At 39.0% G+C, this 144,179-nt stretch overlaps 5 protein-coding genes and 1 pseudogene across 13 annotated transcripts in view; 1 reads left to right on the forward strand and 5 right to left on the reverse strand.

The window, feature by feature from the left end:
* Nucleotides 1-304: 304 nt before the first annotated feature.
* ugp2b (UDP-glucose pyrophosphorylase 2b) lies at nucleotides 305-27,063 on the reverse strand. Of its 2 annotated transcripts, none has more exons than XM_088933914.1 (10): nucleotides 26,780-27,063; nucleotides 22,730-22,857; nucleotides 20,476-20,583; nucleotides 10,643-10,828; nucleotides 9,565-9,698; nucleotides 7,160-7,457; nucleotides 5,662-5,859; nucleotides 4,062-4,304; nucleotides 2,060-2,164; nucleotides 305-760 (listed from the first exon to the last, which is right to left on the reverse strand). In XM_088933914.1, the coding sequence occupies exons 2-10, from the start codon at nucleotides 22,826-22,828 to the stop codon at nucleotides 653-655; spliced, it is 1,479 nt and encodes a 492-aa protein (XP_088790040.1). In that variant the 5' UTR covers nucleotides 22,829-22,857; nucleotides 26,780-27,063; the 3' UTR covers nucleotides 305-652. The 2 variants fall into 2 exon arrangements, with proteins under 2 accessions (XP_088790040.1, XP_088790039.1); XM_088933913.1 differs by lacking the exon at nucleotides 26,780-27,063 and adding an exon at nucleotides 25,714-26,434.
* LOC148820051 (guanine nucleotide-binding protein subunit beta-like protein 1 pseudogene) lies at nucleotides 16,883-17,408 on the reverse strand (annotated as a pseudogene).
* Nucleotides 27,064-35,754: 8,691 nt separating the features above from the next.
* On the reverse strand, nucleotides 35,755-42,372 carry mdh1ab (malate dehydrogenase 1Ab, NAD (soluble)). The gene is made up of 9 exons (XM_088934348.1): nucleotides 42,247-42,372; nucleotides 41,408-41,506; nucleotides 40,870-40,966; nucleotides 39,670-39,845; nucleotides 38,275-38,397; nucleotides 37,672-37,848; nucleotides 37,241-37,354; nucleotides 36,797-36,886; nucleotides 35,755-36,067 (listed from the first exon to the last, which is right to left on the reverse strand). The coding sequence occupies exons 1-9, from the start codon at nucleotides 42,247-42,249 to the stop codon at nucleotides 35,945-35,947; spliced, it is 1,002 nt and encodes a 333-aa protein (XP_088790474.1). The 5' UTR covers nucleotides 42,250-42,372; the 3' UTR covers nucleotides 35,755-35,944.
* Nucleotides 42,373-43,121: 749 nt separating this feature from the next.
* wdpcp (WD repeat containing planar cell polarity effector) lies at nucleotides 43,122-111,713 on the forward strand. Its single transcript, XM_088934066.1, has 18 exons — nucleotides 43,122-43,182; nucleotides 64,439-64,523; nucleotides 67,164-67,208; nucleotides 69,594-69,644; nucleotides 72,898-72,968; nucleotides 73,256-73,315; nucleotides 74,474-74,588; nucleotides 77,571-77,704; nucleotides 79,516-79,707; nucleotides 84,501-85,110; nucleotides 89,576-89,764; nucleotides 91,177-91,300; nucleotides 93,380-93,443; nucleotides 96,720-96,822; nucleotides 104,847-105,000; nucleotides 108,128-108,228; nucleotides 110,570-110,598; nucleotides 111,131-111,713. The coding sequence occupies exons 2-18, from the start codon at nucleotides 64,463-64,465 to the stop codon at nucleotides 111,179-111,181; spliced, it is 2,154 nt and encodes a 717-aa protein (XP_088790192.1). The 5' UTR covers nucleotides 43,122-43,182; nucleotides 64,439-64,462; the 3' UTR covers nucleotides 111,182-111,713.
* A 9,128-nt stretch (nucleotides 111,714-120,841) lies between these two features.
* Nucleotides 120,842-126,981, reverse strand: otx1 (orthodenticle homeobox 1). The gene is made up of 4 exons (XM_088933960.1): nucleotides 126,635-126,981; nucleotides 124,638-124,828; nucleotides 123,797-123,948; nucleotides 120,842-122,641 (listed from the first exon to the last, which is right to left on the reverse strand). The coding sequence occupies exons 2-4, from the start codon at nucleotides 124,732-124,734 to the stop codon at nucleotides 121,868-121,870; spliced, it is 1,023 nt and encodes a 340-aa protein (XP_088790086.1). The 5' UTR covers nucleotides 124,735-124,828; nucleotides 126,635-126,981; the 3' UTR covers nucleotides 120,842-121,867.
* Nucleotides 126,982-131,580: 4,599 nt separating this feature from the next.
* The window catches only part of ehbp1 (EH domain binding protein 1), a 134,418-nt gene continuing 121,819 nt past the window's right edge, over nucleotides 131,581-144,179 (reverse strand). For 7 of the 8 annotated variants that reach the window (XM_088933852.1, XM_088933853.1, XM_088933849.1 and 4 more), the window contains 4 exons: nucleotides 139,605-139,704; nucleotides 138,638-138,711; nucleotides 133,032-133,146; nucleotides 131,581-132,700 (listed from right to left, as the gene is read on the reverse strand). In XM_088933852.1, the coding sequence (XP_088789978.1) occupies nucleotides 132,610-132,700; nucleotides 133,032-133,146; nucleotides 138,638-138,711; nucleotides 139,605-139,704 (380 nt within the window). In that variant the 3' untranslated portion in view covers nucleotides 131,581-132,609. The remainder of the gene's footprint in view (nucleotides 132,701-133,031; nucleotides 133,147-138,637; nucleotides 138,712-139,604; nucleotides 139,705-144,179) is intronic. The other variant, XM_088933857.1, reaches the window with a different exon arrangement.

The raw sequence follows: 144,179 nt of genomic DNA on the forward strand, positions 1-144,179 counted from the left end.
TCAAAGACGACTCATTCTGAATACAAATGGATCAATGTCACTGAATTACCTGACCACCAGAGTGTAAGTATCTGTGCCCTGAGGAATTCAGCATAACTCCACAGCAAATTGCAGCTAAGAAAACTCTAGTTCATTTGAACTAACTCGATAGTTCAAAGAAATGGTTTTGAAATGCTGAATAAAGGCTGAATCTCTGCAAATCATAAATTGCTAAACATTTTAACCAATACATTTTAGATTATGTTTAATTTATAGGTGTACAACTTGCAATATCTTTACCCTTAAAAAAAAGAGAGTAAGCATATTTTGTTTTCATATTGCACTTTAATTACTGTCTGGGACTGAGCTAGAATTCAGACAAGGCTCAGGCGTTTCAGATGGAACCTTTTCAGGAACAGCCACTGCTTTCTGACATCTAGTTACAGACTACGTGCTTTAAGTTATGATAAAATCCAAGGGATGCACCACTCAAAAACACTGGGAAGATTCTTAAAAAGAACAGCGAATGACATACTGTAATGGAATAGTAAGTGAAAATTCATTACATGTAACAAGGGCGAAGAAAGAACATACTCTCTGGTTCTTTAACAGCCCAGAATTAATCATTCAGTCTTCGTTACCATTACCTAAATTATAGATGAGCAACTGGCCCTCAGTGATCAAGAATACGGAGGTTTCCTGACACTATCTTGTTCTCCAGTAAAGCTCCAGCAGGTATGTCAATCCTATCTCCATGATTAGCAATAATAATCACTGTTCCCTGCAAAAGAAAAAAAAGTCCCATCAAAACTGAGGAATTTCTCAAACATCAAACTGGCAATAAACAAGGAATTAATTTTCACATTTATTTTCCCTCCTTGTTTCTCCAAAACACCTGGGGACAGTTACATTTATATTTTCACATTTTTATCATTCAGAGCCTTTAAAAAAATAACTTAAATATTTTAATATACTAGACTGAATTCAGTTAGCTGATGCTGTTTATTTACTAACCTTATAGTATGAAATGAAAATGCACAGAGCTGATGAATTCTAGAAATGATTTATGTTTAACACCCACAGTCTGTGCTAAGTGGCTCTCAGGATTTTGGTAAACAAGTGTCCGTTTTTTTTTCACTAGACTGTGAAGAGGATCTATGCTGAATCCAGTTACTGATTAGGCAGTACCACCCATGCAGCAAATTTAATTTACACAATTCCTGTACCAACTTCAACATTTAACTAAGCTCTGGAGGCACAGCAGTTATTTAACAGAAAAGGTTCCTGATGTATCTTTCCATATAAAAATAGGTTTTACTGTGAACAAGACTAAATACCTATAGGTCCTGGAGAGCACATTTAATAGTTTTTAATCACATTGACAAATATGACAGAAGAGATCTGTAGAAATCTGAATTCTAAGAATTTAATGTCCATCAGCATTCTTAAGCTATGCATTTGTAATAACTTTTCAGAATGGGCATTTCTTTTTCACTTGCAGGTTGTGTTACAATGTGAAAATAACTAAAATAAATTCTGATTTAATGCATCTTGATTTCAGGCTGCTGGGCTACAAAATGCTATTTTTGAAAGGTTGTGTAGACTTTGTATAGGAAGGAAGAGATTTAAAAGTGTAGATATGGAATCATGATTTATCAGTTTTATCTTTCTTCTGCTAAAATCAATGTCAAGGAGAAGACGTTTCTAAATTCAATGAAATGATCTCAGATATGGACATGGGACAGTGGGTTTGGATGCGGTCAAGTAGTAGAGACTTGTCCAATTCACATGAGTTACAAAGTAAAGAGCACTGCAATTATTTTAAGGTTTTGACCTATTTGAAGAGTAATTAGATTAACAAGCTTGATTGTGACCTTGTTTAGTACCTCTGCATCTTTTCCATTAAACTTCAACCACACAAACACCAGAGGGAGCTCAGCATAACTTTTACTGCATCATCTGTGACTATAGCAGCCCACATAAAAAACTGCAGGGCCACTCTCGCTCTCACTTAAAAGCCACTACAAGGCTTGTTTGATCTGATCCTGCACACCCGATTACCAGGGTCGCTGTCACTTACCTTAAGACAAACGTTCTTTCCAAAGGTAACATCTCCAGACACTGTCAGGTGATCCAGTTCTAGCATGTCTGGGATACTCTCAAACCTCATCAAGTACTCCTGGACCTAAAAAAAAGCAGCAGTTACAGAAATGTCAGAAAGCAAGTAAGTCTGCACTGTAGCCTGGCAACTCAAACTTTTTCACGATTTTGGAATGTGGTGCAGAGAAAAATGAGCAATGCGTTCCAAACGATCCATTCCAAGGGAAAATGGATTGCCCACTCACAGAGGAGACTTCATGGTAACACAATCAATGAACTCAACTTCCATCCCGACTCCTGTAATCGGCAACCACTAAATTTCACACGGGAATAGGGCTCTTTCACTATACCTATTGCACTTTGTCAAACCCTGCCATTGACCCTTCTTTCACAGCCACTGAGGTCTTCTCTTACAGCCATGCCAGACATAATTCAAATGGCCAGCATTTTATTACACGACTGACAGTGATGGGATGAGATTAACCTAAGGCCTGGGCCACACCTGTGTGGAACCGATCTCTTTCAAGAGAGTTGGAAATGCCCTTCATTTATGCAGGCGTTTCCATTACTGTGGCCACCACCTGCATGACAAATAATATCCTCAAAATAAAACGCCAGCTGAGTTACGACGTAAAAAGAATGTAAGCGTGATTCATGCCTATTCTTTAATGCTCATCAAAATGCCTCAGGGGTGGATTTTGATTCACAGTAAGAAAAACAGGTTGAAGAAGTAGTCATTAAAGAATGCTAATGCGCAGGTCAGACCTGTTATAGAATTTAAACTACTGTACATTCTTTCAAGGCTTGTCAACCTCAACCCCGTCACTCAATCTAGTATCACAGGCTATCTCAAAACAGAAAGGAAAGGTGGTAAATAAAGGTCATAAGAACAATACATAAAACCACATTACCTATTTCAGTCCCATCTTGGTTCAGTGTAAAAAGGGTTGCTACTCATTTAAAGTCTCATTAGCTTTCCTAGGTTTATTCTACACTTATCAGGGCCCCTCAGAGCATGCTCTGCAGAGTCCAGTTTGGTGTAATCTGACAGGGGTTATCTCATATCTCATCTTAAATCCTCAGTGTCTTTCTTTACTAACATGGACACAGCCACACTTCTGAACACATCAGAGATAAGACTGTCTGAACATCCATTCATACTTAGGGCAGGGTAGCAATGAGAAACGTCAAAGCCAGTCAGAGATAATGAACAACCACTGAAAGCCATGTTTCCTATTTCAATGAAAATGGGTGTGAAAGAAAGAAATGATGTCATCAGTGTTTCCAGTTGCCTGCTCTCCCTCCCTTGTAAGCTGTGACACAAGATCAGTATGACCTCGTTATTGTGTTCGGTCCAGATTAGTTGCTGCGTTGAGTCACCATTCTAGCAAAAAAGGCGTCTGCCAGGGTCTTTAGAGATGGCAGGATAATCTTGTCTGATGGTTAATTTAGTATTACCTGCTGTCAGACTCACTGGAGCCCTTTCTTTCTTTGTGTTAAAAACCAAAATGGAATCACCCATCATTACACGCCCACACTGAAATGCCTATTGATTCAAGGCTGAGCACACAGCTGTGACTTCAGCAGTGTGTGGGAGAATGATATCCTGGAGACGTGCTCCTCCCGACAGGCTGCTTCTCCAGCGACTGGCATCGCCTGTAGGAGCACTGGAAACTAAGACAGCCCTGACTGGCAAACACACATTCGACCCTGCTCTCTGCCACGTGGGGAATCTTACTTGCAGCCGGCACATGGCATGTCCCAGCGCCATCCCTTGCAGAGCAAGTTTCTCTACTATGGATGAGCCAGTCACAAGCCCCCTCTTCCGTCTTTAAGAGCACGGACAACCCTGACATAACAAGGAAGCGCAGCCTGTAGAAAGCACAAGCTAATGCACTCATTCCTCTCGCACGCTCAGTGTGAGGGTGAGCGCCTTCGTGGCGCAAGCACTACAGAGTGGCAGCTGTGCCCTGGCCATGCACCTTGGTGAAGGAGCTGCCCAGCTTGACCAGGGGCACGGTGGGGAACTCTCTCTTCTCGCTCATGGTGAGGGAGCCGGCGTTGAGGCTGTACAGATTGGACATCACCAGGAGGAGGTCTGAGGTGGTCTTCACGGGCAGGAAGCGGCTCCGGGGCACGTTGATGCCGAGGGCGTTGTCAAAACTTTTGATGGCGGCGCCCACCGCTGTCTCCAGCTGGATCACGTTCAGGCCCCCATCCAGAGTCTGGGAGGGGAGAAATAACAGCAGTGAATGAGCAGCTCTCTCATCAGCTGTACGGTCAACTGGAAATAAACAGTGATCCGCCTTCCAGGCTCTACATGGTGATTTTCCCAAGAACCATCTAGAATACTGTGTCCCTATATTACCAGCAGGACTGTTCTTACAACAGTAGCTCCCCATTAGAGAAATTAGGGGAGCTTCCTCAATAAACGTATACTACTTTACCCATACAAATAAATAACTGAAGGAACAGCAGTCGGATGTAGCAGTTTGCAAGCAGCAGTCATCTTTTATTAATGGTGATGTACTTTGGCTGGTGCTGTGCAAGAGTTATGCCTAATGTGCTGTAACTAGTAAAGGTATGTTCACTTCCTCTCCCCTAAGAGACGCAGAAAAAAAGAGACGGAGTGTCCCATGGGCTTCGCCAATGAGCCACATCAATAATACCGTCTGCTGTTTTCGCACACCCAGAGAAAGGGACTACAGGGGAAGCACACAATACTAAACACTGGATGAGTTCGAATACGTTTACTTTCCTCATTCATTATAGTAATGAAATGTTAGCTACTTTATGCTACTGTAGTATGCTTTTTATTCTTTCCATTTTAAGGAAAATGTTAGGTCTTGATCTGAACACAGTAAACCCTCATATCTCCTAGACGTCTGTTTACAGACAGAAACGGCTGTAGAGGTTAAACTGCAGACTCACATTTTTTTTTAAATCCTATACTTTTCAGACTTCTAACACAATGCCCTTTCAATATTATTTTAAGAGTATGTTCTTTACTTTTTTCTGAACTTGAATGAGTGCTTGGATTTTTTTTTATCAGTGAGAGATTGTAGAAGCTGTATAGAACTGTAGAAAAGGGTGCAAATGTAATCAGTTAAAACAAATTTATATTTTTAAAAAAGGGGACTCTCTCAATTAACGTTGTGATAAACTTAATACACCAACTTGACTAGTCAGCTCGTCAGCTCCCACATCTTGGAAAGAGTGTTTAATAACTGATGTGCAGCCCCATGAGAGACAACACCCTATGGGGACAAAGAAAGACACTCTGCTGAGATACCAGAGGGACTCTCTGCAGGGCTTTTGCTTCATGAACACATTCTACTGCATTACTGAGAAACTGAGGCAATATCCTGAAAATCTACTTGACACATCTTTTGTGTGATATTGTTTTACGAGGGTTGGGATTAGACAGGAATGTCAGAACAGTCTGAGTCAAACAACATGGCTTTTCCCCTCTATACAGTTCATGTAGTTTTGCAAGAGCAGAACAAGGAAGACAAATCTTTTTACTGTGGATGGAAACTTTCCCTTTCTAATGTGAAAGTTTAGTATAATTTCCCCACTTACCTTTGGGTTCACGATGATCTCCATATCCAGGGCGTTCTGCTCCTGCAGCCTCTTGATGGCCGGCAGCGAGATCCACAGGTTGTTGGTATTGAAGATCTTGAACTTGGAGACTGACTTGAACTCGTCCACATGGGCCTTGGGCACCTGAGCGATCTCTAGGAGCCTCAGCTTGCCTCCGTACTGTGTCAGAGTGCCACCCTGCAGACCAAGTTACACCACTGTAGCTTACCAGTCCAACACAAGAGCAAGAGCATATCACTGTTGCACTTAGCTACTGTATACTACTTATGTATATGATCGGGAAGAACAATTACAACGCCTACAAGGGTCTGCATGACAGAGCTTTCACTGACACTCAGAAAGAGAAATTACTATTCTCTGTATCTCAACTAAGGGATGGACCCCCAGACACATTGATGAATAGGCCAATTATGTGTTACAGTTTTAAATTCATAACTGTAACTGAATGGATCACAAATATTGGCTGCTTCGTTTATAATGTTTTAATGGGCTGAAAGAATACATTCTGTCACACTCAAGCTAGTTTTTAAGCTTTTTATATTATTACAAAACAAACAAAACCTATTTAGCTCTTATTGTTCCACTTAAAATCAAACATTTCCAAATGATATCCTTGAACCTTAAAGTCCATACTAAATTTCACAACGAGTCAAAAGGAACACCAGGAATTCCAACTTCCATCAAACATTTGATCTCAGCAACACTGATGTTAGAAATTGTGTCTGTGAGCATAACATCAGTCTTGACTAACTCACAGGTGCACACATATCTTAAAATCCAAGACACTTGTGACGTGTCAGACCTAAAGCAGTAGCGTGCCATTTGGTCTGTGAGTGAAACCGCGTGTCATCATCACAGAAGGGAATCCTAGATCCATCATGTTAAACAATCTGGCCATGAGGCAACAGGTAAATGCTACAAAGTAAAGGTCCTAACATAGAACCCTGCACAACTCTTGGAGTAGTTGGAACATCCAAGATTTACAGATTGGCTCCTGGCAGTCAAACAGGGGCCAAGCCAAGAAAGGTATGTCCCAGAAATCTCTACTTTTCCATGCAATAACATCATAAACTTTATTTTAATACAGAACCTTTAAAAGTGGCTTCTCAAAGTGCTTGATAGAAAAAAAGATACACAGTGGGAGATCTGACAGTGAGGTTTAGGAATACAGAAGGAAAGCAAAGGGACAGACTCAAAACTAGTTAAATAAAGGCCCTTCTAAAGAAGAACGTTTTGAGTCCAGTTGTGTAAGAGCTCAGGGAAGGCGATTCTCTGATATCCTTAGGGATAGAATTCCAGAGCTTTGAGGCATAGAGTGTAGACAGGCTTGCTATCTATAGGAAAAGAGGTAAGAATCATATCAATCAGAAACAAAGACAAGACATGCTAGCAAAAACTGACCTGCTGATCAGATGTGCAGCTACGCAGACTTTTGAAATTGCAGTGCTCACTTGAATACCAACTTCAGGTGGCTTACCTTCACATCTGCTCTTGTCTTATCAGTGACCTCCATGACAAACTCGCAGCGTTTTCCATTAGGTTGGCTCATCAGGTGATTGAGGATATAAAGATCAACTGTTGCTCCCAGATTATCAATATTGGACACAAATATATACTCCTTTCCCTCATTTATCAACTGATCCAGCAGCCCGGAGTTATAGAAGCTAGCATATATATCACCATGCCCAGGGGGGTACCAGGCATCGGCATTCTCTCCAGTCTTGGACACATCCTTCGCTACCGGAAGGAGAGATTCCTTGTTAATCCTTGGATATCTAGGAGTAAAAAAGAAACTTCATTTTTAATTTTCTATGGTTCTGTCAATCTTCCAGTTCCTTTACCTCCCACTTGTGAACTAATATCTGGACTATTAGACATTGTAGTGAATGATCCTCCACTACTGTGAGGAAGAGGAGAAGATAAATGCTTTATGAAAGGTCTTGGCATTATTTGTGAAAAACAAAGTCCACTGTTCCACTAGTAAGTATTGAGAAATTGCTAATAAACAAAATCTGGTGTACAAAGTGTATTAGACAACTGAGCATGATCCGTAAAGTTTAAGCACTAAACAGCAAAAGGTAAATGAGATTAATAAAGTAAACTAGGAGATTTTCAGTTTATCTCAGGATTAATGTTTTCTGGCTCATATACAAACCAAGGAATTAATGCCCGGCATAAATCTGCACTGGGTGAGCTAGCAGAGGTCTTAAGATGATTACGCACTCCAATTACTGAACTCTGAGATCAAAGCTAGTGTTTGGCAAGTTAACCCATTCAAGATGGCAGCAGAACACATGATCAGAGCGGAGATCCAGCCAATACGATGATTTTGAATTCATGGTGAATGCAAGAAGGGTTAGTTAAAACTGTAACTGTACTCACACTATACACACCCTTAAAAAAGGGAGGCGATCAAACTGAGAATCTGACAATCACACTTGCTTCTCCCCCCCCCACACACACACAATTACTGATTGACATTACATCCATTCTATGAGCTGTCTGTTCATGAACAAGTATGTGAAGAATAACAAAGCTTACCCATCTCCTGTTCAGGAGAAATGATTACAAACTGACTGGAAAAACCAGACCATTAGATTTCTTGCATTTTAATGGGTTAAGGAGACTGCAAGGGTTTTCTCAGTAAGCACAAGAGAAATAACAGCTACTTAAGGCCCAAGCTGCCTGCTTCAACAGGATCTGGTACTGCAAGGTGTCTGCAACACCTTTTCAAATTAATCTTTAAATGAGGCTGGCTGAGCTAATAATACATTTTCCTGGTTTTATTTGCAGCCTGAGCAAGTTCGATTTTATAATGTCCACTTTGCCCTTACTGAAATAATTTGCATCAGTGCGTCATCTATTGCTATAGCTAGACGACTACCTCAGAATGGTCAACCAATGCCTAAACCTCTGTGATTATACCCAAATATTAGTGAAATACTGTGGTATATTTTGAATCTTGTGCACAAAAGTGGGAAACACTGTCAAAGATTACCTTAGGACAAATAGAGAAAGTGCTCTTAAAAGCCATCCCACTGGACTATTACAGCACTCCCTAGCCTCATATCATACACATGTACAGGTTGACATTAAATTCATAAAAGCCAAAACTTCAAACTTTGTGGGACATTTTGACTGATATTGTAACAATATATATTAAAACATTTTAATTAGGTAACACAAAGGCTAAATAAGATAAGTCTTACAGATAGATTTTTCTGCTTTAAAACCTCTAAAACTTTAAACATCACATTATCACAAGACACTCATTAATATTTAACACTCAGTTAAGAGTCAAGGTTTCTACTTTAGGGCAGTCCTGAATGTTACAAGGGAATGCATGCAACCTTCAAACAGCAGAGCATTGATTCATGAAGGTTAAACACATTAAAACTCTACTAATGCTTTTCAGCTTCCAATATACTGACACACAAGGTCCGTATTTGTCCAATGATGAAATGTTCTACACGCTTCACAATGCAGAGTCAGCACACTGAGTAATGCAAACACTGGTAAACTGTAAACACTACAAGTGCAAGTTCTTCGGTTTCCTAATAAAACCTGCCATCTTCATCTTACATTTAATGTTCATTCTTGCAGCCAGGGTCAGTTGAAGAGTATGCCACCTTGATGCATTGTATGGTTAATTCATATAATCAGGGCTGTCTCATAAGCAAACATACTGTATAGTAACGTGGTGTTCCCACAAGGAGTAGCCATGAGTGCACAAAGGAAAGAAATTCACAACATTTTGTGTAACGAAGAGCATGACAACCAACACGTCTTCGATTCAGCGGGTATTTCATTGTCATGGCATAAAGCTAAATCAATACAACGTCATATCGTTCAGCTAGTGTGCTGAGTTGTGCAGTTTTTTACCTGCTTTGGTTAAAGGTGTGGATTTTCAGCCGGCAGTGTGTGTATTTCTGTAAAATCTTCTTTGTGTCTTCGTCTGTGTTGAAAGAGTTCATTAAAACCAAGGGCACGTCTGCGTTGTAGGTTTTATTCAAGTGCTGAAGAAAGGAAAAAAAGGATATTTATACCTGACTATACTGTATATTTAATACCTAAGAAACACACTTGAACATGTAGCGGGCAACGCTGACGTACAAAACACATACAGAAATGAAGCAATTGTAAACGGAATAAGAGTCTGAATGTGAATTCACTCCAGGTTTTAATACTGCTGCACTAGGTGAAAGCATTTCACTCCATTTCTCTTAGAAAAGACCTTGTTCTTTACGTTACAGGATCATATTAGTGCTCCTGTACGCATCAGAGTCCATCAGTTCAATGGGAGCTATTTCTACTGTGGGGGGGGGAACTAATTCCGAAGGTACTGTACTTTGGCTGCAACATCATGATTCTTGATCTGAACATAGCCTGAATCAGCGTGTTCAGTATATTAAAACTTGCATTTCTAGCTGGCAAACAAAGTGCCTTCCAAACAGACTGAGCAGTGTTTCTCCAGGGCCTGAATTCAGCCCTGCAGCCCCTCCAGCAAGTGAAAAACAATTTCTCTTTCACGAGTGAAATCATGAGCAGATGTCAGATACTGGAAACACAGGAGTCTGTGTACTTCCCACTGGCAGGAACAGTGCCTGTGTTGTACCTTGAGAACACAAGGAAAGGACTGCATGTGGTTGTAATTTTAGACTCCAGTCCAGAAACCAGGGGATATGGCTTCCCTGACTGAGGCAGAAGAGGCCTCCAACAGCCCTCACTCTTTGTTACTCACTGTTACCCGTGGTGTGACGGGGCTGAGCCACACGAAGACGTACAAACAAGCAAGATATTGCGCTAGCCCAAAAACGGATTTGTCCCTTTCCTTCAAAACGTGCCCCTGCTGTTGCATCCTCTCCGTTTTCTCAGATTTCTTTTTTTTCTTTCGGATAAATGGTTTCCATTTTTTAAAAAAAAACAATCTCCCCCCCCCACCCACCCACCCACCGCGTACCTCAATCTGCTGCACTGTGAGGTCCAGGAACGTGTTCTCGTTCCGCACGCTGATGAGGCTCTTGGGCCCCTTGCAGCCCATGCTGGTGCCCAGGCCGCCATTGAGCTTCACCACCACCAGTTTGTTCAGCACAGAGGCGATGTTGTCCGGCAGGCCCTTGGACTTGATCTTGTCGTAAGGCTGGATCTGAAGGAGAAAGGGTTAATGGGAAATAGGAGAATGTTAGAGTTGCCAATCCAGAGGAGGCGATTCAGATGATCTAGCCCTTTTTGGTTGTATTACTACAGCCATACCAAAACCCATATCTGTTTTCAAACTGTTTCCATATCTGTTTTTTTTTTTTTGCTGTTTTTGCCGATTTTTTAAAAAAACAATTCCAGCTTTTTAAAAAATAAATAAATGCACATTTCACATTCACACAAAGAATTTCAAAGGATTGCAAATCTGTCAATAGAATAAATACTTACCATTGAGGCTCTGAAATTACAGATAATCCTAATCTTAATTATATTTGACTACGGAAGACTATCAGCAACAGTGATCACTGGCACTTGTTTAATCCGAAACTACAAACAAGAAAATTGTTCCAAGCCTGTGTTTTGGACTGTGGTTATTTCATCTGTCTGTGACAAAGATGCCAAGATGCACTTTAAAAACATGAACCACCTCAGGTGGTTTGGCACGTGTACAACATGGTTTAAAATGTTTTGCAGTAGTATCAGTCAAAGCAGAAAGACATGATTCTTCTCAGAAGGTGGAGCACAGATTTAACTGGTCTCTTTTTTTCTGCCTTCGGAGTGGTAAAATAAGCACTGAAATAAAAGGCCCAGTACACATGTTAAGAGACTCAGATGTGCCTATTAACTCTGTTCCAGACGAGACCAGAATCAATGACTTGTGGAACAACTCATGAATCACCAGTGTGTCTAATCTTTAAACAATGTTATACAAAAACCATTGCACAGTTATGCAATGACATATAGGGTATGCAATGACAAAAGGATGAAACCAATTATATCAGTTTCGGATCAAGCCAGATTGACACAGCGTATATACTACATCATGTCTTTTAAATGACGATTAATTGAATGTATAGAGAAAACAGCTGATAGATTTTCAAGCATCTGGTTTTGAACATACTGTGGATGTTCCAAATCCTCTTCCTGCCTGCCCAACTCACAAGACATACAAACTCACAGAAAAGGGCAGTATCAGCATTGTGTTCCGAACATCTTTAAACACTATATTTAAGGCAGGAAATACAGACTTTCAAGCAATTCCCCAAAGTTTTAAAACTTTACAAATCAACCTACAGAAGACAAACCTTTTGCTCAACAGCCACAGTTCTCTTTGTGCCAATAATCTCCCTGCAGCTCACTGGCCCAGCAAGATCTGAAGCACTTGAATACGCACAAGATGAAAGAAAGTCAAATTCATACACCTGGGTAAACACGAAATATTTAATATCTTTATATTTATCCCAGTACTTTATATAAAGAGATCAAAATGAAGATCTTCTCCTTGTCTGTTATCCAAGTTAGGCTCATGTAGACAAGGTAAGTTGCATGATAAAATAAAGCTCTAAGTACTAACAATTACTTATTCTTTGCTGCCTCAGAAAGCAAGTTTCTTTTAAGAGTAGCCTCAGTTTTAAGCCTTTGGTCAAACTTGATTTCCTTCTCCTTTTCGTTGAGCAAATACATAATCACAGTCCTTGCTGTGCAGCCATCTCAGAACAGAATGCCAGCTGAGCTTGCCCTGCTTCTGCATTTAGTTTCCAAGCCTGGAGTTCTATACAAGCAATAACATCAGCTTCTTTCCACAGCATAAAATGGTCTTTTTATTTCTGCATCTCTACTGCAAGGAACATTTTCAATAATCCTCACTTATTGTGCTACATTCTGCTTCTGTGATAGTTTGCATTTGCACCGCACTGCAGTTCAAAGCAAGCAGTCAGGCCGCAAGGCTGTGAAAAAGACTTGTCTGCACTTCACGATGTCAAGCATTCATATAGCCTAATACATTGCAATAAAACTGTCAATATGTTTTAACCAGAAAAAATGACCAACCTTATATTTGTGCCATTAACTTGATCGATGGCCTGATTTGAGCTTTTGAAATTGTACTAACACGTTTTGTGTAAAATCTTTTATGTTTTCACTCATACTGTATGTACACTTTAAAGGGGTCTGTCCCATCTGTCATTACTGTGAGCCATTTCATACAACACCAACTTAAGAAAAAACAGTTCATTTTATACGAAAGCTCAATAAAAACATCTATTCTCTATTTATCCTTTATTAGTCTTTAAAAGATAAAGAAAGCATACTTGATTAACGATCACTAGATTACTTGTGAATGCATTAACATCTACTCACATGGCCTTTTTATGGGATATAGAAAACTATATAGTGTATTTATTGCGTTATTATAACACCAAGTGATTCTAAAAGGACAAACTCGTTTCACTATGGCTAAGCTTTTAGAACAGCTCCCAGCTTAAAAGAAAATGACACCGAAAGCGAAAGCGTAGTGCTTGCATTTTATGATGGTCAATTATTGCTCCAAAAGAGAACAGCAGAGTGACAGTCAATTTGGGGAACTGAAAGTGGTATTCTAAACATGATGCTCATGCTAGAAAAGTTCACAATTCTTATTAAATCCTTGTCCCATTTAAAGGAAAATGTTCATTAGGAATTTTGTTGTTCTGGCATAATGCTGATGTAAGGCTTACCTTCTTCAACACAAAGTCTGAAATCAAAGGATATATTCCATACTGCAGGATTCACAAGTCCCTGGACTCGACTGACGTGTACACTGCCGTAGGGCTTGCACTGTAAAACCCATTTCATTTATCCAGAATTGACTTTCACGAAACACAGCACTACTACACCACTGTCGATCGTGTAGTAGTGCTGTGTTACATAGCTTTTAAAGGTAACAGTACACAGCAGCATTTGAAAAAATTAAGTTTAATCAGCTTCAAGGGCGAAAGAGAAAGTGAACGAGGGCTATCCAGAAAGCGCTCATGAAAATCAAAAACAATGGTTACAATAACCTGTCAAAGATCCGGCAGCTCATTACAAAAACATGAAAGTGCTTTGAGTGAAGTGCTTGAGTCATCTGGTTACAGCCCTCAGGAAAGGAAAGGAATGTCAGATGCTGAGGACCAAAAGGGCCATGCATTGGTCACCACTTCTCCCTGCAATCGCACTGTTCCAACTGCAAGAAGAAAGCCCCCCTTCGGCAGACAGCAGCATGCCTTGCTCCTCCTGCACAGCCCGTGGGATTTACTGTACGAGCAGCCCCCCTGCCCAGGGGCCTGCGGGACCGGGGTCCAGGGCTCGCTCGGGAACACTGTGTTATGGCGCCCTGATCCGTTCCACGGGACCCCCAACCACCCCGCTACAGCGCACCTCCCCCAGTGTCACTCCACAAATGCACCACATTAACTTTAACCTTCCACTAGGACTTTATTCCTGAGCCGTTTAACATCAAATCAATCTCTGTCGCCCCTTTCAAATCCCTCTGCAACAGGAGGGCTATTTTAAGTTCAGCCCTCTTGTATTTTACCAGCTTAAAAAGTGAAGCACTGAATATTCCTTTTTCTTGCAGAGGAAAGGAAAATGCCTGCTCTGTACAGCAGACTTGTAACACCAGCTAGGCTTCGTGATGTTAAAGGCATGCCTCCAGATCTATTTCTATTGAGTGAACCAGTGAACCAGATCATCCTATAAAACATCTGAGCTCCGACATGTTAGGACGTATTTCGAAAAGGAGTCAACTGCTTGCATTATCAGATGAATGCCAATTCTCCTTGTGAAAGCCACAGCAAAGGGAAAAAGGCACTTGACTGCTTCACATGACTCTGAATGGGACACCAGTCCATTACAGTCCCCTCTATCAACAGAGGAAGTGAGAGTTTCTACCACCATCAAATGTGGCGGGGAAAACAGGAGCACCCAGAGAAACCCCAAATGAAAATAGTGGAGTTGGCGCATTCTCTCACAGAAACCCCTTAGTCTGTAAGAGAACTGCGTGGTGAGGCAACAGTGTTAACTGCCATGCCACTGTGTCCTAGGTCCAGGTCACCTACTGAAAAATAAATGATCACCAGTCCCCTAGGGGATGCAGGATTACCCTGATATGAAATACTAGGTAGGGTCACCTGATGGGCCCCACTATCAAGCTGGCTTTAAACAACTGTTCGGCAGCCGCAGGCCTCGACTCCAACACACCATCGCTGGGACAACAGCATCACGACCAGGCGGCGTCCCCCGCGTCCTTCCACACCGTCCCATTCCCAAGGCAAGCCTCCGTCTCCGCGGGACACGAGCTACCGACTGGGAGGTTTTCCACTGCCGGTTTCGGAATTAGCTCGGTTCGGATTCACGGGGCAAACAAAGACGCTTTTCAAATATAAACAGATATCTTGGAGGCCCAAGTATTTTTTTTACAGCATGACCTACTTCAGGGACACAATGAAATCTGCATTTCCTCCATGTCTTTACTGAGGAATGTAGTCGTAGATCACTCGAGAAAAAAAAACAAACAAATCAAATTAAACCTGTGCTTCGTAAAGAAAAAAAGCTGTTACAGTATATAGCCTAATATCCATTCGCTGTGTTTTTGTAGAGCAAAGATTTTCAATCTGCTTTACAACTTAACCCTCTGATTTAGCCTTAGGGAGCTGACAAGCTGGCACTTTGTAAACCTGGTGATGGCGGTTAATGCAATTTGTAAGTAGAGGTAGAGTACACGCATGTATGCCAATGTACTAAAAAAACAAATTCTCTAGAGAAATTCTATTTTGCCTCCTTAATTTACTTTGAAAAATGTTTTCAGTTTTTCTTCCTCCTGTTGTTAGTAGCTGAACACTGGTTCAGCTTTTGTAAAACACAGCATTTAATACTCTGCTCTCATTGGCAGCCTGCCTTTAATGACTTGCAGAGCAGTAAAGCAATTCATAGTTTCTTGCGGTTTTCTAGCTTACCTTATGACAAAAGGAGAAGCAGTCAGGGGCAAGATGCTGAATATTAATACAGTGACAATATGTCACTGTATATCGTGGTAAGTAACAGTATCCATTTCTAATTCACACTAGGTTTCTGCGGCCTGCCAACACGGAGAACCGGAAGAGACAAAGCAGGAGTGAACCCTGTTAAAATGGGAACCCGAGACCGCAGGCCTGAAAAATCAAGCTGGGTCCAGAGGGGGCGACTGCGCCGGTTACCGCAGTAAGGTCCCAGACAGGACAGAACTCAACCCTCTTCTGTGCCTGGAGGTTTAACACAGTTCCAGGTCATTTTGCCACTATACTTCCTCCTCGGTGTGGTTATATTTCCCAGGCAATACAAATAATACATAATAGAAAAATAATTAATTTCTTCTTATTCAAAGAGGTCATTTATTACTGTACAGCACATAATGTACTTCAATTTGTGTGCATTCTATGGTTTTTTTTTTTAAATGATGTGCATATCAATACCCATCCTTCATCTAACTGCTTTATCCAATACAGGGTCGTGGGGGGGTCAGAGCCTACCCCAGCACACAACAGGCACAAGGCAGGGTACAGACACACACGCGCACACACTCACGCCAGGGCCCATTTTCCCAGAAGCCAATTAAGTTAATTCTCTAAGGCTACACACGTTAAAGCTTTTTTCTTTTTGAAGCACAGGCTTAATTTAATTTGATTTTTTTTCTCAAGTGATCCACAACTACGTTCTCACACTGCTAATTGTTCACCTCGTCGCCTAATACAGAGAGATTCTGGTCTGATGTCAGCCTGCAGAGATTTTCCAGACACATGAAAAGACCAGCCTCTGGATAACCTGGCCGAGATGCGTGGTCAAGGCTGGGGTATAACTTATTACTTGAGCCTACCTTTTCATTTATTTCCCCGACGTCCCAGCCTGAAGTTCTTTTTTTTTTTTCTATTTTCTTTTAAAGTTATTTTTAAAAGAACAAAGTTGCTCACAAGGCAGTGCCGGATTTCCTTTGCCAACTTGCTATGCAATGATGTTCCAGAATCCAGTACTGAAAGCACTGAGCCCGTGACCCCAGTCCGCTCCGTGAGCAAAGACAGGGGTGATCTACTGTACATGTCTGAGCTCTGCAGCAGTGCCCGGCCCTGCCAGGCATTACCACTGCTCTCTAGAGGCAGGAGCTCTAGGTATATTCAACTAAACGCTAATAAGCTGGTATTTGGATCCAGCGACCAGCAGCCTCTGGTGGTCATGCCGAAGCCAAGTACCCCTGGTCCTCCCGGATAGACAGATGGGAAATCTCTACTGAGACCTGCAGCTGGAGTGTTTGCTCTCCATCAGGTGACCAGGCTCAGATGGTGGTCTCCGCAGAGCGCGCAACACCTCTCAGTTTCCCCTGGTTAAAGTCAAGGCACATGACCAGCTGTGCAAAGGCAGACAGGCGGCTCTACGGCCTCCGCGTTGAGAAATCCGCAGGGTGACCGAGCCGTCCTCGTGGCCCGCAAGTAGCCAGGGACTGCAGCCGGAGTCAGGCTGCCAGAGCCTCGTACACATGGGCATGCCCAGCCAAGCCTTGGGGTTCAGGCTGCAGACTGGCACCTGCTCGGGGGCACGGACACCCGCGCATCAGCCAAATCTGCTCCGGCGAGCGCTAGCAGCCAGTGCCCCATCCCCTACTTCAGCGCAGATCCCTGGCAGAAGCCCACGCTCCCTAGGACGAGGAAGCTGGTCCACCGGCCCCTCCCCTTGCTCAGGACCCACGTGCACACACGCATGTCCAGGCCCCAGCTAGAGAGTCACTCTGGCTGCGTACGTGCATGTACCAGCCCTGGCATCAGCACACCCAGAGAGTCACTCCAGCCGCTCGGCTCCAACACGCCTGGAGAGTCACTCCGGGTGCACATGTGTATGTCCCAGTGCTGGCTTCGACACACCCGGAGAGTCATTCCGGGTGCACATGTGTATGTCCCAGTGCTGGCTTCGACACACCCGGAGAGTCACTCCGGGTGCACATGTGTATGTCCCAGTGCTGGCTTCGACACACCCGGAGAGTCACTCAGCTCCGACACACCTGGAGAGTCACTCAGCTCCAATACACCCGGAGAGTCACTCCAGCTGCACATGTACATGTCCCGGCCCTGACCTCTGCACACCCAGAGAGTCACTCCAGCCTAACGTTCTTTGGAGCGCAGCATGGAACAAAGTCCTTAATACTCAGATGTGAGGTAATAAATGTGACAAATGCTTGTAAACTGGGAAGTTGCTGAAACAGTTTTTATAGTTGCTGATAAAATTATCCAAGGTATTGAACTATGGAGCAAAGGTAAATCAAAGAAATAGGTGTAAGCATGTATAAGCCAGTGATTCTTTTATTGCATCTAATTCTGCCATTGCTGAGAAGACACACCTCAATCAAGTAAGACTAGAAAAGCATGATAATGCTTTTACTCATCAGACACTTCACATGAAGTCATAGTTGTCATTTTTTCCTTTCATGAATTTCCTGGATCCACAAACACATACACCCAGTCACACGTCAAGAAACAGTTCCATTGCAATGGGGCTGTTTTGTTATAATAAAAGAACAGTCATTCAAGGGTGTTTCTGTGAAGCAATGCAGAACCTCAGTTTTCAGCATTTTAAGTAAAGCCTAAAACATGAAATGAGGTGGACAGAAATCAGACCTGATGTTGCAAGTGGAACATAAGAAATAAATCTAAGAGCTGGTAAAAGGGTATTGATTCTGAGCATGAACAGCATTTAGCACTAGATGCAGCTTGTCATTAAACATGCAGTCCTTCCCCAGAGCAAACCTCACTTGATCTTATATTTTGAAAATATCCAAGGAAGTTCTGAAAATACTACTCTCCTGTTATATCACCGTAACACACAGGGTTAATCACAGTTGACCATTTACACACATCATCACGTGAAGATATTTTTCCAGCCTCATTGTGGTAATGAGCATTAACAAAAAAGATCCAGGCCGCTTCTAACTGCACTCAGCGATGGGTACACCTGGATCATCAGCTTGTCGTATCCCACAAAACCTTAACAGTGTTCAGGTCCAGTGGCGCAACTCTTGTTCCCAAGAGGAGAACCGCTGAGAGAAATGACCTGTGACAGCTTCATTAGCTGGCTGGGAAAACGCAAATGTCAGCCAAGTATTGCTCAAAAGGAGAGGGGACTTGTGGGTACTGCAGAAGTCACACTATTTATAGAGTGACCTTCCGCAAGTAGAAACATTCCAGGGAGAGCTGGAGATTCAGCTGTAGAAATGTCACAGGACACCACCTCTGCGTACCTGGAACACAGCAGCAGAAGTCACCAGCCAGCACAGTGTTAAGTTTCTACCTCACAAATCTCCTGCGCTCTCACTGCACACATGCAAGCTCGTCACCTGACGCGTTTCAAACCAGCTCTGAATACTGAAGCACTAGCAGGTTTGGCCAGAGCAGGGAAGCAGTTGGCTAAGGGCCCAAAACCTCTAAGAAAATCGAACACAAGCCTCTCTGTTTGGATCTCAACTCATGCAGATAACGGAGCAGTGAATAGTAGGATGTGGCCATCATATGCATACCGTGTAGAAAACAAAACTGCCGTCACAATTTGCGTCGTGTCAAGGAAAACAAAACTGTCCCTTTTATAAATCGATCATTCAAGTGTTTAATTGTGCTATTTGCCATAGCTATGAATAGTTCAGGATTCAATACAGAATTCTAGGAAAATAAACCCAATGTCAAAGCCTCCACTACAGAGAGTCTAATTTTGTGCAGCTGGAACCATTAAATGCCAAACACTGCAAGGTACAGAGCTGACTGACCTTCAGCGGAGAACAGCTCTTGAATGTTTTAAGCAGGAAATGAGCACAAGGAAAATTTCTGAGTGCATGTGTGAGAATAGGTCAGCGGTGGGTGATGAAACAAGAAATAAGACAACTGGGAGGGGGTGAGCTGGTATACGAACATCCCCAGCTGCAATGGAGAAATGGAGTCACATTCCATCAGACAAGCTGGATGTCAATATCTGGCTAGGTTGTTTTAACAAGATCCAGGCCCTAAGGGGGGTGTGCACCCTTTTAGACACTGGGCACGCAGGGGAAGTATCGAGCACCGATACCTTAGAGGTTCGTTTCATCACTTTATTATAAAGGTAGTCTCATTCCAATAGTCACTCTCAAAGTCACATCTAAGCCTGAGGACATTTACACAAGACGTTTGGAGGACTTCTCCAGTCTGCCTGCTCAGTGAGCTTGGAGGAGATCTAAATCTGCTGCTGACATTTCAACACTGGGCCAACTTTAAAGATGCAAGATGCCATACCAATATTTTAGAAGAACACAGTGGATGTGTTATTTTAGTACTTCATTTCAATGGATTTGAAATGTCATCACCTTGAGTATTGAGTATCAAAGTTATCTACTAAGAAACATAACAGTTGCTCAAGACTGCATATGCAAAACATACATGATAATACATTAAATGCCAGATCTATGTTCCACATTTTTCCCTTCTCTATACTTCTATCCACTATCTACACTACTGTCTGAAAACCCACTCTCTCCTGGAAAATCTTAAAGAAAAGAGAGGCAGAATATTTCAATGTTGCTAGTGAGGGGCTGGCTGAGCCCAACAGTAGATGGACAATTAAAGCTTTAAGTAAATTCTAGAATTAAGTTGAAACTGTTAAAATCAAAATTGTTCATATTTTCCAAAAGAAAATTAAACCACTGGTGAAGATAAAGGACTAAGGCTGCAATTTTATATTGTTCTAGAGGCTGGTTCTCTGAAGGAGCAGTAGATTCACTGAAGTATAACAACTTATTAAAACATTAAAACTCACCGAATCCTCTGGAGGTCTCTGAATCTTCCCCCAGTCCACAGAAGGCCCCTTCTCTTGCAAAAATCTGTGGAAGAGCTTCTTAAATCCTTCAAAGTCCTTCCTCGAAATCTACGAACAGTATGTAGAGAACTGTTAGTGACCAATTTTATTCCTTCTTTATAGTTCACATAATTAAGACACAGATATTCTCCTTTTCAACTATTAATGAAATGACTTTGCCATTACAACCAGATTCAAGGCTTAATCACCCCTGGAGGGATTAAAATTAAGGTTTAAATATGCTCAATATCACCATCTATTAGCAGTGCAGGAATTCTGTAGCCTCCCGAACAACCTCTTTCTGACACTTCTGTGTAATTGAATCCCTTGTGTTTATAAGGCCCTCCATGGGGCAAAGGTGAGGAGACCTAGAACCAGATAGCATCGCAGCACCCTGACATATGCAAAAAAATGAACAGAAAAATAAGTCTTCAACATATGACATCATCGCTGTGCATAATGACATCGTGCTGCAATTATAAAAAGGGTTACAACTCCAACACGTGTTTACAGACAGGGCTGCTTTTGTTAAAGGTCAGGACGTGCTGCATTTAACAGCAGCTGCTAGCCTGAAATGATTGGTGTTCTAGAGGGTGTGGGACCAGATGGTTAGTCCGAGTGCACAGTATGTCTCATTTCCTTGAGTGACGTATAGCCAGTAAGCACAATTATAAGCATATGGGTCCTCCACAAAAACTTTCTGAAGAAAGTGGATTTGATGTGACCTTCATATGTAAGGCAGGGGCTTAAGTGCAACCTAGCAAGAGACAGACGATTTTCAAGGGAAAATCGGGGCAGGAAAGTCTCATCCAAGAATTAATAGGATATCTGTCCGCTTCATGAAAGCTCTACCACACCTGACACCTCATGCAGCAGGATCAACCCTGAGCAGCCAACAGGATAAAGATCTTTACAGAACAGAAAATGATCTCAATTTAGACCCATGAAGGGATAACGACCATTCTAACAGGAGCTAGGGGCAACTATTATTCATTCCCTTATGATGCTCAGTGTAGCAACAATGTTGTGTAGCAACAACTTACTTAGCATTATAAGTCACTTATGACCTATAACTTTGGGAATATTTTGCCGTTATAAGAAAACTATTTTTGTAGCAGGTGCACTGACATTTCTCTGAACTGATATAACACAAAAACACAAAATGCTGATTTGCCATCAACAGGCTGATCAACAGGGGGTGTACTGTGAGAGTCAAAGGCTTGAAGCATGTGCAATCACCACTGGAAGACTCATGCTTGACACCAGGCTGGAGATGCTATCATTCATACGCGAATGTGAGATTCCGTCCCCCCGTCCCTCGTACAGCCCAAACAAGCATGTGCCTGGTCACTGGTCTCTGAGCCCTGATGTCCCACGTCAATGGGGCTTGTGTTTGGTGGGCACGGTCCATGGCACTATTGTCGCATTCCCATGTCGTAAGAAAGCCATTCTTACACAGGCAGCAGGAGAAAATGAGCCGTCCTGCTGGAACATTATCACACCAGGATGATGCAGGAAGGGCGGTCCCAGGAGCTGATAAATGTAGCTGTGCAGTCAAGCTGCCATCAATCATTACTAGCGGAGTTCTGCAGAAACTAAATACCCCTGCCAACACCATCATGCTTGGATTTGGTACATTTGGCAAATTGTCACAACTTGTAGTTCCCAGCATGCAACGTCTTGCCAGGTAAAAAACTAACTGCTAGCTGTGAACACCTCAGACAGAAAGCAGGTTTTCTGACTTCATACAGCCACCGTCTTTACAATAAAGGTGGTGCTCTCTTGACAAGTGGTGCATATTGGTTCATTTGTATGTCTTTCTTGATTTTCACTTAGCTTGGCAATCAATAGGTTCCATCACCCCATCACCTGTATCCAATCAGCTCACTCACTAACAAGAAAGTATGGTGCTTATGCACTTGACTAGCACAGTCACAATGGTCAATCATAATAATGCAAAACATTTAATTAATGTCCAAAATCCATTTTTTATTCTTCTTAAAATAAAATACATGCATAAATATAGTAATTGACTTTTTATTCTCAATATATATGGGAAAGACCCTTGGTTTCTTCACAGCATTGATAGGGATTCAAGATCTGGAAAGGCTAGAGAGCAAAAACAAATTAAAACTCCGAGGCTTCATTCTTCATACGCTGTTCTGGCTCAACAGCTCCATACGCTTAGGAAGAGAAACCTCTGCACTACACCCACCTCTGCATCGGCCCCACTCGCTGTTGCCAGCAGATTCTCCAACTCCTTCTTCATGGAATTTTCCAGTTCCTGCCGGATTACTTCTTCAAACTGCGCCATTCCACCGTTGGAAATCCTCTTGCTAAAATCTGGGATGGGGGGGGAGGGAAGAGATGTCATTACCTGGTCACTTTCCATCCTAAGCCATATCTTCCTAGAGGAAGCACTAATTAAGAAACAAAGTAAAAACACAAGAAACATAAACATCAGTAAGACTTGGAAGGCTACAAGAAAACCCCCTGAAGCTGATGACACAGTGGTGAATTATTTTCCTGAAATCTGAGCGCATTAAGCTGAAGAATTATTTCTGGTCAGAAGCCAATCTAAAAGTTTTTCTGGAGCAACAGATTTTGATATACTTGAGTTTTTTTTGTATTTCCAATGTGCAGTAACTACAGGCCATTCTCCTTTTATCAGTCTTGTCTGTCCTAGTTGATTTGCTGGTCAAGAATCCTAATTAGTAATGATTAGCTGGCTTCATTTCAGCTGAGGATACATACATTCCTTAAACTCACATGTGTGGAAAGAACTCAGAACCACAAAACACAACCAATGAAGTGAAGAACATATCTGGAAGAAGATGTTAATTTAATGGATCAGCAAGATATTTCAGGACAATCAGCCCACAGCTTCCTTGTTCCTGGCACAGGTTTAATGCGACTATCGGCGATTCTGGCTGATAATAACCACAGTTTCTAAAGTGAGCTGATGTGTAGGGTGGCTATATTCCATGATTGCATAGAATCTTTTCATTTCCAAACCATTACGTTTTAAACAGCATTAAATAGTAACAATCCACCCATGAAGAATTTTAGATCTTTCCCAGCAGCACAGAAGTCTATAGCACATTCTAAACTGTCCTGATCCCCTCTGAACTCCTAAAACAGGATTTGTACCTTCTGAATTTACGTACCGTCTGTGCATCACGTTCTCAAATTGGCAGAAACATTTTTTAAATAAAAGTTTGGAATTTAAAAAATCGAGCACGAAAATCCACACCAGCTTTAAGTTTACAGAATGTGACATCTAGACCTTTGACTTTTACACTGAGTATTTCAAGGGATGAAGGACAAGAGAAAAGTAAAAATAAAACAGCAATCATGATCTGATGCCCGCTTTGGCAAGCTATGTGACCTTTGTTCATCCATCCCCTGACTCTGAAGGAAGCCGTCAACATTGCTGTTGCGGGAAATTCCTTCCAGGGCAGATCTGAAGAGTGTCCATGCCAACAGGGAACAGACTCCCAGATGTTGACCGGATGGCAGGAAGGGACAGGATTTGCTGACAATCCTAGCACTGCTCCAATATGGATGAGAAATTGTAAGGCGTGACAGACAGGGTTAGGTGGTGTCAGACACAAAGGTTCTGTGATCCAGGCAAAGGTTACCTGGCTTCAGTGTATTATTCCCTTGTCCATAAAGCATAATGACAGAGACAGTCACTAGACTGCTCCTCACACAGCCAGACCCTTACATTGGGAGTGACTTCTGAAAAGGGAGCAGTTACCAACTCCCTATGCATAGAGTCACAATGAAAGCCGTTTTAATTCATCTTTCCAAACACAAAGGATTAATGAGTACAAATATTTAAAATGAAGCTGTCTCAGACAGACTGTGTCAAACAGGTTTGCACCTGGCGATCTCAGGTAACCCTTTTCAGCCATAGTTTTTTTTTAAAGGGAACTACACGAACTGTACAGTGAAGAATGGGCAAAAACAGCACTAAAAATTAGACTGAAATGTAGCTTTGAGAGCTCATAATGAGATGCAACTGAGTCAACGTTTACCAAAAGTACTTGAAAATACTAGGTCTTTTGTGTTGTCTTCAAGCTAGTGAAACTGTTGCAGCGTTTTACAGCACTTGAAAACAGCTCGCTTTTTAAACAAAACTAAACCTTCAATGCCGTCAACAACTTCAGCATTTTATCTGCAGTTATTTGAGAGGGAGATAATTAGATTAGGTTTAAACTTTAACATTAATAGGCGCTTAAATAAGCCATCATAAATCTAAAAAAAATAAATAGTATTTGACACTTTCGGCTTTGAAGAAACACATTGGAAGGGAGTGAGAAAACTAAATATCGGAAAAGCTCAACTAAACACGCAGTTCAAACTAAATGTTTTTAACTTCTGACATCCCGTATTCCAGTGACGTGTCGTGGTCTGACGCATTCACTTTACACTTCAGACACGGCGTACAAACACAGCTGTAGAAGATGTATCGATCTGAACACTTCACAAATTCTGTCAATTCAAAAAAATATATACAGTAGGAAATGGACATTTGCTCGATTCCTCTTCGGCTTATGGTTCTATACAATACTTCAATCACTGTGGGCAAGATTATAAAAGTAAAAGACACGGAAAAAGGGGTGCAACAATATTTAAACGACGTGCACGAGTAAAACTCTCCGCAATATTAAAGCACAGTCGCTGTACTAGACTCGTGTTCCATGTGGACTCAATACTGTAGCTCAGCATTGAACTGAACAGGCAGAGAGCCGAAGACACTTTTCAAATGAAATACTATGATCCCTGTGGCCCCTGACTTCTACTTATTCCCTGCCTGTGACCTTGCCTTTTTAAAATGTTCTTTTTTTCTTTCCCCCACATACAACACACAAGCCTTTCAATGTAAAGGCAAAAGCCTTCGCAACAGGCCAGGTAAATGAAGGATTGGCTCAGTGACAGAAAATCACAATTTCACCATTCAAACAAGATAAAAATCCATACAGACACTGACACTCAAAGTCAATTGCCAGACCGTTGCAAAACGGCTTATTGTATCAAACTTACAATGAACTTATTAGACAAATTCTAGCCAGCTTCTCCTGAAATATGAATACAGTACAGAATTTTACCAAATTTAATAGGAGATAATTAATACCTTTCTCCTAACTGTATTAATGCCCTTATTCAAATAGTAGTGAAGATAATGTAACTTACCTTCCATGTAAAGCGACATCTTCACAGATCCGTACGTTTTATAATACACTTTAATATATTACGATTTATAATAGTTGAACTATAAAAACTCGAGATTGTTTAATCCAGCAGTATAGCTCTTCCTTTTAGTAGAGTTAAAAAGTCTATTAACAAAAATAATTTATATGTACAATTCACAGATAAGCACAACCTTTTGTTTACTCCCGACCAATAGTAAATCCTAAATGCTTAAATATGCCATTACGTGTCAGAAATCTTGAAAAATTAGATACTATGTAGCCATTTCATTAAAGACCAAAGCGCGGTCTCTCTCATTTTCCTAAAAAAAAACCACAAAACAGAAATCCTTTTAAATCAGACACCTCTTCTCCTCCCACTTTCATTCGCTCGCAACCAATTAGGTAAATTTTTGCTCAACCCCGGGGCCCTCGTATAAATCTCTTGAGTTTAACAATCCAATCCCTCTTGGGCTATTTCGTATGAATATTTTAACAGTGCGAAAAATGCCGTACAATTTTTTTTTATGACATCCTAGTTCGGCCCCTTTTGCAGATAAATAATCCACGTCACGATTTCTTGGTTGGCTCGGCCGGCGAAACCCCCTCGAGTAACTAAGGGAAACCTGCCGCGCCCCCTTTTTTATCGTAAATCCCGTTTTTTAACTTCCTTGCACTCTTCTGCCCAACCCTCCCGGCTCCCCAGCTAGCCTGCTGCACACACCGGACGAGAGAAGCGGTATATGGGTCGAGTGCGAAACGGGAAATAAGCCCCAATGTCGTTAGGCATTGTGAAGGCATGTGGAGAATGAACACTACATGACATGCAGAAGTTACACATAAAAAGGGCCAGCACTAAGCACATCAAAGGCGGAGCCCTGTCATTTTTTAACTACTATAACAGCCTATTTTTGTTCCTGGCGTTATCGCAAGCCGCAGCACACACAGGGCAAGGGAAAGCAATGCAAAGCAAACAAAAAAAAACTACAACAAGTGCTGCCACTCATCTGCCTCCTAGACAGAGTATGTATTCGCGCAGAAGTTGTATGCTCTCAAACAGCCATACCCACCTTCTTTATAATAAATATATGTAAATATTCATCAACTGGGGAGTCCAGTGGCAAGGTTTTTTTTTTTTTGGCTCAACACGAGCACGTTCAGCCTATGAGTTAAGTTCGGTCTCAAGAGATCACACACCCCCAAACCGGTTCTGGTTTAATAATAAATACACGACATAAAACACGATTCACAGACGCGGCTACAGCCGGATTACAAACACCTAGCAGGAACGGAAGTATGGCGCAGGCTTGACTGACAGGGGAGCCGCCATCGCCGCCGACAGAAATCCCTGACTGAACGGCCGCTCTCACCAATCGGGACGAAAGCGACTCTGTCTGGGCCAATGAGGGCGCCTTTCTGTGCCTGTCGAGGGAGGCCGGGGTTGTACGACGAAACCAATGAGGCCAATCGCACGTTTTGAGCCGTTTTCGCAACACAGTGTCATGTGAGTGGAGGTTAAATGTAACGTCCAGGCAGCTCCTTAATAATGCAATACAGGGTTACAGTTGAGAAGAAGGGGGGGAAAAAACGGCAGTCGCCTTTTAAAATGAACGATTAACATTATAGCCGGTCTGTGGGAATCCGTTAGCTTCAATCCAAGACGAGAAGCAGAAGAGAATACTGTTAATAGCATTATTAATAATAGGTTTGTTTATTAATGGACGAGGCAGCTATCGAGGTCATACGTTTTGGATCGCATCCTGTAACTCAAAACCCGTAGCGCTATCACCACCAAAAGTATCTTGTGATTGCGCAAACTACCAGCAAAAAAAAAAAACAGCTAATTTACAGGAAATTAACTCAGCTGAACCTGTGTCTCCATCTCTCAGGTCGCTGATTTGAAATCTGCTTCCTCAACAGACCTACATCTGCCTATATTGAAATGCAGGCGAATTGAAATTTGTACCAAAAATGTTATTTTTCACCAATTTATATTGTTTTTTCTGTCACAGGGTTTGTATTTTGCACCCTGTCGAGTAAGTTCTGTTGTCTTTGTGGTTCATCCATTTAGGTAGTTGACATTTAGAACATGGTCAGTTATGAGGCTTCACATCTTCTACAAGCCACAAGCCAAGAAGTCAGGAGTAATTCTGAATAAGTAATGCTCAATATGCCAACTCATTTACCATCCCTTCCTGCTTTTCATTAAAACGTATCTGACTAAATCTAAAAAATGAAGCGTGTGATGTAACCTCAAGGAACAGCCAGACTTATTATATGAGAGGTTATTTGCCCCTTAAAATGAGGCAGTGGAAATCACATACAGTATTAGGAACAAGGATGCAGGATTTTCAGATGGAGCTGTTTATTTATGCAAAGTACCAGATCCTAGTGCAAATACATTCATATACTGAATGCTCCAAAATACAACAGGCCTAATTTTATATTGATTTGTGTTTAATGTTACATTCCTGATAAAAAAATCAATCTTACTATATATATATAGCCCCGACTAGCTCTGTTGGTAGAGCATGAGACTCATAATCTCGGGGTACTGGGCTTGTGTCCCACGCTGGGCACAAGGTTCTCTAATAACCCATACTGGGCAGCAGCAGTGTGGGGAGGCGGTGTTGGTGGTATCTGCACGGAATAAATGCCTGGCAAACTACTTCCGTATCTTGCCATGAAAACTCTATGGATAGTGACGGTGGAAATGTACACAGGGATACAAACCCGCCATGAGCTGATACCGACTCGACGGCACTCAACCACCACCACCCCAACATGTATATAGATATATATAGTAGCTGTAAGCAGTAGGTGCCATTGATCACTTTAGGATATTCTGTATAATGTAAGTTATATAGAATAAGTGTAGGTTAACATTTATTAATATGTTATGAAAAAACATTTTAAAAAAAACTTCTGTTGTGCCTACATTTCCCTTTTACAATCCTTGTAATTTTGTGCATACTGGCTGTTCGCTATGCTTGGTAAATGCAGTTTCATTTTTATTTTGTATCCTGTTGCAGCAATCTAAATTAAACTTGTATGTGGTTATACTTGTTGCTGACGTTGTTTTCTAACACAGCTCAAGGAATATTTGTTGAGCATTTTGCAAAATTAGGTTATAACTTAAACTTGGTGCAATCTTTCTGTGAGTATTCACTGTTGATAACCATTTCAATAGCTATTATGTCATACAACTGAGTATTGTCTGGCATTAACCAGCACACTTGAATATCAATCTTGCTGCCAAGCAAAACTATCAGGAATATAAGGTTTTAGTTGCATAGATACATCTCTGAAATGATGAAATAGACACTATTGAAACAGATAAAATGAAGGCTTTTTCAAAGTCTAGCCGAAAAAATGTTGAAGTCCTTATCACTAATTTTTCTCAGTCTTTTGATTGATGTGGTGTATTTTTACTGTTACCATCATCTTATCACTGGAGCACGGGAATCCACACACTTACAGAAACAATGATTTTCAAACTTTGTTCTCTGAAGCCAAGGCATGTTTCTCTGATTTGGTTGAAGTATCACAAGTATGAGGTTTATACATAGAAAAACATGGAGGGAATCTTGAATTGGAACAAAAATCTCTGAAGGTTAATTCAATATTAACAAATTAATTGAATTTTTAGAGCTCTTCATCTAAATTAATATTTAGATATGGGTTGCAAAATGTAGTAGATCACATTAGGTCAAGCAGAGAAGTAAGACATTATTTCATTAATAGAATTAAGGGGGAAGTTAATGGAGCCCAGAATGTGCAAGCCCAGAGCAAAAGTTAGCCTGCACTCCAGGGTTAATACCTCTACTCTAACAAATAGTACCATGGGATCTGTGATGGCCAAGAATTCAGTACTTACACTCAATGTTTCATCTGAAGGATGGAACCTCCTACAGAACAGTGTTCCCAGTCACATGTACTGCCACCTACTGGTCCACTACACTCCTTACAGCAGCAACCTGGTTTTCCTTAGAGGTCACCCATCTCAGTACTGACCAGGCCCAGCCCTGCGTAGCTTCTGAGAGCTAACAAGATCAGACTAGAAGGTGGTGCTGCTATTTTCATAACCCTGCTCTGAAATCTTAAAAGGGTATTGTACGTAATTGAAGAACCATTTTTGGCAAGTAAATCATGCTAGGCAATTGTGTCAATCATTCAATTTAGTAGCATTCAAGCTGTGGCCATTCTAATCAAGATTGTTCTGTGTATGTATGTGTGCATAAGTATCCTTGGAGGGCATAAGAGACCTAACAGTTATATCCAATAAAGTGATGAGCTACACAAAGTGCTTATTGTAAATCTGCTGGGGGCGAAGGATTCGCAAAGCACTTGCTTGCACACCAATTCTTTAACAACCAGCTCAATAAATAAATGAATTAGGGAAAAAATCTGATCGCAAACTACCTAAATTTGTAAAAAATTAATGGTGCTGAAAAAGATCGATAATCAAAAATCCTTATTTAATGGTGGAACCAATTCATTTTTACGTCTTTGAATGGATTCAATATTGCTTCCGTTTCCTAAATGTGCTAACTAGCTTTACTAAATCTGCTGCATTGCCAATACTGTAATTGGATGAAGAAAAAAAATGGCCTGACCAGCACACTCTGAGTATGAAAAGTTAATAGTGGAAAATAACAAGAATGTGTTATGATAAAGGGCACCCGCATTTATTTTAATATTTATTACAATATGCACTTCACTTATTCATTTTTTTTCTAAATGTTTTTACTTAAACTGTTTTAAATTGGAAGGAACCTGTGGTATACTTTTTGTTACATGAATTGTCAGCTGTTCAGAAATGTGTACAATTTCTTTTTGTTCAGGAGAGACGTATCCCATTCCTAAACCTACTGAGACTGTTTCTGTACTCTGCACCCGCTTCACTGGTAATGGCAGAGCAGAAAGGATGCTGGTTAATTAACACAGACCCCATGTAACTAGCTGCATTTTCCTGCATTTTCCAGTGTGATGTAGATGTGCAATTTAGAAAGTATGATAGATCACAGTAAAGCCTTAATAAAAATATGGTGAAGCTTACAGTGGTATAGTAAACTACGATATAGACCCTGAGAAATCATGACAAAACAAGTAGTAAGTATAGCCACCTAGAACAGAGCTACTGAGGAAATGCTGCACAATACAAACGTACTGAAGCAGAAAAAATAGAGACTCATATGAACGTTAACTGCAGCATTGCACAATATCTTGCAATATGGGACCAATAACAGTTGCTTCAATTGCAGTTACTGGAAGTTGTAAATTGATTGCTGCTGTATTACTGGCTGCTGCAAGGGCAGGAGTTTATGATCTCGCTGTATTGACACCTAGTGGATACTGGAGCTTCTGGAAATGCCCATTGTCTGCATCTTCTTCTTCTTCTTCTTCGCATTTTCCCACTTATGTGGGGTCTGCTTTTTTGCACCAATTTTTCCACTTCGTACGGTCTGCGGCGTCTCGGCAGGCGACTTTTGCGAGGTGCATGTCGTCTTTCAGCCAATCCAGCCAGCGCGTAAATGGTCGTCCAATTCGAGGGCGGTCTTTGCCATTGCTGCGGAGCACGTGTCCATACCATCGCAGGCGCAATTCCCTCATTTTCTCAGTGACTGGGGCGACTTTGAGTGTTTTTCGCACCTCTTCATTCATGACATGGTCTAGTCTTGTCAAGCCGAGGGTCCATATCCAAGTCAATAATAAACAAGGCCGTATTAGACACTGACAAGAGTCACTAGCTGCTGTTTACTCAAAGGGTAGTACATTGTCAGCTTTTCAAGGATGTAACTTGATATAAAAGTGAAGAGAAAAAAAGTTTATAACCAGCTATTTAAAGTAGAATATCCTGCACTTGCAGAATAAAACAGATTCATCGTTTTTGTCTTGAACAGAGAGCATTTGATTGAAGGAAACCTTATTTGAATCTTCAGGAATATTCTCAAAAGTGAGCTTCTTCAAGATCCATAATGAAATATGAACCAGAGTTTCATAAACATAAAGACGTTTAAACCGAGACCAGGAGGAACTTCTTTACACAGAAGATTGTGAGATTATGAAACAAACCACTTAGCAATGATGTTGAAGCTGATGTTTCTGACCTTATGCCCTTACTAAAAACTGTACCTATATACTGTACATAGGGCTGCAGTTGATTGATTAGAATTTTATTTGGAATGACTGAATTTATAGTGAAACACTTTATTAACAAATAACAATAACGTGTCTTTGCAAATATACCATCAAACGTGCAAAGAGAGAGAAACAAATTAGTATTTGAACCAATATAAATGGTTGCTTTTTTAATGTTTCTCATTATGTAGTATATACTGTATACAGCACTTATACAAAAATTCCTACGCAACTGAGTTAAATTCTGATGTGTGCATGAAATTCTGTTCTAGTCTTGCGAGGCAACAGAAAATGACTGTTTTGGTCCTAAACTGGACTAATCGATAAACATTAGAAATATGGCCTTGACATATGGAGTAGCTGTTCATCAACAGGGAAAGTCAATAGTTCTAATTCTAGGAGTGACTGAAATATTGACAAGCTTCCTAGTATGCATTATTTGATTTACAAAAACCTGAAATTGAAGAAATGATATTAACATTATTAAGTAGTGAGGCCCTAGTAGAATGACCCTGAACAGGAAAACATTACTGAAGGTGCTATTTGTCTTGAACCACATAGGTTCCCAAATATAACCTTTATATAAATTGTTGTATTGCAGCTACAGTATGTCAGTTTTAGTTATCCCATTTAGAAAATTCATAACAAATATAATTCTATAACATATGAAATCATGTGTCATTTATCTAAAGAGAGTTTATAGGCATTTTTCCATCCACAGATTTAGTGCCATTCACAGGATTTCTTTGTTTGCTGCCTCACTTGCCCTTCCTTCTGAAAAACATTTTAAAATTATTGCTTGAAATCTTGCAATCAGGCTGTGCTGCTATGTTCAGCAGAGTGCTGCACAGTATTTCTGGTCCATACAAATGTCTATTAAAGATCTGTAGCTCTGAAACCCTCACACTCTACTGTATATCATATAGACACATCAGAGGGAATCAGAGGGAATTCGGGCTTCAAAATATGTGTTTTCACAATGTGCATTCACTTCCACCGAAGAGATCAGCAGAAGAAATGTACCCATAAGGTTTTCAATAACCTGCTCCCACAAGAGGACCAGCTGGTCCTGACTACTTGGTCAGTGAAGATCTTAAGGCACCTTTTGAAACTGAAGGCTTTCAGTTTGAAGGCAGTGTCCACTCTAGAAAAAGTGGAATGAAAAGAGCTACTGTATATCATCACAACAATAGTAATTAACAACTCAAAATAAGTATCTCTATACCCATTCCATCCAAATTCCTGGAAGGAATTCAGCACCACCTGTCTTGTTTCACATTATTGTACATGAAGGGAAGGCTCAGTGGGCTGAATGATCACCATGTCACTGATGAGATGCCATACACGTCTGGCCATGTGAGGACTCAACAATGCAGTAATGCATTTCATTAAGGGAGAAGCTTGAGAAGATGTGTATGCACGCCGCACTTGGGAGACAGAAATCTGAAAACACCTCTGTTGTGCTTTGGGATTTCCACTCCGATAGAGTGGAAGATCTTCCTCACAAAATGTCAGAACTTCAAAACTTTAAAAAAAAATTATGTTTAATTTGTCAAACATTTTTTTTAATTCTCCCTTTCTTAGTTATGAGGGCTGTTTAGTAGTTTGCTGAACTGTCTCTTATGAAATGAACCTGCAACACTATGCCACTTTTCTTGGGTGCCATTGAAAATGTTAAGCTAATAGTCTATTTTTTAATGGGTTTTCTGCATCTCTTTAAATTTGCCAGCAAATAGAAAAATATAACTTCAAATTCTCAGCAATGAATGTGCTGCTTGTGAGTGGGTATTATCTTACTGATAATGCTACAAACCACTTGCTTTTATACCATCACTACAGGTGATTGCTCTCTGACTACAATCCTGTTCTTTTCTTCATTAAATTTTTCCAGATGATTAATAACCAAAGCTCTTCATTGCACATGAGCAGTAAACTTCTTGGCAGCCTATATGCTACAAATAAACATGAAAATAATTAAAACACACTAAAACAATTGAGCACCGAGCTCTGTTAATGAAGCAAAGATAATCTCAGTGCAGATCTGGGAAACTTAAAGTCTGTCTAACGCTGTGTGAAGTGGTGTGTATAGAATTAACAATTATTACAATAACTATAATAATGCATTCTCATTTAAAGAATCCTTTCACACCATTCAATATTTTTCTAAAAGATTTGGTTAAAGCCATTCTGCGTGCGCTGAGCTTTTATTTTACTCCTGAATCAACAAGTCAGTTATAAGCTCGGTATGATTTCCTCCGAGAGCAACATAAAGTCCCAGAACTCAGGTATTGCAGGATCCTCCACTGATCTTTGCCGGGCTTCTTTGTTGTCTTGGTGTCTGTACTCCCAGTGATACACAAGTTATCATGCAGACCACAATATTCCTGCTCACACATTCTTTTGTGCAGGAACTCTGAAAGAATGCATTGCTCAACTTACAGCAATCTGCAATTTCCAGTTGGCTGTCGGAAGTCTGCAACTGGTGTTTTTGTAAAAGGAAGAGGAACAACTGTTTTGTTCAATTCCCAAATCTGTGTTTAACAGGAAGGAAATACAGATACAGCACATTGTCTAGACCAAGGTCAAGTGGAAAATAATGTACAAAATATAACATTGGCCATATGATGAGGGACTGGGGAAGGGAAAAGGATAGGTTAAAAATCTATTAACCAATTTTGTCAGGTAATCAGATATGTAATTTTCCAAGTCCTCCATTAAAAATGCCTGAAGTTCATAATGCCCAGTTGAAATGCTAGTTTCTTTTATTTCAATACCTAATGCCCCATTGTGCTATAAAGTATATTTACCAGTTACATCCGCATCCTTCAAACAATATAGACAAGTTACACGAAGGCCACTTTCATTTGAACTGTTAAATTTTATGTGATGCTGTGGATAAGCTTTAATATCATCTGTATCTGCCTGAAAAAAAGTAATACTTCTGTTCTTGTCAGGATTTCCCATTAAGTATCTTTTTGCATTATTCCAGATTTCTCTGAAATGGAACTCCACATAGGGTTAAAGAAGACACCAAATTTTTTGGCATTTCTAGATTTAGAAAATATGCCGTCTTGTTTACCTTATGGGAAACTCACTCCATTATGTGGCAGAAGATACGATCACTGTAGTCACATTTTCTCAAGTTATGTTTCCACCTTAGCAAGTACCTGTCCAGACACACAAAGCATAAGCTTAAAATATTAATGAATATCCATTGTAGTCAAATTAATCCACAATTAACTACTGCCCTCCTGTGGCAGCCCCACTTCACTGTTCTTGAGAAGAAGGGAAGTTTTTTCAGAATGATTGTGAAATTGTTCTTTGCCGACCACAAAAGTGGAAGGCACCGCTTTATGAGACCTAAAACCGATATCTTCCCCTCATAGAGGCGTTAACAAAAATGGCAAAAAGTACAGTGGGGATTGTGATTCTTTACATATTTTCAGTTGTTTTTACAACCTACCTCTTCAAAATGCAATTAGCAGCTAATGATTGTTCACTTGGTCTCCATTTATTAAATGTGTTCATTGCTGTCCGAGTACAACACTGACAATACATCTCTGCTATGTTGCACAAATAGTCTGGATTTTGCAACCGGAAAAAAATTAATGCACTATACAGTAGACCTCAGCAATCTACAGGACTGGAATGCAGATGAGGGATCATCTTTCCTTTAGAAGTTGAGTTAGACTGATGTTTAGTGAAAAGCAGCTCATTTTGCAATTAAGGGTTTTAGCATTTATAAACTAGAAAACTGAATCCGACAACAGCAAAGTTAAAGGGATTGTATGATAAAAATCCGCACTGCAAACAGTACATATAACAGGCAGAACGTGCAAGAAGTCAACTGAGGAAAAAAAAAGTACATCCTCAGCATGGGAAGAATTCTATAAACAAATCCAGACACTTTACATGGTTTTTATTGTGGTATTTTTGTCACCGATACAAGGACAAGTGCATTACTAATGACATTCCCAGTTTCTTCCGGCAAGGCCTGTTAAAGCTGCACAAATGACACAGAGCTGCTGGAGTTACAGACGAGAGGGAAGGTTCTGGGTTTCTAAGTGCTGCGTTGCTGCTGGGTCCTGCCCTAGTCAGACTCCCAGGAAAGTGACGGCTGTGTCCCTCTCTTCCACCAGCTCCGCCGCAGTGGCATTCATCTTTCCACGGGAGAAGTCATTGATTTCAAGGCCATCCACAATCTTCCAGCTCTTGCCCTAAGCAGGGAAAGATGGCAAAATCTGTGAGTAAAAAAGACCTTACACCTGACATCGGTTTTCAGTCGGGCAACACCATTCAATAAATACCAATTAAAGGGGAACTACAGTCCCAATTTCTCAGACTGGTTATTAAATCTTGCTAATAAAATAAACTCATTGAGGATACAGAAAAAGTTGACATTTATTTTGTCCTTAATTTGAAATCGTAAACTTTGCGAAAGTACTCCAAGTCGCCATGTTGTCGCAAACCCCGGGTCTGGCCACGGGCGAGAGCGAGAGTTCCCACGAATTGCGACGTGAAGCGGCCCTTCCTGCTCGCTAGTCACTGCAATAATGTGACATACGAGCAAATTAAATCCAGGTTGTGCGGTGTTTCACTGCAGAAAGTTTCCAACGTGATCTGCATACCAAGTTAACAAGTAAGCTCTCGAAGTCAAGAGCAATATTTCTATTGAATGAAAAGAGATGCATTCACAATCCTGCTTCTTCACAGTGCAACAGGGCCGCTTCACCTCATTGGAAGTTTTGTTGCCTCATTCTGAATCGCAGAACATGACGTGGCACATACATGTTTGAAATGCACTCAATGCTTTCGAACCCCAAAATATGAAAATAGCTTTGCAGTTCCCCTGAACTTTACAAGAGGGTAAAAATCTTATTGGAGTCTTAAAGTCTCAAGGGTTAATGACTACCCATTGATCCACGTAGTAGTAGCTGCAGCATTACCTTGATGACGACGGGGAAGGAGTAGATGAGATCATCTGGAACGCCATAGGAGTTTCCAGTGGAGTACACTCCCATAGAAGTGAACTCGCCCTAGAGCAGGGAACACAGTAAAATGGTTGTGGCCAAAAAGCAGAACAGTCTCCTTTTTATACCATAACAGTTCTCATTGACAGTGGGTTTTAATACTCTTAGGTTTTAAAAGGATTTTTTTCCAGATGTGACATTCACCTACAGCACAGTCTTTTGTAAAATGGTCAAACACTCTTAAATAATTTTTCCACTCTTATATGTTAAGGATGATCACGACTGGGACATTTTTAGAGATCTTGTTTCCTCACTAGTTATACAACATTGCTTTGAGTTTGCCAGCTCTGCTCTAGTCTACCCCATTACAGAACAGTATGAAGGACCCAACACATCTTCCAACAGCAGAAACCTGCTTACCTCAGGAGTGCCAAACCAGATGTCTCTCATGTGGTCACAGATAGCCTTGGCGGCAGACATGGCGCTGGACAGTTTGCGGGCCTTGATTACAGCAGCCCCACGCTGTTGCACCGTCTGCCAAACAAAAAAAAGCAAAACCCAGAGGATTTACACACATGGTTCTGGACACTGCCCATAGCACTTGGGGCAAAGCTCACCAAGACAGGCCAGGCCAGCCGTCCACGAGCTCAAGTATTTAGAGACACTATGATCTTGGGGAAAAACAAGGGCAACTATAATAAAAGATGTTAATCTTTCCTTGAACTGTGGACAATGCATGAGGAAAGTCAAAAATACATTTTGGGGAAAAAACAGAATGGCGAGAGTAACTTCAAATCCATATTTCAGAAAAACCATTGAAGGGGGGAAAAAAAGGCAAAAGAACAACTCACAGAAATGAAATCTCCCTTGAGCCAACTGTCATCCTTCACAGCTTCATAGGCCCCAATCTCCTTGCCATGAACTTTGACCTTAGTGTGATGCACATCAGGGTACTGGGTGGATGAGTGGTTACCCCAGATGATGACATTCTTCACATTGTCAGATGGGACTCCCACACGAATCGCCACCTGTGTCCAGGGCAAGAAAAATGAACTACTTTCAGCCTAAATTAGTCTTTTGGTTCTACTCAAGCTATATAAAGCAGCAAGTGTGCTTCAAAAATAGTTTTGAGAAGCCCTTTCACTTTTGGGTAAATACTCTAGCTGTGTAAACAGGACCTTCAGCCTTAGACTGATGCATATTACCAACATCTTTATCATTGGGCAATGTTTAAATCGATATACTTGCTCTTTGTGCTGGACAAGTAGATGCTAGAATACTGAAGATTAACTTGAAAGCACACGCTGGTCAGCTAAAAACAAACTTATATCCCCACAGCTTCTCTAGAACATGGATTGGCGGCTATTTGATGGATGAAGCCTAACTGGTGCCCCAATTATTACAATACAAACTTTCTATCATTTGTTCACAAGGTCATGGTGAAGTCTGCAGACCTGTGACCTGGCCCTGTTGTGATCCAGACGGGTCAGGCAGGAGAAGTTCTCCTTGGGAATAGAAGGAGCCGACTTGGAGGCAATCAGGCAGTTGGTGTTCGCAGGGTTTCCCACAACCAATACCTAAAAAAGCCAACACGGAGTCAATATGAATTGCCATCAGCAGTCATAGCAGGTTACCACTCATAGATTTGAGCAGAAGCAGAGCAGTTGCGATTTTTGGAGAATACCAAAGGATCACTTCTCTTTCTTGTACCAGGCTGAAACAGGTGACTTATGTTCGTGGGTTTAATTTTTTTTTGTGTGAGCTCTGCATCCTAAAGCAGTTACAGTACGTACTGTATATAAATCTTACCATGGAGAGCACATTCCCCCCAAACAAGGTATGAACACCCCACTGACTGAATACTGGCGATTTCATACCCTACAAATAGTGTTGCGCCTATGGTGTGCAAGGTTTCCCAAAGGAATGCATTTTTACATTCCAGTTTTTAGGTGTAATTATACAAGATTTTCTCCATGGTGCAGTTTTCATTACCCCCCGCAAAAAATGAAAAGCCTACTGCATGTTTTCTGATCTGGGACTCAAAAGCTTACTTTGAAACAAGGTCAAGAAGCTGAACATAAATGGGAGGAGGTTTGGGGGTTAACCAGTTCACGTACTTGTATATAATTACATTTGATTTGTTTGTAATCAAATACAAGTCCTACTCTAGCAGCTTGGGGCTAGAATAGTGTTGCCATACATGTTCAGTCACCACTCAGAGCGCAGGGAGCCATGTGGGCTCACATCCTGGTGTTCCAGTGCATCGCAGGGCAGAGGACAAACACGCCTTGTGCAATTTAGAGATGACAATTAACATGGTCACAAGGTCTGTGGATTGTGCATGGAAACTCAAGGAGAACATGCAGACTATGAAGTGATCATTGAACCACTGCCTTGGTCTTGTCATATAGATACAATGTATGGTAACTTATGGATAAAGACTTGATTTATACAGCTCTAGTCACACCAAACATTAATTCAAGCAATCACGAAGTGTACTTTCAATGCACTCTTTTCTGAATACCACTATTCGAAATAACCTGAACAAATTGGTCACTAATTTTTATACCAATGGAGGGCAGAAACACAAGCTGTTTCTATCCCATTTCTTCAAAAGCATTAAATACCAGGAACATTCATTTTACAATTCTTCAAAATTTCTTTCAAGTGGTTTACCCCCCTTTCAGTCCAAATTACAAGCCCACAGGATGTAAGCTGAGGAATTCTGGTTATTTGCAGCACAGAAATGGGAATTACTGGCTGACTGCTGTGCGCAATGAATTAAAGCCAAATCTAACAAGCCACCAGCAAAACTGTGCTTTCATTACAGGCTCATTAATCTTAGTCACCTTGACAGTCTTCTTGGCATATTTATCCAGAGCAGCACCCTGGGACTTGAAAATGTTCACATTGGCCTTCAGCAGATCCTTCCTCTCCATGCCTTCTTTTCTTGGCATGGAGCCTACCAGTATGGCCGCATCAAGATCCTTGAACGCCACCTCCTCCTTGTCAGTTGGGATGACCTCTGCAAACCACAGAATTACACTTCATAGTCGGACAGAAGCTCTGCAAACTCATTTTTCCCTTGACAAAACAGAGGATTAGATTTACGCCAACAGCAGCCAAAACATAAAATGCTCATTTACAAGTGGCTGGAAAACTGCTTGTCACCAATATCAGGCAATCTGGTGTTGCAGGTTGCAATAAACCCCCATTATCAGGCTGAACTTCACCCTGGACTCTGTGCATTCATCAATTTCCAGTAGTATACCTTGCACACAGTCTGGTTTTGTTACTGCGGCACAAACTGTAGGCGGTGCTTTCATCTAGGTCACTAAGTGACCAATCAGAGCCCTGCAGTTCGGCACACCTCTCCACCATCCGCTGCTGAGCCATACACACAGCAGTGTCAGTTCTGCAGGGGGACCTCAGACTAGGGCTGCATTCAGTAGGCAGAGAGCTCTATTATAGCGCTGTACGGCAGGAGACGGATCTTAATCAATGGTGCTGGGACAAAGTGCTTTTCAAGCAGTGGAATAAAAAATATTACACATGCAGTCTGCAGTTATGAAGGACTGGTCTGAAAATATGTTGCAGATCTGATGTCATTAGCTTCAGCACAAACTAAAATTAACAAAGGTAGACGAAAATGAGATTAGAGGATATTTTAATTCCCCCCCCCCCCAGATAAGACACATAGGAGGACCCATCACTCCTCTTCAAGACTAGCTGTGCACTTCAGAATATTACCTAGAATTTTTAATTCACCCAAGCAGTTAGAAAAGCGCATAACGGTTTAAAGCACTAACCTACATGTTCACTACACATTTGACTAGGAATAAAATACTAATCATATTCAAAATTAAACCCTCTGTAGTAGGATAATTGTCCTCCATTTAGAATAATCTGTAGGAGTTAAATTACCCCCCCCCACACCTTAATTGCATGAAGAAAGTCCTTGCTTCACTGGGTTAAGGCTCTACACACTAACACGCTTGTCTGCTAGAGAACTGGGACTCCAGCAGACTGGGGCATCGGGCCCAGCGTACCTCTCAGCAGTGGGAGGGCACAGTCCTGCAGCTCCATCACCACGCCATCCAGGACTGGCAGCATAGGGGTGATATCCAGCAGAACAAGGACAAGCGGCTAGGAAGAGGAGGCAAAATACTTCACAAGGAAGCACAACAACCAGACCGCAGTCACTGCGCACATGCAATCGCGCCATCACAAAACAAGGTTACACTGTGCGCATCACCTTCAGAAGAACTTAACTCGGATGCACTTATTATGGACTAATAACATGCGAGCAAAAAGTTAAACTCCGCCAAATAAGCATTGCCAAGGAAGTGACTAATATTAAATTCAAGCACCACTATTTTATAATCCTAAATTGCCAGATACAGTTTTACAGCCCTTGGCAAAAGACCCGCTTACAAACAGTAAGTTTGTAACTTACACGTCTTTAGTGTCTGCAGTTTGCCAGCCCAAAATTAAAGTTCTTCAGTACCATCGCAATTTAATTATATACTGTATGAGGCCTAGGGTGTTTCCTAAAGAAAGATGCAACTAAACCGGTTCATTACTTACCTGATCTTTGCCGAAGACATCTCCCTTAGCGATGCTGTACAGAAGGGAATAGGCGATCTGGCCAGCAGCGCCAGTTACCAAAACTTTAATGGGATCAGACTGCAACAACAGGGTGAAAAATGGGGGCTTAATGACGGACCATTTCAAATTGCTTTACAAACATTTTTCCCCTCCCAGTGTCACCTCCCGGAGAAGCGACTGCAAGGACATCTGTCTAGATACACAGCACACATTCAAAATAAGAATTAAAGGAAATAAAGGATAAAGGATATATCCCCAGAAAAGTTTATGCAGGTCTAATTGAAAGAGATACAAAAACGTTAATTTATCGGTTTCAACTTCGCAGCAGGAAGAAACTTGCTGTTCTACATTGCAGTGACCTTGGGGTTTTGTTCGGGGTAACAAAAGCATATAAAACAGGCATATAAGCAGCCATTAGACTACGGCAGATGAAACGGATGTCGGAAAAAATCACAACACCATGGCGATTATGCACTGCAAGTGTCGTGCAGCGCGTACTCAAATCAAGTAACTGTAGCTCATCTTAAAAAAATGTAACGCCAAATTTATTTGGTGCAAATTTGAAAGTGCAAACTGTAAACGCCTTTCTTAAACAATGGAGTTCAAGATACCAGAAACTCCGGTTCCTACCCTCCAACGTCTTCCAATTTATAATCAGCACAAGCAGGTCAAAATTCAATCGGCCCGATGTCGGTACCTATGTACAATGCAAGGGGATAAAGTGGCAAAACCGCCCCCAAAAAACACGCCAGAATCCTAAACACGTTAAAAATGTACATATGCGTGTCTTTACAAACCGATGCCAACCGTTCTCTTACCATCTCTATGACTCTTGATCTGCTAGACACCAACGCTCCCACCTAACTGAACAGAGTGAGGGTGACCTCTATTTCAGACAGCAACTGATCACGGGGGCCGAACGAGCTGTTAATGCGCATGTGCCGCTGACCCCAGTGTATTCTGGGACTTGTAGTGTTGACTCCGACAACGATTTTTTATTTTGCTCCGAAATCGAAATTTGGGAAATACATTGTCCAATATGCCCTGCTCCCTTCCATTTTTAGAATCGCCTGCCAGTATTTCATTGGGGGAAAAGGTGATTAATATGAATGTAGAGCTTTTCTTTCTTCCTGATGTAAGCACGATTTTCCAAATGTATAAAAAACAGCGGCATTTTTTTGGACTACCTCTGAATGAAAACACTTTTCTACCTACAGTATATATGTTATTTTTTTTTAAAAAAGTGATTATCCGCTCAAAGCGTTTAACGCAATTTATACATGGGTCCACGTGCATGTTCAGATATAAGATTCGGAATCAGGAGATGACGGAGGAATGTTTTCACCTCCGTTATACTGCACACAGATGATTAATATTGGTTAAAACTTCAGTTGTCCTGCCGGGAGGAACGACTTGTCTGACCCGGAAGGTAATGGCGGTCGCACGCTGGGCCGAGAGAGTCTGAGAGTCGTGGAAGCTTCCCTGGTTGCCTGGACACGGAGAGCAAGACCTGCAAACCACTTCAGGAAGCGCTTGTGCGGCGATGACGGCGTACCGGTGCTCAATCTAAGAAGTAGCTGTAAAAAAAAAAAAAGACGTCTTCTGTGCATCAAATTTAAAAGAATGTTTTGAAAAAGAAACAAAAGGGTAAAAAATACACCTTCTCTTTGACACGGAGACCAGTGAACCGTTTTTTGCTCCTCCGTCTGAATGCAAGCTGCAGAGATTGCACCTCAGATCTCAGAACACAGCAGGTAGGTTAAAACTGGAAGTTTAAAATTGCATTTCTTTAGTGCTTGTCAAATACGCCAGTGGTTTCAAAATACCTGATGTCTTCTGCTTAAATACTGTACTAGTTAGAATTAACGCGAGTATAGACTAATGATTATACTTAGTCATTCACTGTGCATGCAATGTTTGAATGAGCCCGTTTGATTTAACAACGTCAAACTATAAATGTGTAGAGTTAGTCCGATAGGCTGTGGGATAAATACTTTCCAGCTTCTGAAATAATAGGAATTGAGCTACATTTCGTGATTTCAGGTTTAGAATTCGATTGCTATTTCTTCCTATTGCTTACATGTTCTGCAATTGCAATTGCTATTTATTAAAATAGATGTTATTAAAATGTAGTTTTATATTTTGTTCTCAGAAGGCATGAGACTCTCTAATAGAAATCTGAGTGATTCTTAATTATCAACCAGACCTTGGTTAGTATAGAAGCTTCAAATGTCTGAAATACTTTTGTATCAGACATAACTGTGCAGTTAATGAGCTCCACCGAGACGACAGTTCTACTGGTAGTACTGAGTAGATACAATACCTTTGGATAGACAGTTTCAGTATAATTAACCCGTTGTTCTTTCAAACTATGTTAATACCATATCTGCCTTTCACTTACACAAAAACTCTCTTCTTTTTAAAATCTACATAAAATGTGCAACTGATCCACGGTAATTTACCTACAAGTTAAAATAACGCCGTTGGATCATTTAAGAATTGATCTTCTTGCTAAGAAAGAACGAATACGCTCAGACACTCTAGTGTACATTTAACAAATGGGAAAAAAAGAAAATTGTTCTTTGAAAAAAGTTTTAAAAAATGACCTTTCGCTGACGAGTGAAAAAAAGTGAAAAGTGCTGTATAAGATCATTATTTCAGAAGAATCCAAGTAGATCATTGTTCCTCCTACGCTAAGACATTTTTGTTGTAGCTCTGAAGTTTTTTTTTCAATTCAGTTTGCGTTATTGGACTAAACCTTCAGATGCTGAAGCAAGTGTTACTGCACTGAAACGAATAGGAAAGAAAACAATTGGAAACAATTAGTCACCAATGTACAAAACAATTGGAATAATCTAAAATAATAAATTAAATAGCAACTAATATTGATTAAATGTGTGGATCAGTGCCTGACCATAAGGTTGTAACAGAAGGCTATATACTGATCCACCTCCTCAAAGAACCCTTATCTTTGTATAGAATATATAGAATTTATGTGTTTTTTTTGGTTGTTGTCTGGTGGTGATCACTTCTAGCTACAAACTATGTTTTGTTTGGCCTAAATATTTGCTTGCAATGTTGTGGTATCTCTATAGATTTTACTTATTCACTTTCCTTAGCAAACATGTTTCCCTAGCATCTTGAAAACATTTTGAAATGTGAGTTTTTTTAAGAGTTCTTGGAAATAATAGTGGGTGTTTTTTTTTATTACACCCACTATTGGGCAACATGGTGATTAGCTGCTTCATAGCTCTTGGGTACTGGGTTCAATTCTGGCCTGCAGCACCTTCTGGGAGGAGTGTGCATGTTCTCCTCTGGACATGTGGGTTTTCACTGGGTGCTCTGGTTTCCTTCCACAGTCCAGAAACATGTTGTGTATGTGTCTCCGAGTGTGTGCCCTGTGACTGACTGGCATCCTGTCCAGGGTGAATCCTGCCTTGAGCCCGTTGTCTGCAGGGCTGGTCTGTGGCTCCCCTTGGCCCTCTGTTGACAAAGCTGTTATTGGAAATGGATGTATCAATGATTAGTGTGATTTGGGGCTAAAGGGTAGACATGCTAAAGTACACTTTGCAGCCCGTTGAATGTTTCCTGTCAGGAGAGATGCTGTAATAATGGGGAGAAGGAGTGCATTAACACACGTTTGTGAGCTAGTTGTCATTCCGGTTTGACACAGAAAACTGGGAGAATGGTTGCAGTTCCCTGGCCAGGTGCTTAGTCCTTTCAGAGCAGGAGTGTCAGAGGCTTTCCATTCAGGGGGTAGTGTTAGGTGATCTGACTTATGAATATTTCATGGTCTAATTACAGGGTCATTACATCAGTTGAACAAAGCTGGCCCAGATTTCATTACATCTCATTGACTTTGAAAACCATTGTGTTTTGACAGACATTTCCAAGTGCCTATTAAGGGTTCTGTAGTGTTATTTATTTAATAAATAGGTCATTTTAACAGGTTTGGAATTTTTTTTAAAAGTATGTATGGTATTATTTTACTACTTTGTTTTCATGCAGGCAGAAATATAGTTATATTTTGTTTTTGGTTTTCTTCTGTTCTGTTGGATCTGTTTCCAGGGGTATCTTTTCAGGGCTGTTAAGAGTGTTAACAAACAGATGAGAGGATCGTTGGTGGCTGTAAAATAGATTGTCCTTTAGTCTTCCAGCTTCCAGCTCCATGCCTCACTGCTGCCTCATTTGAATTTTTGTGTTTGGTTTACACAAATGTTAAGTACTTCAATCAGGAATGAAGCACGGTGTTATGTTTAATTTAACCATTTTATGGGTGTGTTGCCAAAACCTCTCTCTTGCAGCATTCCAGGCTTGCTGAGATAATTTTTGTTCATAGTTATTTAGTATGAATGGAGTGAGGGAGGTTTTAACAAGTCGTGGTTTGGAGAGCTTTCAAACCTTCAGGAACTGACATTGACGTTCTGCTGTACAGTTAATCAAAAGCGTATTATCCTGTAATGTCTTAAATTCAGAAGTCTAGTAACAAGAAAAAATAGGAGATGGTGCACCTCAAGAAAATAATCTTGAGTCAACTATTTTAAGATGAAGAGGCAATGGAGCCATAATCACCCAACACTCTGTACTCTTCGTACAAGACATTTCATACAGGGGTATTGCATTTATTAAAACTAGGTTTCTTTTCTTAATCTATGTGTCCATACTTGCAGACCTATCACGCTGCCTTGGCAGTGTTAACTGAGCAATGTTTGAAATTCCTTAGTATGAAGCTGATCCACATGTGCGCTCTTATGTTAGTCTCCTAGAGTTCTTAGTCTAAACAAGCTGTGTCTTGTAATATAAAATACACTCCCCCCCCTTTTCTGTCTTGTGAATAAACTCACTGTAATACTTAACAATACAGGCTTATCTGTATTAGTTAATAATAGCGATGATCAGCTTTATGTTTGTTTTTGTTATGGATTGGTTTTGGTTCTGTAAATGATATTTATATTAATGCTAAAGAAGATTTGCTACTTAAAATTAGCAAACTGACATCTTAAAGCTATAGGAATGTGATTACTACAATAAGCTTAGTATTCTTAAATATTACCTTCTTACTATTTACTATTTACCTTCTTACTATGTGCCACTTTCCTTGACGCATTAAACAAACAAAATAAACTCTGGACTCTTTGTTCAGACATTCAGAATAATGGTCAGTTTTCGGAAACAGTTTTTAGTTGCACCTGAAGTGCTGGGTGAAGCTGGTAAATTTTGGCACCAAAGAAAGCAAATGACAAGTTTATTTACTGTAGGTTATTAAGCACTGAGTTAGAATGAAATCCAACAGACTCTTCTGATAGAAATCTGCGACTGGATCACAGAAAAAGATTTAATGAAAAATGTATTTTTCAGTCTTCCTAAACGAACTTTTCCCCCCAAACAGCCTCCAAAATAAATGGACTTTCTGATGGATGTGCTTATGAAAAGGCTTTAAATCCTTCTTTTTGTGGACAGAGTGCATGTTGGGTGTGTTGTTGCCTTATGCAGCACAAACACACCAGGGAGATATACCGTATTCTGTGTAACACCAGAATATTTAAACGTGGCTTATTCTAAACCTGATGTTTAATTAACTTGATGCAAGATGTATCTCTGCTCACACGATGACCTATAGCCTACTTCTTTCAGGGAGTCTTCACTGTGAAAGAGCTTTCACCTGGAAGATTGTACACAACAGTTTACATCCTCCTTCCGTGGATCTATAATACGAGATAAACTACTGATAGCTGATACCTGGCTCAGCACGAAGGAGGTATTTCCTAGTTAAGTGCTAATGTTTTCCCAGCATCTTAAGGATTTTTGCAGTTGCATGTTGTAGAATCTTCAGATCACTCCAGGTGAATCACAGTCGCGAATGTTTCGTGTTTATTTGCATCTCTTTGTCTTAGTAAATCTGAATTGTGTGGTGATTGCGAAGGGAATTGTAAAGTCACATTTATTGAAAATTTCATCATAACTCCAAAATAAGGCCATACATTGGGCTGCTGTTGTCAGAAGTGTAAATTCTGACACGCCTTTAGTGTGAGAAATGTGAAGGTTTTAGGAAGGTCCTGTAATTGGAGTAATGAGGTTTGAACACTAGAGGGAGGCATTTTATTTGCAATCTTTTCACTTAAGGAGCCTTCATGTTCTATGAGAAATGTTATTTTTCCTGGTGCTTGTGTTAAAAAAGAGTGCACTAGAATTTAACCACATCTGGGAAGGCCCTCATTTATACACACAACCTTTTTGTATGAAAGCACTAGATAACCATATAAAGAATATATAGAACCTGGCCTGTCTTTTTTAATGGAAAGTTTATTTTAATACTACTGTTAATGAAACTCTTTACTGGAACCTAGATAGCACCTACATTGGCACACAAGCAGTTACACTGGAGTTAGAATGGTTGTAATGTATAAATTGTAATAATTCCTGGAACCAAGGAGTGAAATTATTATTATGAATGAGAGATTATCTTGTAAAGATCATGAAATCCATTTGTTCTTTACTTCTATCAAGTGCAGGGCTAGAAAAATGTGAACACCCTACCCTAAAGGTCTGTGGTCAATTACTGTAACCAGTACTGGCAAGAATACGCATTACAGTTACAGTTTCGGTGGTTGGCAGTTGATCTGAAATTGTTATCATGGGTAATTAAACAGATCACACCCCAATTTAATAACATCTTCCTCGGCACTTCCCCCACCCTTTTCTGATGGACAAAGAGCTGTTTTTCCTATTTCAGTAAGTAAATGAGCTGGATAACCTTAAATAAAGTTTAGCTGTGAGAACACAGAAGCAGGCACAGTAAACATTTGTTTTTTTTACAGACCACATTAAAGACATAAATAAATGTTACTACAGAGTTACAGAAAAAAATCTGCTGTTCATTGACTGTTAATATCTACTTTTCAGACCTTTTATGAACACTGCAGTGTAAACCAAAATGTGTGGATTTTGAATAAACTCATACAGTAGGAGGAGTTGTTGTTTGAAATCATTCATGACAAATGCAATAAGGTGTTTTTTTCCTATGCCCTTTAAGCTTAATAAAGTATTATTTTAGTTGAGCTGGATTCTAACCCTTTACTAATCCCTATTAATCTGAAATAATGCATGTCCTTTTTATTTCAAATGGTTAGATACACTAACTGTAATATTTAAAATTCTAAATCTGAAAAAATAATGTTAAAAGCGAACTTTCTAGGTGCAGCACACAGCCGAAACAATTCAGACTTAAACTCAACAGTGATTAACAAAGGCATAATTAGAATCTTTATTGCCATTCGTAATTTACAGGTGTGTTAAACGAAGCCGTGTTATGCGTGACCATGTTGTCACTCTTATTAGGGATGAAAGAATCATTTGTTCATTTCTAAACCTATAGAGGGTGGTAGTGAGTTGCTTTTGACGTTGCCTTTGATGTTGCGATCAAGCCTTTTTTTTTTCACTGGTTTAAAAACAAGTGGGAAAAAATCCTGTTAGAAATCCTGTTGTGGCGTGGTCTGGAGTCACCGTGGAAGCGTGCTACAAGTCTTGAGAAAGAAATGTCAGTAGAGCTGTCTTGATAAAGTCTGGCGAAGCAGAATTGTATTTGCATAAGGGCAGTTAATTAAGGTAATAATTAAGGATGTGACAGTTTCACAGGGGGGTGAGAGTGGGGAGAATTAGCATCCAGGTTTTTTCTGCTTTACTGGGGTTGAATTACTATTTGAACCTTTCTGCTATCAGTTCCTCCTCCCTCCAATAAAAATCAGCATGTATTCCAAAAAAACAAGGACAATATATCTACTTTTGTGTATTTTACTGTATATTAAAGGTTTGATTGGTTTCATGTGGTCATTAAGAATTTCATGCATAAACTGATGGACAGTCACATTTTAATCTCACCACAACATAATGAAGGTATTTTGTTTGTTTCACCAATTGTTTTGTGCCACATTGACTAATCTAACTGTAAAACTAACCCATGTGTTATAAAACTTTGTGTAATAAAGCCTACTTTTTTACATAGAAATGGCAATATTTACATTTTAGCAGCTATGTTTTATATGCATGAATAAACTGATATATCTTTTGCTCTCTGAGTGAGAGATTGTTATCCGTATTAAGACTGTATCCTCGATATTGTTTTTCAATAAGTCTGAAGTTTATTTTTTTCAAATTCCAAATATTATGACAACCTTTACGAGATATTTAGATCTGTTCTCTGTTTGATATATAAGCACAGTTCCAAATTAGCTTTGTAATTTGTTGAGACATAGTTAGCTATTGTAGCAGCAAAAAAGTTTGAAAATTACCACAATTTTCATTTACAACGCAACTTTTATGCGTACAGAGGTTGAGTAGCTCTGGGGTCATGTTCTCAGACTGACAAAATAGCTGGAGATACCATTGTTGCTAGCACTGTCTCGTTCCTAACACTGTGCAACTTTTGTTCACCGAGAAAATGCCTAAGGATTTGAACAATTACATGTAAGACTATAGCTTTACAAGTCTGGGGCTGCTAGTGTATTCAGTTGACATTGAGCATAGTGGAGAATATTTTGATGTTAAAAAACGTTTTGCCCGCTCTGTCTCTTGTCTTATTTGTGCCGCATTTTTATAACACTTAGTTTATATTGCAGCTAAAACTGGTACATGCAGTTTGTTCCAGCTGAAAGCAAGAATAAATTCAAATTCCACATAGCAAGGTGCAACCTCTTGTATCATCAGTGACCTGAGAATGCAATATTTTTTGGTTAAAAAGTAGTTTTTCCCTTACACTTGTATTTAAAGAAAAAAAATATTTGATAAGGCAAAGTTATGTGAAACTGGAAACTATATATTTTGAAAGTTATTCTAAGGACTTAAACTGTCAGTGAACATTCAGCAACTTATCTTTCCCTTTAGGATACCACTCTAGTAAGATGATAGTTGATCTAACAAGCCAAGACGTGTATGAGAAATACACTTCTACCCATTGTCCTAGTTGACCTGGTGAAAGCACTTGTATTTGAAGTTTTTCTTTTGATAAAAAAGTAGTCTCAACCCTGGGTAATGTGAAGGAAGGTGTAGTACCTGGATGTGGTGAAATCGTAGCCTTATTGAAGATAATTGTCTGTGAAAACTGTGAACGTCTTATTGAGCTCTGAGGGAATCTGTCAGCTGAATTGACAGAAAATTCAGAAATTTGGTTTGATGTCTTTATTGTCTTTATACATGATATTTCTCTTGCTATTGCATCTTGGTCTAAACAGTTAAAATATATGCTAATGCAATTTGAAAGTGTTCTACCTAAATAAGGGAATTAGGTAGAAAACAAACTTTTCTGTATCCATCTGCAGAGAGAAGGAGAAAATAAGTGGGTAGTAAGTGTCTTTATTTATTTTAAATGCATCATGGAAAAAAAAACCAATCAGAAGTAAACAGTGTTGCTTTGTGGTCCTGGAGTGTATCGTGATGCTGGCAAGAAAAGCTTTGTCCTAAAGCCAGAGCTCAAGTAGAAATGCTTGTCATTGACTTAACCTCCTGTGCCCAAGTTTATGTGGAATTCTGACAGTACAGCAAAAAGAGAAAACCCCTCCTTCACTGATCAGTGGCCCAGCTGGCCTTTCGACTATATATTCTTGTGCAGTGATCTGATTTAAATACATATTCTTGTGGTGCGATCAGATTCAGCTCTTACTGGGGAGTGCAACCACATTAAGTTTGGTGAAAAAAGTAGAAGACTTTTTTCTACACTTCTTCTTCTTATACACTGACAGTGAATAAATTACTTGAAACCTTTTCTGTCACTTTTCCTTGGAAGAACATTTAGTTCAGTCTCTCGCTGTAGAACCATACATTGAAGAAAGCATGGATTAGCATAGGAGATACAAGGGTTAACGGTTACCAATGTCATCTCTTAATAGCTTAAATGCATAGGCTGTGGAAACGGCTATCGGCATTATTAGAATATTTTCTTCAATGACAAGATCCAGGGAGAAATCAGAACAAAATTCAAGACCTTTTTCACCTCGTAACTCCACAGTGTCCACACGTAATAAAATGTCTTAACAAGCTTTAAAATCTCTAAATGTGAGCTGCTCTCAAAGTTCCAGCTCACATGCCAGCTGGCATTTGGAAAAAAAAGTCAGGTGACTAGAAACAGGAGGAAAGTAACATGAGTTTTGTCTCCTCTTAGATAAGTTAAAGATTGTGGATTTATTTTTTTTTCCAGATGGAATGCAAAGCAAAGATATTTAGAAAGGAGAGAGAGTACAGAATAATGTAGGGCCAGGATGGCCTAGGATAAACGCTAATCTTGAGAGTCCTGAGCAAAGAGTGTAAATAACGATCCCACAGAGACTCCCTCACTAAGCTGTTCATCAAAGCAGAGCTTTTTGTAATGAGAAGAGTTGCTCCACCTTCCAGCTCCTGCCATTATGGTCATTCTGTTTATTTTACTGCTCTGGTTCTGAGGGCAAATACCTGTAAATGCCTTTTTATTGTATTCTATCTCAATTTAACTTTTGCATTACCTTTTAATGAGGTTTACAGAAGTTCTTAGTGTTTCTCATTTCTAGGTCTTCAGTTCCAGCCTTTTGCCCTGTACCTGCTTTCTAAAAAAAGTCATTACAGCAGCTAGTTTGGGGTTGCTGTGGAAAATGAAATCGAACTTTGTTGTGCAATTTGTGTGTTTCTTTGCACATCAAAGCGTATCAATTTAAGATCAACATCATCGGATTTCCAGACACAACACTGTGAAATTCAAACCTAAAATAGCATACTGGTCCTTGTATTCTGTGAAATAATTCTAAAAAAAAGCAAACGTTTAAGGCTTGCTTACTATTTTACATTCTACAAGAAACGTGCGTCTTAATACAGAGATATAGAGTGCACAGCTGTGCATATTTATACAGTAGCACAAGATGTAAAAATGTGCTAAGAACTATTATTTCTGTTTTGTTTTTTTCTTTGCCAATGTTTTTTTTTAATTGAGACTTATATGGAATGAAAATATATTTTCCTGGCAGAAGAGAGAATTACACCAGATGGTTTCCTAAGGATGTGCTGTGGCACAGGAGAATGTGGAAAGGGAGGCAGATTTGAACTCTTTCATTGTAAATCTGAAATGTCTACTACTATCCTGGAAAGAACGTGTTTAATCTTGACATTCCCAGGAGACACAAGAGAGTGGGGTTGACTTCATTAGAGGCACTGTTGACCCATTGGTGGGAATAGTGGGATCTGGGAACCTGGAGAGTCACAGTTGTAAATTGTGAATAAATTGTGTAAATTAGTGTAAATTGTTATATAAACCTGTATATGGTTACAGTACAGGAAGTTAACACATTTTGTACACATATTTGTATCTGAAACCTGGTGATTTTATTAATTAGTGGCCCTCTTATGCTTTTCCTTAAAAGGAAGAAGCTTTTTCTATTGTTTTGTAACCTGAAGATTTTAGAAAAAATCTGTTTTATCTTGCTTAGAATGACCCATTCATGAATGAATGGTGTATGCACATTTCAAGTACATTTGTGTTTATTTATTTCAGCCATACAGAGCTTGAAAACAGAACCCGTAATTTCTTAAAAATAAAAAAGGAAAAGGAAAAGCCAGGCTTAATAAGCAGGGCTGCTTTGTATATCTATATGATACATGCTCTGTAAAGAGAAGAAATATGATTTAACACTCAAGTGATCCCAATATACAGTATGTTTATATACAATATGTTCCTTTGAATACACAGTATAGTACAGTTTCTCAAGAAAGTAGTTTGAGATAGAAGGGGTTTTTCTATTTTTTTAGATTTTACCAGGATGTAAAGGCTGATCCTTCACAGTCAAATCTTTGGCCACTTCATGGGTATCATTGTTACTTTCAGTTTGAAAAGAGACAAATAGCAAAAAGCATTCCCAGCTTTGGGCTTCACCATAAACCCCCTGAAACATGCTTTCTGCTGGGCCATACTCATTCTGGTAAGCACACTGCCTGATGTTCCTCATCCAGAATGCCTGCTGGAGCCCTGGAGACATTCCAGGACTACTCCTTTTCTCCTTCATTGGAGTGCACTGTGGAGTTTCTCAGTGCAGGACTGGAAGAATTGCTTCCCCACTCAGTATTATCAATAGACTTTTCTCTAATTCCGGAGATCCTGATCCTTTGATCTTCTGTAATACTCGTTTAAGGGTGGGTCTTAATGACTGTTGCACATTATTATCATTAAATACATGCAAATGAAACAATTTATCTGAACTAATAATTTTAGTATCAAACCACAGAATATTATAAAACCTACAGTATGACTAAATAATTAACTTTGTTAAAAGACCTGATGTTTTTTGTGTTTAGTCTATCAACCCTGTTTTTCCAAAAATACCTTGTTTTCAGCTCAGTTATGAGCTGATCACCCTGGGAAAAATTAAACTGTCATTTCAAATTAAACATCCATTGAAATTTACATAAGCAATTGTTTTTTTTATCACTTTGGGGACAAAAAGACGTAAAACAGAAACTGATAAGTTTTGCAATGAAAAAACAGTGAATGCTGTGTTTAAGGAAATGCAAAAATGTGACAGGCTTTTATTAAAGGCTAAAGGAAGCATTTTTAACTAATCCTGTGTTTTGTAAGGCATTGCTGGTATTGCTGGTATGCAAAATTTTGTATTCTTTGTCTAAGATTAAATACCCAGCTACCAATTATAAATAATTGCCTGTAACTGCTTAGTGAAACATTTTTACTATTACTATTTATACTATTTATGCACTATAACATTCAAAACTTTTACTTTTCTAACTTCTCTGGTTTCGAACTTGATTTTCGTGGTTAATCTATTTTTGATAATGTTTTAATTTGTATTCTCATATTGTTTTTTTCCAAGGTTATTGCATGATCTCGGTGCCTGTCTTTTTTTATAACATTAGAGATGGCTCATGGGAAAATTCTTTAGTGTTCTGCCCAAACCAGCATCCTCCCGCTAGCTCGTATGCTGTAATTTACCCCAGTAAGCCGTACAGTTCCTCACATGTCAGCGTGTGCACTGGTTTGTCAGCCTTTAGCCATGTCAGCCGTAGTCTCTGGTTTCATGCATCGAGGAATCTGTCACCCCCCACCTCCTCAGCTCAGTCTGTATCATGTTCTGTCTTTGGCCTAAGGGTCCTGTCTTACACTTTTGCATGAACTTTTCAACTTTTAACTCTGTGCACACTCCATGTCCTGGGACAATTACAGCTGGATCCTCTTTGACCCTTTAAACCTCTCACACCCACCTATTTAGACGGTTCCTGCCAGCAGTAAGGCTTGCCTACAGTATCAGTTGTACAGTGAGTGTTGGACTTCATTAACGTTGTCAGGGGCGTGATGGATACACACACTGTACATGTCTCCAGAACGAGTAGTATTACCTTTAGCTCATTTTGTTTTGTTGTTCATAATCCTATTATCCTTTCTGTTAGTCAATAGCTTGTCTCTCACAGGAGTGTCTCTATAACCACTCCACTTGGTGTTCGGATTGTATGCATGAGGTATTTTCCCCAGGTTAATTTCGCTATACTTTGCAAACTTACACATTTCTTTCAACATTACGGCTGGCGCCACATTGTCCTTGTGCGCTTCAATAGGTGCGGCGCACTTTAGAGCATTCCTCTGTTGATATTCGCTGTTGCACCTGTAGAGAGCATTTGACTTTGTGGCAGGTTTTGTTTGCGATTTTGAAGATGGCATTTTGCAAACAACATTTTTGATCCTGATCCGTCATAATTAGGGACTAATTAAGAAATTCTAAATGAGGAAAATGGTCATTGTGACAATGTGCACTTGCGAACCCTTTGTTGGAACAAACCTTGTGCATCTGTACTGTAATTGTAGCTTCTGTGAAAAGACAAAGATCCCACAACTAAAATGGCTATTATTTTCATTCACGGAGATGCTGTGTTGCTGAAAATATTGATCTTTGTTTTTCTTAAAAATAATGTTAAGACAGGTTACACGCAAGTTATTCAACACATTGGACTCGTCTGGCTGCTAGTAGCTAATTAATCCAAAGAACTACTGCAGCTGTTTCTTACATGGCTGGGCAGCAATTTTCCAGGCACCCACAGCCCTTTTTTTAAATAATGGTGCATTCTGATCTCAGTTTTAATAAAGCGGTCCATTGGGCTGATTTTGTGAATATTCTGATGATTTTGAATACCTCAATCAGATCCTCTCAGAAGTGGAGAAAAGCTTCAGTCGTTTTAGCCTATCAATGTAGGTCATTCTTTTAAGCCTGGCGATGTATCTGGTCCCTTTTCTCTAGTGCAGCAATATCTCTCCTGTAACATGCTGGCTAGAACTGTGCACAGTATTCCACAAATAGCAAATATTGTGAGATACTTTCCTGCATTTCATGTTCTTATCTGAAATGCAGTAAACAATAAATGGCCTTGATCAATTACCACTGCATGGCCAGAGATTTTTCAGCATGTTATATTTGGGTCGAGAGAGACTTACAGTATAACCCATAGCCTAATCGTTTATTTTTTCTCCAATATTTTATGGCATTGCATGAAGCAACACTGACTTGTATGTTAGAAAGTAGTGGGAAGGGGATCATGGCAGACGCTGTGCACAGAGGGATGCAGAGAATTGTTCTCCAGTCAGGGAGTCACCAGACCAATGCTGAAAATTATAAAGCTCTGCTGTTACTGAAATCAATAGAACCTTGATGAGAAGATGCAGAGTGTCCCGACTTTTATCACAATCTTTTTAGGACTTGTCAAATGTAAATATGTTCTTACATTTCTTATTTTACATTTTCTTATTCATTCTTTTTTTTAATCTATCTACCTTGTTTATCTGACATGTTTTGCCAGCAACCCCTTTACCATGGAGATAACTTCTTATTTCTGGGAATCTTCAACGCAGCCAGCTGCACTCCATTCATGTTCTTCTGACACTGATAATCTTCCGTATCGGGAATTTTAGCTTCATCCTTCCACTCAGATAAGTTCCAGTGATGCCAAGGTTATCAAAGCACAATGGAGAAACTACATATCTGACCTTCATAACATGATCTGTTTTAATTTGAACTTATCAACTACTGTACAGTGCTCTGGGGCAACCAGCCCCTGTCCCTTGATACAGCATTTTGATCTGTGACATTGGTTTCTCTGTTTTCTCCAAGTATTGCTTTGTTTTTATTCCTGGTTTTGCTACTAAGACAGTTAGAACATGACACACCCTGAAGGACATAGATAAGAGTCTTGCTGCATTGCATTTTCTAGGTTTTAATGCATATTGGTTAGGATTTGTAACCATGCTGGTAAATGGACAAACATACAACTATTAGGGTCAAATAAAAGCTTAGAATTATCTTTTAATGTGCTATAGGGTGTAGTTATTGAAGTGAAAGCAACAGTGTGTGCTGGTGTTAACCTTAATCACTGCCCAAGGCACCCTCCTCTTGGTTTTTAAGCCATTTGATGTAGCGTATTATAACTGAAGTTGTATAGCTCCATTCTAAGTAAAAATAGTATACGAATAACATTTTTCTAAGTTATTTTAATAGTGAATTGTCATTAGTGTCTCAAAACAAATTACAAATGGTCCGAAAGTATGGGAAGGATTTGAAATTGGTTTCCTGATTAATAGGAAGTGTTATAAATGAAACACTTGTGTTTGAATGCTGTCTGACAAGGTGATCTGTAATCTCTCTGAATTTCACACACCACACCTCTGCAGAAATCCACCTAAAGCCCATCCTGGGACACACAGATGAAGGCTTGGTGTGAAAGAGGGAAAACTACATTGCATTTTGCATTTGCACTTAAAAATATTTATGCATATGTGAGAGAAAATATAATACAGATGGCCTTCAATGCCCAACAAAGTGGTATAGTATTTAAACATGAAAATATTAAAGAGTTTTTAGAAAATAAGTTGGTTTCCAAAATTAAATTCCCTTTTTCAACTTCGTTACATTTCAGATGTTTGTTTTGATGAAATCCCTTTTTCTTTGTGGCTATCACTTGTGAATTGTTGAAATTCTACATGCACAGTAGAGGAGGAACCACATGGCTGGGAAGGTTGTTCCACACTCCCAGTATAGACACGATCGAAATTAAAAAGATGTCTAGTTTTAAAAAGAGCATCAAAACCAGAGTGCTAATTCAAATCTTGACGGATGTGTTCATTGTGGTTGTATATTTTAAGCCGTGCACAGGTGAGATATCCATTTCGTCGTGGCATGACTCTCCTGCACCCCTCCGGAACAGCAGCCGTTTGAAACCGTTCCATGAGGTGGCTGTCTTCCGCCTCAGAGACGCTCGCCATGTCTTGTGCGCGGGGAGAGAGGGATGCCGGGAGTCTCCCAGCTGGATGAGCACAGACATGCCAGTCTGCAAACCGAAGGGAGCCTGCAGCGATCCTGGCCCAGTGCTCCCAACAGGAGTCACTGTGCAGTGGGGATTTTCTCAATTAAAGGGATTAGTTGTCATGAAGAGGTAGTTTTGTTGCGTTTTTTTATAACAGTATTTATAACTAATGGAGGAGATGTCAGGCTTTGCCAAGGGGATGGGTTTGTTTTGCACTTCAGATGAAACATTAAATATTTAATTCTGCGGACTGTTTTTTTTTCTTTTTCTCTTATTTTGTTACAAGTTAGAACAACAAAACCTGAATGGATATGCACCATGCTCTAGTCATTGGCACAGAAATGGGTAAAATAACATGAGAAGTGATTAATTTAATTCTTAAGTATTAAGAAGAAAGTCCTCTTTCGTACAGTAACTAATCCACTAATGGTGAGGACCTCATTTCCTCCATAAGAATGCTAAGAATGATGATGATGATTAAACTTTTTATTATTAATATTATTTGCTTAGCAGACTCCCTTTTCTGTGTATAGTACCATACAGTACATATACTGTATGCATTTTGCTTTTTGTTAAATATATCCTTTTTCTACATACATGCAGGGATGAGTCCTGATTTTGGCATGGCACCTTGGCTAAACTCTTGAATTTGCTACTTTATTGATGTGCACTCAAAGCAGAAAGAACAAGCTATTAAACAGATGAAAGTCTTGCAAAGTAGCTTTGTGAAGAATGCAAACTGTACAGTACATCTGGAGACATTCTGTTGGCAGGGTATTGACAACCTGCGTCTGAAACATGGTCTCAATGCTTTCTCAAGTGTAATAAATGCAGTTTTTTAATCAATGCTTACTTAAAATCTGTCAGTTACAATGGATTAGAAATATCACTTCCAAGAGTACTGTATATTCAAAGAAATAAAAGTTTGTATTTCTACTTTCCTGTCATTTGTCATTTTCCTAACCGTGCCCTTTGTTGTACAGGTTGTGTGCGACTCTGGTCTGGGTCACAGGCAGGCAGTTTGTTGTGCCAGTCGACTATAACGAAAATCAGCTTGAGATGCAAGGATGCAGTTCAGCACATTGGCCAGTCACATAACCTGCTACCATGGCTTTCCATTTAACCCTTGGGGAGGCTTCACAAGCTCATCTCTAAAAACTGGTGGGATTCATTTCAGCCCAAACAAAAGTGACAGTCCCACAAAGCTCCGCAATCATTTGATTCCGTCTTACTCAATTTTCTTTAGATTTTGATCATCTTCTAAACATGCAGGGAATGTGTAATGAAAAGATGAAAGAACGTCCCACTAAGACACTTAAATGGCCTTTGTGGAAGTCTTTTGTAATATCTTACAACTTCAGCATGTCACTTTCTTCTGGGGAAGAGAAACAGTGGTAAAGTTAATGCAGTCATAGACAGTAAATAAGTGCTGAGGTTAAAATAATACTGTAGCAATTGCCTCTCTGACATGCTTTCTAAGTTAGCATTGAAAGCACAATGAAGTGGCTGAGTGGATGTGTCCTGATTTTCTGCCATTCTTGTTTGATGAAGACCCGTTTCAGTTCTCCATAGTTGCATTCACTGGGGACTGGACACAGAAGTCAGGATTTAGAAAGTTGAAAAGGAATATGATTATTTTTTTTACACTTTGATGTTGAACCCACCTTTTGTAATTGCAAACTAAGAAGAGCTAATTTCCACCCATGTGTTTGGACAGGCAGACAGAAATGTTCGCCTGTACAGGTCACGTATTCCCCCATCAGGGACTACTGGATCGGCTAATCTTGAACCCCAGGATAGGGATTATTATTTGTCTGACAGCTGTTAAGGAACGCAAGAGTGCTAAATGTGCCATTCTGTCCGTAGCCTGTAGCAAAACTTTAGGCCACTCTGTGAACTTAAATATTTTGGAGATAAGAAAAAGAAGGGGGGTAGGAAACTCTTAAGCTTCTGAGAGCAAGAAGTTTCTAAGTAAACAGACAACTGTGTCAATTCAAAATAGTTGGTACTTTTCATGAACTCTTGTCTATCTTGTCCATTTCATGAGAGTTAGGCGGCTTGCTTGCACCTTTTCCTTGCTCAGCACACCATGAGCAAGCTAAGAATCCAATGTGAGGTCATCTTTTTTTTTCTTTTTTATTTATTTCTTGGCAGCATTGAAAATTCTAACTGTGTTTTTCTTTGAGACTGCCACCACATACCTGTATAGCTGGTCCATCAGGTAACCTCATAAATCAAGTACTTATTAGTTGGTTTCTCAAATATAAATCTTAGTGGTTCAAAATGTTGTTACCTGTTCAAATCTAAAATCAATTCAACAGCACATATTATTTTAGTTTTTAAGGTGCCTTCAACCCTTTTTACCACTTTCAACTTGAGAATCGATTCTTCTGTATTTATTCATTTGTTTCTCAGTATGCTATCCAAAGAGCTTGAAACTGGTCTGTTACGAGCTTATTATTATTGAAATATCCATCCATTATTTTGCATTATTAGGACAACGATCTTCAGATTTTTTCCAAAGCCTTTCAAAGTCCATCTCCTTTATGTAATGTTAGTGTCAGTCACATTATCTCTTCACAATAAGGGGTAGATATCTCTACAGATTGCTATATATAAGGCCTAGATAACCACCCCACTGCCTCTGTCTCCACAGACTCTCGGCTATCACCTCTGTGGCATGGTCTGCAATAAATATGTGTCATCCTGAACTCACACCTAATTGAAATTTGGATATACTTTAGCATTGTCAGCAGCAAAAATGGGGTTTGTCGGCTTTGGTTGTCAGTTTTGAAGTTTGAGAGTTTTCTGTGTTTATATCTCTGAGTGCTGGCCTCAGTGGCTTCAGATTTCTCAATGGACAAAGTGTGATTCTGCCCCAGGGTGCCGAGAGCTCACAGATCCCTGTTCCCTGTCTGCGCCACACCTCCTCTTGGCAGTAAAAGGTTCTGCTCAGAACGATGAGCAGGGAAGTTTTTCTTCTGGTGTCCCACTGTAAATGGCACCCTTAATAAAGACATCAGATGCTATTTACTGTGGTTCTTCCAACCAGGCAAGTTTTCATATCTCCTTTAACCAGGACTACCACTATGATAAATTCACACACTCGGCCAACTGCTTAGGAACTGTTTCCTTGCTCATAAGCCAATGATGTCTAGATTACAAACTTCTTTCTGAAAAAAAGGAGCTAGAATAGATGTTTAATGTATTGTATACAACGAAGGCTAGAACAGAGCTGAGAGTAATAGCTGTAGCCTATTTACCTGCTGCAATTCATACTGTAATTTTCCTAACTGTGATACCTCAGTTAGCTTAAATTAAGTAGCGCATAAAGTAATATGGTGTGATCACAGTTCCATAATTTGCTTTTCAGAACACATTGTACTGATGTGTCATTCTGTGCAAATCAGCTTTTTTTTTTTTAGAGAATTCCAGAGAATGCTCCTGTGGTTAAGCTGTATCACAACTGGAACAGAATTGTCCCAGCTCCCCAGCATGTTCCGCTGGTCACTTTCCGTCAGGATTAAAGTGATCCTGTGCCATACTGTTTCTTAACATGAGGAGATAAGCCTCGCAGGCCTGGCTGGGTGTTTAGGCATTGTTTGTGCTTGATTGGTCCAGTCCGATAAGCCAGCAGCGCAGCTCGAACCCTCTGCGTGTTGGAACTAGGCAAGAGCGTCTGCCTGCACCAGAGGCATGGTCACAACAGCCTTCCAAGCAACGCCTGTGCCCCTGGGAGATGCTTGGCTCTGCTGCGAGCTTGGGTAGGTGGCAAAGTGCCCCAGCTGATGTGGCAGAGACAAGGAGGAGCCCAGAAAAGCAGGATCTGCTGGTCCAGCCCTCTTCATGTCTCTTGCCGTCTCCTTCACGGTTCATTGCTAATCGGGAGCGGGCTTCACAACAGCCTGCAGTGCCTGACGCTCGCAGGAATGTAAAGTAGTTGCATCAGGTGCAAATGACAGCTTGTCAAAATTCAAATAAGCACTCAAGTTGTCTTTGTTAAAAAGTAATTACATTTCCCTTTGAAGGAAGAATGTTTAAAGGGTACGTACAGTAATGCTAGGAAATAAGCTAAAGGCTGACATAGCTGCTGAACTCTTCCTTACCAACACCCAGGAAGCTCTGCGTTCCTCGGGCGTTTTTTTTCCCTTTAATGTGGGCTCAGGGTCTCAGACATTCTGCCTCAAGTAGAAGGGCTAGTCCAGCAGACCGCTCTCCCAGTTCCAGCTTGCCTACTCTACTTGTGCTCATCTCCCTTTCATACATTATAACGTGTGCAGCTTGACACAAACAAGCGTGTTACCAGAAACCCATTAACACATGCTAATGTATGGGCACTCAAGGACTACCAATTTGTCCTCATCTGTGAACGTTGCATTAACAGCTGTTCCCAGTTTTGTAAACAAGTCATATTACGGAACACTTTGGTCGTGAGCGTGTTTTGTTAGTGGGAAACCTTTTAAATGTTAGTGACCTTACTGTACCTAGTTGCATTTTAGTCATATTTTTTTTCCTAATAGTTTATTTTCTTTGCAAAGTGGTTAACAGTGTGTATTCATATTTTTGTGGACCCACCACCCTTTTTTGAAGCTAAAACTACAAAAAATGATTATTTTTTTTTCTATAGTAAATCCTCATCCTGATGTTTATGGTCAATAACTGGTAGATATAATTTTTTATATCGAGAGGCTGTTCAATATGCAGTTTTATAGAGGGTTATAGTTTTATATAGAGTAAAGTGAAAGGAGCTCTTCTGTTTTAGAAAATAAATTGCACCTCTAGACAGTTTTTTTTTAATTAAAAGAGCCTACTCTGAATTTTTTTAAAAAGCTTGTCAATAGATTACATATTCGCTTACTGCGCTAAAGGTATTAATCAACAATACTTGGTACACTGGTTTGTAGTTTCTGATTTATCGGTATTTTTGTGGACAGTGTGTGGCTGCCTTTCTCTTCATGCAGCCTGAGGACCAGATAAGACTCTGCAAGCTCTCAGCTTTAACTACAGTATGTGACCTGTTACAATAAAGGACCTGTTACTCTGAATGCACACATTTTGTCTCGGATGCAGCTGTATATCAGCAGTGTCAGTAGCAGGAATAGGGTATTTAGCTGTTGTTGCCAGTTTAAAAGTCAAGTTTTCAACATCTGCTGTGACCTGGTCTCAGTGGCTTCACTGTGGTCAGTGGTAGCAGTATGCTTTGCTTTAGGCTGCTGAGAGCTCTGATATTCTGAGCCTGTCTTCTGCATCTTAGTGATAAAAGTCTTTTCAGAACTGAGTGATGAGTGGAAAAGATGGATACCTGCTCCCTTTTAAGTGTTATCCTGCTATAGAAGGTGTATACAGCACAAACCCCACAGCTCTTTTTCTGTGATGCTTCCACTTATCATGCTGTAAAGTTCCTGATCTGCTCAAAAACCCTTCCCAAACTCTCATTAGACCCGTTACAACATAGCAAATATTCTTTATTTTTATCTTCTGCTTTTAGAAGGGTTTTTATTTTGCCTTTAAATGAAACAGAGGAAACAACAGTTAATGTCTGTGCTAAACTGGTTTGTTTAATTCAGAACAAAAGGCTCTAATGATCCGTTGCCGAGTTATGTATTTATTTAAACCTCCTATAACAACCCTGTAAATATGCTTGAAAACTAGAAGGAATAATCCTGCGACCTTTATACTGATTGTTTGTGTTTTAAAATGAGGTGATTTTCTTTAGAAACTGTATACACAGATTAGGAGATTAAGATGGTATAAATAAATGTGAAAATGACCATTTGACTCGACCTTGGGTTGAAGTTCAGTTCGGGCCTGCAATCGCTCAGGAGTCATGGTGCTCTTAGCGTAGCTCCTGGTGGACATTGGTACGTGCAGTTTCCTTTTTAGTGAAGAAATGGCAGCACAGCTTGGCCTCTTTCTGCGCGTCTTGGCAGTGTGACTTGGACGAGGCCCAGACTCCAATGGCAGGAGGTATTCAGGTTAGGAGGAGGGTGAGTGTGCAGAGTTCTGAGGGGAGTCTCTCCAGGCCCCTGCTGGCAATGAGCCTGACTGTGTTTGGTACCAGGGCCCTCGCTATTCACAGGCGGCAAAATGACAAAGACAACAAAATAGAAAAGGAGGTGAGCTGTCAGAATTCTGTATTACTAACCACCCAAGGCTTTCCTCATTCCATCTACATAGTGTCAGATCTTTACAAACTGTAGCTCAGCAGCACAAATATCAAGTGTTGAGGGCTTTTATTGCATTATTTCACATTTAAGCAATACAATCCAATTTGTTTAAATACAATTGTTTCAAATTTGAAGTTAACAAGGGAGAGCATCCTTATGAACAGTGCTAAAATGTACAGAAGGGTCAATGAAACTTTTGGAAAATATCTCCTGATTGCAAGGTTTTTACATTGGACCCTTTATTTAACATCAAGGCATGGATGTGTTTTTGAAGAGGAAAAACACCCACTAGTGCCTTATTTTAAGCTCTTCCTTCAACTGAGTCGCATCTGTGCAGCATACTGAGTTAAATGTCAATGGTAAACCAACAACATAAAAGCCCTTTGGCGTAAAATATGACATGACTTTTGGACTGACCAGGCTTCCACAGATCACTCTACAATAGACTGGTAAGAACTCTTGTGGTGGAGAACTTTTAACAGCCATCAAGAGAGTTATCTTTTACGTTTGTTGTCTTTTTTTCTTGTTTCAACAGAATCAGGTTTCCCTTCACAATCAGATGTCTTTCTGCCTGACTGAGCTGCACTTGTGGTCCTTGAGGAGTTCCTTGCATGTCAGGGGTAATTAATCTGGCCGTCATTTGTCTGCACCTTTTTACTTTACGTGCCAATTCTGTGCAGCGGCGGTTTACATTCTTGTTCAATGCTAACCCCTTCCTACACCCTCCTGCAGGCAAGTGCCGTACGGCTTTCTGTTAAAGTGCCCACAGTAAACTTAAATATCTCATTTTTGACCTGTTTTTTGTAACAGGACATTTATTTGCACCACAGTCTACTAGGTTTTATCAATGTGCATCACAAAGAAATGGTTCATGACTTGTGCAGTCTATTGTAGATCATTATAGATGATTACTGAAAACCTCTGGATCTAATAGTGTTGAAAATGAAGTCTGTGCTCCATTTTGATCAGGCAAACTGAACTTATGGCTGAATTTGTCAATCAGATGGGATCTGAATTTTACACACCTGGTTATATCTGGCCATCTTGTATGCAGCTCTGTCACTCTCAAGTCCATTTGTGCTGAGTGGCACACTGGGCCACATTACCATTAATAATATGGTCAAAGTAAGGTGAAAGAATGGAATACTGCTCCTTTGCCATCATGGTGGACAAAGATCTGATCCTAGACCTTGATGTTATTAATGTTATGCTTAAATCATCTGAGCTACCTAGCTTTCTTCATCCTGTATGTACATCATTAAATAAAACTTAGATAAAATGACTTCTACCTGCTGGATTGTGTACTTCAGCCAACATGAGGCCTGCTATCTAAAATACTGAACCACCGCTATCCTTCCATCCTGAGATTCACTTTCAGAGTAACCCAATTTGGTTGCTTATCTCTCCTTATTTAATCAATACAAGCTTGTCTCATTACAGTACTGTATTGCTGTTTAAAAGGGAATGTATTACATCATAGGTATAGGCATGGTTTGACAGCAGTATCACAGATGTTTATTTAAACAGGCAAATTAAACGTTTGTAATTTGTTTAACCCAATAACCCAAATAAAAACTGGCAGAATGTCCTTCAAGAGCAAAGTCAAAGTAGCTCAGACTATGCTGTCAAATACTACATTATCTCATCCAAACGAGAACTCTGTCATTAATCTAGGAAACAAGAAATATTAACCACTTATGATAAGAAAATTATACACATGATCCTCCTTCAAAAGCAAGCAAGTCTTTTTGAAACCCAAAAGAGAACAGAAAGAGACAGTTGTGTCACATTAAACATCGTATAAGGTTTGCGCATTGTAAAACAAGATAAGCAAGTTATGGCCGAAAATATCAATCCAATGTGAAGCTGTCTGATGATGTACTTCTTGTTTTAATAAAGCTTTCTTGAAGAAGCGGGACTCACCTTTGCCTGACTACACTGCAGTACTGTATATGCAGTGGTCACTGAACAACTTCATAATATTCTGTTTGCTAAAATGCTCCCAACTTTCAGTTTGAGAACAGCATTAGGTTGTTTTATTCTTCTCTCCAAACATAAATGGCCATTTAGTATTTAAAAACGCTACTCTAAATCACATCTAGAAAGATGGAGGATCTGTGAGTGTCCCATGACTCAGTGCAATAGTATGTGAAGATATAGACCACCATAACAGGACCCTACCGTGCAGGTCACTGATCAGATCCCATTCACTTCACAACATCAGGGGATGTATCTCTGTCCTACCCAGGGTTAAAATGGGTTGGAGGCTACATGTCACCTTAAATCCAGGAAGACAGAAAAAAAAAATCTGTTGTTACATTCCACCTCTGTTGTCCATCTCCTCTGGATGGTAATGATGAGTACTTCTCTGCTCAGTACAGGCAGACACAGGATGCTAAATTGTATGTATTCAGACAGATTGATTCACTCTTGTTTGTCTGATTTTGTTTCAAAGATGTTTTAATCCATGCTCTAATAACCTTTCACATGGGATGATTGTCTTTAGACTGGAAACTCTGGCAGTATGTGGCAAGGTTTAAGGTTATTGTCACTTCTGTGTAACAGAGGTACACAGTGTTCTTATTTCTAGTCTATTCACAAGGCCTGTCTCCCACAAACACATAAATTAAGCATTTGGTCAGAGGCAATGTGTCTATTCAAGCAAACCCAGCTGTGTAGGACATACCTGTATAAGTCCCACATTCAAATTCAAATGGAGACCATTGCCCTCAGGTTTTATCTTCTTTTTTAATGTACCATTAAATGTTATGTAATTTGAAAGAAATGAGCGATAATTACTAGGCAGCACCAAGAATTACTTGTACGAACATCTCCTGTTGCAGTTAAGTTTGGCTTGGATTTTGCCATGATTATAATGACTGTGTAAGTGCAGTATGGATGTGATGTGTGATCCATGCATCCAGTGGTAAATGAAAATAGATCGCCAGTGCTGACCTATGCCTAAAGAAAATTGGTGCATTGTCAAAGTCACATAGTTTTGGTGCCGTGAAAAATAATGCCAGCGCTTCCTAGGAGCTGATTTAGGAAAGAAAGATATCCTTGTGGGTAAAGGCATTGATGGGCATAGTGATCTCCCTTTATTAAAATCCATTGCTGCAAATCCGTTCCTTCCACGTCTCTGGTCTTATCTCTCTCACTATGCACCAGATGGCGCTGGACATGGGAAGATAATGATTGTTTATCCTGTAGCGCACAGTTGCTGATCTGTTCACTTCTAACAGTGTTTATTTTGTCCACAGATACTGATATTGGCACGTATCAGTACTATGATAAAGGTGAACCAGGTAAAAAACTTTTTTCTTTTGCCCTTTTCCTAGCAATGACAACAGTTGCAGGTATATGGCGTGACATTTCCAAAACTCAAAAGAATAAAGATGAAGATCTTTAATCACTGTTGATTAAATAGTGTCCACTGGGGCCATATAAACAAGTTCAGATCTTAATATCACAGTTTTGAAGACGTTTTTTTAGCCTTAAGCAACGTATTGAAAACCATCTGAATATCTCTTTCAATGAACAAGAATGAAACATGCCAAAGAATAGCTTTCTTTAATCACTCAGGCCTACAACAATTCACAGAACTGAGCTTTTTTTGCTTACAATTTAACAATAAAAAAGCAAATTTCTTATATCTCAAAGTCTTGGCAACACAGATAAATGTAATAGGTGTTCATAGAAAATACTAAGCTTATGTTGTTGTATAAGATATTTTTCATGGCTGTGAAAATGGCATTGAGTCCATTTTATATCCAAAAGCAGCCACATTTATAAAAACGATTCAGCTGTGTGGAGTGATAGTGTTACTATATAAGTGGTGAGACAGGTATCAGAGCTTCTGTAGTGTAATGAATTTGCTGTAACATTTGCTATCAGATTTCTTAATACTTCCTTTCCAAAAGAATAAAACATCCTTTCTTGAGTGAACCTCTGTATTTATTTTGTCATTATTTGTGGTTCTTTCAGATACGAAAGCTGTTAAAACTTTGCAGGGTTGCAGGAGATTAGCAAATTAAGCCATGTTGCGTAAGGCCGGATTTTATTTGTGCCATTAAACAGGCTAAATTCCTTTGGGAAAGTTTTTGCTTCAGCCTCAGAGATTGTTTCAAAATGAATGCTGAAAAGGTTGTTTAATGCCTACAACACAACCTTTTGTTTCTTAACTACATAGCTGTGCTTTAAAGGTTCGATTATAATAATTTTGTTATAGAAATGAATGGCTGAACGACTGTGTGATAGATTTGCCTAAAGTAACCATCCCCTTTCTCTTTCAGAGAATCAAGGTGCAGTCATTCAGGATTGATAACTCAGTTTATAGTGTTATGGTTTTTGTTGCTAAACACTTGTTAAGCCACTTACTTGAGAACAATTTTGCTAACTATTTACTCAGAGGAGCTGTTTGTGTTACTGGTGTACCAAGGCAATCAGGACTTTTGCAACTCTCCTTTGGTCAGCAACACACTATCCTTACTGAGAATAAATCACCGAAAAGGCTGTTTAAAACAGAGGATGTAAGATAAAGTCAGACATAAAATGCGAATTATTATAAATCCCTAAGTATGCTTTTTCATTCAGTTTGATCAAAATCAGTTCTCGCACTTTGTTTTGTTAATTTTCTTGTGCAGGTTATGTGGTAGAACTGTAATCTTGGCATCGGTAACCTTAGTTTAAGACAGGCATCTCTTGACCTCATCCCAGTGGGCAGTGATTGAGGCTCTAAAACCCATGTGCAGGTTAAGCTATTCAAGTGCCAGTGAGTCTGAGCTCCTTATTTTGTTTCCATTCATTTGATTTCTTTCCTTTCTTCATGATTCTTAATCAAGTGGGTGTTTCCCTGCTCTCTGAAGCACTTTAGAGTTAGTCTGGTGTCCCTTTCATTAAAATCTTCAGTAGAGATGCTGCTCTTTGCTGAAATCCTTTTAATTCTGAGGATTACAAAAGTATTGCTTGATAACTGACTGAAAGAGGGGGGAGAGACAGAGAGAGAGGGAGAAAGAAAGAGCTGACTCATTTCTGCGTAATTGAAACTGTGCAAATTGATTTTTGCCGTTTTTATATTCTTATGAGGCAGTAATTATTTGAGCATCCTTGACATTACTAGCTTGTCATGGCATGCTTGATCCAGCAGGGGGAGTCACAGGCTCATTTGTCAGGATCAGCTCAGCTTCCCTCCCAGCAGGTGCCTTATAAAAAATAGTGAGATTCTTCTTGTATAATAAAGGGTCTTTATCTGATTAATTCTATTAATCCTGGAAGTTTCTTGAACTGCCAAAAGATCCTTCCAGCTAAGGTTGCTTCCTGTTTGGGGGCAGGTTAAGGAGGAAGCTTGTGTGGCACCTTTGTTCAGGGTGTGGCTGTAATATATTGTCTGCTCAGAGCTGCTGACAGACAGAGAAGAACTGGATTCAGTTTCAAGGCATCTCACTATCCGATAATACAAGGAGTGCTGTGGTCCTGACCCACCTGTTGTAGCTACAGAAGTATTTTATTCAGTGCCAAGTTGAGGCTGTGGCTTGTGAATGTGCAAATTACATTTTCTTCCCCTCTCTGAACACTTAAAAGGAGGTTTGAAGACGCTAGCAGCAGAAAATAGAACACTGAAACTGCTCTTGTAGAACATATAAAATGCGAGTGCATACTCTACCAAATAACTTGTCATTTGTATTTTTTAGTAACACCGACTGAACGTCACTACTTTGAAGAGAAGCAGCATTTTTTAGAAAGTAAGTCACCTTATTTTATAGCAGTTCTACCTGTTTTTTGGTAAGCCTTTATTTATTTGTTTGAATATTACGAGTTGGTGGAGAGTAGAAATATTTACAGAAAAAGCCATCCATATTCTCCCAAGTTGTTCTTGTGATTTCATTGAATTTGCAGGACACTAATCTTTTTACTTGGGTAATGTGTTGGCTGTGTTTTTCATTTTAACTCAGTCACAGAAGCACAGTGTCAAAATCCTTGTACTGTGATTATTGAAATCCTATTAGATATTTTGCCCATCGACAAAAGGTGTTTTGATAGGCTGTAGATCAGATAAATATCACATAGCTCTCTTCATTCTGTTGCTATTGTAAACTGCTATGTAAACTAGCTAATAAAAGCTAATACACACAAGCAAGTGATAGACATCTTTGTAGAAGCAACTGAACATCAAAATGAAAGAAGGAGAGAGTGCAGAAATGTATTGATGCAAGCCTTTTGGCCGTATCCATGTTTATTGGTCAACTTAAAAAATAAATTGGACAAATTAGTCTGTCTTCCATTCAACAAACTAAATTTAAAAAATCAAAATCGATCACTAAATAAAAAACACTATCCACAATAAATATTGTAAGAAATCAGACGTTTTATGCAAACCGTTTTAATTTTTTGAGTGAGAGTGACATTTGAATCTCGACTCCATCTCAACTGGCATCTAGTCTGGTATTGAGTCGAGCACATTCGTTTCTTTAAACAATAAACTAAAAGCCCAGAACAAAACATTTTTAGAGGATAACATTCTGTGCTATTGTGTTGTGTGCAATTTAAGAAAGCAAAGCAAAGAGGAAACCGATAGGGCATTGCAATGAAGAAGCTCGTTGGTGAAACCATTCGCTTGCTGTTGTAGTTCGAATGACCCATCCCACAAAGGCATGCCACGTTAATGAAAATGCAAACCCAGGTCTTAATTTCCTTTTCATGTTTCATGCTCTTTTTCTACCTGTCATCTACAGCTGATGCTCATATTGATGTTTAAAAAATACTAATTTATCTGTCCTGAGTTGGCACTTCAGTGTTGTTGGGGGGGAATTCCTGCTTCCTCTGTATTGGGGTTCAAACCTGCACATTATTGTATCATTAAGGGCTAATATAGTATAGCCATCATCCAGAAATAACTCTCAATCACTAGACCTACTCTGGATTCAAACCAGGTGCCCAGAAGGGAAATATAAACACCCTTATCAGGAGACAAACACACTGCTCTGTGCTGCCATCACTTCACTATTTATTTAAATTGATTTATTTAGTTTCTTGCTCTTTTAAAGGAAATTTCTTAATGGTTTAAAAAAAGATTTGATTTGATTACAGCATCTTAAAAAACAGACCTCGTTTCCATATTAATGCAAATATATATGCAGTGCCTGAACTCAACAGAGAATTCAATTAACTTTTTCGCTGGAGGGAAGCCTTATGGGAAATTACAAGTTTTTTGTAACAGGGAGTGAACAATATTAAGTGGGGATATGAAATATGTAATGCAGAGTGGAGCGGCATTTATTTGGTGTCAATATCGTATTACACGTAAGGGGTTGTAAATTGAGCCCAAATAAAAATGCTACCTCATTTGGTCCATTTATTGCCTTTTTAACTTCAGCGAAATTGTTCCCCGTCAAGCTGAGAAGTGAATTGAATTCAGATTTTTAGGGGAGAAAAAAAATAGCTGTTTGCTCTCTGAAGTTTTGAGTATATCTGCTCAAGATTTGTAGATATACAGTACCTGCAATATTAAAGGCAAAAATGCAGTCATTGGAAGTGTTTGATTTGTGTTCGTTACCTGCTGCATTTGATTGAAAACACTGCAAGGGGAATTTTTTTAGTACATTTGTGAAATAGACAATATTTAATATAAGTAAATTCACTTGAAAATTCAACAGGAACCTGACAAATAGTACATATTTTATACTATGCATTGTGAAGTCTGAGCTGCAGATAAAGAAAAAAGCTTAGAAAAATAGCAACTAAAACATTTTTGTAAGGATAATGCAGCAGATGGTGGCGTTCTGAGTCTTTTCAGCCATTTAACCCTTTAGTTATTGCTCAAGGCAGTGCACCACACCGACTGACACTTCCCTAAGCTTTTTGTGGAAATAATCATTTTACGATACCGTATACAAACCAGTGATTTCCTGTGTGAAAAGAATCTTCCTCAACTGTCACATATGTTATTTTGAGGTCATGTGATTTTTTAAAACGTTTCTAGAATAAACTAATTTTCCAGGATGCTTATTCCCTTGTGATTGCATTCGCTCGTTATACACCATTTATGCAGCCATTTACCTTGGGCTTGTCCCATTTCTGCCTAGCATCTTACATTACTGTGTCCTAACAGGTGTGTTTTTTTTTTCATCTATCATTCTTTTGTTATTTTGATAAAGCCGAGCTTCTCTATCTGCGGAGGAAAAATGTTTTCCCCATACTGTGTTTAATTTGAGATGTTTTTCCATCCAGAGATTTCCTGATGTGATACAGCTTGGGTAGAAGGATGAGCAAAATGTAGAATGTTCCAAAATATACTCTCTAAGCAAACACACAAAAAAAATATGCAATAGAGGATTCTTTATTTTGAGAAAAGTATATTCTGCTCTTTTGTTTGAGAACATTGGCAGAGGTGAAGGGCAGGCCAGTTTCAGCATCCAAGACAAATATTTTTTTTTTCCACAAAACTAGTCAAGATACATCACACTTTGCTGTTTTGCACAGGTAAGACATTTATCAGTTCAGTATTATGCAGTCCTTAAATAGATATTCCACACTGTACTTTTTTCCAACAAGAACAGGTTTTAAAAGATACTTGCTGGCATATTTGACCCCACGTTCCAAGCTCCTCGCTGCTGAATAAAGTCTGTGTGTCGATCCTTGCCTTTCTTCCAGGCTGTGAGGAGATGGTCTAGGGTGAATGTACTTTTGAGGACTATCATGAGCCGCTAAAGGATTTGTGGTTTACTTTTCAGGGAAGAGTTCTAAAACTATCTTGTGAATTAAAGGGACGATATAGGGACTGTAAAATATAATTCAATTGATTCTCCCCTGACAAACCGAGCAAAAAAACACTAATAACTCATGGGGAGGTAAGACTTCAGTCATACCTTCTTTTCCTAACAGTGTCTTTTCCCTGCTAGGCAAGAACCATTGCTTTCTGGTGCGCTTTCACCTAAGCATTTGCCCGAACCGGTCGAATAACAAACGTATCAAGTTTCATGCCTTCTCTCCTGCCAGCTCGTGGCTATCCATGGACTCTCAAGAACAAGCGTCCCGAGAAACTTCGAGACACACTCAAGGAGCTGGAGGTAATGTTTTTTTTAAAAAAACCTTATATGAGATTGACAACAAACAATTGTGCTTCCCCCCCCCCCCTCCCTCTTTGCCATTTCCCCTCTGTCAACAGTCTCAATATTTGAAGTGAATCAGCCAGCGGAGTGCAGGTAACTGTGTCCCAGCATGGCGACTCATCTTAAAACAGATGCATCTTTGTTTGTGCACCTCGCTAATCTCTACCAATTTGAAATCAGAAACACCTTACCCAGAGGTAACCGTGTGCAGGCTGCAAATGGCTGACTGTTCTGTTCTCTTTCAGGAGCTGCTCCACAGCAGTCGGTGTGTTCGAAGCAAATGGAAGAACAAGCACTTCTGTCAGGTAAATGCTGCTGCACTCAGCCAGTGTGTTGTAAACCAACGGACCTGAACCACTTTTCAGCACCGTGAGCTGTAGGCATACGATGGTGACGGTGATATAGAATTGAGAGCATATTTATGCAGCTCAGCTATGGGTCCATATGCTCTTGAAACAGGCATTTGATTGTAGCGTTTAGAAAAGATTACATTCTCCATTAGGCTCCCACAATTGTTTCAAGTGAAGTTAACCGCTTCACTGCTATACTTGATTGAAATCATCTGTCTGTGTGTCTCTGACAGAACCAATGTACCTCAAACCACAGTCATTGGAATTCCACCAGTGATGCTGTCAAAGTGCATCCTTGCTTGCTTCACTGGGCAGCACAATGCTTTTGCTTACAGCAGAACCGCATCTCCTCAAATGAGAGAACAGTGCTTTCCTGATGTGAGGATAAGACTTTCTTGGGAAGGGGTTAGGGCCTGGTGAATACATTCTGAAATCAAGGAAATAGAAGTTCAGTTTGGCTTTCAATGAAGCTTTGTCTTATATATAAACACTGTTTGTGGGTGTTAAGGCTGGCTAGTGTATTTAAAGTGCACGGTTTCTACAAAATATTGTGAGCATCACAAGTTACCTGATTGTAACTTGAATTTCTTATGTTTTTGGTCTGCTTAATTTATCTTCAACTGTTTAAAATAACCTACAGTTAATTGTGAAATTGTGACATTATCTAGCAACTTCCCCCTCTCCTCTTTCACTGTACTGGTTTACATTCTTTGAGAGCTGCTAATATGGTGGTTCTGTTTCACAGTTTCAGCAAACAATACACAGGTTTTGTTTTCCAACATCCGGTTTAACTGTGGTGATTCTGAGTGAGCGCATCTTCTTTCTTAAAAGATATCTTCTGAAAAAAAAATGTTTTTTTCAAACGTTGGACATATTTTTTTCTTTAACTGTGGCTGAGTCCACCAAAAAGAGATGCTGTTGAGCTAAAGTCAATCGAAAGTGTTTGTCTAACCTCCAAAGGCAAAAGAACACGAAAAAGCTAATGACAGTTCACACTCAGTTTGCTTTGCTGCAAAGGGAGGATTTAACAATAAAAAAAACCCTTTGAATAGAGTTATTTTGGTGCCAGCTCTTGTCCTGCATTGGTGCTAACTGGTGTTTCTGTGTTTTCAGCTGATCCTAGGTTCAGGTGTGCTGGTGTCTCTGAGCTTCTCAGGGCCACAGCTGGAAAAAGTGACAATTGACAGGACCCTAGTGGGCAAGCTGGCCGCAGACACCATCAGCGATGGTAATTACACACAAGAGCAAACAGACTGTCTACACTAACACTCAGGCACTAAATACACTCTGCCCACACAGCCGACAGGTGGACTGATTGCTGACTCCAGGGATTCACCAAGAACCAAGTAATTGCAAATACAGCCTTAGTCACAACCCATGAGACCCTACATATTGAATATTGTGGTCCTTTTCTCTTTCTTTTTTTAACTTCGGTTCCTTGAGATCAAAGGACTGCGAGTCTTATAATGAAGGTGACGTACGTTCAGAGTGTCACCAGACAGCTAACTTTCATTAGCTGTTTCTCCTCTGCTGTTCTTTTAAATTTATTTTTTTTCCAGCCCAAGGTTCTAGCTGGCTGGCAAATGAATGGGAAACGACATTAGAGTACTTTTGATAATTATCGTTCTGCTCCAAATATTTGTTGTAATTTAGTGATGACCTGAAAAATTTGAGCATAACCGTAAACATCAAGTGAAATACATAACAACCTTTCTTATTTAAAAATTAAAACTTTACAGTGTCTTGAATCTTCAGCATTCTTAATGAACCCATTTCTGAGGGATAGACAAGCAACTCTAGAGTCCCTTAGTGATATTTTTTCAAAAGACTGTTATTTCATAAAACTGTGACTTAACTAAAGATTATTTGTGGCACTTTGTCCATAGTGTTATACATAAAAACTAGAACCAGTGAATGCAAAAAAACAGGTTTGCTACCTTGAATACCATAAACAGCAATGTACTGTGTTACAGAAACAAAGGGAGTGTCAGGCAAAGGCAAGGCAAAGGCAAAGACCTTTTACCAGGTCAATAATCTAGAGTGGTAGTATGGAAGTAATCAGTGAAATATACTGTTGAGACATCTTCAGCAGCAGCGCCTCTGTGGTTGAGATCTTGTCCTAGAGCAGGAGTCCCCAGATCGGCTCCTGAAGTGCAGGTTTTATGGGTTTCTGTTAAGCAGAGGTGCATCGCTCCTGTCCTGTGTCATGGTTACAGTGTCTGTAAGTTCTTCTTCCACCCTGCTCTTGGTGACCTGACTGGGTTCATCGTTAGCACAGCTGCATCAATGTCCACTTAACATTAATTGAGCTAAATTCAACCTTGTCCTGAGGTTTCATGCTGTTGAAGAAAGAGGTCTACATCACCTGCTGAACAGTATCCTTCAAAGACCATACCTCTAGACCAGCAGAAATTGGTCAGACCACTTTAAGCACACTAAGACCATGACAGTCTTTAAAGAAAAGACAATAATCACTCATTTACTGTACCTGAAATGATGGCAAAATCAGATTCATTGTATTTTCCAATCTAATAAACACTTTGTGCATTGGAATCAAATAAGACACGTGTGGTGTAATGGTTAAACAGCCACCAAATGTCTTTCCAGTGGTAATCATAGTAGTGTTTTAGGTTTTGACAGTCGTCTAAATCTTGCACATTCGGTAGTGTGCTTGTTTGCAGTACAGTGTCCCTTCTGTGAACAGGAGGCTGCCAAAGGGGAAGCATCCTGTGGAAAGGGCCAGTTAAAATGGTCAACAAACCATTGTGCCTGCATTATGACCACACAAGCAGGAACACCCCTGCCTGCCATCGCAACTGAGCCTCCCCCTATTGGCTCCCACCTCACCCCCCCCGCCGCAACTCACCTGACACCTGAGACTCCCAGCTCTACTGTCTCAGGACAGCCTTTAAAGAAAGACCACAATTGTCCATTCACTGCAATAGAGGAACTAATTACTGGGGAAGAATGGAGGTATGTGCCCTGGGGACTCATCTGCGCATCTGTCCAACAATACTTCATACACCTGAGGCTCTCCAGCCCCATACAGGCCGCGCTGAGCTGCATGACAAAAAGACAGTATCCAGTCTGTCGAGCCTCGTCTAGCAAAGGACCAGGTCCTGGAAAAAAGGTCTGCTTAATATGGCAGTGGATGTGTTTATTAGAAGTAAATCTGTTTTCCATAGAAGGAATGAGATGATGTTCTAACCCATGCTGAATTCAGACTAAAGTTGTCCGTTGTTGGGATACACCGAATTACAAATAATTATGTGTTCGAAAATCAAGTGCTGACGTATACAGAACTGAATTTTAATCGTTGTAAAAACAGATTGTAATTATCTGTTCTGAGATTTATAAATGATTTTTCAATTGATACACAGAGACCTGAGAGTCCAGTCTAGATTTAGACTCTCCATACAGCTTATCCATTGTATTTATGTATCTCATGAGTACCAAAACACAGCCACTCAGCACCATGTACAATATTTCTGTGCATGACTGTGATTTACTTTAATACTACTTATCATTCTGTGATGGTGACCTTCATATGAACTCTGTATGATGTTAAAAATGAGAATGAGGAATGTCTTAAGTCATTTTTTTAGTACAATGAAATTCAAAGGAACATTTTATATTTCATCTGTTTATTAATTAATCATACTTGTTTCTTTGAAAAATGTATGTTTTCAAAATGTCATTCTAAATTAGGTCTACATTTTAAAATGTAGGGTACAATATTCTCTTAAGCAAAATGAGAAATTCAAAATGGATTTTTCTCTGTTTAATTGGTTTCATAAACAGATTAATTTTAAGGGGCTTAATTGCTTTATCATTATGGATGATGTTCACAAGCAGTTTAGCTGGATCAAGTACAAGTTTTTGAATTTAACACCCTGCACCCTTCAGGGTAATTATTCTGCAGTTTAGCAAACACTGAAATCCACAGAAATCAAACATCAGTTTATGATGATTCTTTCATATCTTTTTGACAGCTTAGATATCTGCTGCATACAGTGTGTGAGGGGAAAGGCTTGTGTGAAATCTGGCACAGCTGTGAATATGTTAGAAATCCAGATAGTTCAGTGATGGTTTGGTATGTAGGGAAACGGTTTTCAAAGAGAGTTGTGGAAGCACAAATGTGGATATCTAGACTTTTAGTTGTGTTGAACACATCTGGATTTTTGATTGTTGGATTTCTCTCCCTTTACAGCTGTACTCACTGACAGATTCATAATTTTGACATTCCTGGAGAAAAACAAGGTTTGCTACATCCATTTCACAAAGAAGCAAAGCTCCCCAGACTTCAGCAAGAGGGCAGAAAAGCTGTCCCTTTCCGAACTTAAGGTATAAGTACATTGCTACTACATTCATGTGATGTCCTTTAGGAATACAGTACTGATAATTGTGGACTGCACTGTACTGTATCCAGGGACCTCAGATTTGCAAAATAATACAAGAGGTCATAAGACTTCACAGGGTCATGCTTACCTTTAAAATGACTTTTTCATTGCTTACTTTTATTAATGTATTAAACACATCAACGTTCTGTAGCTTCTACTAAATATGTAGATGTTCATTTTTTAAAAGATATACATTTAAAAGCGTGTTAAAATCTATAGATTAAATATGTGCCCTACTGTACACAGGAGCAAGATGACAGTATATCTTTTGGAAACTGCACTTTTCACTGAGTAAATATATATATTGCTTGTACATGTAAATAGTTCTTTAAAATACTCCTTTACAAAATCTGTAAGTATATTCAATTGTCTAGTTGCTGAAACCTAATACTTTAAAAGCTAATTTTCCCATTTTTTATTAACAAAGTGTGTTAATAAAATGTTGGGAATTTTCTTACATTTTGCCAAATTTCTTACTTAGTTCTTAGATTTCTGAATGACTAAATATCTGGGCATGTAAATCTTTTCCTTGAATGATGCCGAATTTCATTTTGGCCACTCTTTTGGTAATCTCTACTTGTGCAGTGTTTTGACTGTCCACACTCGGGGACAGCAAGTGTAAGCTTGTTTTCAAATGCAAAATATCTGAAGGAGAAAAAACAGGGAAGAAGATATGCTTTTAACATACGAGCAGACACCATAATTGCATAGATTCCTTTCACTTTTGATGTTCATTCAGGTTATGAAGAGGTCAAGAATACTGTGCTTGCGCAGAAAGAGGCGCCTTTTTTCTTGGGCACATAAATTCGGCAAAGGGTTTTTAAAGCATTAACCCCATTTTAATGGCCCTAACGGAGTGGTGAGATCACAATTTGGATGAGTCTGATTATTTACTAAATACAATACATAAATGCATCGGGTCCTTAACACCCATTGCACTCTGGCATTATCGCATTACCGTCATCCTTTGTTACCACGCAGACGGGAATATGAAAGCAATCTATCCTGTAGTGAGACTGGCTCCAGAAGCATTTTCCTGATAAGGGGACCCCCTGCCCTCTGCTAGTGTTTGGTCCAGTAGGCTAAGCTGTGAGTCTAATCCCCAGAAAGTGGTTTGATTATTGCTGACCAGCAAAGGCAGAATGGCATTTTTTATTTCATTTATTTATTTATTTTGCTATCAGACAGCCATTAATTCCTTGGCTAGGAATGCGTTGCAATCTATATCTACGGATTGTCATTTTTCTTGTTTTTTTTTCTCTATTTTTCAGCCTTTTATTTTTGGGGGGCTGTGCTAGTCATCCAAATGGTCCGCTGCCCGTACGTTTTTTCCCCCCGTTTCCCCCGAACATCTGCAACCTAAAGGCAAATTGCATCAATAGTACACCCGCTAATGGGAAAGTAGAGAGTTTGACATCTGCTAGAGGAGGCACTGTCATGTAGTGCCCTGAAGAGTGTTTACTATAAAGGCAGAGATGACGTGAAAATGGAATTTGTTTAAATGAAACAATTTTTAAACTATTTTCTCAGTATTTTGAAAACATGAATCAAAATGTATCAGTAGGCACAAAGAGGCCTGAAGAATAAATGAACACTGCATTTTTATGTTTGTTTTCCCAGAAATGGCTAAATAAGCAAAGCATGTCAATGCATTTCGGTTACTTGTGGTTGGATGTTAATAAACAGTGACTCCAGCAAGCAGTGCAGGAGAACATATGTGCCAAGTTAATGCTGCCTGTATTTCCGATGGGTTAGATCTCCTATGTGGATTTACCCGGGCCTGCCGGACGCAGACTGGACCGCCGGGTGGCTGTGAACTGCTTGCAGGATGTAGTGATTTGCTGGTGGCCAGCAGTTAATGAGGATGCCTGGCCTTGGTCTCCCATTTCCAGCGAGAGGGACCGAGCTAACCTGGTGCTGCTGAGCTGCTCAAACGCTAGCCTGAAGGTAAACCACTGTTCTCCACGGCTCAAAATGTATGTTAATGCCTGTTTTGCCATTGATGTCATTCTACAAATGTTAAACTGGGGAGTCACTTAATTAATAGGGCACCTATAACAGAACACCTTATGTAATGGGGAACGTCTGCCCTGACAGAGAGTGGGCTCTGTGTGCTAAAGAAAGACCTCTCTTTCTCACCCGTCTCTCTAAATATTTCTGTTACTATAGAATTAGAAGCTGCCCACATTATGTGAAATCGATAAATATAATGGACTGAATTAATAGGAAAAAATATAATTATAGCAGAAATCTAGTAAAATATGGTTGGTTTTGAAAAGTATCAGTCGTTTCATATGTAATAATTGGGCATTGATCACATTTATGGTCTGGAGTTGATTTGAATGGAATAAAAGTACCCTGCCACTTTCACAAACAAGGACCTGATAATTTGTGATGGTGAATTAAATATGTCAAGGGTTCCAGACTTGGGAAAATAAGCTGTGATTTCAGCAAAGACTTTTATCAAGACCCAGTCCTCTGAACTCACCGATAGCCTGCACAGCCGCTTCAAGTTATAGACAAACAATTTGATGTTGAATGCCGTCGATCCCAAAATTACTGAGCAGCTTAGCAAGATAGCAGAGAGCTTCTTAAATATATGCAAAAAATTTTGTGCAGTGGAAATAGCGTTACCAATTTCATATGCGAGTTATGAAAATAAATGCAAAATGATGCAGTATATTTAGTCTGTTTGGAGTGTGTGAGGATTTATCTTAGTCCTTCACCTATTTTTTTTTACGCTCAAAGAACATTAAAGTCCTTCCTTGCATCATTTCTAATTAAAGTGTTTGTTGTCATTTTCAGATCCACAGTGTGAAATTAAGCTAGCAGTTTATGTAAGACCCATGGAGTAAATCAAACACTTTTCTCATCAGAAAGACAGGGACTTCAATCACTTCAAGCTTATATATATGTTTCTTTTGTTAAGTTTTCTATCTGCATGCTAAGCCAATTTTCTACTTAGACTCTAGCATTTAAAAGTGTTATTTAGTTCCCTATGTGGTCTTTATCCCTACCTCTTACTGATAAGCACCACCATAGCCAAAATATATATATGCTTAATTATGCAGACATTTAACATTTTTAATGATTTGTGGTCCCCAGTATTAATAATCTTGAAAGTGATTTTTTCATATCTTGCTTTTTTCACTAATCAGTTTGTTTTCATTTGTCATTTGTTTATTCATTTCAAAAGTATACCATTCTCTTCTGGCACTTTGAATTAATTTAGCGTTATTCACGTTTCTTTATTTCCAGTTTTTTTTTGTGTGAGCTACTAAATTTTAATGGATAAAAAAAAATATCAGTAGTGTTTTCTGCACTTTGAGAATGTGAATGATCAGTGTTAAATATCCATGTAAAAATTGTAGGACAGCTTTGTGGTGAAATGGCCTGTGTATCTTAACTGGATGGTTGTGGGTTCGAATCATAGGCACTACCCTTGAGCCAGCTGCTTCACTCATATTGCTCCCTACTGTGGCAATGGGTGCAAATGGAAATTATTTTGGAAAAAGAAATAGCTGAATAAATTGATGATGATAACAATAGAGTCGTGGAGTAAGATCTCTGTGGCATGCTTGCTAAAATTCAGAGCAGTACTTTTGATTCATTAGTTAATATCCAAGGTTTTTATTCAGGGCTAGAGTTCCCTTTAACCACTCTGTATATCATGGTCTATATTATGTAGTTTGTAGTACTGTATAATGTATGTTAAATAATAATTTTGAATCTGTTGAAGTGCCTAACAGCTACAGGGAGCTTGTATGTTCCTTTGGAACTCTCTGTAGTCAAAGGTTTCAGTCTGAGTTAAGAGAACTCTACCTTTTTGTCAGCATTAATACTTTGGTACCTGCAGATCCGTGAATTAGCAGCGAGAGTAGTATCTATACTTTGGTTGTCACTTAAGATCTTCTACTCATGTTCCAGTAAAAAAAAAAACATTTTTGGAAAAGGTGTGTTGTTGGTCTGTGTCAAAACATTTACATTGGGTAAGAAGCAATTGCGTAGTCTGAAAAAAAGCTTTTAAGTAAAAATCTAATTTGTAAAAATTTGAGCAGAGCTGTTGACAATCAAAGGTTCAGATTTCACATTACATCTATAACAGGCCAAATGGGGAATGGAAACAAAGTCTTAGTGCCAGGAAATCCTGGGTTCTAGCTGACTCTGTGACCTCCAGGCCAGTCTGTTGGCCTCTCGCTGCCTCCACTCTCTGAACTGGAAAATTCGGTCAAAGTGGGATACTGCTGTGAACAAGGGCTTGGATCTCAGCTGGACGATCCGGGGTTTATCTTTCAAAAATGAAAGAAGATTGGCCGACCAGTCACTGAAACCAATAAATAGGAAAAGAAAAGGAGCGTTGGGGTTTATAAGATGCTGTGGCTAGTGCTTAATTTCCTTGGAGGTGTATGCAGTCCAAATTGTACAAAAAGAAATTGCTACTACTGTATGATTTAGTGAAACAAGATTTAAATCGTGTTTATGTTTTTAACTTTTCACATTTTTATTTTTTAGCACAGTGTTTATTTTGGACCTGCACCTTGTGTAAATGTGTGCTGTGTCAGACGGCTTTTAAAAATAACCGCTTTGAAGTTGTTAAGCTGTAAAAACCTTATCGCTATAATGCAATTAAGCATTCATTAGACTATATTTTATGGGATACATATTCTTTTGTCAGCGGAGTTTTCCCATTCACTGTTTTATGAATGATGAGCCTATAAGTGTGAGAGGGCCCTAGGCTAACCAGAGAGTTCTGACCAGGCCCAGCCTGCTTTAGTGACAGCGCTGGGATGAGCTCACACTCCGAGGCAAATCTGTCTTGTAGGAGATGCCACCCAGAGTCAGAGGGATAACTGAGCTGGCAGAAAGATGAATTAGACCGAAGCAGCGTCAGCACGTTCATCTCCAGCCCCTGGAGATCATCACGAAAGAAAGATAATGGAAAATCTGCTTTTCATATAGAGGACCAGAGCCCTGGAACTGCTTTCCTTTGGCACTCATTGACAAACACAAGCTTTACAGCAGATCTGCACTTCTGTCTACACGGCAAAATGAACTGCACTCATACAGTAGACACACGCTTTAGTTTTGCAGCAGTACACACATTTTTAATGAATCAGAGACTGTGTAAACGTAGCGATACAGAAGACCAGTTACTTTCCAGAGGAAAGCCTGCGTCTGAATTCTGTTGATTTTCTGTTATTAAAAAATAAGTACTTTTACTTATCCCAAAGCTTATTGCTTTCCCCATTTGAAAAATCATTTCCTATCTAAAGAAGACTGGTTTTTACTACAGTATGCTGTTGTCTTCCCAGTTGTCTGTAGCAGGTTAGAAAATGACACTTCTAAAGAATTCATTAACTGCTGTTCAGTTGATTTATTTTTCCAAATAATCTAGCAGTTTCTAGGTGTGTTCTTTACTGGAAAGCAAACTGGAAAGCAATTTGGTTTCTTCACAATGTACTGCTAACCAGGGATTTGTTTTTGCCACTATCCATGAAAGTACTGTACCTGCAGTTTTCTCATAAATTACATTTCTCCTTTAAAATATACACTAATATTTATTAATAATACAATAGCACACAAACTCTTATGTTTATTTGAGAATTCATACATTTATTTTATAAAGGAGTTTTTTAATCTTGTTGAGAAGAATACATTTTGCATTGAAGAAGGCAGCAGCACCCACTCAGTAACAAACCCATGAAACAAATCTAAAAAATATGTTTTGTAATTTTTTATTACAATTATTACAATTTTTATTTAACTGCCCTTGAAACCTGAGTTACATTGTAAGCAACAGAGCAGTCTAAAATAAAATATTGAGTGCAGTTAATAAAGAATCAAGCAGGTATGAGTAGCCGGTTGTTTTATGTCAGAATCAAGGAAAGCTTCAGCGTTATATTTACACTGTTGAGCTTCTCTGACACGAAGGTCATGCAAATAAATGAATTTAGAACTGCCTTGTTCTCGGGCCAGTGTCAGCAAATGAGCCCTGGTGTCCTAGCCCAACATCATTTCTGCTCTCTTGCGTATATAGCTGATGTCAGAGCATGAAAAACAGTATGCAACACTGATAAATGTAAGTCATAATGAAGTACTTGTTATTTTGGTCATCGTATGTCTTATACATACATTTCACTTATTCGTATAAATAAAAAATGACAACAGAAGAGAAAAATTATACCATAAAAAAGTATACCATACCATCCATTCATCGCCTTACCTCTTCTTTCAAATCCAGGGTTGCGGGGCAGCGAGAGCCTATCACAGCAAGAAATGGGCGCAAGGCAGGGGATACCCACAGACATAAACACAGACACTCACACCAGGGCCAGTTTTCCCAGAAGTCAAATAGCCAAATACCAGTCTGTTTTGGGGATATGGGTGGAAACTAGAGCACCTGAGGGACACCGATGCAAAAAAAAAAGAGAACATACAAACTCCACACAGATAGCACCCCAAGCCCCTGCAATGCCAGGCACTGTGCCACACATGTGCAATTATTTATATACCATTTACTTTTGTGTTGACCATGTTGTACTGTTTGTTAAATTGCGGAATAAAAGAACAAGCAAACATACCTAAATAGTTTCTTTTGAGATTCTTGTCTCTAGTGGGTTCTCTGATATGTTTTGAAATATGCAGATGGAATTTGATTAGTAATTGTTGTTAATTTTACAACTGATTGGCCTGCAGAAGAGCTGAGCTGTAAGTGAATTTCTTGGCTGGTTCTTTTTTAGGTGCTGAGCTGCATTCGCACAGAGTGGGACCCTCTGGACTGCGGCTTCAGCAGCAACCAGCCCTACCAGCTCCTGACCGTGGAGCGCTCGCTGGGCCCCGAGCAGGAGGAGATGGCGGATAGCTGCGTGTACGAGTGCGTGAGGAGCCGTGTCCAACGTGTGGCCGTGACCGGCATCCCCCTGGGCTCCAAGGCCATCTCCTGCAGCCGGGACCCCACGGAGGACAAGCTGCTCCTGGGCTGCCTGGACTCCTCCCTGGTGCTGTATGACGCGCACCGCGGGGTCACGCTGCTGGCCCAGGCGGCTGTGCTGCCGTCCCTCTTGGCCTGGCACCCCGTGGGGGGGTTGCTCGTGGCGGGCAGCAGCCAGGGAGAGCTGCAGTGTTTCGACGCGGCCCTCTCGCCCCTCAAGATGCAGCTCCTGGCAGAGGACCTGAAGCCCGCCACCACTTTCCAGTTCAGCCAGCACCTGGAAACGCCAGGCAGCCTGAGCCACCTGCAGTGGGCAGCGGCCCTCTCTCCCCCTCAGAGCACAGACAGCCTGGAGGTTCACAACCTGCTGTTTGTCTGCTTTGATGGGGGACCACTGGGAGCCCTGCACTTCAAACCAGGTACGAGTTATTTTAATCTGGGCTTGCTGGAAGGTGGATATTAGCGAATTAATTTGTTATGTTGAACCAGAGAAACCTTCTTCCTGGCTTGAAACCGATGTTATTCCAAACCAAACCACAGTAACACTCATTCTGATAAAATCTGTCCCTGTCAGAATGGAATACTGATGGGAGCTTTATCATACTCACTGCCTCTCCACAGCCCTGTTGCCCAGGAACATCGCTGATAAATATTTATAAAAATGCACTTACAGTTATTAAAACGGGGACAGGGGGATCGTCAAACCCAGAAGCCTTAAATATTATACATGTCATCAGATTTGTAGTATAGCTGGTGTCAAAGAAAAAAACATTTCTTGCACAATAGAATCCGACACTTTAAGAAACTGAAGGCACTCGACCTATAACAAAGTAATGTTATATTTGAAACACCTTGCATCTGCAGCTGTGTAAAAGTTGATGTGACCTTTCAAGTCGTGCTGAGATGTGGTGCACTCGGCAGAGCTCCTCAGGCCTGACTGCGTTAAACCCCAGGCGCTCAGCCCTGGTCCACTGTTGTGGGCTTTTTTTTTTTGTGACGACTTGTTTACAGTGCAGAATGTCCTCTGGCACTAAGATAAAGCTTGCCAATCAAACTCGTCAAAGCATCTCACTTTAATTGTGACTTGAGGAAGATTTGAAACAGAGCCACAATCAAAGTCGAAGGAGTCGGGGTGGGGGGTGGGGTAAAATATTTGCCTTTTTTCCCATGATCTTTTGCCAAGGTTTTGAAACACAGAAACAAAAAATTGGTGTTTTCTGTTAATAATTATATAGACACATATGGTTTGTTTATTTGTTTATTTATTTTTAAATTATAGACGACAGAGCAATTTGAACCGGTATGGAAGAAGGGATTGGCAAGCCTCCATTTTGAGTAAGGTTTCTGCCACATGCGGTTATCTCATCTGGGCACGCATGTGACAGGCCCTGAAATGCTGTTTTTTTTGGGTGGATTTAGAATCGTGAGTCTCATTAGCCTAACAGAATTGTGGGCTGTAATAATTGCTAGACTGCCGCACGTTCTTCTCGTTGCTGGTGTGGAAACAGAAACAAAACAGCGTGCTGCACAGTCTTTATATCTGAATGAAAGACTAATATGCCTGCAGAGAAAAGGCAACTGCTTTTCCATTTAATTCTTTCAGTGTTTTTTTTTTCATGGGTGATCTGAGCAAGCAGTATGTTTTATTTATGCTGTTTTGGCTTGTTCTTTTTTTCTATTTCATTAACCTGTTTTTGTTTTTTTGTACCAAACTCGCGTTACTGTACTTACCCACCTCTCCTTGTCACTGCAACCCCCGTGCAAGCAGAGAGGAGATAAAACACAAGTTGAAAGGCTAACGAGCACTATGTCATAAATCTTTAAATATTAACACTGACCATGACATTTCCTTATTGGTATCCTGATTCTCTGCAGTCTGTTTCGTCGTGTTCTGTTGCTCAGTTTAGAAGATTAAGAGGTACTGTATATCACATTCAGGTAGCTCATGGCATGAAGTCAATATAGGGTGTCCATCCTATAGAAAACTTCTCTCGCGACACCACAGTATAGGAGAAACGTTTGATCTGCAGTATTTTCCGAGTTAAAAACTAATTCTAATGGCGCTTAATCGAATTACAGAGCCTGCCCCCAGCTACCCTGATGAGTGTCCTCTCCAGGTACCACTTGTTCAACATTTCTTCATCATTAAAAAATTGCTTTAAGTTATCAACAATCTAATAACCTGACTCATACGATACCAAATACTTGGTCTTCATGCTGAAGAAGACTTGATGGTTAGTGATGTTGGTGATGATTTCTGATAAAGTACCTGAAGTGAACACCTGAACAAATTGTTTTAACATTTCATTGCCCTTTCTAATGCATTTATATTAAGTTGCTCAATACACAAATCCAGCCTTGTGCTGGATTTTGGTCCCTGACTGTGGACAGGCACGTATTGTGAGTGAAGACACGTCGACGTGTGATTGGAAGGTACTGTAGATGTTTGTAGTTGGAGAGGAGTATCTCTTGTGGGTGCGACTAAATGTGTCCTGACGTCTCCATGTTTGTTTGGGTGCATGTTGATCATCATGTGCCTGTGTATGTGAATGCATTTGTTTCTTTTTTCCCTCCCAGGGGATTGAGCTCAGAACAGGCGCTGATGAGAGACCCAGCTTTTTTCCCTTGAAATCTGCAGCTCGGTTCATTTATTACTGACATTAGCAAGCTCTTTGGGGATTTAGGGGCCTAGCTGCTAATTGCCAGCTTGTAATTTTAATTGGACGGCCTCCTTCTTTCTTAAATCAATTAGGCAATAAGTTGGCCGTCACCTTATTCTCCAAAGCAGGCCATTTGGAGAGCTTTACCACCCACAAGAGGTCAGTTGTCCAGATGGAGATCTATTAAGGTTTACAATTAACAGCCCTTGGTTCTACAAAACCTGGCTATGAGTGTTTCAGACTGGTATTTCTAGAACCATGGAAAAAGAGAATCAACTCAGTGTCAGACTTCAGTGTCTGTGCGTGGACCATGTGTGGATCATACAGTTGGGTCTTCATCTAGCTCTCTCAATTTTAGTGTCTTGTGTTCCTGAGTAACCAGGCTGAGCGTATTATTGATTATTTCTTATTACTCAGAGTGATTCGATACTTGGGATTAGTCAGCTGCTGAATAATTAACTTTTTTTCCCCTTTTTTACAGCTAATGTAGGTGTTAGCCAGTCTCAGGTGATTGAGGGAGAAGTTGATTAGCCCCTTGCTGATTAAGTCTTTGAACGACGTGCACAATTTCTGTTTTTGTCTGTAAATGTCATAGTAATATTGAGCCGCTGAACTGACTCCCTCCTTAGTTTGCGAAGAATAATCTGAGTTATTATGAGCTGCAAAACCAACTGTTTATATGGTAAAGCTTCATTTAATGGAGATTTCAGTGCATTGTAAATACCACTCTTCATTGCACGAGTTTTATTTCTAGGCAGATTGTAAAGAAAAATGAGATTTCCTGATTTAGTTCTTTTAATACTGCTAAGTCTGTGAAAACACAAGTAGGAACACAGCTTTTGGTGCCTTAACAGAGTGTCTCAAAAAGCCACCATGTATTTGAAGATGTAAAATTCATGGTCTGTACTTCTCTCTCATTTTACATGTTCTCTTTCTGTTGATATAAAAGAGTGAGCTGTAGTTATCAGCGTTTCCAGTTGAGCACTGAGAATGAACATCAGAATTCATTATGAATAATAAATTATACTACCTACCTTATTACAATTACTGTTACTACTGCTACTAATATAACAGTTACTAATACTGCATTCGGAAGCAGAGCAGGTCGTCACAAAGGCACACTGGAAAATAGCTCCAATGATTCACAGCTTAGAAACAGCAGCTCTGTTCGGTCTATGCTAGACCCTTCTCACCCTCCTTAGATGTTTTGCATTCCTTATGTCACAATAAGTGACCCAAGAATGTCCTATATGTCAACAAGGTGAGCTTTCCCCTCCAAATCGCAACTAGCATTGCAACACTAAGAGAAAAGAACACAGCCCCGAATGACCTGCATCATTACAGGCCTCGATAAAAACCCACTGCGAGATTACGGTATGTAAGATTAGGTTAAGATGATGTTTCGTTTTTTGCTCTTGATGGATTTTGTTGTTCGGGCATTCTTTAATCTTCATTGTTAAAACATGTGCTAATATGAGTCGCTAAGTCACATGGCCGGGCTACAAGGGCAGACGTGGCTTAAGTTCCTGGGCCTGATACCCCACTGCTTGCGGCAGCTTTAGGGCCCAGTCTATAGCCTCTTCTCCAGCTCATGTTCACCATCCCTACATTTAACTGTCATTCCACTGGGTCTAGATATGCCAGTCTGTGTACAGTATAAACTGGAAGTCCATTGGAAATTACTCAGCAGTATTATAGATTTAATTTAGTTTGAACCAAGAGTGTCTTGGCACCCATTAAAAAGTGCAAAACCCAAACATTGACTAAGCGGGAAAGAAGTAACATGACAGGAATGTCCTTGGCAGAGCAGTAATGAAATTATTATAAAAATGTCTTAGTTGGTCCTTTTTAGTACATTGCTTTACAGTATGCCTTCCATTATTAGTTACTTTTATGATTAAGCATGCTTAGAAAATGTCATGGGAAAAGACTTTCCCGTATAATTTGGATTTCTTTGTACTGCATGTATTTCATGTGGAGTTCTGGCAGCCTCTCTCTCCAATTTAGACAAATGATTTGAGAGGACCTCACCATGGTACTCAACCAGTGCTGCCAGAAATAAGAACATAAAGAACTACAGTGACAGCTTTCCTTCCAGTCAGGTGTATACTGTAGTAAGTGTATGTAGTCTTGTGAGTGATGCGTCAAGGCTAAGGCTTGGACTAGCTGGCTGGACATGAGATGCGCTTGAACTGAATTAATCCTGCAAATGTTTCTGTGGCAGGAGTCCTGAATCTGGGGCAGCTGGGGCCAGTCGACATGACCCTTCAGTGTATCCGCTGTCAGCAGATCGAAGAGGCTATTAACATCTTGAGTGGCATCAACTGGAACACAATGGGACCAGACTGCTACAGGTGTCTAAGTGCCATTGTGGATCATCTTCTCAGGCAGAAGTTAACAGCAGAGCGAGAAGGTTTGCCTAACTTGGTTTTTTTTAGCAATCCTTGTTCCATTTTTCTGTTGTGCCTCTTTCTTTGCTTTGAGAACTTCTCTTCTAGGAGCAATGCTGGGAATTGTTTTGGTTTTTTCATTTTTCTGGACAGTTGATTTTTCTAATCATTTTAGTTTCCAAACAGTGCTTTAAAAAAATTCTGTATATTAGGAAATGATGTTAAGGTTGCGGTCAGAATGAAACCACATACAGTGTACATTTAAAAGCGAGCATTGTTACTTGGTTAAAGTGCACACTTTAGTTTTGAAAGAATTGTGTTTCAACAGCAAATATCCATCACCTTATAATTGGCAAGTCTGGACTGGTAAGAATGAACAGGTGGAAAAAAAGAATTGCCTCCCCCCCCCCACCCCGAGTCTTAAATGGGTTTTGAGTTCCATTCTATGTGCTTTTATACTCGGGGAATCTGAACTCTTGTGATTATTCACTCTGCTGGCTGTTGCCTCATTGATGCTTTCAGTTCTGGTCAGGTGTCTGCCATTTTTTGTCTCTCTACAAAGGATCAATGCTTCAATTTTGTAGTGTTCTACTCACTGCAAATTATCTTCTTGAGTGCTCTAAATACTTAGAAGGGTCCAATAGGATCTTGCAACTAATTAAGTACATGTACCTCTGAATCATTGCATTATACCAGACAAACTCCCGAGCATTAGCCCTGAGGGAAACAGCAAGTGTTATACTAAATAGCTGCTTTATTCCTGAACTGCATAAATAGGCAGACTTTTACTGAGCGGGTTGTTAATGATGCCCGTGTCATTTAGGTTGTTTTATGTCTGTTTTTCACTTTCATGTGCAACAGTTTGAGCTTGGCATGTGTTTATTATAGGAATTGCTGTTTGTATTTCTCACAAAGAGTGGGCTTATTCCATTGAAGATGAAACTGTTCTTCCTACAGGTTTACTATAGTTTTAACGATTAGTTTTCCACCTAAAAAATAAATTAATCAAGAAAATGAGAGGTTATAGTGTGCCTTACCCTGCTTTAGGAATACTTTTATAATTATTACTGCTGAAAATGAATTAAATGGATTTTCTGACTGACATACTAATTAATTACTTCCACTCTTTTAAAAGTACTGTTGATTAATAATTGACAGTGGATTATTGTCCTGTTTAATATGCTTCTCTGTGTTTATCTTATAGAATACGCCTTATCTGTGGCTACATGTCTTGCACCATAAAAAAGCAATCCATCTGATTATTGATTGGTCTATTGTTAGGGTGCTAAAAGTTATTCTGTTAGTACAGGGTGAAGATTTGGTTAAAATCAAAGCTGACAAAAGGATTGAATAATCTTGTTTTCAATAAAAACATATTTTGAGTTATGACATTCTTGGGTCTGGTGTGGTGTCTGATGCTCTGTTCCGTCTTCAGCTCAGCTGGAAGCAGCCCTTGGAACGTTCTATGTTCCTTCCAGACCCCTGTCAGAAACGGCAGTGCTAGAATACCGCGACCCTATCAGCAAATACGCTCGCCGCTTCTTTCATCACCTGCTCAGGTGAGAGCCGCCAGTCTGTGTTTCCTTTCAGACTGACTTCAGCTGTCATAGTGCTCGGGGACCATTCTTTAATATAAACGGTTGAGAGTACCTGTAGCACGTTTCCTTCTCAAAACCGAGACTCCAGAGGCATTCGAGAGAGCGGGCAACATCTGAAGATTAAAAACTGTAGCTCCATTTAAACCACAATGTCATTATTAATCCTTCCTTGGCCACCTTTCTCGCCAACATCTGAGACACAAAACCCAATAAGAAATGAAATGTGTGTGCTGGGGTTATGTGGCTGTTCAATGTTTTAGATCAGAAACAATTTTTAAACAACAACGTTTATTGTTTATTGATCATTTAGAGTCCCACCTTGCCATGAATATGTGACTGGTAATGAATGCATTTAGATTTAATTCCTTTTTATGTGGTTTTGAATATACTGTATGATAGGCATGTTTAATGAATTAGAAAAATAAAAATGTGTGTGCTGATATTTTAAATACTGCATAAGAGAGATTTTGAAAAGACTGATGTGTTCTCATGGTATATTGAAAACCATTTACATGGTCTCAGTCTCAGAACTGGACAGTAAACCACAGTCATCAAGATTTATTGTTTTCCGCATAAAAAAAGTCTGTGTTTCCTCTTATCTGCATACGCTGCAAGTCTGTAGTTGTAGAAGCTATGGCAGTTCGTGTATGGTATCTGGCCAGTTAAGATATAATGATATGTTAGTTAATCGCTGTTTATTCAAATCATCAGCATTGTTACAGCAGGGTTTGCCAAGGTTGCCTACAGTGAAAAACAACTGCTACAAAAAAGCTTATAAAACTGATTTATTTTGTTGAAAAACAAATCTTAATCTTTCGTTGTTAATAAGGTCACAGGGGGTCAGCACTTCTAATCCTTCTATAATACAAATGCAGTATTTAAACACTAATTGCTTGCTGACCTAACATTTACCCCAATATGCAAGTCTTCAAGACATGTTTCTGTTTTGACGTTTTGCTCTGAAATATACAAATAAGTAGTACACTTCTTGATTGATAGCTGTAGAGACAAAGCTTTAATTATTTTATTAAATGTGATTTTCTAGCGTTTTTTTATCGTTTAATGAGAAGTCAAAATTTTATTTGCTAAAATTTGGCTCTTTGCCTTGTTCACTTCTGCGAGTGACAAAATGAAAGGCCTCTGAATTTCCTTATCATAGACCTCCGTTCCTCACAGCCCCAGAACATTAAATAGGCTTGTTTTTCTGTTTCATGTCACTTTTCAAGCATGGAAGTTTTAAGGTTCGTTTTCAAGCGATATTCAGTTTCTCCACGCTAATCTGTGTCATGGGCTGTGCCAGCCTGCTGTCAGCTATGGAAGGGTTTTGCTCTTTGTCATGTACAGTATGCAGGTTTGTCTGTTTACACCTTGTTTGTTTGGCACTTCTGTCCCCTCTGACTTCAGATGCTTTTTAAAAACTAAAGTCTTATTGATCTTCTCTTCATGTTGGGAGGAGCTGAGAGAAACCAGTTTGTCAAATAGTGACAGGTGCTGTTATCTTGATGGTATAAAATAAACTGGTGTGGAGAGAAGGCGACTGAAATATTTGCTGAGCAACTGTCCGCTTCCTTTCTGGTTGTTTTTGATTTATAGGCTGATGGGACATATTTTCACACACTTTTTACAAAACTTGAGAATTGCAGCAAACATAGTAACTCTTATTACTGTAACCATTTTGAAAAATACACACTTGTGTGAACGTTTGTCCATGGCTCTCTGTACACACTGTATGCAGATAATGGCAATCCGAGTGATACAGTATGTGTTCTTGCAGCAGACAAATTCCGTAATCACATTATAATAATAAGTGAGGCTTTTGTTTTGTCTGTTCAGTTACATAAACTGATGCATTAATCCAAAACAGAAAATAGCTTATTGACCCTTTAAGATGTAAACATTAAAATTAGACACTTGTCTGACAGTGCACAACAACCGAGATCTCATTTCTTTGTTGGTGTGCGTATAGTGTAATGAAATAACTAAAGGATGCTTAAGAATGACTTTGTCCGTACACAACTCCCATTTCCTTCTTTTTTAAAGGTACCAGCGATTTGAAAAAGCTTTTCTGCTTGCGTTGGACATAGGAGCTCGTGACCTGTTTATGGTATGTACCTATTTGTTAGAAGGAATATATGTATTTTCTGCTGTTTGTAAAGAGTCCATTTGAAAGCCACTATTTGAGAATTTATAATGTTTATACAGGACGGTGTAACAGGGAAAATGATTAATCTGAGATGAAAAAATCTTCAGTTAAACATCCTTTATTGATTAATATAGAGTGCTGAAACCTGTAATAATCATATGCTTTGTTTACACTTTTTAGAAATGTTTTAGAAAAAAGTGGCAATGACAAATCTCTATGGTATTTTAGCACCAACATATGGAAGTGAAATTGAAAACACCTTAGCTTTTTTCTAAAACGAATGCTTCAATTAACAGCTGAGATTCCCAGATGGGAGTCCATTTAATAACAATAACCACCGCTTTTTACTTGTGTGAAATGGTCCCATAAGAAATCATACAATCTGTTTTTTTTTCCTACACTTTCCACTGGCAGAACAAAAATAAGATATACCCACGGTTGTGTAGTCTTCCACCTCTCTAAAAACATTAGCAGGAATCACCCCTGTGAAAACGAGCAATGACTGGAGGGTTTGTCTTTTATGACTCATGTGGTCTCAATACTCTTCTTTTCTTCCCCTCTTTATTTCTGAAGTAATAGTGCTGTATCTTTGAACCTCTTTTTTTCCCCTCCCCTGCCCTGAGTACTGCTGACACTTTTCACTTAAATAGATAGGAACAGTTCCAATCCATTCCCCACTAAGTACAGCTGCTGAGACTAGAATTGAAAGGTGGTGCCTGTTCTCTGGACCTTGAAAAGACTCAGTGTGTCACTTAGACACATGAGAAAGTGACAAATTATGAACGCTCCCACAGCTACTTTTAAAACAACAAAGCAGCAGTGAGGACCTAAAGGCATTGACGTTTCACCTCACATTATGCCCTCCCATTTAATTAGCTACAGAAGTAAAATTAACCTGCCTTTAAAAGGGCTCTGTAAAGGCCCTGCATGTGGCCCTTGTTTTGTAAGATCTTGCCCCACAATGTCGCACGAGGTCGGGTGGACAAAACCAATAGAACTCCCTATAAGTCTCCCAGCATGCCACTTCTCCACAGCTGATTCAATTGTTTTCAAAGAAACAATAGGGGGAAAGCCTTTGTTAAGGAAATACTTTGGTCGGGGACTCGTTTGCTGGGGTGTTTTGCATAATGATGACATTCTATAGCTCTAATTACACTTTGATAGTGCCAGATAATTTATCCAATTAGATCATTTGTGAGCACTCCAGTTGTGTGATGTATAACTAATTAAGAATTCTGATTACAGAATTAGATCTGCGCTTTGTTCCTAATGGGCCTTGTTTTTTGATTTGGTTGCATTAAAAAAAAGGGAAAAAAATGTTAAAGAACTGCCTCGACATCTCAGATTAGACACTGCTATTAATATTCATCACAGTACAAGCTGTACTGTACTTCAATAAATCAGATTTATTAGTTGTTATATTGAAATGAACAATTAATGCTATTAAAAGGTTAAGTCCCGGCCATATATCTGATAAATGTGTTATAAAATCCTGCACAGATTACAGTAATGACTTTATGTTCTTGTGGCTTTGTGGATGAGTTAGAACATATGTTCATGTGAAGGGAACTAATTCATTCTGCTTTTGTTTTTTTTGTTTTTTTACAGCACGGAGTTTAGCATTATTGGCCTGTGAAATAAAAGGAAAACAGACTAATGGCAGATATAAACTCCATTTCTCTTTGCTCTAAAGCTCTTATGTAAGATAACTGTGTCCTGTATCATATCTGTGTGCCCATAAATAAAGGGTGGAATTTGTGATCGTTTGTTCATCCCCCTTTAGCCCCCTCTATTCCCTTTCGAGCTCCTGACCACTCATCACTCTGCTTCCACAGAGAGCAGCTGAAACGCTGTGACCAGCCAGGGTCCCCTCCTGCCACTGTGCCCACTAACACACCAGCCCTGTCCTCTTAATCACAAGAGGCTGGCAGGAGCAGTGGCTGTGATCATTCCCTTTCTCCTCCGCTCACAAAAGGGGTGACAATGCAGTTAACCCCATCAAAACCCAGGCAGGCACAGCTGGATTTCAAGGCTTAACGACCTTCCTATTCAAGGGGAGCTGAGCGGAAGGGGTGGGGGGGGGGGGGGGGGGAGCACACATCTGCCAGTTTGCTGATCCTGTGTAACCATCATGCAGATCCTCACATCATGTAGACCAACAAATTGAAACATTAATGAAAGAAAAACACAGCCCTATTACTCTTATTCTGCCACTATTATGATGCTTATTCTCTTATTACGGCACTATGGACAGCAGTCTGACAGGTGATACCAGATTAGGCAGTGCTTAGTACTGGTTGGCGCTGGTTTGTCATGCTCACATCTACTCTCCAAAAACAGCTCTGATTCTACTGAGATGCAATAGCTCACGAATAGACAAGGAACTGCTTCAGCATGATGTTCACAATGAAGGAACAGAAGATCTGTGTAGATTTACATTTGTACTGTATATGATTTCATGACCAAACAGTGGCTGCTCAAATTGTCACAACTAGGTCTGCTGCTATAGGTAGCCCTCACCGACAGCTCAACCAGTGAGTGTCTGGAGTGCAGTGTCAGATTTTATTCATAGTTATATTGGCATAACTGTTTTCTTTCCAGTGAGTGGTAACGAATTGCAGTAGAGTTGCATTGTACATTGATGAGGATACATTGTCTGTAGTTAATGGTAATAACTCAATTTATAAATACAACATTTTTTTTTGTTTAATTTTGCTATTATGATTTATTGGCTGTGACTTACTTAGATATTTTTTTTGGTTTATAGAACATGACTTTAAAGAATTAATAGTTTTACTTTTAGTATTTTGAACCTTTAAAAGCATGAAGATGCTCTTATGTGTCTAATAAGTTACACATATTAAACATTTTATTTTAAAAATCAAGTTATATCATGTATTTAAACTTACTTCAATAAAATAAAGGTTGGTACAGAATTTTCATTACACTGTGACCCCCTTACTGTAACAGAACTCTGGCAGGTAGCGGTGAAGAGAGCTGTGTAAAGAACTGTTGTAGACAGCTCTTAGATTTAGTGCTGCTGTCCTTCCTCGATTTTTTAATTTTGAGATAAAATCGCAAAGGGAATGTGACTAAATTAAAGTTTTAAGCATTTTCATCTGGGCTGTCTGATGTGAACTTCAAGCAGATTATTTTATCTTTTTAACAAAAACGAACCATTGTTACTGGACCCAGATTCATTTTAGATTAATCTCTTATTTTGCTTTACTTTCAAAGGACATCCATTACTTAGCGCTAGATAAGGGGGAACTGGTGCTGGCTGAAGTCTCGAAGAAAAAGGCTAATGAAATTGATGCAGAATCAATATCCACTGGACTGGGTAAGAACGCTGTCAAGTAAAGCACTCTTTTGAAATGAGCCTTTCTGTAAAACATTGCACATGAAGTAGTTCTTTTCAGGAGGACTTAAAATTAGCTTCTGGTTGATTTGGCTGCTTTGTAAAAATAATTTAGATTGAAATGCTGTTTAACCTCAGAAATGCCAAACTGGTCTACAGTGGTGCCGTGTTTATGTCTCAACATGTGCGAAGCAGCAGTAATTACAGGAGACAGCTCTTTAAAATAGTTTTACCCTAAATAGGCCTCTTTTAGGCATGAACCTTTGCTTTATCATTGTTTTGATCAAACATTATTTTGGCAAATTTACTTTCACGTTTAATCTGAAACAGTTGTTTACTAATTTGTCGTTTGGTAAATATTGTTCATTGTGCTATACATATTAAGTTTTTATTAATATAATTTCAAATCTTAGCACATTCTTTCTAAGCAATTAGTTGGCAAGAATGCAGATTAATTAACTGATTTTGAAAAGAAAATATCATACTTGCACTGTAAGCCAATTCCCTGTCTAGGGCTAAAATGGAGTCCTAAAAAGCATTGTGCTGTGCAACACTAAATTTCCTACACATACTGGGCCATTAAACCATTTTTTATTTGTATCCTAAGGCATCTTCCATAAAAACCCTATAAATAGTTCTGGAAAAGGTGAGGCTGATATCACTGTGATGTGCAAATTAATTATTACTTATATGACAGCATTAAATTTCTGAGATTTATGATATGTAATTTAGGTGCACAGTACTCTGGTTTTCTTGATTGCTAATTTTCATCGGTATTCCCAGGGCAATTATGGAGAGAAAATAGGATGCAAATGACAATGCTGGTTAGAGAAGTAATATAAATGACTCTAACTAACATAACCTTTGCCAAGTTTTATCCTTTTTTTTTATTTTGTATGTGTTTGGGAGATTACCATGCGATTGTGCTTACACAATGCTAAATATCTTTTATGTATTGTTCTCGACTCCATATTCCAACTTATAGTCACTTATCTTTGAATCATAAATAACTGAGTTTTGATCTGTAAATATTTTGGCGCAGGATTGCCCTTTTAGGATAGTAGTTATATATTTCAGAGATGGATACGTTTGGAAAACCAGCTTTATAATAACATTCTGCAGACCCCAGTATCTGGGATATCTTGACCATACTTGACTGTAGCAGAAAGTGAGATTCCAGTGTGTGGAGAGGACGTCAGCAGCAGCACCAGAGCAAAGCACAGCCTCAATGAAGCTCTCGATAATGTCAATAATAATTTAAGGAAGAGCTATTGGGAAGAATTGTCAAGATGCAAAAGGTGGGGTATGGAGAATCTGTATATATTGAGAATTGACGTGATGGCTTACATCATGGAGATACAAAAGCTTTCCTTCCATGTCCGCAAAGCTGTCTAAAGATGTGTGAAGATAAGTTCTGTTTAGAAAGCCTAAACAATCTATGTTCTGGTTATCCATGTTCATGGTGATTCTTTTGCGCTGGAAATTGGGGAACAGAGAAATATTTTGTTAGTATGAAAGTTTTGAAGCAAGCACCCTCAGTCATTTTGAATAGTTGGCACTGCTGGGTGAGTGGGTATCCTGTAGCAGACTGGGCCTCGGGCTGTAGCCCTTGTGCAGACTGCTTCCTTCCCCAGAATTAAGTGGATTGCAGACCCACTGCTGGGGTGGCCTGGTAAAGAGATATTGCTGAGATTTGAACACCAGCTTACATATAATTCCCAGATGAAAGTTAAAATTACCCGTCTTAAACTTATACCCAGATATAACAGCAGAAGGGAAAAGAGTTTCACACTTGTACAGCAGAGGATCTAAGCTACTTTTTCACGATTTACAGAAGGATCTAAAAATCTAAAATGGCTTAACTTTAAGAAAAGCCTTTGGGTAATCCTTTCATTTGCTCATTAGATAAATAAAACTGATCACTTTCTTCATTTAAGAGACAATAAAGAATAGTCACAGTTTGAGTACTCGTGCAGTATAATTAAAAAATAATAATTTTGGCATTTTTAATAAATTATCCAGTTATTTAGAATGATCCAGAAGAGTATAAAATGAGTGTCAAGGTTCTATGATGTCTTTTTGAATTTGTTTAATTGCTGAGGCCAGATAGACTAAAATTGTCTTGTAATCGTATTTAATTTGGGTTATGTGTTATTCCTAATTTGAAAAGCAAAGAGGAGGGGGGGGGGTGCATTCAGGGAAGCAAATAGACAGAGTTTAACTCCTTGAGAGTTTGTTAGAAGCTGGATGTTTCCTGGGGGGATTGTGGTGTGTGTTCCACTTGGAAGCTTTCTAATTATGTCCTTGATGATTTCCATATTTTCACTTTACCTGGGGCATCACATATCCTTGGACTCTGCCAGGCCGAAGACAATGGAGAATACAGCAGTGCCGATGTAACCTTTTTGGGAGCACTTTGCTGATGTTAATAGTTAAAAAGCAGCAATTATATTTGATTGCCTGGATATTACTTTGTGGAAAACATGGCAGAGCTACCCCCTGAGCTAGATTTGAATGAATCAAATGTGGGCTTTTTCACATCAGTGTATTCCAGCATATAAATCAATAATCTAGTCCCAAAAGGAGTTTGAAGAAGGGCAGCAAATTCTGGGAAAAAAACTCACACCAGGGCTAGTTTTCCCAGAAGCCAGTTATCCTGGCAGTATGTCTATGGACTGTGAGTGGAAACTGGAGCACCTGGCAGAAACTCGGGGAGAACATACAGACACCATGCAGACAGCACCCCAAGAATTAAACCCAGGGCCCCAGAGCTGCAAGGCAGCAACGCTGACCACTGCACCAGTGTGATGCCCATCCTAGAACCGTTAATTACATGGTACATAAATGAACAGTAGCACTAATTTTCAGACACCAGCTAATATTTTATATAGAACAGTTTTATAAAAGATCCCATTGTTTGATGGAATGACTGCCTCTTAAGTACTTTCTGCAGCTATGTTTTAGTTGCAGTTTTATGTTTTTTTTTTCATTTTTATTTGATCAATGTGAAGCAAGTGTTTCAATATCTCCTACAATTTTGAAAGCACAGCGTACGCTCTTGAAATGCAAAGCATCTAGCACGAAATAGCAGTCTAAAGCTTTGTGCCTTGTAAAGTGCCAAAACTACAGACTACCTACCAAAAAATTAGCTTGTCGTTTTTTATTTGAATAGTTTTCCAGAACGATTCTGCTATGTTTCTAAATGAATTCTGCTTTCGTCTTAGCTGTGATACATTGTTATCTACTGAGAAGGAAGGAATTCAGTTTTGTGAATGTCTTCTTCTTGAGCAAGAATACTTTCTCTTTTCACGGTTTCCATTTACAATGGCTTATACAGTAAGCAGAGCACATTAGCTGAAGTTGGAATTAGAGTTATTTTTGAAGTGGTTTGATTTTTATTTTTCTTTTTTTTTTCCACCCTGGGAAAAAAAGGAGAGTTAGGCATTAGTCCGGGAATGTGGAAACAAAAACACCTACTTGAGCAGCAGCACGGACACATGCTTCACTATGGCTGCAATCTGGAACTGTTCTCAATGGCTTCTTTAAATGAAATAAGTGTTTATGAGCTTGCATTCCTTCTTTCTTAAAAAGACTGCTCTCCACGGTGGTACGGTGGCGAGGTTTAGTGATGCTGAATTCATTAAAATGTGAAAGGGCTTGAGGCGTTGGTCTGAGAGACGGGTGTCAGTTATTGGTATGCCTGTGAATCGGTGCTCTTGAGAGAGCAGTGAGAGGTGGAGTGAGGGCTGCTTTTAACTTCATTAGCCTGGACACTCTTGGGAGAGTTACAGTCTTGCAATCTAACAAAGTAGCTTTTATCTCCCGGGTCATTTTACAATTTACATGCAAGTTACACATTACTATACCTCAGTGTTCCTGCACCTTTATTCATTTATTGTACTATGGCATACCATTTCAGTTTAGAAAAGTCTAACCCTTGATTTCACATTGATTAGAGAGGTGCTTTTGTGTCTAAAACCTCTAACGTAATAAAAGGATGGAGAAAATTAAAGCTAGATCTAGCAAAGAGTAATGTATCTCCAGCCTTTAAATGCTATAAAGTTATTTTATTTCCTTTGTAGGTAAATATTTAGAATGACCCCATTCGTAGCTTGCAGTCTTGCGTGTTCACTATGAGTTTACTGTTAGGGAGATAGAACTTGTCACAGTTTTCATAAATTTACCCACCAAGATGCTAGTGTAACCAAATACATTGTTTTGGGTTCATTAAGATACCTATCATATTAAATCCCTCATTGGCATTTTTCTTTGTCAGTATGTAAATTGGCATTAAGTGTGCTTTTAAGTTAATTAGTAGCTACATGCTGTACTGGCCTAATTATAAATAATGACTGTGCATAAATAGAAAAAACGTGGAAGCACAGCTATTAAGTTCTCAAATTTTGTCTTAATTTTAATCTCATTTAACATCTGTTCACATCTTAAAAGCTTTTTAAATTCACTATTGGTGATTATAGGTTTTATTTTATCTAGCTGATATTTACATCAAAGCTATCATTTACTTCCATTGCTGAGCCGAGATACCAGACTATTCTGAATAAGCGGCTGCTACTCAATATTGAAAAAGTTTCGCACATCGCTGAAAGGGTTAAAAAAACCAAACAGAAAAGGCGGAATTGTTGTTTGTTTGTTTTTTTATTTGCTATTTTTAAAATGATGTGCGAAAACTTTTATAGCAGCCCCATTCAGAATCGTCTGGTATCTCGGCTCAGCAATGACCTCTATGTCTGCATTAGGGAAATGCGGAAATACAGGCTAATCAACCCTTCCTGCCCATCAGTCCTGCTGTGCCACGTCTCTGCAGTGACGTGCAGGAGGTTCTGCACTGACTTGATGATTGGAAGAGAGGTACATCCCTCACTGAAGTCACTGCGGGTCTGCAGGTGCCTGGGGAGGTACAGAGGTCATCGTGCACTGGGAGCCAAGAGAGCCCTGGCCAAAAACCCTAACAACCCTGTCCCAGCAGGGCGCCCCTGCTTGGGGGAGTCCCAGTCACAGCCAGCTGGTGAAATGACCCAGGATCAAACTCACAGCATTTAGGTCAAAGAGCCCTGTGCTCTGAGCAAGTTCCCTTAGTGATTTAGCCACTAGGGATCCCCCCACTGTTTGGTGCTTTACTTTATTTCCACTGTATATCTGCACAAAAAACAAGGTTGCCTGCTTCAGTCTGTAGTGGAGCAGACATTATAGATGAAATCAAAGCAAACACTCAGTGCCTATGTGATGAGCAGGTTATTACAGCCATTTGGAGAATGTCTCTCAGGCAGTACTTTAAAGAGAGGACTCATGGCCAGCCCAGAGGGATGCAGGTGTTGTACAGAGTCCTTTGGCTTTCACCTCTTGAGATCTGGGGTTCGGTTTTCACGGCCGCATCTGTAACTGAAAAGCCAAGCTGACAGGCCATGCCACATTGACAGGCCTTAGGACCCTAACACCTCCGAGATCTGCACACTCTCCGGCCGGCCTCACTTTAAAGGTACAGAGATGAAAGACAGGGAGGGCAGTTCAGATTTCAGTGAGCTTTCACCCTGTCCAACCCCACCTGACACACACAAAGCCAGTTCGAAGAGCATCGCTCCTCCGGCCAACTGAACAGCATGAACAGCCACTGAAGCTGACAGACAAATTACTGAAATAATAGAAACAAAAACATTCATGTGTCCCTCCCATTTCCCCAGAGGACTGCTCTAAAGCGAAATGGCAGGTGTAAATTGAATTTGGAACTGATTGACCTGTTTACAATATTTTGTAGTGAATGTTATCTCGTACACAATGTCAAATTTTCAGTCGCAACACTATAACTGCCACAAGAATGTCTTCTCTCAACATATTTTTAATGGTAAGGAAAATAAAAACACTGCTGTAGGTCATTTGGTCATTAGGGAATATTTTAGGAAATTGTGCCTGTGACAGTTACAGACAAACATTTTTTTTGTCCATAAGCCACAGTATTGTCAGAGACTTGATTACACAAAAAGATAAGGTCCATGATTCAACACAGCATGAATCCATGCATTTAATATGCAAATATATTATAAAAATAATGATGACATGTCTTTTTTTTCATTGGTCTATTCTATTTTCAAATAAATGTAATTAGGTGCTGTGTAAGAATTAAGCCTCAAGGGTCTCCAGCTATGGACCTGGAGAGCCCCACTCCAGTTATTCTTATAGATCATCCTAAATCACCTGTTATTTAAAGCGTAGGAATTGATCAATTAAGCAAGTAATGTTTCAGTGAAAGGAAAACTGGTTCTGGATGGTTGAAGGATATTTTGATTTTTTTATTCCAAATGATCTCTTAATTGCTTAATTGAACACACCGCATGTTTAATTGATCACAGTTAAATAGCTTCAGGCCTCTAGGAATTGATGATTTAAAGACTACCTATGTAACCTGTTGAACTGAGGCTCTCCAGGACCAGGACTGTAGACCCCGGTCTTAAGATTTACAGATGAATGGTCATAATAACCCATGCACAGGAAGGCAGCTATCTTATTCCAAATGCAGCAGAAATGTTTTGGAATGGTGCAGCTTTCACACTTCAGAATAGCTACTACCTGGTGTTAGCTAAATACAGGAGCGTGCCACCGCACATGAAAGGCATTGTTGTTACATGAAGCCACTCTGCCTTTTTGAGTGCGTGAATAATTTAGCAGCTCTACATTTAGATTTTCTCAGGGTTTTGTTCATGCCGTCTCCCCAATTTGGAAAAGGTCGGGGTTAAAAAAATTCAACCCATCTGTTACTGAGGTGAGCAAACCCTAGTGCCTTTCCCCTCCCTGGCCAGTGGGCATCTTTATCCTCCTTCTGTGCTTTGTGCGGGTTTGTGGCCAAGAGTGGCAGCTCAGCATAGCTCGTATTGACGCTGCTGAGGTGCAGGACACGACGGCCCGCACAAAGCATCACGTGGTGAGCCACCAATTCACCCATCAGATCGTCTTTCAGGGTTCCGAAATCGTTCACACCTACCTCAGGAAGTCGGGACGCCCGGCTTCCATGTCAGGTTTCGAAGTTTTTATTAGATGTCGTGTCACACAGTGGGACAAAACACGGCGAAGTAAGGTGAAGTATTGAACTTTTCATGTCAGTTCCTTTTTAATCAAGAGGAGTGACCAAAAAAGGAGTCTGCCTTTCCAACCAAAAAAAAAAACAATGTACTGTATGTCCTAGCGCTAGTTCTTTGCTCCATTATAAACAGATGGAGAAGACGTTGTATTTGTTGTTCTTTTCTTAATTTGATTTTCTAATATGAAACCCTCGACTCGATACGGTCTTTTCTATTTTACTGCTTCAAACGTAAAGATGGCAGTGCTTCACAGTCCTTAAGGAAATCACTTTTAAATGTCTGTCTGACAACTCAGCTGATGTAGGAAGATATACCATTGTCGTGTGTAATAGGGTAAAGAATGTGAGCTCGGCTCTTTCAGCACATTTAGCCACAAGGAATATCCAAGAGATGCTTATTCTGTTGCGTTAACTTCACAATGGAAGGTCTAGCTCCAGGCCTTTACTGTTGTAGTAAAGTGGAAAAGCTTTATCTCTTTGCTATTTGAGATTCCCCCCCCCCCCCACCTTTCTTGTATGAAAGCCATGTAACCGCAAGACGTCAAGAACAATATTTCCTACCTCGTCTCTCTACTTTGTGGGAGTAGCTAGGAAATGTCACTCTGAGTGGCATTCCCAAAGTACCTGTTAGATGTTTTTACCGGCATTGTTGTCAAAAGTCTGTGAAAAACAAAAAAATGACCTGGGAAGCATTTGTTAACCCTTATTTCTCTGAAATGCTGCATTTTTAAGTAGTAAAGAGACAAGGTTGAATACTGCTTTATTTCCCGCTCTGCGATGGTCAGAGTAATGTGAAATTGATTCTAGACCACAGAAGCATCTCCTGTGTGCACAAGGCATAGGTAGGAATTGAAAAAAGGAATTGTTTTATATAGGGGGTCTAACTTTATGCCTGTATTGTGTTTGTGCTCAAAAGAGCAGGGATCTTTGAATGGTGGTGAGCCTCTGGACGAAGGACTCCGCAGTTCTCCTGTGGACAGATGGAGGAAGGCTCAGAGCCCACCAGGTCCCGGAACAGGAGGAAGCCACTCGTCCTTTTGCACAGCCTCGGAGAGCAGCTTGCACTTTCAGTGAGTTGCCGGACGGAATTCTCTTGCTGATTAAAGATATCTTTCATATCTTTTGAGTGCAAAATGTTTTTATTTGCAATCTGCATGGATGTTACAACCACTTCGTAGACGTGCTTGTGTACATACTGCATACTTGTGTGTGTTGTCTTCACTGGCCCTGTACTACATAATCAGCTATGGTAGAACTATGGTAAAGCTATTGTATTTTGAAAAAGTTGTTTTAATTAAGGGATTTGTGGTTCTTAAACTTTCAATAGGAAATGGTAAAATTAAATAGTAGTATTATTATTAGTAGTAGTAGTAGTAGTAGTAGTATTGAAGAGGCTTTTGAGATCCATGTTTAGATTAACAACAGTAACCCTTATGTGTGAACATTCCTGATGGCAGTGACATTAGTGAGAGTTAAAGTATTTTGCATCGGTAAGTCCATAATCCAAAACTATAAACTATTGATTTCAAGAGCATCGAATGTCCCTTCATCTCCACTATTTTGTTACTAATCATGTTTATAATTATCGCACAGAAAATTGAGATGCAGACATCTTTTATAACAGGTGACCTTTTTTCATTTATTTCAAGAATTAACAGACACTATTAATAACTGTGTCCAATAATGTTGCACAAAGTACATTTAAAAAAAATCTTAAAATCTGGTTTTCAGTTTGCCTTCTCCCTCATAATGGACTAAGTGGAAAGCAAAATTATAACTGGGGTTGAATGATTATTTCTGAAAATAATCTTGGTATTGTTTAAAAAAACCGAGAAATTTGGAGTTATGTAAAATAAAATTGACTTAGTTTTCAAACATTACCAGAAGAAAAATAATAATCTGACTTGGGCTGAAAAGCTGAAAGGAAAGTGGGAGTATCGTCCCTTTTTTCATCTCCTGCAAGATATCATCAGGAGGCCTCTATATGAACACGATTTAAATAGAAAAGGAGTGAAGAGAACAACACTGTGACTAAACACACGAGTCAAATGTGTGGATGGCTTGATCTGTCTCCATTTGAGGGGGGAAAAGGAAGTGTATAGTTTTTTTCTCTAATACATTGAGTATTTATGTGGATTTGTATGTATTAGATAAAAATGGTCTTGTTCTTTTTATCCTTATAGGCTTTTCATGCTTGTTGACTATACAACTGGAGGCTCAGTGGCAACTACATCTTCTTCTAAGCCTTTAGATATATCTAAAATCCTCCCAGTATCGGCCAATTTAAAAAGGCACATCCAAAGAGGATGGACAGACTTAAGCTCTTTTAGAACATAAAATAAGAGGGTTACGGCAATTTGGCAGCCAAAAAAGCAGTTTACAGGTCTTCACAGAATTAGTGACAGTATGTAAGGAAGCTGATCAAGATGCTATAGGAAAGATAATGGAGACTGAAAGAAAAACAATCCCTCAATTTTTTAACCAACCTAATCTGGTCTCAGATGAAGTTTCATTGTTTCTTATGTTGAGCCAATAAGGCTTAGCGTGATGGAGTAGGAGCATTATTCCAGCTTTATTTTGGCTCAGGGAAAGCCGATGAGAAGTACAATTGGTTCGTGGCTTCACAGCAGCGTGCATAAAGCCTTACTGTACAGGGAGCAAAAGAAGGCAGAAATCTGGGAAAAATCCCAACATTTTCACTAATACTTTGCGTTTCTCCCCTTTACACGCAGCTGTGGGAATCATTTGACATTTTTATTTAATAAACAGCTGCAGTCATCTCGTGCAGCAGTCACATCCTTTACTATACTCAAGCACACTGCGCTGGAAGTTTAAGCCTCGGTCAGGTCTTCAAGCCTGCCTGTCCTACAGCTCACACCACTGGCCTGTCATGTGTGCAGACAAAGGTTTTAATTCAGCCCTTTTCAGTAATGAGGCAGGCAATCAGAGGCAACAAATCAGCGCTGGCAGTCTAATCATTCCTTGTTTGTAGGCCTTTCCTGATTTTTTTAATTTGATTATGTTAATATTTGCGTTTTAACAAAACTGTACTTTTTGGACCTGTTTGGTTTCAGTTCCTCTAAAGTTATTTCTCCATGTTACAATGCTGTTAACACCAAATTATGAAGCTACTTGACCTTTTAATGCCTGACTATGTTTAAATTCTTGGATTCTCACAGAAGATTTTAAAATAGCCATTTATGATATTTATAATGCACTTTGTTTTAGGATGAAAATTCCTGTGAAACATTGTATACAATAGTAAAAATAAATAGTGGAAATGTGTTGCCTTAGAAGTGATGTCTATTTATCTTTTTCTTGTGTGTGCTGGAGAGATCTAGTGTTTATTTTTAAGGCTTGTACCCCTGTGAGGTCAAAGTACCAAGAGAGCCAATACAGATACTGGGTCCCTTGTATTAAAAATGTCATTTTCCTTTCTCTCTGTGTCCTTTCTGCCTTGTGTTACAAGCCTTAGAGGATACATGTAATGAATTATTTTAGTGCAGTGTAATTATACTAATTATTCTAATACTGATTTTCTAGACTAATTCTGGTCTAGGTATAACAAAAAACAAATATTATATTGCCATCTCTATTCACTGAGGTAAAACAAGAGATTTCCATTAAATCTGCTTTATGGTGTTTTCAAATTCCAAAGTGATCGCTGACTGATTCTGGATTGTCAGCCTCATTGATCCTGTCTGCGCTGCCCTGTTTGTTGATGTTGTAGCCGAACCATGAAGGGTACGTCTGCTGGGCTCTGGGGCTCTTCCCCAGAATTTTTTGGTGCGCTCAGGAGCTCATGCTTCACACTCTGCAGTCACCATGACGGGCTCGGAGCTGGCCAGTGGGTCTGAGAAAGCCAGCGGGCCTGAGCAGGGCAGGGAGAAAGACCACCTGGCACAAAACAGAGAAGGTCCACTAAAGATCCAAATAAACAAATAGGTCACAGGCCTGACATGCCCTTTGTGTGTTTCCTTCACAAAAGCAGTTTAAAAAAAGAACAAAAGATGAGACATGACACACAAATGTACAAACACCAGAGCTGCCTGTCCCTAGGAGACAGCTAAGCCAAATAAATTCACCCTCTGTGTTGTTATTTTCTGTACCTCTCATACCCCTACTCCAAGTGCACCTTCTGTGCTGGGCTGCTGCTGTGAAAACAAGCACGTAAAGTTGCCTCCTCTTCCTCCTCAGGCCTCCCGGCCACACCCCGACAGGCAGGCTGGGGAGGGAGCTGGGCATCGAGGCCTACGAGGCTGCCCTGACAGGGGACCCCTGGGCCCGGACACAGGCAGGTAAGGTCCTTCTCTCTGCTCCCCTCCTGCCATTCAAGGCCTGACGGGGTAACACCGCAGGTGGCGTCTCAGTTTCTCTATTTCTCTCTAGCTGTTCACAAAAACCTGGTAAATGTGGTCTCCTTCGTTTGTATTTTATGATATAGCATGTCAGAAAAAATCCGCATGCACTCTTGTCTGATAGAGTGCTTGATTTAGGTGCATATAACATCTATATTGTTTTCTTTTTATATGAAATAGGGATAAAGTTACTTCTAGCAATACAGTATATAACATGAATACAATGAATACAAGATCTTCTGGGCTTGAGTAGGTGAAAGATGTGGAAGCTGCCTCATATCTTACCTAAAAGAGGTAGAGTGGGGTCCCCTCTGGATGGATTGCCACTTTGGGACATTTGCCCCCAAAAGAAAATCCATTGAGAACAGAGTATGAGGTTTCTAAACCTGTTCTGATGCAGCGGCAGAGCCACAAACTGTTGTTTTTGTCTTTCGGTTGAAAGAGAGGTGGTGTTCCAGAAATGTGTGGGTAAAACAAGTGAATATGGAGAAATGGATGTTTGACTAATAGTGCTCAGTTTGCTCCTAGGACAATTATTTTTTTTAATGCTTCGTATCTTTATATGACCCCCTATGATTCTTTAAAGATTTCAACACAATATTTACACAAACTGTACCTGAAATGCTCAGTGTGATTGTTCTTAATATCAAAATTCTGACTTTGTGAATGAAATAGTCACAAGCATAGTGTAAATCATGTCCATTTAGTTTAATCTAGTCTTTATTTTTATTTGTTTTATTTCATTTGGTATAGTAGCCTTTATGATTGAACTCAACTCATGGCACGGACATGCTGACCTCCTGTCAACTTTTCTTACTAAGCAACGAATCATTTATTTTTAATGTATGAGCACCTAGAGATAGTTAATGAATCGTTTTGAAAGTTCCAGTCCACCAGCTGTGCTCATTAGGTTATGTAATAAAGTACATTGAATTACATAATGTACATAGAACGGGTTTTAAAAAGCATGATTTCACATCAACTCAACACTCAACAGCTGAAGAACTGTACTACTTTCTTATTTATACCCAAGTCTTAGCATCAAATTTAGGATCAGGGATATAGCCTACCTACTTGTTTAGTTTATTTGTATTGCTAATGAGCCAATAAAATTCTGGATAAATTACAAATAAAATCATTCTTGTAATTATTTTATGACATATAAATGTATTTGAGTGTTAATGTACAGTAAGATACAAGCTTTAGGAATCTGTGTAATCCATTGTTTTTATATACAATCATAATGAGATTTAATTTTGAACCTACAGTATGTGGGAATTAGTCATTACGATTTTTTTTAAAAAGTCTAAAAAAAAAAGACTTGAAGCTCATAAATCCCTCTCAAAATCTTGCACAGAATTTCAGAAATAAAGAATTTTGTTCTTAGGACCTGCAAATTGGAGTCTGGGACTTTTGACAAAGTAGTGATGGAGGATAGCATTTGTCAGATTTGTCTCACTTAAGTGGTAAACATTGTATCATGGAATCATGGAAAACTAATTGGCTTTTATTAATCTTTTAAATTATTATAAACAGTATTCTTTGTACTTGCTACAGCAGTCTCTTTAATGCCCCAAATTACCACTGATATCCTAGAGCATCTGTATTGGAAGTGGTCTCTTTGCACTAATCCTGTGAAACTTCCACCCACACCAGTTTGTTTAAAATGAGCCTGTAGGTATCCAGCTAAGTACAGCCTCTAGTCATCTGAATCACCTGATTAGGCTTAGGCTGCAACCTAACAATGACATGCTCCTTCTCCATATGCTTCTTTGTCTCTAAAGCAGCATTAGCTGAACTGTAAGGCATCCTGAACAGAGGGATAAGAAGTAGCGCCATAATCTGTGCCACAACTTTCATAAACTACAGGGGTCTTTTGCTGAAAGGGTTTTTAATGCTTCGAAGTGAGAATAGCCATTCAGAAAACTGTTCTGTCACTGCATCTGACTTGGGAATGCTGCTTGTCTGCACATTCCATAGGCGGAAAATGTACTCCATTCCACATAGTTCCTAATGCTTGGTTGCTAATCTTGCGGCGGTGCTAACTCCTTATGGACAAGAAGAGAACTTCTGTAAGTGGGATCTGAAAACAAGATTGTTTCGCCCTTGTGACACTACAGATTTTATTGCCCACGAAAAGTTTACCATCTGTTTTCTGGAAAGGTTTAAGCCCTTTTATACAAGTAAAACAATGGTAAACATAGTAAAAATGGCTATCTGAGAACCCAGAGTGTTTTACTTACATGATCATTCTGACTTTTCTCCCTGTTTTTTTTTTTAGGAAACAATCATGCTGGCAATGTAGATCAGGTAATATGCTTCCAGTTTTTAATACCTGCAATGAAAAGCAATAATTAATACCCAAACATGAGCTTTCACTAACACTGTATGAAAAATACACTCCTTTAAGGAATTAGAGTATTACATGTATCTCTTCTTTTATGCTGAGGAATTGTTGTTTGCATCTGGGTTGAATTGTTTCTTAATTCCTAGTTTTTGCATTCTTTAAGCAGCTGACAAGAAAACACAATGTGCAAAACTTTTCAATGCATGTAAATGAAGAAATCATGAACTAACATTCATGTTAAGGTTCTTAATGCTAATGTCTCGATCAAGGAGCAGCCGTACAGTGCAGTGGAAAGTTCTGTGTTTTTTTCAGTCTGAGATTAACTTTCAAATGTTCTCTACATCATCCTTCTGGACAGCAGATATATACACTGTAACTGCAAACATGGGCTTCAGTTTTCAAGTACAGTCATGACCCTAATCGATGCTCCAGTGTAGTATTTGTTATTTTATTTTTCCACTATCCCTCCTTTACCTTTAGTTGGTTTTCTTTTAGGTTACTGAAGAATCCGGATCTCTGAAAGTCGTCCATTTTGGTTTAGTTTAAACAGGTATTTTTCTGGGGAATTTACCCTTCAAATATACCGTATATTTACAATTAAAAGGCTGTTTTTATATCTTATTTCAGTTTTCAGATTATTCTTCCCAGTTATTTTTCAAAATATGTACTTCACAGCTGTCACATTTAATTTCAGTTTAGAGTAAATACATTTTAAAAAACAGGTTTACTTCAAAGTGTCTGGCTTATTTTGGAACATTCAGTCACCTGAATGGGAGGCAGAAATCATGAGTCACTTCTGAGGAACTCTTTTGGAGTAGAGTTGGCGCTATAACACTTTGAGGTATATATTAAGGTATCATTATTAAAGCAATGTGCCTGCGCCAAAGTTCATTGCTTTCAGATATACAGTATCTATAATTTGCATGTACTGTACATATAGTGTATTTTCATATAATTTCTTTTTTAGGGTATTTTTGTAACTGGAATTGTTTTGTACTTGCTTGTGAATAGAAATATTTTACATTATATACCCTTTCTGTAATTGACTTGTGTACAATAAACGATTTTGTACTGAAAATAGTTGGTTTGGAACAAAAGTTTTTTTTCTCCTTTAAACATTACCAATGCATGAATGCTTGTGCAGATAGACTTGAATCCTACAAATACTAAAAGCAACATTTATTTATTTCGTTATTTTCTTAATTCACAAGCAATATTTTGAAGTTATTATTCAATTGGTTAGCCCTTTCATTCAAATCGTATTATTTTTGTACAGATTGGACAGTTTTAATGGAGCAATCTGAATGACATGCCTTGCTCAGGGGTACAACAACAGTGCCCTACCTGTGATTTGAATTTGTAATCCTTTAGTTGTGAATCCAGAGCCCTAACCACTCCTCCACACTGCAGCCTGCACTGTGACAAAGATCTACAACTTGTCAGAATACTGCATGTGCATGTATGTTGCATGTATGTAATTAAAATGTGAAATAAATCTTTAAATGAAAATAAAACATTGATACGCACTACATACCTTTCTATATGTGTTTTCTGAACGCTTTGTGCTAAATGTACTTGAGACAGTTTAGTAAAACATTTGAAAATTACTGTTGCAGTATTCGTTTTCAGCTGTTTGCTATCACTCCTTGTTTCTTTAAGTGTTGCTGTAACCTTTTTTTTTTTGGATATGTGATTTTGAAAAAGTTATTCAAGGAAATATCTGCATGCACCTTTAAAAATGTAACAACTGGAGCTGATTTCCTGAACAGCAGCCATGGTTGTGTCAGTGTTGTTGATGGTCTGTACTGAGGATTAATCTGACAGCAGCCAGTGATCCATAATCCTTCACTGTATCGTAATCTATTTACTTTGCATTCTAAGAGGATTTCCATATAAAAATATACAAGAAGTGATGCTGGAAATGGACAGAAGATCAGGATGGCTATGTTTTTTTTCTAAATCTGGTGGCATTTTTTATTTTATTAAAATCTGTTTATGTCATTTTTTGGAGTCAAAATCAGGGGCAAGGTACATTACAGATTATAGATTTAGTTATTTCTTTGTGTGTGTGTTTTTTCCCTCTTTCCCTTTTCCGTATCCCTACAGGTAGATTAATCATTTCTGTCAATGTCACAATTCCTGACTTGTAAGCCGACTGTATAAGTGTGTAGCTGTCACTTTTTTTATCAGTAGAATCTATTAAGGATATATTGATACCACTTGATTTTCCTGGAAGCTCGCTTAGGGTCACTTTATGATTGAACTGGCAGTACAGATTGGAAGATTTCCATTAATTTCACTGTAGTGCTGTACGGCACTGTGTTACTCTTTAGACTGCCAAACAGCTCCCTCCCATTTGCAAACCTAGTTCAGCAAATTAAAATGTGTTTCAGTGTGCAAATCACTTATCATGAAGCACTTAAACCTTTAGGCACGTACAATTTGTGTAAGTGCGGATTATATCTCTGATGCTATTTTTATACAGACCGGCCATCTGTTATTATTACATTCCTAAAACAGATGCTTTTCCTGACTTTTAGCACACCATTAGTTACTAAAGGAGGTTTTTACATGACAGAGATTAAGAAGGAAAAAAAGCTGTTTTATTGCTGTTGTTTTTGCAGCTGCCCTTTAACAACAATTTGTTTTTTTTAACCTTTGTTAACAGACACGTGAGCATAAAGTTTCCCTGCAGCTCTCTTTTCTGAATGGAGTTACTGAAGCCCAGATGGGTATTCTGTAATGTCTTAATTAATAACATATTAATGTACACTATTTATACAGTGCATTTAATATATATATAGTCGAGGCAACCTAATTGTGCATGATACAGAGCTGTATGTATATGTCTAGCTTCACAGATGGAGTTGTTTTCAACGAGTGGATTAGCAGTGAACATTTATGCTTTTTCATAAATGTTCTCCTAATAATAATGTTCACTTCTTAGTCTTTAAATATAGCAATACAATTTTAGGTGTGTGTGTGTTGTTATATTTTAAGACTAAGGAAAAGAGCTACTGAACTTAATATGTAGACTTTATGCTGGGCAGGGTGCTGTAAGATTAAACACCAGAGTAAATCTGGAAAAGGAATGCTGAAAAAGAGAATGCTTCTAGCAGTGTGCAAGCAAGCGGGTGTGATTTTATTTCAGTAACTCATCCAAGTTCTGACATTCTTGGTTAGTTTTCAAATCTAGCAGGAGGTAACAACATAATCGTAGCCTCTCTGTTGCTCCTTAAGGTCAATCATAATCTTTCACTGTCTCACACACACATAAACACTCAGAGACAAATGTTATTTTTCTTTTACTAATAAAATCTTTTAATAATAGTAATAACAAATACCGAATTTCTCGCATCTTTGTGACTGCTCTTCTTACAACAACTCTTTTGTTTTGAATAACTTCATGAATAACTAAAAAGGTAGCAAGGCATTTATTTTAATCCAGTATAGCTCTGTATGATTAGTGAAATCGGGTACCACATTATATACTATTTACTAGCTTTTAAAAGACTCAGTACATTGGACAGAGGTAATGAAATAAAAATGACAAACAGCAGAACATGATTTTTGCAGGTGCAGGGCATTATCTCAGCCAGGTAGATAAGGAGCCTGACCCCCTGGAGGGCAGATTGCCCTGTATAAAGTAACAGAAATCCCATAAGAAATTTAATGAATATGGTGTTGTATCAATGAATTGAATCAGTGCAGTGCACATCGTGAGCAACAGGTAAGTGGCTTTCATCACTGTGTGAGATCACTCTCATAGGCCACCAGATCTTCAGTGTTTTAGCACAGAGCAAAGCTTTTGTAAAGCACATTGTCAGAGGGGGAAAAAAGCATCATATTGTATCTTTTTCGGGAAGAGCTAAATGAAAACCTTCTAAAAAGGACTCAGTCAGGGATTATTAATTGTTACTTAATGTAAATTAATATAGAATGTGCGATACCTCGCATCTGGAAAAATATAAAATGCAAACAAAATACCATAAAGTGTAAGCCATTTGTGCTAAACAATTTGTAACAATTTGTTTCTAATTTCCCTTCTCTAAAAGTAGTTCACTGTTTTAAGTAGAGATAATTATTTTGAAGCTTAAGAAGTACAGCTCTCATGACAAACAGGCGATGTCATAGAAAGTAATATAAATATTTTCGGATCATGGCATTAACTGATTACATGTTATGATAATTTACCATATGGATGATACAATTTGCCAAATGGTTCTTTAGAGCTGCACATCTTCTCCCCATTTTACTGAGACTTCATGACTAAGTCCCACTTCATTGTGATACTGATGTACTCTGTTGGATGATGCTTTGTAATAGCTGTGTTTAGAATTTCATTTCTGAGAACAATGTTTTCCCTCATTGAAATGTGTAATGCAAGTCAACGGTAGTAGTTAAAGGCATTTATATAGTGATTGATAAACACCTTACCATTGGTCCAAAATCTTCCGTAGGTTAACTCAATTTAGAAATTAATAATAAATCCGTTTGAGCTGATACTTCAAGAAAGGTGAGTCAAATGACCTCCTCTGGTTTATAATTTTCTTAAGTCTTTTTTTGTAAAGAGAAATGGTTACTTCTGCAAAGCTATTTAATCATTTGTTTTTGTTACTCTCAGCCAGGGGGTCCTTCAGGGTCAAACATGCAATATATATATATTATTATTATTATTATTATTATTAAAATTAAAACCTGCCTCTAAGACCCATTTGTGTTCAAGGTCTTTAAATATAAATTACATGTATCCTACACAGCCCACCAGGGGGCAGAACAAAGTACATACCTGAGCCCCATTTATTGTGGTGGCCTCCTGATGACCCAATGTTCCATGTCAGGAAGGCCTAACTGCCCCTGACCGCATGTTCCTCATGAGCTGTGGTCGCGCTGGACTGAGAAAAAACGCACAGAATTTGGCTTCTGTGGGCAGAGGCCCAAGATCAGATTGGTTTCGAATGAAGCTGTCACTCCCAGCTTTGCAAAAAGACTGCTATCCCTCCATCTTTCCAAAACATCTCTTTAAGGCTTAAGACCGAAACTGAAGCAGATAGAATCTAAACATGCAAAAGGCTGTTATGAGTTCATTCCCTGAACATTTATGCAAGCAGAAGATTCACAAGTGTTTTCATTGCATCAAATAAATACATATTTGCATTTGCTAGACAGAAGCAATCCTGGACAAAAGACTGAGTCAATATTTTGTATTGCGGGATAAAGAAAGAACAATATACAGAAGGTACAATATACAGAATGTAGTTTATTTTTTAATTAAATAGACCAAATATTAGCAACTGTCTACTTCACAGTAGTATTAAGCACGTGTGAGTTTAAAAAATACCGAAAATCCAAACCTCTTGGTTCATGCTAGGGTGTTACAACATGTCCTGATGTGACCTCAGGTTATGTTTTACCTGAGAAGAAGCTATTTCCTCTCTCCCATAGCCCCACTGTAGATTCAGAAGATGCCCTAAACTCCCAGTGCTGGTAACCTTTGCATACTTCCTGAAAGACCACTAGCATCACTGCCTGATGGATATGCAGGACAAACAGGAACGTGATGTACTGTAACAAGATTGGAGGAGAAACTACAGTGACAATTGCTTCTGTCAGCAGTAGCATCCCACCATCTTGTCTAGATTCCTCTTGGTCTGCCCTGAAACTGAACTGAAGGGTAGTTGTGGTCGGAGTCGATGACACCAGACAGCTTCATGGGAAATAACACTCCTCTTGCTTCTGGCAGTTCACCAGTCTCATGTTAAGATGTGTGACATAAAGAGGAGGGAGAACTTCAGCTTGCCCTGCCCACCAAACCTTTGAAAACACAAGAGGCCTGTTCTGCAGTACCTTCTCATGACACCAAAAGACCAATGAAGAACTGGATCCTTAATTCAACCTCTTTGGTCAGATTTACTGGATGGATGATGTATGGACCATTGGTTCTAACATGTTTTCCCTCTGCTCATTACAAAGTGAGTTCCAAAGAATATTTTGTACAAGACCTATCACTAAATCCCACAGGGACAATATTAGACTATAGAGGTTTGCATTTCTTGTGATCTCTGGACAGAGCATAGCCTTGGACAATATAAGGATACTTAAAGACCAAACATGCATAGCATCAAACTTTCCTCTGAATTCTCAGGGTTATCCTGTCCAGGAAAAGGACAGCATTTGATGTTGGTGCCTCACCTGCAGCTCTGATTGACAGATTAAACCCAAGATTAATATAGATACCAGCTCAAGCAGGAAGAAATGTACTTCCGCTGATTTAGAATTTTCCTACTGACGGGCTCCTCTTTTGCCCTGTATACTGTATCTAGCTTGTGTCCAAAAAACAAAACAAAACTAATGGTACGTGTGTTGAACATCACTGGCTAGCAGGGAGATGCTGTGATGGTTCTATAAGGTGATGAAGAAGAAGTCATTAACTGCAGGAATGCGCTCCAGTCTTTCAGTGGGTCACCTGACGCCCACCATCCAATCCCTGTGCGCTGGTATACGCCGCAGTGAGTAATGCGAACTTGGGGCTCAGGGTCTAAGAAGCTCTGGTATAAAAGCTAAAACAGACACTTGTTGAAGTTTAGCTTTAGTGCAGATTTTATTTAAATATTTAATTGCAATTCTTCCTGTGCATTTTCCGCCACAAGTTAGATTTGACCTGAATAGATGATCATCTTTTAATAATGGAATGACAATTAACAGGTAGACGTTAAAAATGCAATTCATGAAACGATCGGGTGGGAATTCGTGTTAATTAAGAAAGGACGACAGTGCGATAGCGTAGGTCTTTGGCGAGGATATGTCAAAACTGCGCTGTGGTTTTACCTGCGGCTCCGAGCTGCGCGCCTTCGCTCCGCAATGGTAACGTGTTGCATTAATACCTCAAAGCAGTTAGAAATGTTAACACTTGGGATAAGCGGACAAAATAAATCACGCAACAGTCAACACAATTTAAATTATTTATGTTTTAAACTTCTTAACTAAAATAGTCGCATACTAAACAATCGTGTGATCAAACTGATCTTTTATTTCACTATTTACCGTACGCGTTTTTATGTACACATTTTCATGCGGTACATTTTTTGTTTTACAGCCAGACGTTTATTTTTTCGATGTTCTTTCGAGTCTAGATTTTAAACCTTAATTTAATATATATATATATTTTAGAGACTCAGAAGCGTGGCCCAAGTGAAAGCTTACTGAACATTTTCACCCATGTTCAGGGAGTTTGCTGTATCGTATTTGTTAAGGTTAACTCGTGAAAATGACTGAGACGCTCGCATAAAGCCACAAAACTGCACTGAAAAAACCGTACGCGATATATCATGCAGAGATTCATTGACCTCTTGCTCAGTTTGGCTTTGGTTTTTAAATCCGTGTATCCATGTTTTTCAGAGTAACAAGTTGGCCTACTGGAAAAAACAATACAACTATAATTATCCAACAAAGTAAACTATTTAGATGGGCCAAGGAGCCCGTTGATAACTGGAATTATTTAATTTTTTCCTCGTATAAATGCATCCCAAATTCTTCCATTTTATGCCCACTAATTTGGAAAGGTCGGTTTTCAAAGGCTCGTCTTTTTTCGATTCATAGAATTCATTTCCCCCTAACAATGAGTTCATTTACCTGACATTGTACGCGTAGCAATGGAAAACATTAAAAATAAGCATCCCTTTAAATATAGAAATGTACTAAAGTTGCTTTTAAAGCGTAGCATAAACATAAACGTAAATGCTAAACCAAAATTAGTTTGGGCTCAATTAATAATTAGAATAAACTTACCAGCGACCAGATTCTTGATAGGGAGCTATCAAACTCGGACTCAATTGCGATATTGTTACTTAAATCGTTTTTATAAAGAATTCAGGATAACTTTTAAAATTAAGCGCAAACACAAAAAAAAATCTCTAGGAGTATTTAAGGACCGCAAAAGTGATCATCTAGCCAGCAGAGTAACCCGGCAGGTGCGTCAGTTCTCCGTGAACTGCAGAATTAATCTCCAACGGTAACTGAATTCCTTAAAAACATTAATTGACCTTATTTGATGCGAATTGGCAGAATCCTGTCGTGTTTAAATGCGGGCTGGAATCAGCAGTAGTATACAGCCAGCGCACCGTGGCTCTTTGCATTTTTGCGGCAGCGCAAACAAATTTTACGTTCTCGTGGGCGGAATGTTTAACTCTTTTATTTGTTCAGCTGGTACACGATATTAATTAACATACAAAGAACACGGGCTGGTGTTAATTGAATTCGTGCGCTTTTGTCTTGTTAATTTTTTTCCTTACCGTGATAAACAAAATTAAACATTACCATGATAATACAAAAAGAACCTGCGCACCAACGAGCAAATATTTTGTTTTTCTTTGGTTTGTCCATTTCGTTTGCTTTCGGGGGTTCCGTATATGAGCCCTGCCGATCAAGAACTTCACAACAGTAGAGGTGTTAAAAAATTAAAGGAACTTCGAGTTAAAGGAAAAGGGCGCGATTTAAATGTACAGGAACAAGTAATAGGTTTATTCCCTGCTGAAAAGTAAAGAAAGAAAACAACGTTTCGGCTGTGGAGCCTTCTTCGGGTGTGAGGGTGATTTAAATGTATACTTATTCGGGAATTTAAAATCGAGCTGCCTTTGAAAACATGGTGATCCCATTTCATTATTTCTCCAGCAAAACCTGCTCATTGCCATCTTGAGAGGCACTTCTTTTAAATATCAAGTGACTTGGAATAGTCTTCCCCTCGTCAACTGATTAGACATACTGACGTAACACCCCCCCCAACTTCAGTTCCATTATGGCTGATTTTGTCAAATAACAGCAGCGACAAAATATAGTGATCTTTTGTGCTGGGATAGTTATTGCCCTCAGCGAGTTTGTTTTCAAAGATCTGGGCAAAGCACGATAAACATGTTTAGCCAAGTATTTTTTCATTGTTAGAACATGTACGTAAAAACAACCGAGAACACGCACAACTGGCTTTAAAGAAAAAATAATACTGCCTGACAGCATCATCTTCCTTCATATACTTCTCCTCACATTTGACCCGATCACCTAACCCCACCCACATAATCACAGTATTTTAAGTAGTAATATTGCTTTAGGTTACTTCAGATAAATCTGACCAGTTCTATACAGCCTAAGCACCGTAAACGCCTCATAACTGGCCCTTTTATTTTATGTGCGATTGTACATATGCCCAACAAAGGTCTGAAACTTTGCTTGGACGTTTCTCATTTAGCCTAGATCCAGCATCTCCTAAAAATGGACACTAATTCTGATTTTTGTTCTGAAACTTGCATTACATAGAGGTAAAAAAAAAAATCAGGAAAACGTATTAGCGTTTAAGATGCAATCGGCAAAGGGTTAATTTCACAAATCTATACTTTAAAAAGACGTGCAGCCCCAAAAATTAAAAACAAAATGAACGTCCATATAGACGCGCTACTACATTGATTTTAACAAGTTTGATTGCGCCCGAAATCACGAATAAAAGTGGCAAAAAAAACGCAGCTACATAAAGAAAACGGAATCAATTCAGAAATCTGACACAAAACGAAACCCCAAATAATCCGATCGAATCAAAAGTTCTGCTGTAGCATTAACCTTTCCGTTTTCCGTGTCAGGCCAGAGCGTGAGAATCTGCTCATTCCTATTTCGCTTTGTACGGTTGTCACATAGGTATGGCCGAAGCCTACAATTTTAAAGAAAAATATTTTGGCCAATTATATACAGTATATATATATATGTAATGAGGTTAGCAAAACATTTTTTTCCCCAATAAAAATGTTTTGTAATACGTCTCCAGAAGGCAAAACTGAATAGTTGAACTTAACGATCGGTTTTTTGGCCTCACGCTATTTTGTAGCGGACTTTTATTGCGAGTAGTTCATGGCAATATTGTTATTTTTTTTTGTCCAGAGAGTTCGCGACAATTTTCAATTTAGTAAACTTCAATGTTGCAATAACCGCGGCAGTAGTTCGATTACGTTCTATTTTTTATATATATATAAAACCTCCATTAGCGCTTGAAGGAAAACAATTTAGAGAAGAGATGATCGATTCACTTGAAACTTCTAGATATTAGTTATTTTATCGATCAACACGTCTAGATATTTGCGAGGTATTGTTCTTCACGACACCGACTGGTTTGGGCGCTCCGAGAAACACCACCCCATTCATTTACAACTCAATAAATCACTTTGGATATTTTGTTGTTAAACTGATCTTTATTTTATGGACATGAATGTAAGGGCGTTTGCCTTAAATACATTCAACATTTCACTGGCATACCGAAATTGTATGTCTAATCCACATTTTTTTTTTTGCTCATTATAAAAAAAAGGACAAATCAGTCATAATTAACAAAGATGTTCAAGTGCTGCTATTAAAAATGAGTCGGCAACATACATCACTATTAGACAATGTATCTAAGGTTTACTAGATATCGTTTTAATTTTTTTTAAGATTTGAAAAACAGCAGCTTGAATGGAAATCCAATATAATCAATATATTTTTTTTGTTTTCCTGGGCAATAACCTATGATTGTTCGCCACAAAAGGAATCCTACTTGGATATTGGACATTTACAGCCGATTTTCTGGACATTCAGGGACAATTCATTTGACTGTTTTGTCGTTGCTCTTAAACAATTTCAATCCAGCAACACCAACTAAACGTGGTCACTGTAATGGACCCAAATACATATTTACAAAATTTCAGCTTCTTTATGCAGCTGTCTATTTTTGTTCTTCCTAAAAATAACAGAATACGAAGAAAAACCTATACACAATTGAACTGGACTGGGGGGGTGGGGGGGGGTCACCAGACCGAGAGTTTTTAAAAAGTTCCTGTGTGAGAAATTACTCTCCATGAACAAGACCTAAGAAAACCGAGAGTCTTGACGCACGGGCTTCTCGCTGCAGTTTGGTTAAACAAATCTTTGCTTTTAAAAAATAATGATAATAATAATTGTCCAGCATTTTCGGTGGTCCACAGACTTTTAGATTCGTCACTGATTAAAAGGGGATTAAAACTGGAAGAAAACAAAAAGGTCGATAACGCAGGCCAGAGCTGTGCCCAGCAAGAGAAGTTTTGGTTCTGTTTTCTTTAAAAGGGAAAGGCGGGGGGCAGGAGTGTGGGGGGGGGGGGGCAAAAAATTATTTGAACGTCTCTGACAATTCAAGTTCGTCAAGACTTATTCGTCTTAAAAGATTAAAAAAAAAACACCTTGAATTCACAAGACCTGGAACCTCCAGGATGCCTGATCTTTATAGTCCAAGCAGTCCGTGGTGTTGAAGTTGAGCTTCCAAGAGGAGGCGGTCTGGTCTTTGTAATCCAGGCAGTCCGAGGAGTTGAAGGCCAGCCCTGCGCCACTGTAGCCCTGGTGGTGGTGGTGGTGGTGGTGGTGGCCCGAGGACTGGCTCAGGTGATGGTGGGGGTGTCCGGACATGGAGGACGCCGCCATGGGGCTGAGCTGGTGAGCGTGGTGGTGAGAGTGCATGGGGGTCAGGTAGGAGCCGCAGTCTACCCCGCTGAAGTAGGAGCCCGAGGGGCCCGGGTAGCCCTGGCTGTAGCCCGTCGCCTGGCTGTAGGACATGGGGTAGGAGGCGGCCGAGGCCCCGGAGACGGAGCGCTGCATGCAGGAGGCGCTGGTCGGGGGAAGGGGGTCGGGGATGGAGACCGAGGGCGGGGCCGAGCCGGGAGAGATGGAGGCCGGGCTCCAGATGGACGAGACGGGGGTGCTGATGGAGGCGGAAGTGCTGCTGAGGCCGGCGTGGCCGGAGGAGTTGGAGCCGGAGGAGGAGGAGGAGGAGGACGACGAGGACGAGGAGGAGGAGGAGGAGCCCGAGCCCGCGCTGGACACGGCCGGAGGGGTGAACTGGCCGCTGCTCTCCGAGCCCGTGCTCTCCCGCGCCGGGGAAGACTTCTTCTTCGCCGGCCTGGCCTTGGCGTTGCTGCCGCTCTGCTGCTGCTGTCGGCACTTGGCCCGGCGGTTCTTAAACCACACCTGGCGGGGCAAACACGCAGAGCTTTAAAACAGGCCCCCAAACAAAAGCCATGTGTAAGGTCTGCTAAATTGTTTTGCATTTTGGTCTTAACATTTTCACTGCTGGCAATATTTCATATGATACAAGTGCTCCTGACTTCTGTTTTGAATAAAGTTCCCCTTATTCATGAGGTTGGCCTAATCATGAACAATTTCCTCACGCACTTTGGAGAACAATGAGCTGCAGAGGCATCCCGCATTATTCTTTATATTATTTATCCCAGTTCTGCTCTATTCCAGACTTCAGTTATCCCTGTGAGAAGCAGTTTTGATTGTGACACTCCGAAAAGTCTAGGACTTTTAAAGTATGAACTTTCGTGGTCATCTGTCGGAAAGGCCCGATTTACACGTTTACCAGAACTAAAGACTGTGGCTCTCCTCGCTGGTGGGGAAATGACCGTCAAGCAACAGATTGTTCGTTTCCCATTAAGTACGTATCCGCAATTAATTCAAGGCCGTCTATAACGAAACGGGATGAAAATGTTTATTTGAAACCGACGTCTGGCCAAAAAAAATGAATGTAAAATGACGAGTAAAAAAAAATATAAATGGAAAGAATGATCTACTTGAAAATGAAAAAGACAAACACGAAGGAGCGGTCAACTCTAACACAGTATAAATCGCGTCATGCAATAGATCTAGGGTAAAACACCATGTGAGATAAGTTTACTTCAGCTCGATGATTTGATATACCATGAACAAAACGAATAAAATTCTATGAATATCTATATCTTCTGAGACCGCAGGGGAAGTAACTATTGATCGGTTATAACCGTTATCCATTGCAAGATTAAGGTTCACACCCTCGGTTCTGCAGCGCATGAACTCGTGCTGACTAAATGTTACGAAGATATTTGAATATTTAGCCAGTGTCTATGCCTTTTACATAACTCATTCGTTGACTTGAGAATTCTTTTCGCTTATTTCCCGGATATTTACAGATAATAAGCGCAAGAGGGGGCCACTGAGCGAATAATAGAAAGTCCCCCCCCCCTCCCGATACAATTTTGCACCGTGCTCTCAAAACGAGATGTAAAATGGTTGCGTACAACACATTCAAATACGGTGCTCTTAATCAGATGAGTCCAACGGTAGCAACAGCGGCATTTAAAATACCTGTACTCTTGACTCGGGCAAGTTGATTTTTAACGCCACCTCTTCCCTCATGAAAATATCCGGATAACGAGTTTTCGCAAAAAGCGCTTCCAGGATGTCCAGCTGTGAGCGCGTGAAAGTAGTCCGCTCCCGACGCTGTTTTCTCGGGGTCGCTGGAAGGCAATATTAAATATTTCATAAATCCGCGCTTTCTTTTTATTGCACATTTAACATGCTATGAGACTCACAGTCTGCCGTTTTACAACTGGTGTAATGTAAAGGATAACAAAACCTCGCATTACCCCTCCACAGATCATATTCGTTAGCCATGGAGTAAAATGGTTTCTTTACAATTCTGAACATGCAAAAGTCTTTTGGCGCTGTTTTGAATGTCTGTACCTGCGGAAAATCAGTCTCGCTATTACAACGCCATTTCGAGAAGGCTACAAATGTTAAAATACAGTACATTTTTTTCATTCTGTGTAAAAATAAACAACAGGAAACATTTCGAAGCTTCAGATTAATTTTTCATGAGGCAGGCCTTCGTTAATAATTAACCCGAATCTGATGCCGGCCTCATGCAGGTGTCACAGTCTGCAAAGTTTATGATAGTAAAGAAAAGGTAAGACAGGTTTTTATACAAAATCATGGCCAACTCATGTTAGTCGGCACTTCCTAAAGAAAAAAAAACCCAGGCTTTTAGACACGGTAACAAAGACCAAAATATTAACATTAAATCATAGCTCTGGGCCTAAAAGTTTTCTTCTCTTTTAATTTGGGGGAAAAAATAGTGCGATTACAGAACGAATAAGCCTGAAGCTGGAGCACAAACCATGCATTTAGATTTTTCTCTTCTCTTTACCTGGATATCCCACTGAAGGATGTAGTAGCTCCATAGCTGTCCCGCTCAGCCCCAGCCCGTTCATACCGTACGGGGGCTGTTTGAGGTATGACATCATGCTAAAGGCTTTATCAGGTTCCTCCAAATCTTGCCAATTATTCTATATTCTCTTATATTAAACTCCGGGTCAATAGGGCGATCAATTGAAAGCACTGAAAAATAATCATAAAAAAATCAATTAAATTCTTCATTCAAGTTACTATCTCTCTGCTAGAATTCAACACGGTGCATTTGAACTCTCTAGAAAGGATACAAGCCTTGGTGTTAAAGCCGTGCCCACAGCATTTTCGTGACTGGCAGTCTGTAACTTACAAATGTCGTGAAGTGATTGAAATTTTACTTCAATCAATTTGGTCACAAAAATGAGGAAAGTACTTTTAAGAATTCAAAACACGGGGTGAGGTACGCGTTTATGCACTCAACAGAATGTCAATTTTGATGAAGCGACCCCATTTTTTAAGTACGAAAAAATACAATTGCTCTAAGAAGGAATCAATGGCATAAAATATTACTGTTAACCTATTTATTATTTATTGTATTAAAAACACCTCAAACAGCGAAGTTCGACAAATAGAAAGCACTGTGTAATACAACCAACACTCCAATATTTTTTGTATGTAGGTGTCAAACTTCATTTTGATGGAAATGTAGTTCAGTGTTGTAAAAACTGTCAGGAGAAATGTGAAATTCTGGTAATATTAACTAGGTCATAAAGCCAAATAAAAAGTTTTTCAGCAGCGAGATATTTACGAACTATAGCTCTCCACTTTGGAATTGTTCTTTTACTGTAATATAATACAAATTCATATTTTTAAATGACATTATACTGAAATAAGCTCCAAACATGTACATCTTAAATCGTAAATTAAGAATTTCCAAAAAAAAAAGTGTCACGTTACTGAATTAATTTGACTTTCTAATATGGCCACCATCTTCCACAAATACCCCACTATTCATAATTATTTAGTAATATTGAACACGTTAATTTGTTAATAAACAGGAATTTAAAGGCTTCCAGTTATAAACTAAATTCCAGCTGAAGCAGATAAAGGAAAAACGCTTCAAGGTACAGTTATACATCTGAACGACATGTTGTTTCCAACATTCTTTATCATTTAAAATGTATTCGCATTTCTTCGAAACCTAAACCTGCCAATATCGTATTTTCGATTCAATTATTTTGTTAACTACTAGAACTCCCCCTCCTAATCAAGATAAGATCTGGTCCCGTGCTGTGAAAATGAACCGGCAGTAAACCTGGCGTATTCTGTCTATTTAGATGTTTCTTAAACTGCATTTGCAGCTCCACAGGACGGAGATAAACTAGATTGAAAAGGCGAGAGCTCCGTGCAAATGAACTCAATTACAATTTAGATTAGACCTCCAGGGAGACCATTTAAAGAAGGGGTCTTATCAGCAAAATAAATTAACAAAAACCAAAACACGCCTCTCCAATTATCTACTAAGTAGATTCAACATTTTTAATGGGCAATCGGTCTCTTATAATTATCCATTTCCATGGGAATAAATATATAGGCTATATAAAAAAGCAGTCCAAACAATTCTCACATCAAGATCGAAGTTGTTTTAAATTCCCCATACTCTTTGCTGTGCACATTAATTGGGATCTTTAAATTGTTCTCGGGGCAGCTAAACACCTTCTCTAGAGCGCACAGACAGAACAGCAGGCTTCTCAGACCGTACGTAGGCTAGCCTACGTGTAACTTTTATCGAAAGACGTATTGTACACTAAGAAGATTAATTTAATTCTCCTATCATTATTATTAACACAATTAATGCCCAACATTCAGAAAATTTAGTGAGTTTATGTTGCATATTAAAACCACTTATATGGTAAACTTTAAGAAACAAAACAAAAAAAAACAAGCTATGCGAGTCGTGTTCATACACGGCAAATTTCTGAAGCGAAACAACTAGATGAAACCATGCAAACTTACCTTCAATTTCTTTCTTTTTTTTCGATGGTCAACAAGAAGCGTATTTATATAGAACAATATCCAGCAAGTGAAGAAGTCTGGGATTCAGCAAGGTGGAAGAAAAGAAGGAATTTAAAACTACCTATATCATTCGCTATACTTTTTAATGGTTAAAAAAAAAAACCGTCGTGCGTTTACGTTTCTGTACCAACACTTGGCAAACCGCACGTGTTCGCCGTCGTTTCACTGCTGCAATCAGTGAAAGTTTCCGGGTTGGAAAACCAAATAAATCAAACGCATTACCTTGGCCGCAATGTATGTCTTCCACTGTGTTTAAGGTGATTGCTAATGTAGACCGATGAAGATTGATCACCTTCTCTCCGCCCTGCCCTTCTATGAGTGTGAGACACCTGCGGAACCGCCCCCTCGCACCAATCCGTGAGCGCCCTTCCCATGATTGACATTGCAACGAGTCAATAACTGAAAAGAGTTAGGGGGAAGCCCCTCCCCTTCATACTGGGAACAACATAAACCTGCAAAGTAAGACGAGGGGGATAGAAAATGTTTTAAAAATGAATTGGTGTTTATTTTGTTGCATTTTCGTTAGCCACTGAACTGAGGGCCGCTAAAGACAACAAAACAGAGTGTTTCTGTCAGGTTGTAGCGGAAAGTTGTCGATTTGCGAGCGTGAACGAGAAAATCTAACCTTTAAAAGAAGTATTAACTTTTACAGTATTTTCTGTTTAAGGATTATTTTTAACAGATACGGAATTTGGCGAAAGAGGGGCCTGTACACGTGTTATTTGAGCAGGAAAGATCAAATCTGGAGATTTTACTTGATCTCTTGAAACGGTTAGGTGCATGAGATTTCTTCAGATGTTACGGATTTTTTTTCGCAGTGGAGAATTTATACTTCGTGCCACCTACAAAAATACAGCGGCTTTTATCAAATGTAAAATTAAGCTAGTTTTAAGAATTAGGCACTTGCTACGGGACTTTAATGTGTATTTAATGTGATAAACGTAGACGTATTAAAATTACTATAGGTTTGGGAGCAAAGTTTTTGCGAAATTAAATTTTCTTTTAGATCATGAAATTGTGCCTTACATATGTCCATATTCTAACAAAGTAACAAAGTAGTATAACTTTAACTTTATTTTATTTTGGAACGACCTATTAACTAAAATCCTGAGTAATTGTTTTTTTTTCTGCTGATTTAACATGGAGATGGTGTAACATATTGGTGCCAAGATCTGTCGACCAATGTCCTTTCAAATCTAGTGCGCATTATTTCTGTTTTAGTAAATATGCCGAAACAATCTGTATTACATTTTTTTTTATTTTAGCAACCATCTCATGAATATTGATGATGAGTTAATCCCCCACTTAGAATTACATTTCAGAATAGTCAGCGTAAAGTTTAATAGGGACTGTCTTTTACCAGAGCGGTTGGGAGGGGAGAGTGAAAAGGACGAGAAAAACCCAACCGACACCAGAAAATAAATGAAATCAGGCAAGAAAGCTCAGTGGCTGGGTATCAAAGAAAGCACCTTTCAAGCGTCACTTTCCTAAAGAAATGCCAATAAAATACGGTAACAGAATATCATGGAGGGCACACTGTTTCCTTAACTGTTTCTCAAAGGGTCGGGATATGTTCTGAGGACCCTAATAAGCCTTTGCTCGCTCCTATTGTTGATCTCGCAAAATCAACTCATTCTAATTGAAGCCGGAGCTGAAAGCGAGCTAATGTTCAAAGACAGTGACCGCCAGACGAACGAAATTACATTTTTGACTATATAGGACGTCTAATCAAAGGCAGGGTTTACACGATTCTTCTATAGATCCAAAAAGTCATCGACATGAGCACTTTTTTTTTAAGAACAAAGGTGCCGCTACAAAGGCACAGAAGGTTTGAAAACAAAAAAAAAAGTTCTTACGTGAGGTGTTTTTTTACACAGACACTGACAAACAGACCCATATAGGCCCATATGTAAGTACCCGTGTGTCTGTGTGTGTGTTTATGCACACAAGTTTATCTGCGTGCTGATAAAACACAGTTTTCAAATACATTTGCACGGATCTGATGTCAAAGTATGTACCCGCAGTATTTCAATTACACACCAATATTTGGATGGACATAGTTTCCCCACACGTTAAACCCAGATGATTTCTTGCTTAAGCGGATCTTTGCATTAATACAGAAAAAAACGACAACATTGCAGATTAAAATTTAGTTTAAAAAACAACAACAAAAAGTCTTCTTTTAACAATTCGCCAGATTTGCTGCTTTTATTCGTGATCTCTGTTTAAGATGTGATCAACCCTGTGCAAGTATCAAGGTATCAAGTAGCACTAACCTTTTGTAATAAGAGTATTTGTCTAATCCCAAATTGCAGACGAATTTTCTTAATGCTGAGCCTATAAAGGCCGGGATTAAGGAAGCGGAGGGAAAGGGGAAAAAAAGTTTTGTCTCTTTAGCCGACAGGATTGTATTAGATCGTGGATGTTGTTGGGTGCTTATTAAAACCGTGATGCATAAAATACGAAATCTGTAAGAGCCCCAACACAAGAAGATTTGTAACGTCTTCCCTGGGTTCATTTTTTTGAAAACTAGGAGGGAAATTATACAGGACACAACGGCCGGGGCTCCATGAGATCCGACTGATCAACACCTGTGAGGTGAAACTAGACTTCAAAGTGTTTACATCTACAATACACAGGAGATTATTCCATTCTCACATCGACCTCTTAAGATATTTTCTGCAGTGCTCTTCGTAGCAAAAGACGCATCTTTTCTTTCCGTTTTATCGTTTTTTTCGGGGGTCCTCATTCACCACCGTTACTGCCGAAAAGCTACAGTACCAGTGCAGGTAAGCACCGAGAAGCATATTTTATAGACTTTTCTGTGTCAGGAAATCATCTTTTTCCAACAATTATACCGGATGTTACAATTCTTAAAAAAAAAAAACAGATCGTATGGCGATTTCTGATTGTACAGCGGAATAATGGAAATCCATATATCTGTGAATTAGGAGCGCATCTGAAAAGTTCATTCGAAAACAATTTAAAGTTCGAGAAGCTAAAATTAATCTCAGTGTAATCTGTGAATATTGGCTACAAAATACAAATGATAATTCTACGAAAAAAGTATGTTTTTCTTAATGCTAATCCTAAATAGACGGGCTATGTTTGCCCTTGAAGCGGTAGCACTTATTTGACTTACTTAAATCATAGAAATAACCCAGATATTTCCTATATATATATATTGATATAATGTAACCGTCTTCCGAAAGTCGTCGTTAATAATTTAAAGTTTTTTTTTCTCATACAATGTTGATATTTGTTCTATTAGAAATTCTAGAACCATTAAAAACAAAAGGCTTTACATGAATATGCACCATATTCTCGAATTTTTTGGTGGTGGTATTAAAATGATTATGCTGTCGATGTTCTTTGTACGCCAGTGTTCTTAAGAACACTGCTACGGTTGCATCAGCGGCCAGAAAAGTACAGTGTACCTCGGAAAATAATGAACTGGATAGTGTCGCGTCCGAACACAGGTTTGTTTTTTTTTATAATACTGTGCTTCCCGATTCATATTTCTTAAAAAAATAAATTTGCTAAGTTTAAGTTACAAAGACGGGTATTCATTCAATGCAGCAAAGTTTTTCGGAAGTGCATTCGATTGTGAACGTTATTAATTGCAGGGTATTCAACAGATCACGGTCACCAATAATAACAACATCATAACGAAAACAAATCGCCTTAGAGGACATAATATGGGTATACAGTTGGACCCAAGCAGAGAGCCGATCAGCAAATTAATTTGAAAGTATTAGAAAGGCCAGAGAGGACGTCAGCTGTCAAAACTTATTTTTCACTATTTAATCACAGTGATGAGGACGCAGTGATGAGTATTCCGTGGCTGGTGTCATTAAGAGGCGGCTCTTTATATATAAAAAACCTTGCTGGAGAAAGGACCGAAGGTAAACAGATGTTCCGTACAAAACGATTTCGTCTAATCTGCCTCTCAGGAATGAATAATCTGCATTAACCTAAATTAAAACAAAATGCAAACACTCATTTATAAATGAATTTAAAACACGGGGGAATTCGGTAAAACTCCTTGTTAGAAGAATCATTCAGATTCAACTTATGTTTCAGCCTATACATCTTACATTATATGCACTGTAGACTGGTTGCCTTTTCTCTTTAATTGATGTGTCCAATTTAATTCCAAAACGACATGTTGTAAATAATGGCAAAGTACACATCGGGTATTTTACTGAAAACAAATTTGCAAATGCTAAACATAAATTAATGTAGCATTTAAAAAACCTGTTAATTATTATTTTCAGCAAATACTCGGCGTTTTATTATGAGCATCCCGTCACTTTCTTAAATGTTAGTGGGTTACAGAAAACGCTTATCTTTAAATGTGATTTTGAGATTTTAATCCCTGACGGGTGAAAAGATTGTGCAATTCTCTAACCTTCCACTCTAAACGGATACCCAATTAAATGGTTCATTATCGCACGCAAAAACGTTATTTGAAATAGTCTGCGCTACTGTACGTTTTACTTTACGACTTCGAAGAAAAAAAATTAAAAAGTTTTAGCGACGAAAATAACGAAAATGTTATTAGTCGTGACTGCAAACTTTATAAGCGTGTACACCCCCAGAATTATATAACACTGAAGAAATGAGAATTTATTTGAATTCTCCACTTTCCAGCAAGCGAAAATATAGACAGTTTGGAAAGACCGATTAATGCACTCGTTTTTCAAAGTCTGTTTTTTGGTTTTTAACTTCTACTAGTAATAAAACCTGGTCTATAAAACTTAAAATTTCGCTATTGAATTAAGTTTTATTTATATCTGGATCCAAGATTTCAATACAGAACATGTCGCTTAATAATATCCTTAGCTATTATGGTCAACCCATGTGAATAACAACCGTAAACAATATGAAAGTACTTAAGATTTTTATTGTGGACTCATATATGACACTGGAATAAATAAACAGGTAACTGTTTACACAAGAACACAGCCCATCAGCTGCAAAACCAAGATATCTGCACCTCAAAGCAAAATCTTTATCTTAAAGTATACAATAAATATTAACAAAAGTCCTTGAGCAAAAACACATGATCAAGATGTTATAGTTACTAACATGTAGCTCAAGTATGGAAAAACTGCAATAAATAATTAGATTAACAAGGTGGTGTCTCAAATTGTCTTCTGAGGAAACTATTGCAAACTAACTTAACCTCATAGCAATTACAGTATACAACAGCTACTGCTTTCTCTCTTCTAAACAGACCAGTTTCTCTAAAAAATCTGCTAAACTTTAACCTAAAAATGAATAATGTCCTTATTTTTAAATATTATTCTTTCCTTCTCCTTAAGATTTCTTAAATTAAAAAAAAACATTGAAGCAACTTATAAAGTAATTAAAAGACTTCAGGGCCATCATAAAATATTTAAAGTCTGTAAATACAAAGTTTTTCTAATTGAAATTTCCTTTTTCTTCCACTGTTGACAGTTTTTTTTTTATCTTGGCTACCTATTAATAATGTAACAATTAGATTTATTTTCCAACCATTCATTTTACCCTTCCCCATAACTACACATTTGGATCAACAACACTGTGCTTTTTGCAGGAACTCTTATTAAAAATAATAAACAAAATACAGTTGAAATATTCTTGATTAACCATTTAATCACATCATATCCATTTCAAAGTGTTTTGAGAGCGTGAAGCCACATCTTTTACCTTTTTGCTCATGAAAGTTTAAGTACAGGTACCTTCTGATTTAATAAAAACAGCTGGATTTCTGTTGAAACCCATATAAAGCAGTCAAGGGACCATATTATTAAAATATTACACAGTTTGGGGACCAATATGATTATGGGACTGCAGGTTCATATAACTGAGTAAAGTTCTAAAAGAGTCGGTATTACAAAGATACATTTTTTTTTGCCATTTGATGGGAATCACTGAATGACACATTTTTCTTCTTTCTTAGCCATTTTGCCTTTGTTTTGTTCCAGAGTTCTTTCCAAATGTTCGTCCTCCTCTTCAGCCCTGCAGAAGAAACAATGTGTTTAATACACAATATTTTGTGGTAGCTAACTATGGTCTTTAGCATTGTACAACATGATAAAGGAAAGCTTGAAATAGTTATAAAGTACTAGGCATAGCACACAGTATGACTACAGACCTAATTTTGTTAAAAATCTTCTTAAAAGCTTATTGATCCTAAGGTTTACTGTACTTCCTTATAGTATCTTTCTATAGTTGTGAACACAGGAGTTACAGTACAATGCAGCATCATCCTTTTCTACTCCTCTCACTGCATAATCCATACTATTAGAAATACAGCATGTTCTCATCATGTGCGCCTTTTGGGACTTACTGTTTTTCCTGGGCATCTAAGTCCCTGACCAGAGCATCTCGTTTATTAACCAGAATAACGAGTTCATCCAGAAGAAGCTGCTCTCGTCTTTTCTGGGCTTCTGTCTTCTGCCAGTCTGAGAAAGGCAGAGGAAGAGAGAATTATTTGGGATTTTTTTTTAAATTAATGGCATTCAAGACCAGGTTTAATGAGACAGGGCCTACTTAGAAGCTCATCAGTATGCGTGATGTCCCAAATTGGAATCTTTGCTCTTGAGCACGATAGCTCTGCGCGCGCCCTGACCCATTCCACACCTTAACACCTTCTGCTGGCACAGCTGTGATTAATGAGCATGTGTGTGTCTGCAAGAGCAAAATATCAGCTTCCCCTGTCTGCAGGTTCTGGATGCAGATCGACACAACCAACTTTCATGTCTGTAGTATGAAAGTATTCCATAATACCATCAGCTTTCCCGCAGTAAGGTAGTTTCAAATTTTTTATTTTCTGCTCCACTGACATGTATTCCAGTGCTATAATTTATGTGAATCTTAATCTTAAAGGAATTTCAAAAAAGAAGTTAAAGCATGAATAGCATGTAAAAATAAATACAGTATTTTTTTCTCATGCTGTCGAATTGCAACAGTTGGGCAGATTTCACGCTGGGGACCATATGCCTGCCCTGAAAGATCTGCTCTATTCCAATTTAACCTCAAGTGCTTTGATGTCACAGATCAAAATTACAGTTTCAGTATTGTCAAATCATGTTAGGCATGGAATCATATCATTAATAATATCCCTTTATTTTGGGTTTACATATTGAAGACTTTCTATCACATTTTTGCAGTATGGTTTGATGAGTCATGCATCCAAAAAAGTGATGCTATCATCTCACAGCCTGAAAATGATGCTTTAACCCTGGTCTGTCAAAGTGCTACAGAACACTAAGGGAGGCTGCCTCGTTTCTAGCTAGACAGAAGCCCCTCAGCTCTGTGCAGTTTGTCACATAGATGTTGACTGTTTCTTTAAAGCCATGCTTGCTATTTATGGTCGCCGAACAAAACCTACTGAAAGACAAGCAGGGGCCTAAATCCTCACTATTTGTCTTTATGCTAACCCCAGTTCTGTTGCCCACTGAAATCCCCACTTGAGTGAAAAGGACAGAGCCAGGGGAAAGGAAGGGCAGAGCCAACAAAAACTTTTCAAGAATGCCACATATCTGCAAAAAGGGGGTAGATATTTTTTTTCCTACACACCTCAGAGCCAAAAGCCACAGTGCCTCCCCTTGCCAGGCAGACAGTGGGAGCATGTGGCTGTCAATCAGAAAGCAAGCTGTCCCGCCCACCTCATTAGGAAGGTAAACAATAAAAAAGAAGGCGCAGTAGATGATGAGAGACATAGCAGAACAAATGAGGACCAGGAGGGAAATCAGACACCAGCTTAAAAAACCTACAGCCACTGACTGAAGCAACCGCCTCCCCCCCAGTACACCCCCTCCTAAAAAAAAAAGAAGAAAACAGACCAAAGAGTGTGTGCAGTCCTTTTGGATTACTCTCTTCTCTCCCTTTCTCCATTGCTCTGGGCAATCACGCTAAAACTCACATGGCCAGTGCTTATTCAGATAAACCTAACAATGCACACCATCGGTTACCATGTGAATCTTCACAAGCCACACAAGAATGCGCTGGTTCAAATCCCCCTGACCCCCCTCCAATGCAAAATTTATTCAAGAGCGCAAACTGCTCAGCAGCTTTATGAAAGCAAGTGGTTCTTCAGGGAGTTCTGGTTTATATTTACAAATTTACACTGTGATACATCTCCATATGATGGAAGCTTTGTAATAACACACAGATTGTCTCCCGTGTTTAAGAGATTTATGCAGGTGTATATATATATATTTATTTATTTTTGCCGTTTTGCAGTTTTGTTAGTAGTTAAATGTTTTAATTGAAAAAGAAGAGGAAAGAAAAAACTCATGGAACAACCAGACAAGGATACGCAATCTCGTTTCAAGAGATTTTTGGTCCGACAGAGAGAAATACAGACCAGCCTAAGATGCAGATTTGGTTTTATGTTCTCAGTTCACAGATCTGAAATGACTTTTGTTTTGGAAAAGTTAACCGCTGGAAATAGTTGTAGAAAAAAAAAAAAGATTTGTGGGACAAAAGCCATGTTATTTGTAAAACAGAACACTGAAAGTAATTTAAAGTGGTATTTTTCTTGAGGTGATTGTGGACCTACAATACAGAATGCTTTTCTGAAAGAAAGGCTCACTTTTTGAACACAAGGTTACCTGCCTGACAAAGGCCAGGTCAACATCAGAGAGAACAATAATTGGCTGGATTCCAGAGGGCGTCTCTCGTCACACTGTGCCCTGCTGTCCCAACAAGCCAGCCAGCCAGGATGGAAAACAGAGGTAGAAGTTGATGGAGCTAACAGATTAATAAATAAAGAAATACTGATGACTAATAAAGACTTTAAGAATGTTTGGATTATGCCCCCAAGATACATTCCTGGTGATACAAATTTGCAGTTTGACTCAAATTGTTGTTTACCACTACAACCACTGGGAAATAGGATAAAGGTTGCTAAATTACACTTCCACACACACTGCTTACAAAAAATGCATGAACATTGCTTTTCTGTTACTTTAGCAATCGTTGCATATGTGCGCAATTACTTAGCAATTAAAATCAAAGAAAAACCTGTGACCTGTATTTATAACAACCTGTACCTGACTACAGAATACAAAAATAAATATGAATGTGATGCCTAAGTGATGTGGAAAATGAGAATTCTAATAATAATGCTCACAATGACAAGAGCTCAGTTACCGAGTCATGTATTGCAATATTTCTGGTCACATCGGAATGTAAAAAAGTTGCAGTTCCTTAATCTTTTTTTTAGGTTTAAATGTCTGTTATTAAACCCCAGAATTTCTGTAAAACTCAGGCTGTACTTTAATGGAAATTAACACAGTTTTTGTTAAGAGTGCACAGGGGATTGCAATCGAGTCTTATCTTTAGTTCCAGTCAACTAGCAATCCTGAAAGAGTTTGCAACATCATCAGAGCAGGCCATTTGATAGGATTCTACTGCTGAACCTAATCAATCTGTGGAATACTGTGGCTGGGCTGTGTAACAAAGCTAAAATAGATTTACAAATGGGGTTTTTAGGGGATAAGCTCCTCCACAGGATTACATATTGATTTTAAATATATAAAAAAGCTTATCATATAAACCGTAACTACAAAAATAGTGAACCTATGCATAAATCCCTTTAGAAGAGCGTCCACTTTCAAATACTAACCAGGAGTGAATCAAGTCATACAGAAATCCGGGGGAAAAAAAAAAAAAGATCCATTTTGTGGGAGAAAAATAAACACGCCGCGTTCTAAAGACCACCCCAGGGTGTGTAAAACTAAACCCAAGCAGCTTTTCTAGGCAAACATTAAATACGCAAGGACAAACAACAGAGCTACCACAAGATTATTCCAACATCATTTTAAGTATTTGTTACTCAGTTAGCTGTGCTGTAAATCCACTGACCTAACACACGAAAATCCAGGATCAATTTTTTTTCTCTTCTGTAATCCGTTAATAAAACTCAAGACCTTTTACTAGAAAATCACTATCGCTTTGCTATTACTTAAAGGAAAAAAATTCTCATGTACCTAAGTTTTTAAATAATGCCAGGAAGTTTTGCTTCATTGATCTTCTTGCGAAATATTAAGCTTATTTGCACAATGCGCGGCGGCTATATCCGAGTAGGATGCCTGGCTCTTTGCTGGAAGATACAAACCAGCGATTCCACAAGATTTATTTCAGTAGAGTCAGTCTATCTCAGTTTCAAATCTTATCTAACTCTCCCTCCTAAACATTCCTCCTAAAAAAAAAAAACTCTCCACACATATGATATTTTATCAACAAGCCATGTGAAAACTGTCCACACATCACCAAGTAACACAAAGGTTGACAAATAAGGAACAGGGGTTGTCCCCAAACAGCCAATGCTGACAGGTCAAGCCCATGTCTGATAAAGTGCCTTCACTTTCCATCAGTAGGTCTCTGCATGAGCACTTCAAGAGGCTATGTCTCTCTGTCATCAACTGGCCAAGCAAATCAGCAATTACCTGTCTGTATTGCACAGTCATGAATGGACCTGTTGGAGCACTAAATAAGAAATGATGTGCGCTCTTCCCTCATCACTAGGTCAGAACTATCTGTCTCAAAGAAGAAAGCCCTACCTTTGAATGTTAAGTGCTCCTTTAAAAAAAAGAGACAGATAAGTTATATTCTGTAAATTCAACAAGTTGAAGTGCAAGAGCCTAGAACAACACAGGCGCCTGCACAAATGTATGCAGCATGCACAGGCTCAAAAGACGCTCTGGAAAGTTAACACAGCCCGGTGGGATTTTTCTAAAGAGTCATCCACTGACCATTCAAGAACTAATGATCACATCCGGAAGATTGTTTTCTTAATAAAAAATAAAAGCTTAATATGAATAGCTACAATCTGTTTGTCTTTTTGCCCATTTAACTATTCTTGAACATTTTAAATTCATAATGTCAGCTATCAGAACCTCAGAATAACACAAAAGATGCTGACTTACTTTTTTTATTCTGAAACACAATAGATACAACTTTATAAATAAAGCAGCACTTAACACTGAAGGGAAGAAATACTCCTACAAATGTGAAATGGTCTAAGAAGGATTCCATTATCTGAAATAAATATTCTGATAAAAACTAATTCTGAGCAAAGACTAACATTAATACAAAACTTTTATCTTTAAAATTCTGTACTTTATTTGACAAACGAAAAAATAAAAACAGGGTAAACTGACAGAAGTAACAACAAAAACAATCTGTTTTCTATGAATGCATGCTATCGGTGAAGACTCCAAACTAATTAGAATTGATTTATTATGGATCAGGTACCTTATCAGGTGAAGAAAGAAATTACCATGGCCAGCCAAAGGGTTAAGAGGTCACCATCGAATAGCAAAATCAATTTGCATTGATTGTAAAAGGTTCATTTTGAGAAACAGGACACAGTCAAAAGGATTAAACTTTAGCAGACAACTTTGATACAACACAATGGCCTCTTTTATAGCCTGAAAAGAGTCTGCTTACCTTGATTTATCTGGTGACTCAAAATATTTTTTTAATTTATAAACATGCACATGTATATCTAAAATGAGTTGAATATTGCACATACACATGTATGATTTTATATACACATATTCTTAATTTTTTAATTGCAAGATTTATGTCACCTGAAAGTCGGTGGACCCGTGCTAACCCCAATTTTAAAAAAAGGTAACTGCAGAATTTTGAATCATGAATTTAAAATTACTCTGCATTTTTGGTTCACCTTAAACTAAAACGCTTTTAAAATTAAGGAGACCCAGTAAATAACGTTGGAAAAGATAAATGAACTTCTTTTTCTGTAGTAACGTTTAGAATTACCGTAAAATCAGAAACCTGAACCAAACAGCCCTGCTGATGAAAAGGAGAAGAAATAAATCCCAGTGTTGTGTCATAAAGAAGCACGCTTTTACTGCACGCTTCTGGGCCAAAGTGCAGTCTGTTCATATTCCTTTCAGAAAGGCTCTGTGCTCGTCTTACCTTCTATCGCCAACATAGCCCGCAACTCCCGGTTCAACAGCTCAAACCGCCTCTCAAGATCATGTTCCTTTTCCCTAGGCAAGTTGCAAAAGTTCATCAATATGTTAATTACTAAATCATTAAACACTTAAAGAAACCTTTAATAAACATTGATTTAAGGACTTGTCAGCACCTTTTCTCCTTAACATTAATCTACTTCAAAAAACTGATACACAAACCTAGAGCCATCTGACGGAACTAACAAAAAGGAAACGTTAACTTGCAAATTTAATTTTTATTTCATTTTTTTCTTTTGTAAGTGCTAGAACTGTACTAATTCTACCGTAATAGAATTTGTCCTTCAGTTCCATTTGTGTGACAAAGACTCGCTCGGAAGAGAAATCACAATCAGGGTTTTTCTAATTTTACAGCACTGCAAAATGATTATTTTTAACAGAATGTAATACTCTGTTGATAATATTAAATGATGAAATTCTGAAGCAGAAAGAGCACTGATCCCAGGAATGCTCGGACACTACGGTTACAAGTGGAATTCATTGACTGTTTAAAAAGAAAAACAAGAAGACTGCTATATTATGATATTTTCCTTAATAAAAAGTTTTTTTTTTAAATAAAATCTTGTGGTGCTTCGAATAATCATTGCCTTTTTGTATTAAAAAAGAAAAATTCTGGGATAAAATTCTGGAATAATTTCCAGAAAGAGGCAGACATCAAGAACACTCATTTTTTGGGTTAAGCACTGGAAAAATCTGACTCTTATAATGTAGAAGTGTTGCATATTAATTTTAAAATAGTTTGTCCATTTATTTGCCACTACCCATTCTTAGGGAAACATACATATACAGTATAGTCTACTTTTATAATACAGATTGTGCGACATATACTATATGTTTTAGAAAGAAATGCTCTTTCAGCCTGGTTCAAACATTTTTGCACACATCAATTAAACAGCACATCAGTTACTTACAAAAGAGAGAGCTGGTTCTGTCTTCGTATCAAAGCATTCTTTTTGTTGACCAGTGTAAACCACTCCTGCATCATGGATTCTTCTTCCTCTTTATTATTTCCTGTAATCACAGACAAATGGCATTATTAAAATTTAATACTTTATCATTTACATTCAAATTAAATACATAATACAGATATCTGCAATAACGAACATACCAACAATTAGTTACTGAAGTAACATATGCTCCTTTCTGAGTTTCTAGCGTTGGGAGAACGAAACAAATTAGATTATGTGGGGCTTCATTTAAAGCTCCAAATTGCTGTGTAATTTAGGAACTCTGTCAGATGTGTTGCAAAGGCAAAACACTAGACACTCAACAGAAGTTCTTTTTGTTAACAGAAGATATACACTTAGATTACTGTATTTGTACAAGTGGGCACATGATTTTAAAAATCAGAAGTGTGGACAGTCCCTCTGCATCATTCAGCATGACTGTAAAAATACAAGTTTAATACCCTTAAACATGATTATAATACATATCAAATTAACACTTTAGGTGTAGGTAACAAAGAGATGCTAAATCTAAATCCCTGCCAGGGGCTGAATTGTTGTTGTGTTTCAAGGAGAAATGCCTGGTGTTGACAGATATATGGCTGTGATTTAGGCCACTGAAAACAATATTAAAAATGTGAGGGGGAAAAGCATTGTAATAAACACTGTAGTTTTTTTTCTGGAAGGATATGGCAATACTTGAGTGGTTATTTTAAAACAGGAGATCAGACCTTCATGAACAAGCTAGAAGTTTACAGGTTTTCAAGAAAAGCTGCCATGAATAACAAGATGTAAATTCAGGAAGTTCGAGGTTAACACAGCCATCTCAAACACTCAGACAGTATTAGAAGTATGTCTGTGACACTAATTAATTTGTTTTTTTTTAAGATCCTTTAAGCTTCTGTAATCATCTCAACTCTTCGGTGATTCTTAATGCCTGGTGCTTAGACTGACAACTGCTTCAGAAGTCCTTCAGTTTATTATCTGACAATTACATATTAGAAAACAACAACCAGATCTAAAAAAACTGCATAAAAATATTGATAACTGATTTAGCCAACAACGATGCAGTCCAAAACATACCCATTTCTTTAACAAGTGTCCACTGAACAGCGCTGTGGATATTCCGAAATAAGGCAGCCTTACCTTCTGCTAGCTTCATAGCAACTCATTTCAAATGTAAAATAAACACTGTAGCCACAGAAGAGTGACATTTCCAACCATGTAAATAAAAGCAAAACAGGATTGTAAGATGTACCAAATGATGAAACTTAAAACTGGATTGATTTTAATGTTTGATCCAAATCTGTTAATAACAAACCCCTTTGAATATTATAAATTGCTGTACACTATTATTATTTATTTAACAGGCAAGTTACAGTGAAAACACTTTGCAACTAAATTTCAAGTTTCAAGCTACTTAATTCTCTTACATTACCGGCACACCTGTATACTTAAAAACTGTCAATTTTAAAACTCTCGGTACCAATGTATGCATAGTGCATATAGAACAAAAATGGACAATACATTCGCATAAACTGCCACATAAAATCTGCCTGGATATTAAGTGCTATATGCAGCAATTTAGGAACCGCAGGAAAGAAAGAATAATCAAGGCAATTGAACATTTTCTAAAGAACTGGGAAGGTTGCTAACACTAGCATAGAGATTTATTTTTTACTTTTTAAATGTCGTCACGTCCAGTAAATACCAGAGTTTTTTTTTTGTGGTTTCTTTTGTCTATCGTCAAGAATTAAAGGTAGCGAGCGGCAGTTGTCGTCTTTTTTCTGCCATGTGACAGCTCTGGGCTGGTCATGTGAGGGTGGCATGGCAGGCAAATCCTTGGGCAGCAACAAAAGAAGCAGAAGCAGGCCAGAGGAACCCGAGGAAAAAAGACCCGTCATTCAGAACAAAAAAAAAAAGGCCAATTGTTCTGCAGGGAGACCCTTTTTAATATGTGGAGTGGCATATGCATGTAATATTATTAATAACTTTAGGATTTAGGATCAGCTTTGAATTGCGTTAGTCAAGTTTAAAGCAGGGCGTGAAGGATAAAGGTGTTACGACAGGTTGCTTAAAACGAGGAAACCTGTTGGATTTTAAAATATTGCAGACTCCAGTCTTGCATTTTTTCAGTTATTATCCAAAGAAAACTCATTAAACTTGGTCCATGTTTGCCAGAGTCTCACATGCAAGGGCTCTAAAGGGTTCTGGAGCTTACTGTGAAATGGAGAGCCAATGGAACAGGCACATCACAATAGCGGTATCAGGCACCGGGCACAGACCCTCTCCTCAGGTTTTAACCCTTTAACGCCGACCTACAGTATGATAATATATTTCCATGGCAGTACTACCATCTTCGCTCTTTGACATTCTCTTCCAGGAAGAGGAACTATTTAAATTGGATACGCGAGCGTCTGCAAGTACGATTCAAAGAAAAATACACCCCCGTATGTGCTCACAAAATTAAGTATGCATTCCGAACGTGCACAAGTGGTACAACTGAAAAAGAAAACTTCAAAGCGGTACAAGAAGATAATTTAGCAATTAACATTTAAAAGATATGTTTTGCAATCTCACACTTTTAAGTTTAGTCATGAGGTGACAATAATGTGGCTTTACATTGTGTAACTACAAGACTGAAGCAAAGCTTTTTCAATCTTTAGCATTTTAAGAAACCATCCCGGAAAAGATCACTTACCTTCCTGTGTGGGAAATCAAAAACTAGAAATTCAGAATTATCCATGGCCTTAGAATTAAACTTGGTTTTAAATACAGGCAGAGATCTTAGGGACAGAAGGTTTAAGCAGCTAAACAAAGCACAGTGTAAGGATTTCACTAAAATGTGCTCAGAAATCAGTGAACTGCTTTGAAATCTCTTGTGTTTCAACCAGTTCAGTTTTGTTCACACATCGTATTTCTTACAACCAAAAATGCAGGGAGTCTATGGTGCCGTTATAAGCTCACTCACAGTTCCCTAGGAAATCAATCGCACATAGTGAAAGAATATTGTACTTGATATCAAAGTTACATAAGGTTTTACGATTAAAATGGTCTTGTACTTTTGCTCCCACTTGAAAAAAAAATCTCACCTGTTCACAAGCCGTGGGAAATTTCATCGCCAAGGTGCATCTGTCAGTAAATGTCAAGTGTAAGCAAACTAAATGGTAATTTGAGTAAAAAAAGTCTTCTAAAACTTCAAAATAAGACTGAGCAACACTTGCATTTTTGTCAACCCATTCGGATCCCAAAGTACAGTACCAGTAAAGGTCTTTTAAATCTGCTCAAATATAGTGATTTCCCAATGTCTTCAGCTTGCGTTGATGTGTATGTCATGAGCCATGGACGAAGAAAGACGAGACATTTCAGTGGCCTGCAGGTCGGGAAATAGACCAGTGTGTAAGCAAGCTTCAATAGCCAAATAAGATTAAGATAGTGATCTTGGCCACTGCTACATTCAAACTCAGACAAAAATAATGGAAAAGCCCTGTGGTGAAACACTCCTGTATATTTCTGGTGTCTGTTTCTGCATTATTAAAGTGAAAGTTTTTATATACAAAAATGAAGAAACTTATCATACCTTAATAAGCCATAGGAGATAATCCTAAAATAATTTAAATTGCCATTCGCCGATGTTTGCTTATATTTACATAGAAAATAAAATTGATATATAAAATTTCAATGCATGCAGAAGTTATTCATTTCATTACACGTGGCGAGAGGGTTTTTCAAAAAATAAGCTGCAAAAAATAAACCTTAATCCATTTTTTACTTTAAATTGATAAAATCATTTATCAGATCATCCACACATTTCCTATAGCCAGATGGACACAATACTTGCAGCAATATAAAATACGCACTATATAAGTGAGTAAAACAGGGACAGGAATAGGATACATAATTTGTCTTTTTACCAAAACAAAACCATTAAGACAATTGCTCTTTGAACTTTCCTTTCTCTTACAATCTTCACAAAAGCTTTGTTTGACCGATCCCATTTCCAGAAAATACAAGCGCCAGGAGAGAAGAAAACAATTCAAATTACAAGAGAGGGAATAAAACCAATTTGGTAAATTCTACTTTTTTTTTTGTAAGAGTTTAGATATAAATCTTAAACGACAATGAACAAAAGCGACCATTACAAATTAATCCCGACTTTTAATAAGTAGCTGAGACCTGGGTTTCCCTAGTAAAGAAAAAAAAGAAAAAATATATTAAAACCCTGTGATCACAGCAAGCTTTTCTCATTTCTTATCCAATCATTTTCTTTTTAATCCAATACCAGTAATCCAATTTGTCTATCAGACTTTTAAGGGGCAGAATGCAACTTCCATTTCTTTAACACTTCTGAACATACAATATATTTTCAGAAGAATGCGGCATGTTTCATTTTAGCCCTACTGTTCGCTGCTCTAATGTCTTGAGGAAAAAAGAACAAGATGAACATTGTTCCTACTGATTAAGTAAGAGCTCATTAAAGACCTGTCAGTGCCTTACTTTGAATATGCATGAAGCACATAATCAGATCTCGTACCGTCACTA

This window comes from Atractosteus spatula, chromosome 15 (genome assembly GCF_055471065.1).
Source record: "Atractosteus spatula isolate fAtrSpa1 chromosome 15, fAtrSpa1.hap1, whole genome shotgun sequence".
Classification (NCBI taxonomy): Eukaryota; Metazoa; Chordata; class Actinopteri; order Semionotiformes; family Lepisosteidae; genus Atractosteus; species Atractosteus spatula.

What these genes read in the sequence shown, in the direction of transcription:
- ugp2b (XM_088933913.1), bottom strand. An exon ending in TCACAGTGCAGCAGATTGAG is followed by an intron (nt 9,699 to 10,642) that starts GTACGCGGTGGG and finishes TCCTTTCTTCAG; the next exon opens with CACTTGAATAAAACCTACAA. An exon ending in AGACAAGAGCAGATGTGAAG is followed by an intron (nt 5,860 to 7,159) that starts GTAAGCCACCTG and finishes CTTGGTCTGCAG; the next exon opens with GGTGGCACTCTGACACAGTA.
- mdh1ab (XM_088934348.1), bottom strand. An exon ending in TGCCCTCCCACTGCTGAGAG is followed by an intron (nt 39,846 to 40,869) that starts GTACGCTGGGCC and finishes TGTGGTTTGCAG; the next exon opens with AGGTCATCCCAACTGACAAG. An exon ending in ATGCCAAGAAGACTGTCAAG is followed by an intron (nt 38,398 to 39,669) that starts GTGACTAAGATT and finishes TGGCTTTTTTAG; the next exon opens with GTATTGGTTGTGGGAAACCC.
- wdpcp (XM_088934066.1), top strand. Translation starts at nt 64,463, where the DNA reads ATGTCTTTCTGCCTGACTGAGCTGCACTTGTGGTCCTTGAGGAGTTCC. An exon ending in AGAACAAGCACTTCTGTCAG is followed by an intron (nt 73,316 to 74,473) that starts GTAAATGCTGCT and finishes CTGTGTTTTCAG; the next exon opens with CTGATCCTAGGTTCAGGTGT. An exon ending in GAGCTCGTGACCTGTTTATG is followed by an intron (nt 93,444 to 96,719) that starts GTATGTACCTAT and finishes TTACTTTCAAAG; the next exon opens with GACATCCATTACTTAGCGCT.
- otx1 (XM_088933960.1), bottom strand. Translation starts at nt 124,734, where the DNA reads ATGATGTCATACCTCAAACAGCCCCCGTACGGTATGAACGGGCTGGGG. An exon ending in TCCTTCAGTGGGATATCCAG is followed by an intron (nt 123,949 to 124,637) that starts GTAAAGAGAAGA and finishes ATTGCCTTCCAG; the next exon opens with CGACCCCGAGAAAACAGCGT. An exon ending in TGCCCGAGTCAAGAGTACAG is followed by an intron (nt 122,642 to 123,796) that starts GTATTTTAAATG and finishes TTGCCCCGCCAG; the next exon opens with GTGTGGTTTAAGAACCGCCG.